Source organism: Rhinolophus ferrumequinum, chromosome 3, assembly GCF_004115265.2.
Source record: "Rhinolophus ferrumequinum isolate MPI-CBG mRhiFer1 chromosome 3, mRhiFer1_v1.p, whole genome shotgun sequence".
Taxonomy (NCBI): Eukaryota; Metazoa; Chordata; class Mammalia; order Chiroptera; family Rhinolophidae; genus Rhinolophus; species Rhinolophus ferrumequinum.
The window spans coordinates 1,221,846-1,342,918 of record NC_046286.1 but is presented as its reverse complement, the minus strand read 5'-3'; the positions used below and the strand labels follow the sequence as shown (position 1 = coordinate 1,342,918).

Genomic DNA, 121,073 nt, shown 5'->3' with positions numbered 1-121,073 from the left:
CCACAGCTAGTCTGGGCAGGAAGTGGGGCTGCTCGTGGAGCTGCTGCTGGGCCTTGAGCTGCTGTGGCATCCAGAGGATATGCCTGCTGTTCAGCGCAGGGATGACTGCATTCCAGCCCGCCCCTGTCCCCTGAGGTAACCTACGTGCAAACCCATGCTCTGACAACAAAAACATTTTGACTTGCAGACCGATGCAGAAATTCACAAAGGTGACATGACATTTTGATGCAGCCTCCTTCAAACAGCCCCGTCAGAGTGTAAAATGGTAAACCACTCTGGAAAAAGCCTGGCACTTTCTTATAAAGTTAAATACGAATATATTGAGTTATGTACTACTACAGATATTTACTTGAGCAATAAGCGCACATGTCCACAAAAAGGGTTGTATATGAATGTTCATAGCAGCTTTATTCATAATAGCCAAACACAAGAAAAAAATTCCTCAATGTGAATGAATAAGCCAATTGTAGTATATTTAGACAATGAAATACTATTCAGAAATCAAAAGGAAAAGAACTACTGGTTCATCAAGAACATGGATGAATCACAGAATATTATACCGAGCAGAAGTCTCCAGGACTTCTACTATACTATAGTTTTATTTATATGACACCTACTATAGTTTTATTTATATGACATTCTAGAATAGGCAAAACTGCAGGAGCAGAAATCAGATCAGAATCACTAGGGGCTGGGAGTGGAGAGAGGGCAGTGACTACAAAGGGGCATCAGGAACTTTCCAGAGCAGTGAAATGAAATATTCTACAGCATGATTGCGGTGACATTTACCCAACTATATGAGTTTGTTAGGAGTACATCAAACTGTACTCCTAAAAGGGATGGACTTTACTGTATGTAAGGTAGACTTAATATACCTGGCTTTAAAAAAAAATGTAATATCACCAAGCACTACCAAATTCTACCTATGCGAAAGGGCGGAAGTAGGAGAAAGGATGAGCACAACCCACAAAAGTGGGTTGAGAATAGCTGGTTTATCCATTTCTTACTGATTTTCTTTAAATGCTGACAATTTAATAATGCTTTTTGCCTTGTCAAAAGGTCCCTGGCATCAAAATGGCTCCATCACAATATTATGTGCACTTCCAGGCAATCAGAGAGATCAATAGACAATTTACTATGATATGCTGTGTTTGATGTTTCAAGAGATTTATGTACAAAGTAGACAGAGGAGTGAGGGTAGTGTTTTCCCAGGAGGATGGAGAGGAAAATGGAGAGGAAACAACATGTGTAAAGGGTCCGATGGGTAAGAGTTTGGCATATGTGAGGAAAAAAACCCACAAATCAGACATGACGCTGTATCTCAGGGTGTGGGGTTGTTGAGAGAGAAGCCCATGGACTTGCCTGGGTCCAGGTTTGGAGGCCAATGTAGGCCCCACTAGAGAGCTGGAAGTATAGATGAAGCAGGCACCGACATGGTCAAGTTCGTCTTTTAACAACAAAGTTCTGGGGAAGGCGTAGAAGACCAACGGGAGGGAGGAGTTAGGAAGGTTCTTTGTGGCCCATTCTTGTCATCATTTCCATTGAAATAAAAGGTGCCTTTCTGCTAGTGGATTGTTCTGAATACCAGAAGTATTAAGTAAGTAAGTCTCAAGTAGGATATAGCAGCCCTGAGGGTGGCTCAGCTGCCTGACAATTTGGGAGCCCCTTTTTCTTTCCTAAACTGAGAAACCTAAACAGCCTCTTAATTCAGGTTCTCAGGCTGAGCACCACTTGGTCTTCTTTTGGAGATTCGCGGTTCCAGGAGCAAACCCAAATGGTCATATTCCATGGTGGAGGAGATCAACAGAGCCAAAGGGATACAATGATATTTCCAGGTCCCGTTGTGAGCCAGCCCCTTCTGTGCGGGTGGGATTCCAAGAGGGGAAATAACTGACCAAACATCTAGGAAGAGAGGGTGTCATAAAAGGGCCAGGCTACCAGGAGCCAGCACGACAGAAGCAAAAGGCCCAGACACCCTAGGGAATTTATGAGGCCATGGAGAAAAAACATGAAGGAGCCCTGGGTTACTGCCTGCCAGGCCCAGCTTCCTCTTCTATGAGATCATGGTCACAGCCAGGCCAGGCAGGAGGGTGCCAGCGACTGTATGAGCTTGTTTTTTCCCTAACTTGGTTCTGAGTCACACAGGCATCTACCCTTCCCAGAAAACCACCACAGGGATCACCCCCTGGCAGCTGGTCAAACCCAGTGCTAACGCGAGATCCCCACTCGTCAGGCCAGGAGCTGGAGGTGGGTCAGCCTCCCAGCACCCGCCTGCCCCCACAGGCCTCACTGGGAGGCTGGGGCCTGGGCCCTGCCCAACCTTCAAAGAAAAGTAGGAGGGAGGCACGTCTGACTTTTGAGCATAGCATGGGAGACGCTGTTGAATCATGGGCTTGCAGAGGAGGGAGACTCATTTGAGAGCCTTTAATCTAAGCCCTTGACTTACAAATCAACTCATCCAATAAATACAGGGTGTCTGAAAAAGCGGGACATTTGTTGCACTTTTCCCACCATGATTATACTTTGAATTAAATCTCAACCATATTCTCCAATGCTGACACTAGAGCGATGTTCCGAGAGACACAGGCTGCTTCCCTTTGGACAGTAGCACAAAGGAACCAAAGAGTTCTCCATTTCTAGCCTTCTCAGGCAGCCTGTCCTGAGAGGCATTTCCAGGCTCTGGAAATACAGCCATGAGCAACATGGATAAAGTCCTGCTCTCACGGAGTGATAATCTGGTGGAAAAGGAAACTGAGGCCAGAGAGAGGCGCTACAACACTGGGGGGCTAGGAAGCCAGTATTGACACAGAAAAGGGGTGCTGGGTCCTCTTCCCAGCTCCCCACTCTCAGCAGCCCTCAGGGAATTTTGGCTGAGTTGTGCTGAGCTACATCCCAGCGCAGGGACACCTCTTTCTGTGAACTTGCCTTGGGGCTCCAGCCTGTTTTGACATCCTTTTGCGTCAGGAAAAGTGCCCTGGCCTGATCTTGGCCCTCCTAAGGCCAGAATGAAGTCTTCCAGGGTCACTGATTAACTTGCTGTCAAGAACTTACCCCTGACCTACTACCACGCCTCTGGCAAGAACTGTCCTGGCCAGCAAGGACACGCATAGGAGCCAGCGGAAGGATGTTTAAAAGCACTCGCATTGGCTGAATGAGAACTACGAATGCAGGAGCCTGCTCCTCTGGAGAAAAGAAAAAGCCACAAACATAGCCTGAGATGGAGAAGGAGGGAAGAGGGGACAAAAGGAGAAAGAGAAATCATTTCTCCTGATGATCTCAGCACTTGGAGGCTATTTTCTCATCTCGGCCTCCTACTCCTGGATTTGCTCACTGCTGCTCCCGTCTGCTCCCAAGCAGCTCCTCTTCCCATGGCCATAATAATGGCCACCACAGAACAGGCACCCGTGAGGAGCAGTAAATTCATAGTCTTAATCTTCGCAACAAGCTTGAGGCCAATTTGCCTACTTTTCAATTGAGGGAACATTCTCACAGAAGCTAAGTAGCTGGCCCAATATCACATAAGTAGCAGAGCTGGAATTTAAACCCAGTTTCGTCTAACACCACTAGATGATAATATGCTCTTTTTGCTACCCCATGTTTCCTTCCTGTGGACGAAAAAGGGGCCACACACTAAACCTGACAAATTCAGGGGAGGCCCACATGGCAGGACCTACAAACTCAGAGACTGAAATTAACCACACAGGATGATCTGAAGACAAAAATTTCTAACTAAAAGCGGGTCATGGCTGGTAGTCACATCCTTGGCCTGTAGCTTCCATGACAAAGGTCAATCTTTACCTTAAGTGAGCCTGTGTATTGTCTTTTTGCATCTAAAATAACATACCCTTGGAATGTCAGAGTAATCCTCTTTTCTGGATCCCTCAGGGAACAATCCACCACGCCAGAGCACCAGACTAGAGAACCCCTCATTGTTATCTTGTTCCCCAAATACCATCTCTATGTGCTGTAAATGTTAACTAACTATCCTGTACCCACTAATGTAAAAGAAGTGTGTCTCTCCCTTTTACTTTTGATCCAATGCCAGAGATTGCCCTGCTTTGTTTTCTCCCACACCCTTGATCTACTGCCAATGTGTAAGGGTGAAATTCGGTAAGTCAATAACGCAGTTAGACTTAGATAGTTTGCAGTTTGACTCACCACATAGCTCGCTATCTAGCCACCTGTAATTAGACTTAGTTTGCAGTTAGATCCATCCTGATATTCAGTTGTTTCCTCTTTGTTTCTCTCCTCACTGATTAACTTAAGAACTCTATTCTGTTCCTTTTCTTAAGGCTACCCATACCTCATGAATCCATTTAATTAACAAAATCCTAACCTGAAAAGAGCAATTTCTTAATCCTCAGGTGCCCACACACTGGAATCCTTTGCCGTATTCCTGGTGACGCCTAAAGTCCCAGGCCGCCATGGCCGAGTCCGAGTCTGGAGTCCAAGGAGAACTTCATCGTCAAACAGACCAGAGCCCAGGAAGGATGTCAGCCCTCAGACCTGCCTGACGGACTCCCCCTTTCCTATATAAGAGAAAGCTAACCTAAAAATCAGCACAGCTATCCACTCTAAGACTCTGCCCCTGGTGACACGTCTCCCACCCCCCCACAGGTGTTTCTCTCCTTACTACCTATGACAGCTGTCCTCATCAGACGCTATCCTGGCAAACTCCTTTTGCCAGCATTTCTCTTTTAAACAGAAACCCACGGCAGCTGTCATCTTTGGACACGGGCATTCTCTCTTTGCCCAACCTTTAATAAAACTTCCTTTGCTCTCCTACTTTTATGAGTCTGAATTCTTTCACATTTTGCAAACAACCAGCGGTTAATTCCATGCCAGAACACTTTCCTGCCCTGACGGCAGGACCCTGCTCCATCCCTCCATCCCTGCTTCCCTTTCTCAGAAGCTCCCACTTCCAAACATCTGTCCCCCCTGCCCTGCCCATTCCCCCTCCTCCCGTTAACTTTGTCTCCCGTTCTAGCCTGCTCTTCGATGCAGCAGTACTACAAGTGGGATGCAGGTATAGTTCCCCTTTAGGTCAGGGACTGACAAGGGTTGAGGGCCAGGCTTTGCTTCATCGCCTCCACAGTGGTTCCTGAGCCTCAGCTGAGCACCCCCCAGCCTCCTCAGCGAAGAGGGAGTCTGGGGTCCTCTGAAGGGGCACAGCCGTGTAAACAGACATAGACACTTCTGGGTGTGAGGTGCAGCTCCTCAGAGGAGATGGAAGGAAGAGTGTTTATTAAACCTCTACTAGGTGGAAGGCCTAGTACTGGAGATCGCACGGAGATATCGTGAGGAAAAGGGCAAATGTGCTTCTGGATATTCATGGAGATCATATCCCAGTGGGGGCGACACGAAACCACAAAAAGTAAACAGATACACAAAAGAATACCCCACTGTGGTGAATGTTATGAAGAAAACAAACAAGGGGCTAAGAGAGAGGTTGGTGGGAGGTCACAGTGACAGGTCAGAGGAGGGGAATGAAGGAACACAGTGATCTCAGGAAGATGGAAGGAAATGAGGAGAGCTGGCAACGAATGGGCCTACAGGCCTGCTTTCCTAGGATTAGGGCAGTGAGAACCAGTCCGGCTGCTGGTCTCAGCCCCTGGCCCTTTCTGGCCTTCACTCATCGCTTGGCCCTCACCTCTGCACTCCCTTATTAGTTTAATGATTCACTTTCAACCTTTCCTAGCTTCCTGTGTGGGATGAGTGGGGTGGGGCAGAGCCCTGGGTCTCTGAGGGTGGCAGAAGGAATGGTTTCTCTAGTTCTCCTCTTTGTCCCATTCTGCTCTTGCCACAGAGAAAGGTCTCTCTGTGCCAGAAGGACAGTGAGGCTAACTAGGCCCAGCTGGAGGTCCTGATTCCAGATGTGGGAGGTAGTGGTGAGACAAGATCCTGACATCCTCCTTTTACTCCCCTCCCCTGCCTAATGGCCTGGGGAAATTTCCGTCATAAACAAGTATGCATTCTTCATCTGGGTGCCTCCCCCACCTTCCCCACCGAGCAGTTTTCTTCCATCATCACTCTCTCCCCCCACCTCCAATTTATGTCTGTTTGGGCATGTGGGCCCGTCCACACATGTAAGTAATCATGGATTTATGTTGGTCATTGTGTAGTGTGCAGGTTGCCTTGGAATAAGGGTGTAGGTGGGTGTGCAGGCTCACTGTGCTTGGGTGTAGGTGTAAGAATGATGGCGGCTTTGAAAGGCAGGTGTGGGAAAGGGATATGTCTTTGTTTGTAGAGGAGGTGTGTTTTATGCCTGTTAGGAAAAAGTGTGTAATGCTGAAGGGGTCCCATGTGTTTAGATGTAGTGGGTATACCGTGTTTCCCCAAAAATAAGACCTAGCCAGACCATCAGCTCTAATGCGTCTTTTGGAGCAAAAATTAATATAAGACCTGGTCTTATTTTAATATAAGACAGTGTATAATATAATATTAATTTTTGCTCCAAAAGACGCATTAGAGCTGATGGTCCGGCTAGGTCTAATTTTCGGGGAAACACAGTAAAATAAAGTGACATATAGGCCTATGAAGCAATTGTATATACAGCAATAATATATCAATTTCTAGCCCAATTGTGGGGCTGTCCCCTGGTTTGCACCCCCGCACAACCTTGGTTGAGAAATGCCCTTAGGTGTTCCTTGTTTGGGTCTGTGTAAGAATTGTCCCAGCTTTCTTAAGATGTTATAAATTTGAATGTTGGATTTGAAGAAATGTAGCCATGTCTCAAAAGCTTGGGGTGACCCTGCCAGTGTGTGCATTTTCCGTTTTGCATTTTCACCTTTCATTTATCAAGATTACTGAGTAACTGGTACACACAAGGCCCCGTGCTAGGTTCTACGGCGGACACAAGGACACAAAGACATGTGTGACACAGTCTCTAATGAAGGGTTCATGCATGTGCTCACTGTGTGTGTCAGGCATAGTACCATCCAATGTAAAGATCTGAGCCCGAGGCATTTCACATCTCCGGAGTCAGCTTTGCTGCCTTCATTCTCTGCTGTCAGCACCCCCTCTCCATGCTCCCTGACTCTACTGAAACCCATCCTATTGTTAAATTCTAGTGATCTCACACTGGGAATGTCAGGTAGCGCCACCCCCGCCACCCCCTGGTCTGGGTCCCTCAGCCACAGCCTGGTAGGGCCCTGTTACCTCCCGCTGCACCTCTGTAATAGCTTCCTGCCCCTGCCTCAATGTCTCTCCATCCAGGGCACGCTCATTGTCCCTCTCAGCTCCCAGCTTGAAGTGCCCTGTTGTCATCCCGTGCCCATCTAGTCCATCTAGTCACATCCAGATTCCTGGCCTGGCAGCTAAGCTCTCCCCACTTTGCCCAAATCCTTCCCAGTCCTCATGACTTCCCACTACTCCTTTACTGGGAACTTAGTCCAGGACTGTTTTCTTTGTGATTCCCCACACACATGCTGTACTTTTCCAGCTCAAGGCCTTTGCTGATTCCATTCTCTTTCTCACAGTCATCCTCTACATCTGATTCTGTGGTTTCCCACCCACTGCTCAAGGTCATCTCACATCCACTCTTCCATGCAGCCTCACCTCATTCATTAGTGAACACTAGCTTTTCTGAGTCCCCCTAATACTGTCTTCCATTTCCTTAGGACCCTCAAGGAGTTCTGGTCAGGCCCACTCCTGAGGTGCCCTCAGCAGCACGCACGCAGAAACCGACCTCGGTACCTCCAACAGTACCTTTAACAGGGCGCCTTGCACTGTGAATGCCCAAAAGATGATAAATTCTGTCCATGAGCAACTGAGTTACGAAAATGTGTAAATTCAGTCATAAGTTGAGTTATTATCATTACCACAACATTTGCATAACGCCTCACAATTTAAAATGCTCTTCAGATGAATTTTGTTATTTGATCCAAATAACAAGAGGCAAATCTTGGTGACTGCTAACCTCCTGCCTTCATATTTTGTGGTCCTCTGTCCCAGCTTTGTATGAACACCCAAGTGGGTAACTTCTTTGGGTTGTCCTTTGCTGTGTGTGTGTGTGTGATGTGCATGTTGTACAATATGCCACCCCAAAATGTGCCACTTTGGTATGTGGATTGACGTGAAGGCAATCGACACCCAGCAGACTCAGGAAAAGCTATTCACTTCTCCCGTAACTGCCTAAAAGAATTTATTAGGGGCCTGTACCAGGAAGAAAGCTATTACCAGAGCACTTCTTTATCTGAAAGACTCTGGGGCTGGGCAGGCCAAACATGTGCTCTTCTTGTCTTCCTGTGATCTGCCGTCCTCCCTGTGAACCCCAGACCCCCACCCCATTCCTTAGCCCCCATTCATTAGGATGGCATAGGAGCCTCAGCTGCCTATCATTGAGTCTGGTCTTCCTGGACTCCTGTGAGTAGGTAATGAAATTTGTTTTCATCCTGTTAATGTCTTATGTCAATTTAATTATTAGACCAACTGAAAAATCTAGAAGGGAAGAAGGGAAAATTTTTCCACCCCTACAATGTGCTGTATGTGTGAATGTTTGTATGTGTGTTTTCCTGTGTTCTAAGACAGGCAGGGTTGGATCTGCGTGTGCAATTGTGTTCATTTTTCTTCTGCTGCTTGACTATTTCTGTCACGACTTTCCTCTTGGGGTGTGGTTCTCTATGTGTATCTACAGGTGTGTGAATGTACCTGTGTAACTGTGGTTCGTTGATTTGGCTGGCTCAGTATTGTAGCAGGATGGCCAGACTTCCTTATGGAAACCCTGCTGCCTTCCCGGAGATGGGCCTGTGACTGAACCTCTCCTAAACTGTGCGTGGGCCGCTCTCCAGCTGCCACATGTCCCGACATGTGCATGCAGCCCGGGATTTCACCCACCCCCACTCACAAGTCACACACTCACAACACACACTTGGGCACCCAGGGTTAACAGGCCAAGTCTCCACCCCCTCCCTTTGCTTAATCGTCGGAATTTCCAGCCGGCGCCGGCCTGCCTACAGCTCTCCGCCGGGGTGGAGTTGAGAAGGGCCCGCCCAATTATTAGGCACACTTAACTAGCTCAGCTTGGCTGCGGGTCCGCACTCGTCCTTCTGCTCTGCTCAGCGCACTATGTGTCACTCTCGCAGCTCCCTTCCCACCATGACAGTCCTGCGGGCCCCGACCCCGGTACCCTCCACCAGCCCGGGACCCCGGAGGGGCTCCGGTCCTGAGATCTTCACCTTCGATCCTCTCCCGGAGCCTACAGTGGCCTCCGCCGCGCGCCCCAGCGTCTCCCGCGGGCACCGAAAGCGCAGTCGTAGGGTCCTCTACCCGCGAGTGGTGAGTGTCGCTGAAGTGTCGCTGGAGGGAGCGTCGGGGTGGGGGAACGACCAGACTTTGGGACCCTGAGCTGACCTGTTCCCTTTGTTGTCTCCCCTCAGGTCCGGCGCCAGCTGCCCGCCGAGGATCCGAACCCTGCCAAAAGGCTCCTGTTTCTCCTGCTCACCGTCGTCTTCTGCCAGATCCTGATGGCTGAAGAAGGTGTGCCGGCGCCCCTACCCCGGGAGGACGCCCCCAGCGCCGCGCCCCTGGAGCCCACCCCTGCGCCCCCGGCTCTGGAGCCCCTTAATCTGACCGCGGAGCCCTCGGACTACGCTCTGGATCTCAGCACTTTCCTCCAGCAACACCCAGCCGCCTTCTAAACGTGACTCCCCACATCCCCTAAGAAACACCAGCTGTATCTGGTGCGCGAGAGCGTATCCCAAACTGGGACTCCCGAGGCAATTCGCACTCAACACTACAGGGGAGCCGCCACCCCGCACCAGGATGGGTCACGCGCGGACCTGCGGAGGCCGGGCCGGGCAGGGAAGGAGGGGGAGAGCGGCGTTAATTTATTTCTCATTGCTCCTGATATTTATATGTATTTATGTATGTCCCCTAAGTGATAGAGGGGTGTATGTAATATTTATTTTAACTTATGCGAGGGTGCGAGACGTGCACCCCGCTGCAAATGCAGGTCTCTTGGTATTTATTGAGCTTGGTGGGATTGGTGGAGGCGCCTAGACCGAGGGAGATGGAGACGGGGCCTGGAGGGCGCCCCGCAGGGAGTTAAGGACGGTGGTGGGTCGTAGGTTTAGGGGGTGACACTGTCCTCCAGCATCTCAACCCCCTGGGTCTATTGTGTGAAGCTTCGGTGGACCGTTGGGAATAAAGTCCTTGGCCTTCGATCTCTTCGAAGTTGCCCCTAAAGGGTGGCTACGGGGTGCGAGGCGGGGGCTGTCAGGGGGCGGCTGAGGGGTCGCCCGGTATGTTCTGTGAACACAAATAAACTCGATTTTACAGTCAGCAGTCATTTGAGTGTATCTTTGCCAGCAGCGATTCCCCGCTCCTTCCCCCCTCGGGCGCCAGGGACCGGCGGCCACGGCCCCAGGAGGCGCTCCTCAAGGCCCCGAGCCCCGTTCCCGGATCACGGAACCCAGCATCCCGTGACCGGACGCAGACGTTCGTTGCCCAGTCTGCGGTTTTCCCAGTGAGTTGCCGCGGGGCACATCCAAGATGAGGCAATATCCCCGGTCCGGGCCCACGGAGATCACGTCGCGCGCCCGGGGGCGGAGCGGGCAGCGACCGGGGGGGGGACGCGAGTGGGTGGGCGAAGGCTGGGACCACACCGCTGGCGGGCCAGCCCTGAGTGCGGGGCTGGCTGGCTGCGCTCCGAGCGGGGCCTGCCGGGAAAGGGGCGGGGCCGCGGCGGGGGGCGGGGGCGCGTTGCCGCAGCCCAGGGGTGCGGCCGTGTGGGGGGCGCACGCTGGTCAACAGGCCCAGCTCCCGGAAGGTCGTGCGCGAGTGGTGCGGGCTCCGCTCCCAGGCCCCCGGCAGCCGCGGGAGTTCGGGAAGGTAGGTGGGGGAGGGGAGATGGAGTCGGGCTGTGGAAGGGCGGGGAGGATGGCGCGAGGTCTGGGGCCTCTATGCGTGGGAGAACCTTGTCAGATCCGGGAGAAACCGTCCTCACTGCAGGTGGGGACGCGACAAGGGGCTGGCAGTGGCGGTAAGCACGCGGGAGGGAGGCTCGGGGGTTTTGTAGGATTTCCGCCTTAGCGGACCCCCGGGTGCGGAAGGAACTGGGCGGCGGTGGCTGCAGGCTGGGCGGGCCTGACGGGAAAGGGAGTCACTCCGGTGGACTCCACAGCGCCCCGTCCCCTTCTGCAAAGGCTTTCTTTCCTCTCCTCCAGCTCCCACTTGAGCCATGTTTTTCACCTGTGGCCCAAATGAGGCCATGGTAGTCTCCGGTAAGTATTGTTCTCTTCTCAGTCAGCGACCCCCAAACCCCTGCGCGTCTGGGCCCTGCCCCTGCCCCCGCCGCCCTCCGAGCTCCGCGAGCGCCCAGCCTTCGCCCCGCCCGCTCCCCCCACCCAACGTTGCAAGCTTGTGATTCCCAGCCGCTAACCTTTCCAGGCCCAGACTGCCTCCCCTCCAGCTCCCAGATTCCCTCGAGGGGATCGCCCCTCCTCCCTCCCCCAGTTCTTCAGTCTTCCACATTCCAGCTCTACTGCCGCTCCTGCAGCTCACTGGCACCTCACCTTGCAGGTTTCTGCCGGAGCCCCCCAGTCATGGTGGCAGGGGGACGAGTCTTTGTCCTGCCCTGCATCCAGCAGATCCAGAGGTGGGTAGGAAGACAGCCAGGGAGGGGGAGCCCCACTTTTCTTTCTTTCCTCTTTTCCTCACTGTTCACTCTCCTTTTTCCCTTTAGGATCTCTCTCAACACATTGACCCTCAATGTCAAGAGTGAAAAGGTTTACACTCGCCATGGGGTCCCCATCTCAGTCACTGGCATTGCCCAGGTGAGGCTTTCAGAGCCTTTCCCCCAGAGTCCACTACCCCATCACCTTCTCTGTCCTAGGCTGTAAGGGTATTCTCTGCTAGTCTCACTTTCTCCAGAGTACTTAACTCCTGCTCCCTTCTCTCCCTGCTTCCTCCCTGCGTCATGAGACACCATGCCACACCCTTCCTATACTTCCTCTGGCTACAGGTGAAAATCCAGGGGCAGAACAAGGAGATGTTGGCCGCAGCCTGCCAGATGTTCCTGGGGAAGACAGAGGCGGAGATTGCCCACATCGCCCTGGAGACACTGGAGGGCCACCAGAGGGCAATCATGGCACACATGACTGTGGAGGTGGGCCTGGTGGCCGGGGAGCTGTGAGGGATGCCGGGTTGAGGGGGGCCCAAGGACTGGGCTAGTCTGTGGGCAACAGTGGCCACAGGTTCTGAGAGCTCAAGTGCCCCCTTCCCACCATCCTGTTATCCTAGGAAATCTATAAGGACAGGCAGAAATTCTCAGAGCAGGTGTTCAAAGTGGCCTCCTCAGACCTGGTCAACATGGGCATCAGTGTGGTCAGCTACACCCTGAAGGACATTCACGACGATCAGGTAAGCCTAGACAGTTGATCCTCTCTGTTTCCCTGCTCCCTTCTGTTAAATGCTCCCAAGGACTCTGATTTCTACATGTGTCCCACAGGACTATTTGCACTCCTTGGGGAAGGCTCGAACCGCTCAAGTCCAAAAAGATGCTCGGATTGGAGAAGCAGAGGCCAAGAGAGATGCTGGGATCCGGGTGAGAGAGATGGGGGTCACTTGGTCACTGTGAACATTTTGGGCTCACAGTGATAGAAGAGCTGGAAGGGGCACAACTCACTGGAGGCTGGTGGGACTGGGTTGGCAGGAAATAGAAGAGGCCAGGGCTGGGGCAAAGGCAGGGGAGTCTGATGGGTAGCGGGCTCTTGCCCTGGGCCTTCCTCTCCCTGCTCTGACTCCCTGCCTGATGTCTGTGTGGACAGGAGGCCAAGGCCAAGCAGGAGAAGGTGTCCGCACAGTACCTGAGTGAGATTGAGATGGCCAAGGCGCAGAGGGACTACGAGCTGAAGAAGGCCGCGTACGACATCGAGGTCAACACCCGCCGGGCACAGGCTGACCTGGCCTATCAGCTGCAGGTCAGAGCCCCCACACTGGCCAGGCGGCCAGGCGGGACTCACCCTTCCCCATTCCTCTCAGGCCTTCCATCCATCTCAGGCCACCACTTTCTCATATTCTAACTCTGACTCCCTCATCTGGCACTCCATTTCTGACCTAGTTCCTCCATACGAGGAGGATTTAAAAGACCTAAACATTTCTGCTGAAAAACAAAGAAAAGGCCAAGAAGGTATATGATCAGTAGGGCAGATCATATGTTTGGGGCAGGCTGTGTCCTGTGCAAGGGCACCTGGATGAGGGGTGAACCAGAGCTGAGATCCAGCCCAATGAGGCCTTCCGTCATAGGCCAGTAGGTCTGCATCCACCCAAGGAAAAGGCTCCTTTTTCTCACGTGCACAGGGCTGCCCTCGTGACCAAAGAAGGGTGTGAGGAAGGAAAACATGGAGTTGGGCTTTGACTCCTGCAAAGTGAGATGTGGGCAGCCCTCAGTACTGCAAGCATGTACAGTCCTCATGCAGTTCTGTACTGAGAACATGCCTACTCGCTAAAATTTACTGGTAACCCCAAAATCAGTACTCACCGCGCTTTTGTGGGTGTTTGCAGACCTGCAGAGAGGCGACATTCTGAATTGTCTGATGCACAGGTCCCGTTGAGTGTGAAGACGTCCTGTCTTCTTTCAACTCTTGTACTGTTAACAGTGTCATTTTCATAGTATGTTTCCTGCCACGTTTTTCACATTTTCGTGTTCTTTGTTGGTAGTTTTGCTGTTTAAAATGGCCCCCAAGCATAGTGCTGAAATGGTGTCTAGTGTTCTAAGTGCAAGAAGGCTGGGATGTGCCTTATGGAAGAAACACATGTGTTAGAGAAGCTTCATTCAGGCATGAGTTACAGCGCTGTCGGCTCTTGAGTTCATTGACAATGAATCCACGATATTTATTACATAAGGTGTCTTTAAACCGAAGCACACATAAAACAAGATTATATGTTGACCTGTTGATAAAAATGTTGTGCCCAGAGGCTCATAGGAACCTAACCCTGTATTTCTGCTAGGATCAAAATAAGTACTCGCTAATTCAGTGTTCATAGAACAGAACTACTATGAGTAAGAAGAATCAAGCATACTTTGAGACCTTTACCCAAAGGATCACAATATTATGAGATTCATTTTTGCCAAGAGTTGCTACAGGCTGAAAGCATAATGAGGGGCAAACCATCTCTAGTTGTGAAGATACATTCCTGAGTGGCTTGACAGAGTTGTGTGTGACATAGAGCTTTGCTACTCTGAGTGTGGGCTGCATGCCAGCTGTAGCATCACTGGAATAGTGATTAAAAATACAAAGTCTCAGGCTCCAGCACAGACTGAATCAGAATCTGCATTTTAACAAAATCCCTAGTTGATCTGTGTATATACTGGAGTTTGAGAAGCAGTAATGTAGTGATAATCACTCACAGGGGTTAGACTAAGGATGAGATTCTTAGCTCTCTACACTTGGCTTTCCTTGTCTGCAGATCAACGGATTGGGCTGGTGAGGGCTCTGTTCAATTTTTTATAAGTTCCTCCTTTTGTGCCAGGCTTTGTACTAGGTAATCAGAAAATAACAATTCAATCCATAAATAATCTGTGAAGTGCCTACTATGTTCCAGACGCTGTTTTGAAGGTGAGGGTGTAAGTAGGAGTAAGACAGGGTTCCTGCTCTCAGCTTACAGTACAACACAGCTAATAAGCAAGTGAGTAAACTTCATAGGCTCCAATGGTCTTGTTTGAGTGCTATGAAGGAAATAACAGGTGATGTGAAAGCATAGGGGTTACGATGTTAGGTCAGGGGTGGTCAGAGAAAGCTACTGAGGAAGTGATACAGGAAATAAAACCTGAAGATGAGAAAGAACCAGCAATGCAGACTTGTGGGCCAAGAGTATCTAAGCCAGTGATGTTCCAAAAGAACATTTGTGGTGATACAAATGCTCTGTGTTTGTGCTGTAATGTTGAGCACTTGAAATAGGGCTGAGGAAATGTGACTGAGGAACTGAATTTTATATTTTATTTAATGTTAATTAATTTAAATTTATATAGGGCTAGTGACTAGGCAGAGGGACCAGCACATGCAACGGCCCTGAGGTAGAAAAGAGCTTGGCGTGTCCCAGAAACAGAAAGGAGGTTTCTGATGGGGTATGGCTGGTGTGCTGTAAGAAGAGGTAGGCAGGGCCCGGTCACATAGGGTTCAGGTAGCCATGATAGAGACTTATAATTCAAAGCACAATGGAAAGCTATTGGAGAACTTTAAGAAGGGAGGTGCTGTGGTCTAATTTATGTCTTTAGAAGGATCAGTCTGGCCGCTCTATGGAGAATTGATTGTCAGAAGAGAGACAACAGGGAGACACATTTGAAGCTTTTTCAAAGAAGATGGATGGCAGAAGTACAGCTAATTGCACTCTCAAAACCTCACTAAAACCAGATAGAGTGACTTAAAAGAGAGAGAGAGAGAGAGAGAATGGGAACAGAAGAATAGAAACTCTAGCATCACTGTGGAAGCTAGAGAGCCATGGTAATTGACTAAGCATGTCTGAGACAGCTGAGGACAAAGGTGCCAGGGAGAAAACAGTGACATGATCTGAGGCACAGGAGCTGGCACAGCCAGGGGCCTGGAGCTGCAATGAAGACTGTCTAAATCAGGAAAATCAGGTGAAGAGCGACTTCTCAGCTAGAGCCCTTTCCTGGCTCCCTGCCTTCGGGTCCCTTCTTTGGTCTCTTCTCTGTCCCAGTAGACGTCTGGAGATTTATTATCTGATGAAAGTAAAGCACAGGATGTGACCCGGGCCAGCCAGACAGGTGAGGGCCTGGTGCACCAGTAACGGGGCCTGAAGTGACCGAAGGCTGGCAGCCTCCCCTCACCCCCTCTCCCCACTCAGCTCCCAGAATCTCCATCTTCCGAAGAATAGATCAGAAGAGTACTCTAGGAAACATGACCAATTCAGAAGGAAAGACGTAAAGATCCTGAATCAAAGGTTTCTCAGCAAGTGGCCTGCTCGGATCACCCTAGAGTGAAGCTCTAAAGTCCGCAAGCCTTACCCACAACCCAGGGTTTCCTTTCAGTGTTGTAGACCCTCCTCACTGTGAGCAGACAAGCAAGGGATTACCTGATACGTGAGGGGCTCCTGCACATGGAAGACACACCGAAACCACAAACAGCAAAGCCATTTGCAGGATAATACTATGCAGGAAGAAGAAAGCTCTTTTAAATATTAGTATGCTCAGTAAGAAGAGAAGAAGTCACATGGAGGAGGTCAGGATATAGAACAGAAAACAAAAAGCTCTTAGAAATTAGTAAGGTGGCAGAAATGAAAAAAAAAATCACGTTGGAAGAGAAATTCTAATAAATCTCCCAGAAAATGGAACAGAACAGATGGAGAAAATTAGATAAAAATATTAAAGGCCAGTCCAGTAGATCCAACAGAACAAAGAAAATGAGAGGAAATAACCAAATGAAAAAACTCCAAAATGTTTATCTGTTCTGAAGGGTGTGAGTTTCTAGATTGAAACAACCTACCAAGTGCCCAATACAGTGAATGGAAAACATCTACATTGAAACATCTCACTGAAATTAAGAACACCTAGAACAAAGAAAAGATCTAGACGCTTCCCGAAAGTAAAAAACAGATCCCAAACGGTCAGGCATCAAAGTGACTTCAGATTTCTTAAGCTAGAAGACCATGGAGCAATGCCTTCAAAATTGTGATGAAAATGAATTTCACCATAGTAGTCTGTACTCAACTGTAATTCAAAGAGAAGAGTAGAATAAGAATCTCAGAAGCAAGATCTCAAAAAACTTATTGCCCACATACTCTTTCCAAGGAAGCTACTGGAGGTTGCGTTTCACCGAAAAGGTGGCCTAAGGAGGGGCGGGGGCAGGGTGCCTGTCACACGGGGCGAGATGGTGCTCTCACTGGAGTAGGGAGCAACTGCAATGGAACAGGCTTGCCATCTTTAGGTCAAAGACAGTGAGGGAGCCATATCCAGAAGCACCCTTCCTCTGCAGTGAGCAGATGAGCCAAGTAGACGCAGGGGCACCGTCTCATGTTGGTGCAACCCACAGGGATGACGGTGCGTGGCTGAGCTGAGCAATTGAACAGGAAGGAGGTACGCTCCTCCCCTTTACCTCTCCTCACCAACGTCTTCGCAAGAGCGTTCTGCTCCCTGTGCTCTACAAGGAATAAGAAAATGAAATCTACCTTAAAAAGAGGCATTCTGTATCTACACATTCTTGTAAATGCTTGTAGAGTGCTCCTGGAAGGAACACAGAAGCTGGTCACAGTGGTTCTTCTGTGGAAGGGAACCAGGTAGTTTATTAAGGAACTAGGTGAGAGGAAGCCTTACTTATCACTGTTTACTTTTTTCTTTTGAATTTGTACCCTACACAAAAATGAAAAAGATAACACACGCATACACACCCAGCCCCCTTAAAAAGTCAGTAGGAGGCTACTGCAGTAGTCAGCGCTGGCGCTGCCTGCGGCTTGTGCTAAGGTTACAGCAGCACCGATGGAGAGAAGGGGATGTTGCTGAGCAAGACTGGAGGTAGGAGATGGCCTTAGTGTGCCCAGGGCCCTCCAGGGGCTCAAACTGGAGGGAGACCGGGTGGGAAAAACAGTAATGGGAGCTCATGGAGGCACATTGCGTCTGGCCTGAGGGAGGCAGGGACTGGGTCCCAGCCCTAGCCAGCTCTGACACAGGCTGCCTGGGGAGGTCTCTGAGAAGGATCAGGACATCCCCAGGCCATGCCCTGGATCTCTACCGGAAATGGACTCCTCGGGCCAGCTGAGCTGACTGTGGATGGACTCCATGTGCTTGCTATTTTCATGTCTCACCCTGGAGCCCTGCCCTGGCTTCTTTCTAGTTCCTGTGCACTTGCTCCTCAGCTCTGACGCTGAGCGTCCCTCCTCCCCAGGTGGCCAAGACGAAGCAGCAGATCGAGGAGCAGCGGGTACAGGTGCAGGTGGTGGAGCGGGCCCAGCAGGTGGCAGTGCAGGAGCAGGAGATCGCCCGCCGAGAGAAGGAGCTGGAGGCCCGGGTGCGCAAGCCGGCGGAAGCCGAGCGCTACAAGTTGGAGCGCCTCGCGGAGGCAGAGAAGTAAACGCCCCCTCCCTGGCCCCTCCTGGCTCCTTCACCACCTGGGCACGCCCAGAGGAAGAGCCTTCACTGTCGGGACTCCTGTGGAACTCAGGTTGCAGGAGCCTTTGCCCCCAGCGTGGGGGGCCTTTCTCCCAGGAGCAAGGGCCTCCCTCAGCTGCTTCCTCACTCCCCTTGTTTGCCCAGGTCCCAGCTGATTATGCAGGCGGAGGCGGAAGCTGAGACTGTGAGGGTGAGTTAGGAGGTGGCTCTTGCTGGCTGGTGGAGGAACGGGCACTGCTCTTGAGCTGGGGCTTCTTGTGCGTAACCGCGCCGTCGTTATCCCAGTATCCTGTGCCGTCCTCAGATGCGTGGGGAGGCTGAGGCCTTTGCCATAGGGGCCCGAGCCCGGGCCGAAGCTGAGCAGATGGCCAAGAAGGCAGAAGCGTTCCAGCTGTACCAGGAGGCTGCCCAGCTGGACATGCTGCTGGAGAAGCTGCCCCAGGTTTGGGGCTTGTGTGGGCAACAGGAGAGCCAGGGAATGGGGGTGGGAGAAGTGAGGGGTTTGGGGAGAACCCGGCTAGGGGACCATAAATTAGGGGTGGGAGTTAAAAGCCAGTGACCAAAGTGAGGTAGGATGATCAGTAGGACCAGTGTCTTAAAATGCAGGGTAAGGCGTTTTAGGAGGGGTGTGATCAGATGGACATCTCGCTGAGTGGACATCTCCCCCACCAGGTGGCAGAGGAGATCAGTGGTCCCTTGACCTCAGCCAATAAGATCACACTGGTGTCCAGTGGAACTGGGGCTGTGGGGGCGGCTAAAGTGACGGGGGAAGTCCTGGACATCCTGACCCGCCTGCCAGAGAGCGTGGAGAGACTCACGGGTGTCAGCATCTCGCAGGTGAGGGTCTCGCATGGGGGCCGTGGAGCAGAACTGCTGGGCTCCTGGGGCACGTGACGCAGTTGCTTTCTTTGTGCCAGACAGTGCTGAGTTTCTATACAAATGGTTTTTATTTAAAAAATCTTTATATCAAACTACTCTTGAAGTATGTAGTATTTTACAGAGTAAAGAAACGGAACTCCAATGTGTTAAATAACTTAGCCCATGTCAGAAAGCTGAGGAAGCTGGGCTTCCAACCCAGGCCGACTATCTCTAGTACAAGGAACTAGTTGCAGCCTGTCAACATTTAATTCCAAGGCATGTCACTGCCTTTCTCGGTGCCTGTTTATTCACTTGTGGGTTATGGTAGAGGTCAGAGTGGGCTCTGGAACCAGACTGTGTGTGAATCTTGGCTCCAGTGCATGATAGCTGTGACCTTGGAGTTCTCAACCTCTCTGTACCTGTTTCCTCACAGGCTAATAATAGCAACTACCCTGTTGAACTGTTAAGGGGATTAAATAAGTAATACTTGCACAGTGTTTAGAACACTGTCTAGCACATGGTAAGTACTATACACAAGTGTGTTAAATAAAAAATATATATAAATAAAAGCATTGGACCATTTCAGTGACCTTCAAGCTGGGTTCCTTGGAGCCTCCTGGAGGCCTGCAGTGGAAGATTGGGAGTTATGGAGGGTCTGTGCAAGCAGAGCTCTGGTCCCTTCCACACCCTTTCAGTAATTCATTGGCTTTGTTCTTGTTTTAAACCACTTTATTGAAGTATGATTGGCATGTAAAAAGCTTTATGAATTTAATGTTTACAACTCAGTGAGTTTGGGATAAGTATACATCCATGAAGCCATCACCATCATCAAGACTATAGAAATATTCTTTTCCCAGTTTCCTCCTGTTACTACTTTGTGGTAAGAACGCTTCACATCAGATCTACCCTCTTAGCAAATGTTCAGTATGTGTTCAGTGTCGTTAGCTATAGGCACTACCAGAATTTATTTGTCTTATGTAACTAAAACTTTATACCTGTGACCATCACCTCCCCATTTCCCTTCCTCCAGCTCCTGGCAATGACCATTCTACTCTTGTGCTTCTGAGTTAGACTTTTTTTTTTTAATTTTTTCAATTATAGTTGACCTATTAGTTTCAGGTGTACAGCATAGTGGTTAGACATTTATGTACTTTATGCAGTGATCCCCTCCGATTAGTCCCCACGTGGCACCATAGTTATTACCATATTGACTATATTCTCTATGCTGTACTTTACATCCCCATGACTATTTTATAACTACCAATTTGTACTTCTTACTCCCTTCCCTTTTCCCCCAGCCCCCCACACCCCCACCCCTCTGGCAACAATGTTTGTTCTCTGTATCTCAGTCTGGGTTTTTTTGTTCGTTTTGTTCTTTAGATTGCACATGTAAGTGAAATCATATGGTATTTGTCTTTCTCTTATTTCACTTGGCATAATACCCTCTGGTCCATCCATGCCGTCAGTTGTTTATTGTTATATGTGAGTCCTATGACTGCTTGGCTAAAGGGTGAGGTACGATGCCGGGAAAACTGGAAGGCTCCTGGAAGTGCACGTGCTCCCTGCAGCCCATTCGTCCAAATGGGGCCTGGGAGGATACCGCATCTGGCTCCCAAGTTTCATTTACTGTTGTCCCTTTTGTCAGGTGAACCACAAGCCTTTGCGAACAGCTTGAAGCCTCCACCTGCTGAAGTTGCCGGAATGGTCCCCACATTGTATGCCCTTCAGCTGGCCTCCCTGAGCATGTCCTGACAGTAGGGTCTTACCCTCCTCTCTCCTTGCCAATAGCCTGTGCCTTGCCGTGGAGGGGGAGGGTTGCTCCCCTTCCCAGGCCTACACCAAGACTGCCGGCCCCCAGGGGTCCCATGCCAGCTTTCTGATCCTACCCCACCCAACTTGTTTAACATCCTAATTAAACTAGACTGTCAGAGCCTGTTGTCCAGTTATTTTCTGACCAAGACTGAGGGATGGCTGGAAGTTGTCAACTTGTCAAATAAATAGCTGTTAATGAGTATTGATTGAACTTTTGAACAAAACAGTAATCAATCAAAATGCTAGAATGGAGCTTGCTTCCTTCCAGTAGGCTTTATAGAATGGGAGCAAGTTACTTTTATACTGTTAAGAGTTGTAGGGCCGGCCCGGTGGCTCAGGCAGTTAGAGCTCCATGCTCCTAACTCCGAAGGCTGCTGGTTCAATTCCCACGTGGGCCAGTGGGCTCTCAACCACAAGGTTGTCAGTTCAATTCCTCGATTCCCACAAGGGATGGTGGGCCCCGCCCCCTGCAACTAAGATTGAACACGGCACCTTGAGCTGAGCTCAGTTGGTTGGAGCGTGTCCTCTCAACCACAAGGTTGCCGGTTGGACTCCCACAAGGGATGGTGGGCTGCGCCCCCTGCAACTAGCAACGGCAACTGGACCTGGAGCTGAGCTGCGCCCTCCACAACTAAGATTGAAAGGACAACTTGGCTTGGAAAAAAGTCCTGGAAGTACACACTTCCCCAATAAAGTCCTGTTCTTCCCCAGTAACATTTAAAAAAAAATGTTGTAGAATATTTTCCCCCCAAAAGTTCGTTAGTCAGAAAGTATGCTGCTATGGAAGGAGTGTTGAGAATTTCATTCGGCCCTGGAATTACCAAAAATATTTCAGAGGGAAATTGATTTAAATATCCAGGGTGTCGAGACTCATTTTGTACACTTAAAAGCACATTACATGGAGCAGTTTAGAATGGACCATGACGTGGAACCCTGTACTAGGTATCTGTAGTTCAGGTTGACTGAGAAAACCCACAGGATTACAGCACGTAGCGCGATACCCATAACCCAAAAGAACCCTTGATGTGCTGCTCCATTGGAAATGTTGCAAGTGGTTTTTAACTGTGTTCATGAGTTTTTAAAGTAGCTATTAACATTAGTAACCATCAGTGTTAGTTTTTTTTTTTTTTAATTGGGGAACAGTGTTTCTCCAAGGCCCATCAGTTCCAAGTCGCTGTCCTTCAATCTACTTGTGGAGGGCACAGCTCAGCTCCAAGTCCAGTTGCTGTTTTCAGTCTTTGGTTGCAGGGGGCGCAGCCCACCATCCCATGTAGGAATTCAACCAGCAACCTTGTTGAGAGCTCACACTCTAACCAATTGAGCCATCTGGCCACACCCTTCATGAGATTCTTCTGGAGCAGTTAAAACAGGCTGCTGGGATCCAACCCATTTCTGGCTCAGTACATCTCATGAAGCCCGAGAATCTGCATTTCTACAAGTTCCAAGCAGGATGATGCTGGTCTGGGGACCACTTAATGTACTATTTGGCATTCATCTGTTTTCGTTTCAATCCCTAGTTCCTGCATCTGAACCTATGCCTATCCTACCTATCCTAGTAAGGCTGGTACCAGTGGTGGGCTGGTTTGGGTACCAAGGATTAAGATGTAAGGGTCAATTAAGTCTTAGGATGTTTTCATCAATTTACAGAGAGCAAAGTGTATATATATGGAAGTGAACTTGAGCCCCTTGTCTATACTAGCAATCTAAATGAGCACACATCTTGCAATTTTTTTTTCAATTCCCATTTATTTTTGGCTCTTGGGGCAATGTCATTTTTTTCAATATGAAAAAAAAGCAAATTCAACACAAAATAGAAATTTGAAGTGTAGGGTAGGACAAAGCCAAGGGTAGGGGAGAAATGGCAATAGCAAAAAAGATGAGATGTTGCCAGAAGATGGTATCCTGTCCCGTCCCTTCTGGGGAATGACTCAAACATTTAGGTGGCAGTACATACCTTCCCACACACATACAGCAAGACTGGTATTTTTGGGGGGTAAGAAAAAGTGAGGGTGGGGAGGGCCTGTCTGGAGGCTTAGGGACCAAAGTTGGTCCCTTTCTCCTTAACTCCCTTTTCCAACCAGAGAAAGGAAGGGATCCAATGTGAGAGGGAGGTTAAATGAAAGAGGGAAGGATCCCACTTGACAGAGTGGGGCAGACCCCTCAAAGGAAACAGCTCAGGATGGAGCTTGGAGGGAGACTGAAAATGGACACAATACTGTTAACACCTCCCCCAAAGCTGAGAGCGGAGCAGGGAAATACCTGGAAACTAGGACTTTAATAGCCTGGATCCATCTCCAAACTCTAGAATGGGAAGCCCTACCCCTTCCTGTAGGGACTTCTCCCTACTAATTAGGGTGGTGTCCTTTCCCCTTGGCTACCACATGGGCTTAGGATGGTGGTCGTCCATCTGGGTTTTCAGCACATGGTTCTAAACAGGGTCTGGATGAGACCCAGCTTCTTGGAGAATTATCTTGAAAACAGAGAGGGAAGTATTAACTGGACAGATGGGAGGAATGGACACCAGGAAGAAAGGCAAGATTACTCAGAATGAGAAGAATCTAGATTTCCCAGAGTGGAAAGAGAGAGGAGACATTCAACAAACAACGAATATTTATTGAGCGCCCATTTATGTGCCAGGCACTGTTCTAGAACCACCACCCCCCCAAAGAAAAAAGATAGTGGCAGAAAATGCAAATTCTGAGGGAGAGTAAAAGGGCAGCTGAGGAAGAAGGCTGAATGAAGGAACTGAGACGCCTGAGTGATGGACAGGGCTTGGCCTTAGGCCTCCTCTTCGGCCTCCTCACCGAAATCCTCCTCCTCTTCTGCGGTGGCATCCTGGTACTGCTGGTACTCGGACACCAGGTCGTTCATGTTGCTCTCGGCCTCGGTGAACTCCATCTCGTCCATGCCCTCGCCTGTGTACCAGTGCAGGAAGGCCTTGCGCCGGAACATGGCCGTGAACTGCTCTGAGATGCGCTTGAACAGCTCCTGGATGGCCGTGCTGTTGCCAATGAAGGTGACCGCCATCTTCAGGCCGCGGGGTGGGATGTCGCACACGGCTGTCTTCACGTTGTTGGGGATCCACTCCACGAAGTAGCTGCTGTTCTTGTTCTGCACGTTGAGCATCTGCTCGTCCACCTCCTTCATGGACATGCGGCCCCGGAACACGGCAGCCACAGTCAGGTAGCGGCCGTGGCGGGGGTCACAGGCGGCCATCATGTTCTTGGCATCGAATACCTGCTGGGTGAGTTCGGGCACAGTGAGGGCCCGATACTGCTGGCTTCCACGGCTGGTTAGAGGGGCAAAGCCAGGCATGAAGAAGTGGAGGCGTGGGAAGGGCACCATGTTGACTGCAAGCTTGCGGAGGTCAGCATTGAGCTGGCCAGGGAAGCGGAGGCAGGTGGTGACCCCGCTCATGGTGGCTGAGACGAGGTGGTTCAGGTCCCCATAGGTTGGTGTGGTCAGCTTGAGGGTGCGGAAGCAGATGTCATAAAGGGCCTCGTTGTCAATGCAGTAGGTCTCATCAGTGTTCTCTACCAGCTGGTGGACGGAGAGGGTGGCGTTGTAGGGCTCCACCACCGTGTCGGACACCTTGGGCGACGGCACCACGCTGAAGGTGTTCATGATGCGGTCGGGATACTCTTCCCGGATCTTGCTGATGAGCAGTGTGCCCATCCCGGACCCCGTGCCGCCCCCCAGCGAGTGGGTCAGCTGGAAGCCCTGCAGGCAGTCACAGCTCTCAGCCTCCTTCCGCACCACGTCCAGGACCGAGTCAACCAGCTCGGCCCCCTCTGTATAGTGGCCCTTGGCCCAGTTGTTGCCTGCCCCAGATTGACCTGGAATCAGGAGGCAAGCTTGATTAGTAAAATGTGGCACATACACAACCACGTTTCCACCTTTCAGTTTTTGGAACAATGCCTGTGGATCGATCTACTTTCCTCCCTCACCAGTGATATATCACCCCCATAATTTACCATCTAAGGCAGCCACACCCCCACCCTCCATTACATCCCAGAACACAGCCCTATAAAAACTCTCAAGCACAACAATCATTTCCTAACTCTTGCTGTCCCCTTGCACACAAATAAATTGAATATGGTATCTACAAATATCTGTGTAACTCACCAAAAACAAAGTTGTCTGGTCTGAAGATCTGGCCAAAAGGACCTGAGCGAACAGAGTCCATGGTCCCGGGTTCTAGATCCACCAAGATCGCACGAGGAACATACTTTCCACCTACGTGTAAGAATGTATAGCCGGGAAAATTAGTACCTAGAAGGTAAATAAACTGGGGCTGGGTGACAGCTAGGGACCTAAACTTGTGATTCCAGGCGCTGCCACCAGGTGGCAGCAGAGCTAGCCTTTGGCAATGGGTGGTGGGAATCAGAGAGAGGAAGATCTCCAAAGGGAGAGGATGGATTCGTCCAAAGGGTGGAGACCCCAGAAGTGGGAAAGGAGATGAGACCGGAGCTCCTTCCCTCACCTGTGGCTTCATTGTAATACACGGAGATGCGATCCAGCTGCAGGTCACTGTCGCCGTGGTAAGTGCCAGTGGGGTCGATGCCATGTTCATCACTGATCACCTCCCAGAACTGTGGAGAAAGAACAATGAACCGTCAACGTCTCAGGTCCCAGCCGATTATGACCCTGCCTCCACCTAACTGCCAGCCACGCCATTCCCCTAGGCACCCCCACACCTGGGAAAGCTGCAGCTTTCACTGCTTGGAATGTGAAATGATGTCCAGCTGGAAAGGCCTGGAGATCGCAGACACCCGGCTAGGCCGAGGCAGCCAACCTGATTAGGTAAGTGTACCCCTCGCCCCCCACGCTGGGCACCGCCCCTCCACGCCGCGCACAAAGAGCCGGGGTAACCAGGGGCCGCAGTCGCCCACCGCCAGCCGCCCACAAGACTGTAGCAAAAGCGCGCGCCCAGCCATCGACAAAGGGAGGGGTCGCGCGTGGGCGGAGCCGAAGCGCGAATTCAGCGCGCGAGGGGCGGGACCTGGCTCGGGCTAGCGCGCCACCTGGTGGCCGGCAGGGCCACAGTCCCCGCCCTGCAGGGCCCTGCCCTTCTGCTACAACGTAGCAGCCGCACTTCCTCCCGGCTACACTGTACCCGCGCGCAAAAAAAAAAAAAAAAAAAAAAAAAATCCCCTCTTGGTCTCGGAATTTTATCCCTTCACTAGCTTTCCCCTCTTGCTTAAAATGAGGATCCTCTTCTTTCCATTTAGTCCCGAGAGACCCTTTAGAGAAAAAAAACCCTTCTCCCGCCCTCTTTCTTATCTGTCCAAGCCCGAAAGGGTCTCTTTAAAGCGAAATAAAGGAAGCAAAATGAATCCAGCACATATTAGCCTTCCACCCACGAAAAACTATGGGCCTGCCCCACGGGGATCGTGGGCGCGTGGAGATCTCTATCTACTCTTTTGTAGAGGTAACGCGCAGTGCAGCCCACCCTACAGCACCACGTCCCCCACCTTTATGGAGCCGGGCACTGCAGCTCTCCACCCCCAACCTCCCCTCTTCGCCCTCGGGCTTGGCCCTACGAAGACCCGCCAAGGGGGTTGGATGCACATGGGGGAACCTCGCCTTGCTTTGTCTCGGCGAGTTTCCGCATCTCCCTCCCTCCCTGGCCCTCGGACCGTTAGATCTCCTTTAAGTAAAACCTTACAGAACCTCGGTCTTCCCGCCCCCCAATCCTCAAGGGTGCTTTTGATAGCTTCCCAAAATGAGTGTCAAGAAAAATAATTCTCCATTTTTCAAATGCAAATTATAGCTACAAATATGTGTTATACATATAAAACTTCTTTGGGGCAAATATTGACTAAGGATGGAGACTGCAAACAGCCCACAACCATTCTCCATAATTTGTACTTTTTTCTTCTCAAAAAGAAGTAAGAGTTAAAAAAGGTTTAAAATCTTTACCTTAGCACCGATCTGGTTGCCACACTGGCCGGCCTGGATGTGCACGATTTCCCTCATGGTTCAAATTTAATTTTTTTTTTTTTTTGCTCGCCTCAAGGTGTGTACGGGGCAAGAAAATATGTAATTTTTTTTCTCTGTTGCTGGTCGCAGGCTGGAAGGATGGGACGCGCCCCGGAGGTTGGAGCAGCTAGGTCCGAACGCGACGGCAGGAAGGTTCTGAGAGGGAGAAAGAAGAGGGCAGGGCGCTGGAGGGAAGGCGGGCAGGGCGGGGCGCGCGTGCGCCGGGCTGGGAGGCGGGAGAAGGCTCCCGCGCAGCACTTGCGAGACAAAGCCTCCGCGAGGCAGGCCCTGATTAGTCGATGCCGTTTAGGTAGTCTATGTCCATTGGTCTCTGCTCTGGGCGAGCGCAGTCTTCTCTGGGAGTTGTAGTCCTCTATTGTTGTCCACGCTGCAAAATGAAGGGACAAATGGGTGGACACTGGCTTTAGGTTTTTGGCGTTTTTTTGAAAAATGACCTTGCCCAAGATGACTTTCCTCTATGCCTGAGTTGTTTTTTGTTTTGTTTTTTTAATGCAAAAAGCGAGTCGTTTGGGATCTACAGGAATTAGGAACCCTAGGGTGCCAGGCATTGGACGGTGGAGTGGGCACACCCTGAAAGCTCCCCGCTGTGGTCGCTCTTGGGAAGACAGGACTGCTTAGCTCAGCGAAAAATGGTGAGAAACGGGCACCCTGCTCTGCTATCTAACTACTGGCCCTTTGGTGACCGAAAGCATGAGCTTCACTAAGCCGCTGCTTCCCCAGCTATCCCAGGAAGAAGGAGGGGATTGCCTTCCTGCTATTTCCTTGGGAGTTTTCTAATGATAATGTTTAGAATGTTTTCTAATGATAATTGCAACAGGGGCTTTGCAGGATAGAGATGTAATTGGAGGGTATGTTCAAAGAATAAATGGAATGGTTTAGAGAAGCTGATATCTTGGGATCTGTGAAGCGGGAAGTCTCCGTCCATGTAAGAGATCTGGTTCTTGGAGCAGCGTTGAAGACTGTGGTCTTGTCAAAAAGAATTATGGGGTGAAACACCTGATAGAATTTCAGAGTCTTTCCAGCCTGCCCTTAGACACTTTGATGAAGTGAGTGGTTTCTCAATTTGTTGATTTCATTGACTGACCATTGCAACCTTTCAAGAGCCTCAGAATTGAAATTTTAAAATGGCGGGGGGGGGGGGGGATTCATGGAAGAAAAATTGGATAGGCTCAAATCAGAGTGACATGCTTCTCAGGGATTAACTCACTTGATAGATACTAAGTGTCCACCAAACCAGAAGCTAGGGATACAAAAAATGATTATGAATTAGTTCCTGGCTTCCAAGATCTTGCAATCTGGTGAGAAGTGTATACACAATAAAGTGTGGTAAGTACTGTAACAGACGACATGTGATATCAAGGTCATCATTAATTCACATTAAATTCAACACATCTCTCAGTCATCTTTTAAAGAACATCAAGTTGTGTATGACCCCTCTATCCACTTATAACAGAATGTTTTATGTTTTAGGGCATGATCACAATGAAAGTAGTTATTTTGTGGTAGTGGAGAGAGTTCAGAATTTAAAATCGGAATTTAAAATTGTTTTAATTTGTCTCTACCTTACCTTAGCTGTAGGAACTTAGCTAGGTCATTTAACTTCGCAGAACTTCACTTCCCTCTGTAAAATCTACTTCTGCCTATTTGATTGTTGTGGTCAGAATGGAGTAACGAAAGCAAAAGGACTTTCTAGATTACATACACGTCAAAATTGTTACCATCCTCTTGTCTTAGTATGAGATAATTAAATAAATGATTTTATCATCCTTTCTTCAGTTCTTGGAAGAACTCGATCAGCCTTTAAGATGGTTAGCAAAACGGTTCACTTTTGGCCTAGGGATCTTTGTTTTAGGAAAATGACCTCAAAAGTCTATCAGGGCTGTATTCTCAGGGAGGAAATGACATGACTTTACTAAACGGGCCAAATCAAAAGGAAATGAACTTCTATCGCAGTGAGAAGTCCTCAGGCGCCACGCCTGAAGGCTGTTCTCCAAATTGCAGCCTCAGGCCACGACTGCAACCCGCAACCCATTTTCATTTATGAGTCAGCAGCCACCATGTCTGGGAAGACCTAGGAAGGGCGTTCTGGCCGCACTAGATGCGCCGGGCGACGACTATGGAAAGCCCCTCTAGGCGCTACCGGCAGGGAGACTCTCTGGTCGTGGCTTGGATGTCTGCGCGGGAAGGGGGCGGTGGGCGGTGAAGCGGTAGTGGGCGGTCCCTTGGAGCTGCCCAATCGAGGTGCGCTATTCTGAGCGCGCACGCGACCTCCGCCTCTCAACCGATCTCAGTCTCCCGGGGAAAGCCAGCCCTTTGAGCCGGAAGTGGGCGGGCAGGAGGCGGGGCTTTGACTTGCCTCCGCATTGGGGGCTTCGTCAATCGGCTTGCAGCAGGGCTGTGAAAGACAGCAGCCGGAACCAATCACCGAATAGGCTCCGACTACAGCGCTCGCGCCCCTCGGTTCGCGACCGTTATTGGTGGCGCGCGCGGGGACTCAAAGTAGGTGAGTTGTTGGGGGCCTCTCCCGCCGCTCCCCGGGTGCCATCTTGGTTCTCCCGGAGGGCGGGAGGGGCGTGCCTTGGGTACGACTGGGCGGAGGAGACTAGGAAATTTTCTTTTCGGATTATAATACTCATCCTTAATTGACTCCCCGCCCTGAGTTTAGGTATGAAGTCACTGGGAGACCGCTGGGCCTGGAGGGAACCCACCCCGGTGGGGATCAAAGGGGTTGGCCTATTGGATTGGAGCCGAGGGTCGTAGGTATCCGCTGAGTCTCCACTGGAGGCGTCCTACTTTCCCTGTCAACGGTTTCGCCCTAGGGTGGCATCTCTAAGTGAATTCCACTCTTGCTATTTTGAGTTTTCATCTGCTTTCATTGGTTCTTTCATCAGTAGACTCTATGGTGTAACATCCTGGAGGGCAGGGTTAGTTTTATGTTTGGTTCATGAATGTATATCCCTAATACTTGTAACGGTTCCGGGTGCAGAATAACTGCTGTTGAGAGAATATGATGGACCCTAGGGAAAAAAACAGTTTTGATGGTCCAGTTCTCCGAGAGGGGTTGGGGGGGGCGGGTGAAAGCAGAAATAGAAAGTAATGGTTATGTAATAATATAGTAAGAAGTGTCAGGATATGTGCAAGTCCATTGACCACCGTGGAACATGTGAATACATCAGGAACACCAGTAAGCAGAGAAGACTCCAGGAAAGGCTTTACTGAGGAAGGGAGGTTTGAACTGAATCGGAAAGGATGGGTAGGAGTTGGACCAGAAAGCTACGAGCAACCGGCCAAGGAATTGGTTTAAGGCACGCAGATATGGGGGACAATAGGGACAGTGTGTTCAAAGATTGGGGAGAAGGTCCATGTGGCTGAACTTGTCGGTTTTGGTGGGCAGGGAATACATTGCAGGACATGAGGTTCAGATTGTGGAGGCTCTTGCTAAGGAGTTTAGATTTTGTTTTATACAATGGGCCTGGAAAGGTGTCAAAGAATATTAAACAGAGGAGAGACATAATCTGGGTGATCTTGGGCAAGTTTCTTAATCCAACTGTGTTGCAGTTTTTTTATCTGAGATATAGAAGATAAATAATACTTTACGGGGTTCTTGTGATTATTAAATGAGTCAGTTGATCTGATCACATTGAGATAGTCCGATAAAATGTAAAAAGCATGGGCTTTGCAGCCAGAGCACATTTATTCCTGCCTTTCCACTTACCTGATATGTCATCCTGAGCAAATACTTAATATTTTTAGCCTTAGTTTCCTAAATTCCTGCCTTGTATGGCTACTATACTTGACCATAACATAATGTTTGGCAAAATTTAGCTCCCTTTAACATGGTGTTTTTCAAACTGTGAGTGGCAACCCAGTAGTGGATATTAAATCAATTTAGTGAGTTGCAAATCGACATTTAAAAATAGAATAGAAAAAAAATAGAATAACATGAAAACTAGCTGTGTATTGCATATAATAAGGCTAACCATTGTTTCTGAAAACATTTGTCTATATAAATAAGTTTGTGTGTTTGCATATACAGAGATTCTCCAAGTTACAATTGTTTGGCTTAGGATTTTGGGACTTTACAATATGGCAAAAGTGATACACATAATAAATTACATGAGATACTCAACACTTTGTTATAAAATAGGCTTTGCATTAGATGATTTTGCTCAAGTGTAGTCTGATGTATGTTCTGAGTACATAAAAGGTAAGCTAGGCTTAGCTATGATGTTCAGTAGGTTAGGTGTATTAAATGCATTTTTTACATAGGATATTTTCAACTTACTATGGGTTTATTGGGATGTAACTACATTGTAAGTCGAGGAGCATCTAGTTGTGAACTTGGAACCTGATAAAATTTATTTCTTATTCTGTGTCATGATCAAAATATTTTTTCAGTGCTTCAGATGGTTAACAACAGAATGCTTGGCATAAAGCGAAGCTTCAACTTCCATAGCTATCCAGGTTTGCCCCCAGTTGTGAGTTTCCTCTCCGAGACTGTGTGTGTGAACCTATGTTAGAGATTATGATGCTGCTAATGTGTTTCCTTCCCAGATCATGGAGGACACTCAGGCTATTAACTGGGAGGCTGAAGAAGAGGAAGAGACAGAGAGGCCCAGTGAATCCTTGGGGTGTATCTTGGAGCCCTTAGGACGACTGCATATTTTTAGTAGTGCCCACGGACCAGAAAAAGGTCAGGCAGTATTTGGGTACTGAAGTACTGGTCTGTGGGGAGGTAGTTGGAGGGTTGTAAGAAGCTTTTATTTATTTTTATTTATTCATTTATTATTTCTCCCCCTTCTTCCACCTCCCCCCCACGCTGGTTCAAGCCGTTATTTCTCAGTCTAGTTGTGTAGGACACAGCTCCCTGGCCCATGCTGGTATTATGAGCCTTGCGCTCCCAGCCCCTTCTGAGACAGTCAGTCGCCAGTTGTCTGTCAGCCGCTCACAGCAGCTCGCAGCAGCTCTTGCCTGCTGCGGGCCACTCACGCTGGCCACTGGCCACTCATGGCAGCACACGGTAGCCCAGCTGCAGAGAGAGCTGTTGTTCACAATCTTAGCTGTAGAGGGTGCAGCTCACTGGCCCATGTGGGAATCGAACCCGCCACCTCGGCATTAGGAGCACCAACTGCCTGAGCCACCGCGCCGGCCCGTAAGAAGCTTTTATATATTACGCGCGCGCTCTCTCTCAAACAAGGTCAAACAATTAAGTTCACGAATTCATCCTAGAAAAAGTGGTACACATCTCCTTGTTGAATATCACTACGGTCACCTTCAAAGTACTCCCCTTGGGAAGCTATGCACCAACGCCAGCGCCTAGTCCACCCCTCAAAGCAATTTTGGAACTTTTACTGGAATGGCCATCAGAGATATTGTCATATTACCCTTAGTGTCCTGAATATCATCAAAATGTCTTCCTTTCAATATTTCCTTTATCTTCAGGTAAAGAAAGAAGTCATTGGGGGCCAGATCAGGTGAGTAGGGAGGGTGTTCCAATACAGTTATTTGTTTCCTAAAAACTCCCTCACAGACAGTGCTGTGTGAGCTGGTGCATTGTCGAGATGCAAGAGCCTTGAACTGTTGGCGAAAATTCAGGTCGTCTAACTTTTTTACTCAGCCTTTTCAGCACTTCCAAATAGTAAACTTGGTTAACTGTTCAGTTGGCACAAATTCATAATGAATAATCCCTCTGATACCAAAAAAGTTAGCTGGTTAGCTCAGTTGGTTAGAGCATGGTGCTAAAAACACTAAGGTTGCCAGTTCGATTGCTGCATGGGCCACTGTGAGCTGAGACCTCCTTAAAAAAAAAAAAAGTTTGGCAACGTTGTTGCAACAAACTCATTAACTTAATCTTCCGACTTTTTTTTTTTTCTTGAGGAGATCTGAAAATTTTTTTTACTGGAAATGGAGAAGAGGGGACTGACTGAGTTGCTTGTTCCAGGCAAGTGCTCTGGACTCACTGTAGATGACTTTACTTTGGTAGGAAAAGAGGGAGAGATTTAAATTAAAATCCAGCATGGTCTAAAAATGGGTAGTAGTGATAATGGCGCAACAGTGTGAATGTACTTAATGCCACTGAGCATTACACTTAAAAATGGTTAAAATGATATATATTATGTACATTTTACCACAAAAAATATCTGGTATGGATGGGTGGGGTGTTGACTATGAATAATGCATTGCATATGTTCTTTAATACCTAGACGTCCTAGAGCCTTTTATTCCTCGGTTGCATGTGAGGACCTTGAGTGAGTAGTGGGGTGCTTGATAGGAACATTTTCCTAGTAGCAGGCCAGGACCGTGGCCTTTGAATCTGTCTACCTCTCTAATTCTTAGATTTCCCACTCTACCTCGGAAAGAATGTAGTAGGCCGAATGCCTGATTGCTCGGTGGCCCTGCCCTTTCCATCCATCTCCAAACAACATGCAGTGATTGAAATCTTGGCCCGGGACAAGGCACCTGTCCTACGGGATTGTGGGAGCCTCAATGGTACTAAAATCCTGAGGCCTCCTAAGGTCCTGAGCCCTGGGGTGAATCATCATCTGAGGGACCAGGACTTGGTTGTCTTTGCTGACTTGCCCGGCCAATACCATCGCCTGGATGTACCCTTGCCCTTTGTCTCCCGTGGCCATCTAACTGTAGAGGAGACACCCAGGGTACAGGGAGGAACTCAACCCCAGGGGCTCCTGTTGGCTGAGGACTCGGAAGAGGAAATAGGTAAGTATGTGTATTGGGAGCATGGGTGAGGAGATGGGGATGGTGAGTGTAAAACTGTCAGCTTACTCCTTTCTACTCTTGACAGATCCTCTTTCTGAAAGGTGTGTGGTGAAAGAACCAAGGACCACGTCCTCCCCTATAGCAACAGTAATTCCAGAGAGGTGAGTGCTGAAGGGCCGGACACCTGAGTCTTCAGAAGGAGGAGGAACCAGGGTCTGGAGGGTCCATCTCTAAGAGAGAGAATTATCATGGAAGTGGGGGCGGAGAACGACACGTACTCTTTCACTCAGCTGAATTTTTCTTGAGTACCTTTCATGTGCCAAGTGGAGAACTAATTGCTGGCGCTAGAAAAACAAGTACTTCTTGTCTCTGTCCTCAAGGAGCTCCCAGTTGAGTCAGGTGTCCCTTCCTGAGAAACAGTCTATACACTCTTTCTCTTCTCTTCCCTTCATAGTGATGAAGAGGGGCCTTCCCCTGCCCCAGATGGCCCTGGGCCACCTTTGGCCTTCAACTTGGACAGTGACACAGATGAGGAAGAAAGTCAGCAGCCAGCAGCCGGGGAGGCCTCCTCAGCTGCCTCCTCAGCTGCCACTGCAAAGACAGAACAGCCTAAAGCTGCCGTAACTGAAATCCAGCTTAAAAAGGATCAGTGTTCAGTGAAGGAGGGAAACAATGACACAAAAGTCAAGAGGGATGAAAGGAATGGGGTGGTCCCAGTTGGGGTGATTCTAGAGAGGAGCCAACCTACTGGGGAGGACAGTGAGACAGATGTGGATGATGAGAGCAGGCCTCCGGGAAGGACAGCAGAGGTCCATCTGGAAAAAGCCCAGCCCTCTGGCTCCACAGACAGTGATACTGACGTGGAAGAAGAGGGGGTTCCCGCGACCCCAGCTGTGGTTCCTATGAAGAAGAGACAAATGTTCCACGGAATTGGTGCAAAGAGTCCTGGGGGACCTGGCCTGGCACATCTTCAAGAGAGCCCGGCTGGTAGTGATACAGATGTGGAGGAGGGTGCAGCCCCACTGATGGCCCCTCTGGAGAGAAGCCGAGGCCCCATGGTGATCCACAGCAATATGGATGACGAGGAAGAAGTCTCAGCAGCGCTCACTTTGGCGTGTCTGAAAGAGAGCCATGCCTCTGTGTGGAACAGAGATACAGATGTGGAAGAGGCCAGGGCCAGGCCTGTGGCCCTCCTGGAGCGAAGCCATACTTCTGCTGGGACAGACAGTGACACTGATGTGGAGGAGGAAAAGAGAGAATCTGTTCCCAAGGGTCACACAGACAAAGCACATTCAGACAAGAGCCAACCTCATTTCAGGGACTGTGACATAGAGATGGCGGAAGATAAGAGCTCCCCTGAAGTCCACCTGGAGAGAAGCCACGCCTCCACCACAGTGGACATGAACACACAAGTGGAAGAGGAAGTCCCACCAGAGCCAGCTGTCACGCTGTGGGAGAAGCATCCAACACATGTGGAAGCAGAAGGGGGCCCAGCAAAGCTGCCTGGGGGACATCTAGAGGAAGTCCAGCCTCCTCCAGGTGGGAACTGTGAAACATGCTGAGGGGGGTATATCCTTAGCAGCTCCAGCAGTGGCAGGTACAGGACAGGGTCAGCTCCAGCAGAAGGGATGTTGGGACGGAATGGGCTGCAGGAGAGCTCGGAGGCAGGGCCAGGGTGGTTATCTGTAGCACAAGTGGGGCAGGACCTCCTCCCTGTCTCGAGAGAGAACCTAACAGGTGTGGTGGTTGACACAGGCACTCCAGGGGAACCCACCCAGCTGCAGAGAAAGGGAGCCCAGCCCCCCACAGAAAATGGGAGAGACCCACATGTGGACATGATCAGAGACTCTGGAGACAACTGTGATGGTAAGTGCTGGCCTGCCTCCCCCTGATCCTTAAGGTGAAAGCTTATAGGGTGTCTTAGTTCATTCAAGCTGCTATAACACAATACCACAGAGTGGATGGCTTATGAACAACAAACATTTATTTCTCACAGTTCTAAACGCTGGCAAGTGCAAGATGAAGGCGCCAGCAGATTCAGTGTCTGGCGAGGCCCTGCTTCCCTGTTCATAGTGGCCATCTCACCTGTTCATAGTGGCCATCTCACCGTGTCCTCATGGCAGGAGGGCCCAAGGGTGCTTTCTGGGGTCCCTTTTGTAAGGACACTAATCCCATTTATGGGGACTCCAGCCTCATGACCTAAGCACTGCCCAAGGGCACCACTTCCTAATACCATCACTTTGGAGATTAGGTTTCAATATAAGAGTTTTGGGGGGAATACAAACATTCAGTCCATTACATACGGGTTTGGACTGGGGAGAAAATAGTAGGAAAAAAGGAGTTATGGGTCACGTATGATTTTTTATTATCCTGTATTCCTCCCCCAACAGATTCTAAAGATCTGGACCTACAAGCTACCCAGTGCTTTGTGGAGACAGAGAATCAGAGCCTGAAAGGTGAGGACATCTCCCTCATAGGGATACTGGTGCAAGCAGGAGGTGGGAGATTAGACTGGTGGTCCTCGAAGGGTGTGAGAACTGGCACGGGCAGGGCTGGAGACTGAGAATGGCCCTTTGAGTTCTGTGGAGGAGCTGTGCTTAGGCCATCTTTTCCTGTGCAGCAGTGCAGAGCATGGAGGATGAACCCACCCAGGCTGTCGTACCCCAGGAGCCTGGCCCTTCGTATTGCCGCTCCCAGGACCCAGGTATAAGAAAGTCCCCTCCTCTGTGCCCCTAACTTAGCATCCTTGTTTTATCCCTCTACATGTTTCTTTTCCTATTCTTCAATTATTTTGCTGATGTTTCTCTATCTCATTAGAAAAAAAATGCCAATTCAGTTGGACCCATAGAGCAGCTAGTCTAACATAAGTTTTAAGAGGCTACTGTGAGAGCTTTTATATGAAGGTATGGTCTTACTTTTTGAGACAAATATTAAATGTTTCAACTATCCTCATTATTCCCAATTTTCCTTTAATGACCCATATAGATTTATTGTTCATGGATATATCTTAATCCTATCCTATTCTCTCTCTCTCTCACTCTCTCTCTCTCTCACTCTCACTCTGACTCAACTTCAGGCGCCCTGGATGAGCCATGGGAGATCTTGCCTACACAGCCATTCTGCCCAAAGGAGTCAGAGGCCTCTGAGACCCAGCCCATTGCTGCCCACCTTGAGGCCCTTGGATCTTGCCCCTCTCCACTTAGGGCACCTCCTCGAAACCAGCATCCAGAAAGCCCAGTTCACACAGAGCCATTGAGGATTCAAGGCAGAGGGATGCAGAGTGTGGAGAAAGGCATGTGTACACCAAGATAAATAGCAGAGAGGGTGACCCCCAGAGAGGGCCATTGGAGAGGGAAAGCAAGAAACTGCCAGCGGAATGAGAGAGAGAAGATGTGATGGGAGAGGAAGAATTAACTCGGGTGATGCAAGACAGGGAGAGAAAATAGGCGTTGGCTAGAACCACTCAGAGACAACAATCTGATAAAACGGTGAAAAGTGCAAGTATGGAAAAGTATATGGAGAATGCGAAGATAGAAATTGAGACACCCAAGGAACTACAAAAGAAAAGGATAGTAAGGCAGACTTTTGTAAGAGAAATAGTTGAGAGAGAAGCAGAGAAACTGGCACCAGATGGGCTAGGGGTCAATGTACCTAAAGTGACATTGGAGGGAGGCTCCTGGAGAGGGGACACAGAGCGGGGGAGCCAGGCCCAGAAAGGGCAGGCCCCCAGTCCAGCAGCAGGGCCTGAAGTCGGGGCAGCGGACCTTCAGGGACTAGCTTCAGCCCTGGTAGCTTCTGGGAGCCAGTCAGGTGGAGAAAGGGGGACCCCAGTACTACCTAGCTCTTGTGATACTCATCCCCTCGGTAACTGCTTAGACCTCACCCATATTGTCGTTACTTTCTGTCTAGGCCACTTGAACTACAAGATGCCACCTGCTGAGAAGGCGTCTAGGGTGAGAGCTGCTTTCTCTACCTCCCCCCACTCCACAAGTCACATCTGCATCCCCTCCACTGCCCTTCCCACGCTGTCTTCCATTTTCACACTCCTTAGTTGGCTTCTATCCCTTTACCTTGGCACCTGTTGTTTTCCATATGTCTGTTTCCCAAGTTCTGTCTCCCTCTACCTGGCTCAGAAAGAAAGTCCCTTTCTTTGTGTTCCTTCCATCTTTTCCCAACTGTCCGTCATCCGTATAGTAAGAACACTATAGTGGTGATGTGGGGCGAGGTCTGTGGGCAAGAAGACGACTTCCTCCCCTGGCAGCTCCCAGTCTAATAGGAGATGGTCACAAACAGAAAGAGCAATGCCAGTGTGCACACTCTAACCCTAAGAACAGTATCCAGTCCTATCTTCCCCCTGCCTCTCCCTCCCTTACTTGCTTCTCTTTCTCCCCAGGGTGATCCAGAACCCCTAGGTGCTTATCTGCCTCCGACAGGACCTGAAGCCGCAGCCCCACTCCCAGACCTTCTCATTTCTCAGAGCCAAAAACATCCTGCACCTCAGCCCCTCTTTTCTCCCTCTCCACCTTTACAGCCACCCATTCCCAGGACCAGGCAAAAGAGGGGTCAGGAAGCTCCAGAGACTCCCTTGTCCTCAGAGCTGGACCCACTCCATGCAAAACCCAAAGTCAGGCCCCGAGGATCCTCCAGGATGACACCCTCTCCAGTTTCTTCTATAGCCTTGGAGCCCCACCCCACCACCCCCACAGACCAGCCCGTCAGCCCTGAGCCCATATCTTGGGCCACTCGGAGAAGGACACATAGGTCCCCTGCACCAGTTGTCCTCACAGCCCCTGAGCTGCAGTCTTCCACCGCCAAAGACCAGCCTGTCACTCCCAAAAATACATCTCGGGGCAGGACACATAGATCTTCTGTCAAGACACCTATCACCCCCAAACCCATATCTCGGGGCAGGACACATAGGTCCCCTGTGAAGATCCCTGAACCAATTGTCCCCACAGCTCCTGAGCTCCAGCCTTCCACCCTTACAGACCAGCTTGTCACCCCCAAACCCACATCTCGGGCCACTCGGGGCAGGACACATAGATCTTCTGTCAAGACACCTGTCACCCCCAAACCCATATCTCGGGGCAGGACACGTAGGTCCCCTGTGAAGATCCCTGAACCAATTGTCCCCACAGCCCCTGAGCTCCAGCCTTCCACCCTTACAGACCAGCTTGTCACCCCCAAACCCACATCTCGGGCCACTCGGGGCAGGACACATAGATCTTCTGTCAAGACACCTGTCACCCCCAAACCCATATCTCGGGGCAGGACACGTAGGTCCCCTGTGAAGATCCCTGAGCCAATTGTCCCCACAGCCCCTGAGTCCCAGCCTTCCACCCTTACAGACCAGCTTGTCACCCCCAAACCCACATCTCGGGCCAGTCGGGGCAGGACACACAGGACCTCTGTCAAGACCGACCAACCAATTGAATCCGCAGCCCCTGACCTTGAACCTCCCACTCCCACAGACCAGCCTATCCCCCCTGAGCCCACCCCTCAAGCCAATTGTAGCAGGAGGCCAAGGGCCACTAGGAAGCATGGGTTCCTTGCAGCTCCCATTGTCCACAACCCTTGCTCTGCACCCCCTGAACCTGACTCCCATTCCTCAAGGACCCGCAGGCGAGGAGCAGTGAGAGCAGCTGAGTCCCTTAGGACCCTTCCTGAGCCTGCCTTTGCCCAGCTTCCTGGGGCTGCCACTCGTGCTCCTCAGATCCAAAAGGTAGAAGCAGCAGGTAGATACAGGTCCACTCCAGAGCCCCAGTCTAAGGCCTCTCAAAACCACAAGAGGCCTTTAGGGAATGTGGATTCACCCCCACTTCAGAAACGGCTCCAAAGAGGGGACATCCCCCAGAAGACAGAATCCCTCAAGAAAGAGGTGAGGAGAGGCCTGGGGCCATGGAGCTGGGTAAGGGCTTGGGCTCAAAAACTCCACCATGATCCTTCTCAATCCCAGAATGAAGTGATCCCAAGACCAGGCAAGAGAAAGAGAGACCAGGCTGAGGAAGAGCCCAAGGGAATGCCTAGCCGCAGCCTCCGACGGAGCAAACCTAACCACGAGTCCACAGCCCCCAAAGTAGGAGAGAACGGTCATGGGGCTTTGTGGGAGGAGACCCAGGGGACGTGGGAGATGGGCACTGATGGCACTGATTGCTGTGACCGGCTCAGGCTAACCCCCTCTGCAGGTGCTCTTCACAGGAGTGGTGGATGCCCGTGGAGAGCGGGCAGTGCTGGCCCTGGGGGGAAGTCTTGCCAGCTCAGTGGCAGAGGCGTCCTACCTGGTGACTGATCGAATCCGCCGGACAGTCAAGTTCCTGTGTGCCCTGGGGCGGGGAATCCCTATCCTTTCCCTGGAGTGGCTGCACCAGGTGAGAGGCCAGCAGATGAGGACAGACCAATAGAGAGTGACGGAAGAAGACTGCTCACCTAGCATTCTAGACAGTGGTGGGAGGAGGAGGGGCAGGAAGGAAGGGGTGAGTAAGGCAGAAGTCTTAATTCAAAAGACACTGTGACTTCTGGGGTAGCAGTGGTGGCTTCCGCTACCACTAAGCCTAAGCCGTCGCAGTGGCTGCCTCTGGTGAAAGAAGTCACACCAGAGGAAGAAGGGTTACTAAATTAGGCCAGATTTTGCTAACTGGAAATAGTATAACAGTGCTGCTTCCTTGAGGAGAAGGACCTGAAGCATGAATGGATTCCCTTACGCTACGTTCTGTTTTGTCTTATAATGACAACAAAATGTACACTTGAAAAAAAAAAAAAACCTTTCAGTGTATGAATTCTGTGAAGCTAAGTTTCCTGTTAAAGTAGAATGCTTTGAAGAGGCATTGTAAATTCCATTTTTCTAAGGTAATCACGATTATCCTGGGAAAAAGAACAGTTCTTTGAAGACTAAAATAAAGGTGTTTTTCGTTATAAAACACTTTGAGTTCCCCATAAATGCGAGGCAGCAGAGCTGGGTGGCCGGCCTGAGCTCTGACACTGACTTCTGTCCTTAGTCCCGCAGGGCCGGTCGCTTCTTGCCCCCAGATGACTATGTGGTGACTGACCCTGAGCAGGAGAAAAACTTTGGCTTCAGCCTCCGAGATGCCCTGAGCCGCGCTCGGGAACGAAGGCTGCTGGAGGTGAGAGGCTGTGTTCCCATGCTTCAGCCCTCCCTCCAGAAGTTTGCCAACAGTCCACTGCCTCCACCATTTTCTTCCTCTTAGGGCTATGAGATTCATGTGACCCCTGGAGTCCAGCCTCCTCCAGCTCAGATGGGAGAGATCATCAGCTGCTGTGGAGGCACTGTCCTAGCCAGCATGCCCCGCTCCTATAAGGTACGTTCTGGATCTGCGGGGGTGGCAGCTGAAGTGGCTGGAATGCGAAAGAGCCGGAAGACAAAATGGAGGTAGAGGTGGGAGTGGAGGGTAGTGGGAGGGTGAGAGAAGACCTATGGTACAGAAAGAGATAGGGACGAGGAAATAGGTCTGCTGATTCCAAATGGACTTAGTTTTATTTTGTAGTTTGAAAAATTGCAAATATACCCAAAAGGAGAGAGAAGAATGCAGTGAACCTCCATATACCAATCCCTCAGAGTCAACAGGTTAATTTAGATTTTGCTACATATGCTCTATCTATCCCTTTTTTTCTTTTTCATTTTCTTTACTGAAGTATTTTAAAGGAAAGTGCAAACATTATTTCCTCCTACATACTAAAAATACACATCTCTAAGAAATATGTACATTTTCTTACATAAACACCATGCCATTATTGATCCATAACAAAATTAACAATAGTTTTCTCATACTCCATTAATCAAATTTCCCCAGTTGTCTGAAAATATCTTTTTACAGTTCATTTCAGGGTGTAGACAAGGTCAGTGTGTTGCTGCAGTTGTTACATCTCTTAATTCTCTTTTACTCCAGGGCGTCCCCGCAGCCCACCCAGCCTTTTTTATGCCATTGACTTCCTGCAGCAACTAGAGCAGCTGTCCTTTTAGAATGTTCCTTAGGCTGGATTTTTCTGCTTGCTCCCTGTTGTGTCATTTATCTTATTCATTTACTATATTTCCTGTAAATTTTGGTTAATCTGGAAGGCTTCAATAAATTCAGGTTCAACTTTCTGGCAAGAGTGCTTCATAGACAATGCAGTGTGCTTCGTGTGGCTTCCTATCTGGAGCTACTGTCTTAGTGATGCTAAAACTGATGAGTGGGCCCTCCGCCCATTTCTAGGGGACTTTCCCCCTGACTTGCCGTCTGTGCTCTCTGTCTTCCCCAGCCTCAGAGAGTTGTGGTCACGTGCTCCGAAGACGCCCCTCGATGCTCCATTCCATGTCGGGTCGGGCTGCCGGTCCTCTCACCTGAGTTCCTGCTGACAGGGGTGCTGAAGCAGGAAGCCAAGCCAGAGGCCTTTGTCCTCTCCACGTTGGAAATGTCATCCACCTGAAAACCCCACCCCAGACCAATAAAAGGATTAGAAAATATTTGGGAGAAAAAACTTAGGGCTTTGAAAAGGAGTGGGGTGTACTGATAGGAGGCTTATGGGAAAACAAAGATAGGGAGATTGGGAGCCACAGGTTTTCTTAAATGGCCATTTAAAGTAGGCTAACCTCGTGCTCAGATGTCGTTAGTGGTTCTCATCTCTAGCTGAACTGATGTACTTACTTCTTGGTGGTACACACAGCGTCCTGCCTCCCATTTGGAAGCCATCTCGCTTCCTCTTTAATTATTGGGGTTCTTAATTATCCTCCAAAAGATAGTGGAAACAATTTTGGTGTCAGGAACTTGAAGGATGTGAGTAAAGTTGAGGGTGGAGTGATGGAATGCTACTAAAATATTTTCCTCTCTCCTGGCCCGATCTTGTTAGAAGCATCCTTTAGCTTTGACTTTGAGTAAGTCTTTGCACTTTTCTGGCCTGCTTTTCCAGTATTTATAAAATTAGAGCTTAGGCTTAACCTCTATGATAAATAAATATTCATTCTGTGCCTTATGGTGTAGTGCAGTTTTTTTAATATGTTTTTTATATATAACATTTCTTAAATTTAGGTTTTAAAAGTTGGTTGAGGGGCGGACGGGTGGCTCAGTTGGTTGGAGCACGTCCTCTCAACCACAAGATTGCTGGTTCAACTCCTCGACTCCCGCAAGGGATGGTGGGCTGCACCCCACGCAACTAACAACGGCAACTGGACCTGGAGCTGAGCTGCGCCCTCCCCAACTAAGATTGAAAGGACAACAATTTGACTTGGAAAAAGTCCTGGAAGTACACACTGTTCCCCAATAAAGTCCTGTTCCCCTTCCCCAATAAAGTCTTAAAAAAAAAAAAAAAAGTTGGTTGATTACAAGGATATGGAGAAATTGGAACCCTTATACATGCTGGTAGGAATATAAAATGGTTTAGCCGCTGTGGTAAACAGTTTGATAGTTTCTCAAAAAGTTAAACATATAATTACTGATGAAAATATTCCCCAGCAATGAAAATGACCCAGCAATTCCACTTGTAGGTAAACATCTGAAATAATTAAAATATTTTTTCACAAATACTTGTGTACAAATGTTCGTATCAACACTTTACAAGAGCCAAAAGATGGAAACATAAATGTTCATCAGTAGGTGAATGGATAAACACATTGTGGCAGACCTGTAAATGGATTGTTACCAGCCATAAACAGGGATGAAGTACTGATCTATGCTGCAATGCTGAGCATGAACCTCAAAAGCATTATGCTAGATGAGAGAAGCCAGACACAAACGTTCACATTGTCTGATTCCACTTACATGAAATACCCAGAATAGGTGAATCCATAGAGAGAGTGGTGGTCGCCAGGGGTTGGGGGAAGAGAAAAGAGGGAGTGACTGCTCACTGGGCACAGGGTTTCCCTTGAGCTGATGAAAATGCTTTGGAACTAGGCAGAGGTGATGGTTGCACACATTACAAATGTACTGAATGCCACTGCATTGTTCTCTTTAAACTGGTTCATTTTATGTCACGTGAATTTCACTTCAATTAAAAAAAAAATTGGTTGGGGCAGCTGATTAGCTCGGTTAGAGCACGGTGCTCTTAACAACAAGGTTGCCTGTTTGGTTCAATCCCCGCATGGGCCAGTGTGAGCTGCGCCCTCCACAACTAGATTGAAACAACTACTTGACTTGGAGCTGATATCCTGGAAAAACACATTTAAAAATAAATAAAAACTTAAAAAAAAAATGGTTGATTAGTTTTGTGCATATTTCTGCAGATAAGTTATACGTAAGTATGAGCTTTGCCAGACACCATACTGGCTTTTAAACGTAGGACAAAATAAATGTCAGTCCTCTTGCCCAGTTCAAAGCCTCATGCTGTGTGAAACTGTCCATGTCACTGAGGTCCATGGAATTCCTTACAGTATCTGCTGTCTCTCTAGCCCCACTTAGCACTCCCATCTCATGACTAGTATCTAAGTGTCTCAACTTAAACTGCCAGAGAATCCCACAGCTTGTAGCACATTGTGTAATAAGTGTCTCTGTCAGGGGCCTGGCAGGAAACTATGGCACAAATCAGGATAATTTGGGGAGAGTTTAATAAAGTAAAAAGTACAGAGAAGTAGGCAGAGTGTAGCGAAATCACAAAGAATACTGCAGTACCCACAGCTGTGTGGTGACTACCTCTAAGCCCAAAAGTATGAGAGGAGGGCCCCATTCTGGAGAGGGATCCCTCAGTAAAAACTGATTTTCATTGATGTACGAGTCCATGCAAGACAACTTCGTGAAGCAGAAAGCAGGGTGGAGTGAATCTGGAAGGGAAACATAAGATGTCTGGTACAGTACACAACAGCACTGATTCAGAGGTGGGGTGCTGAGCCTCGGCGAGGAAGAAGGAATGTGGAGAGGCCGGGGTGCTGCGTGGCAGTGTCCTCATCCCTGAGCCCACAGGACTAGCAATTCTGCAGTTCTCATCTGGGGAAATTTTATCTCCTTGGGCCTGTTTTTTCTATAAGTTGAGGGAATTAGTTTAATGATGTCTAAGATCCATACTGTGGTGATAGCTACTGTGAGTATGGTCCTTAACTCCACGATCTTTCAATCTGATGGCGAAAACCTTACTTTTATTTTTCTTTGTGGATATGAATGTTTGTATTAAAAACAGGTCTGTAGGGAAAATGTGTTAACTCAGAAGATCTTAGTGGTTTCTGAGTAGTAAGGGGAATCCAGCTGATGAGGTTGTAAAGTCATAGATAATAAATTCATAGATAATTCCAAGCTTGGGTAAAAGTAGCCTACTGCCAGGGCTTACAACTGTAATACGTAAAGCTTTCTACCACAAATATTTTCACATTTTTATTCTCATAGTTACAAATCAACAGCCTTTGGCATTATTAGAACAAATCTTTTAGTGTTACAGAGAAGTTCTCTGCCCTTCTTAGCAAGTGGAGAAACAATAACCCAACTTTTTCATAAGTTACAGAATAAGCATTATTTTGTGGTAAAACAGTCGCTCATTTTTCAATCTAACAAGATGTAATAAGTGACTCAGAGCTTTGGGTTCTCAGCCGTTGTCTCGCCGTTCATTATGTGTTCGCTGAGGCTTTAGAACCTCTAACTCTGGCTATGTTTTCCAGCCGGGGCTGTTAAAGAAAGGGGGTTTCTACCGCCGTTTCCAAGAACCCAGCAAGAGAGGAACTGTATTTTAGATGGGTAAACCAGCCGAGGTGGGTTTCAATTCACGTGAGTGGCTGCAGAGCCAGTGTCCCTTCCCCTCTCACTTGGGATTCTAACATTCCCTCTGTGACGCGGAGAGGACAGGCTGGGGACAGGCACCCGGGCCTCGGCCCTGCCGCGGGTGGCAGAAGCAGCGCGCAGCGGGCGGGTAGCCTGGGCGTGAGCACGCAGGAGCCCGCCCTCCTGGGCAGGATCCCAGACGGGAGGCGGAGCCTGCGGCCGCGGGAACCCCAAGCCCGCCCCCTTCCCCACCCCTCAGTCTCTCGCCATGGCCTCTGCTCTGCTCCTGGTCCCTGCCGCTCTCGCCTCTTTCATCTTGGCCTTTGGCACCGGAGTGGAGTTCGTGCGTTTTACCTCCCTTCGGCCACTTCTTGGAGGGCTGCCGGAGTCTGGTGGTCCGGGTGAGCGGGAGGGCTGGAGGATGAGCTCTGGAGTAGGGAGGTGGGGCCGGAGGAGAGGGAGCGGGGGCGGGGCTTGTAGACGAATGACAGGGGAAGTCCGGGAGAGGGAACTGTAACCGAGAAAGCCTAGAGAAACTACAGGAGAGGCCTGCGGGCTAAATTAGGGACTCAGGGATTAGCGGTTTGGAGACGCGGGACAGTGAGGACTGAGGCGGAGGGAAAGGGCGATAAACAGAGTATGCTGAGGAAAGTGCTGTGTAGAGAAGACTATGGAGAAGAGAGTGTTAAAAAAAAAGGCGCTTTGGAGAAGCGAAATAAAGCGCAATCCAAGGGTGGCTTCTTGCATGCCGTTGTGACTACTCAGCAGAATCATCTTCCCCAGCTCTGAAGGAGGCCTGGGAAAGAGGGAAGGAACGGGGAATGGGAAAGTGAGGTGGGCAAAGCGTAAAGAGGAAACAGTAAGGCTCTTGAAAGCATTAAGGGACCTGGCCTGGGGCCCCAAGAGGAAGTGAAGGTAAGGGGTGTTTCCCACCATCTTGTTCTTTTGTCTCTTTCTCCAACTCCCCCTAGATGCCCGCCAGGGATGGCTGGCTGCCTTGCAGGACAGAAGCATTCTTGCCCCCCTGGCTTGGGATCTGGGGCTCCTGCTACTATTTGTGGGGCAGCACAGCCTCATGGCGACTGAGACAGTGAAGGCGTGGATGTCCCGGTACTTTGGGGTCCTTCAGAGGTCACTGTACGTGGCATGCACTGCCCTGGCCTTGCAGGTATGAGGCCCTGGCACTGAGTCCCCAAGGGAAACAGTCTGGGAATGATGATCTAAATGGCAGGGACAAGGACCTTTGGCTTCTGATAAAATGTGGAAGCATTTTGGAGGAGAACTGAGGGTATTCAAGACTAATCTCAGCTTCCATTCCTCCACAGCACAGACCCTATTTTTGAATCAAGAAGGATGTACTGCTTCTCATTCCCCAACTGTGCCATGTGCATTCTCACCTCTGCAACTTTGTCTGAGTTTAAGGTCCTCTCCTTGACCCCTCTTCCGCCCTACCCTTTCTTCTAAACCAAGGGAAGTCTTCCCACTGGGCACTCATCTGTCTTCTCAGTGGGTACCTGGCATAGGCTATTTTGTGCACCTCTCTAGTCACCCCCATCCGTTCTGTAAGTCCTTCTGGTAGAGACAGGTCATCTTACAAACTTGGGGCCCCACCCAGCACCCTCCACATGGTGACTGTTTCTTAGTGATGCTCATGGTAAAAGGTGGGGAGAGCGGCAGGCCAGCCGGGGGTGAGGCAGCTTCTCAGTCCTGGTCTCTCAAGGATGGGCTGCTGGGTCACCTAGCCCCTCATCCTTCCCCAGCTGGTGATGCGATACTGGGAGCCTGTTCCCAGAGGCCCCGTGTTGTGGGCAGCTCGGGCTGAGCCATGGGCCACCTGGGTGCCCCTCCTGTGCTTTGTGCTCCACGTCATTTCCTGGCTCCTCATCTTCAGCATCCTTCTCGTCTTTGACTACGCCGAGCTCATGGGCCTCAAACAGGTGAGGTTGCCAGATCCCGACTTGAGACCTCTGATCCTTTCTAGAATGCCTCTTTCCTTTCCAAGGATTTCCCCCCTCTCTTCCTCTCATGCTGTTCTACCTTCCTCTTGCTTTCAGCTCCCTTACCTCCCTTTCTTATAAGATAGTCTCCCCTCAGCCCTCCCTCAAAGGCTAAAAACCATGGGCCTCCTGGGCCTGTGGAAAGTTTGTGGCCCAGAGATGAGGGTCAGGGGCACAGGACTCAGAAGAGCGGTCCCTGGGCCTGAGTTATAGCAGGAGGGTGCCTGGAAGGGGAGGAAAAGGTGGCTAAGTTTCAAAAAGGGCTTGACTCCGTTTCTAAGCTGTTCTCTCTCTCCTAGGTGTACTACCATGTGCTGGGGCTGGGCGAGCCTCTGGCCCTCAAGTCTCCCCGGGCTTTGAGACTCTTCTCCCACCTGCGCCATCCAGTTTGTGTGGAGCTGCTGACAGTGCTATGGGTGGTGCCCACCCTCGGCACTGACCGCTTCCTCCTGGCTCTCCTCCTTACTCTGTACCTGGGCCTGGCTCACGGACTTGACCAGCAAGACCTCCGCTACCTCCGGGCCCAGCTGCAAAGAAAGCTCCACCTGCTCTCCCGGCCCCAGGACGGGGAGGCCAAATGAGGAGCTAACTCTGGTTCCAAGCCGTGTACTTCCTCCCCCCCTCAGAATTCAAATTCCTTGATATCCAGGCCCTGGCTGCTTTAGACTAGAGGCTTAAATCTGTGGACTGAAGGAGGACCTGTCCTGTCCACTCCCGTCCCTGGGTCCATCTCCATACCTTAAATTCTGAGTCTCAGCCACTGGACTCCAAGGTGCACTTCTCACCAGCAAGGGAGAAGGGTGGGGAACTTACTGGTCTCCTCACAGATTGGGGGGGCTTGACATCCCCCTCACCAACCTCAAAAGGAGAAGAGTCCAGCCTGACTACTCCCCTGGCACAGTTACTGCCTCTGCACTTCCAGGATCATCTCCAAGTCTCACTTCCCCTCCTAGGAGCTGCAAGTTTGAATAGTGGCTGTCCCTCCAGGATCCCCACTGGCTGGCCTCTCCACCTCCTTAGGCCCCGCCCCCGGGTTCTGTACTTGAACCTACTAGGGAGGACTCTCCTGCTCAAAATTTCGGGTGACTAAGGGCCCCCCTGTTCACCCGAGGAACACGCAATGGAGGAAAATAAATTTCAGCTGGGTTTTTCTACACATAGTGCGCATTTTGTCAGTCTCAAACTTGCAGGGCTGAGTTTGGGAAGGAAGCGAGTCCTGAGCCTGGGAGCGTCAAAGTCTAGTCTGGGCAGCCAAGGGCGGCGGCCACTCCCGTGGACCCACCCCCACCTTCCCGGAGCATCCTAGTCCCGCTTCCTCCACATTCCCCAATTTCCCCGAAGCAGACCTTGGGACCCATGGGAGACGAAAGCATAAAAGAGGGGGCAGCGTCTCCGGCAGGAAAACGAGCTTCCAAAGCTATTGGCCTCCGAGCGCCTCTCCTCCCCACCGGCCCCCCACTGCCTGGCGGCGGCCCGGGACCCCGTAGCAACAAAGGCGGGCCCGGGAGGCCAAAGTGTGGGGAGGAGCGGCAAGAGATGGGAAGGGCGGGCCCCGCTCCGAGCAGCTGCTGCTTCCTCCCCAAGTCCCTCGAGGGGCCTGAGTCACGGGCCGCCGCCCTGGGTCGGCGGTCTGGGGGTGGGTGTCTGGACACCTGGGTTCTCCAGGGCTACCGGACGTAAGCGGGGTGAGGGACCCTGGGGACCGAGAGCTGAGAGCCAGGGGTGGCGGCGGGAAAAGGGGAGCCGGGATCCGAGTCCCACGGAGGGCCGGTGGGAGCGAGGCCCCGCCCCCTCCTCGGGCTCCGCCCCGCGCCCCCTTCCCTCTCCCCATTGTCCTCAGACAAAGCGGTCACCGCCCCCCGCCCGGCCCCCAGGTTTCTGTCTCCGTCCCTCCTCCTCGGCTCCCTCTTTCACTCCTCCTCCTCCCCCTCTTCCCCTCCCTCCTGTCTCCGGATCTCCCTCGATCCCTCTCTCCTCCTCTTCCTCTCGCCTCTCTCCGGACGCCAGGCTTCTCCGCACCCCCTCCCCTGGGAGCCCCGCTGCGTGTGAGTTGACAGAGGCGCTTCGGACTTGGTGAGGGGCTGTCTCTCCGCTCCGGTCCCTGGTCCGGACCTTGGGCTGATTCCTCTTTGTGCTGAGATTGTCTGTCCATGCGACTAGAGCTGGGCAGGGATGGCTGGCAATGTCATGGTTCCATGAGAGCCGAGACCCTGGCTCAGGACGCGAAGGCTCAGGAGAGAAGAGGCGTTGAGCTGGTCCGCCGCGCTCCTGGGTCCGGGGCAAAGCCGGTGGGAGAGGCAGGCAGTGGTGACGCGCCGGGGTGGGGGTGGACGTTAGGGCTCTGGGAACGCGCTGGCAGACCCGGCGCCCGGGTTCAGAAAGTCCCCGGGGGAGGGTATTTCCCCTGGCCCGCCCTGGGGCGGAGAGGTGGGGGAGCCGGGAGGCGGAGCCCAAGCACAACTGGAAGGGGAGCCCGGATTTCGGGGGCCCGCGCCAAGACGCGCGAGGGTGCACCCGCGGAGCTCCCTTTCCCCTCTGAACCCCGTTTCCCCTGCTCCCCTAGACCTCCCCACTCACCGTCCCTCCTCACCTCCCCGACACCCACTCGGGTCCGGTTGCCCCCTCACCGGCGGGATTCCCTGACCTCCCTCCCCACTCTCACTGCCCCCAGGGGTAGCGGTGAGGCCACCTCGCTTGAACCTGTCCCGCCTCACCCGCTGCCTCTCTTCTCTCTTCTCCCTCACACCAACTTCTTTTCTCGCCCTTTTCTCTTCTTACATCCTTGGGACTGTCTCTGACACCCATTAACCCTGTACTGCCAAATCTGACTCCTGCCCCTTTGCTCCGAATCTCCACTCTTCCTCTGCTTCACCCCCTCCCCGCCCCCATCAACTTGGCCCATAGCTTTTTCTTGGTTTTCCCCTTTCTCTCTCTTGCCTCTTCTTCTTTCCCTCTGTCCTCACTCTCAGCTCCCCTGTCCTTCTCTGTGTCCCACTTCCCCCTTCACTTCCTCCCCCCCCACCCCCAGTCTCACCCCCTGAGCCGTCTGGAGCCTCTCCTTCCTGTTCTCTGCCCCCAGTGCTCCCCACCCTCACCTCCAGGAGACCATGGCCACCATCCCGGACTGGAAACTACAGCTGCTAGCCCGGCGCCGGCAGGAGGAGGCAGCAGTTCGGGGCAGGGAGAAGGCGGAGCGGGAGCGCCTATCCCAGATGCCAGCCTGGAAGCGGGGGCTCCTGGAACGCCGTCGGGCTAAGCTTGGTCTGTCTCCTGGGGAATCGAGTCCTGTCTCTGGGAATGCAGAGGCTGGACCTCCAGACCCAGACAAGTCTGCCGTCCTGCTGGAGGCCATCGGGCCAGTGCACCAGAACCGATTCATTCGGCTGGAGCGGCAGCAGCAGCAGCAGCAGCAGCAGCAGCAGCAGCAGCGGAGTGAAGAGCTTACAGAGAGAAGGCCTGGGCCCTTAGAGGCCCGGGAGTGGAGAACCAGTCCTGGGAACATGCGGGATCCAAGCCCCAAGGGAAAAGAGTCGAGGGAAGAGCGGCTCAGTCCCAGGGAAGCCAGAGAGAGGAGGCTGGGCATAGGGGGAACCCAGGAACCGAGCCCCAGGCCTTCAGAAGCTCAGGAGTGGGGACAGGGCCCAGCAGAGGCTGCAGACAGGATCTCCATGCTGTCAGAAGCACGGAAATGGAGGCTGAGCCCCGGAGAAACGCCAGAGCGGAATCTGGGACTGGCAGAGCCTCGAGAACAAAGCCCCAGGAGAAAAGAGGTGGTGGAAAGTAGACTGAGCCCAGCAGAGTCTGACAACCAGAAGTTGGACCTGACAGAGGCCCATAAATGGAGGCCTGACTCCAGAGAGTCTCAGGAACAAAGTTCGATACAACCAGAGACATCAGAATGGAAGCTGAGCTCAGGAGAAGAAAGAAAAGACTGCTCAGAGGAATGTGGGAGGAAAGAGAGGCCAGTTCCAAGGACGGCCCCAGAAGAGAGTCCAGGGCTGTCAGAGACGCTGACCAGGGGCACTCCAGAAACCAGCTCTGGAGGAGTGCAGGCCGCAGAGCAGAGGCCCAGCCCCATGGAGGATGGTGAGAGGGGCTTGAGGCTGGCAGAAGGGTGGAAATGGACCGTGCACTCTGGGAAGGTTCGAGAATGGACACCCAGGGACACAGAGACTCAAACTCAGAGGCCAGACCCTCCAGAGTCTGCTGAGAAGCACCTGAGGCCTCTTGGTGCAAAGGCTGGAGAAGGGGAGGCTGAAAAGGAGGAGGCGGAGGCTCCGGGCAGGTCTCTGAGCACCCTGCAGAACCTCCGTTTTGTGCCCTCCCCCCTTCCACCAGAGGACGCTGGGACTAGAGGCTCTAGACAGCAGGAAGAGGAAGCAGTGGAACTCTGGCCCCCACCCACAGCCCCTCTGTCTCCCCCACCCCCAGCCCCACCTGCTCCCCAGTCCCCTGGGGATCCCCTCATGAGCCGCCTGTTTTATGGGGTGAAGGCAGGGCCAGGGGTGGGGGCCCCCCGCCGCAGTGGACACACCTTCACAGTCAACCCCAGGAGGTCCGTGCCCCCTGCAGCCCCTGCCACGGCAGCCACAGCTGACACTGCAGTCCCTGGGGCTGGGAAGAAGCGGTACCCGACTGCTGAGGAGATCTTGGTTCTGGGGGGCTACCTCCGCCTCAGCCGCAGCTGCCTTGTCAAGGGGTCCCCTGAAAGGCACCACAAACAGGTAGGGAGCAGCCAAGCCAGACTCCTTAGAAGCCCACTCGTCTGTTCCCTCTGGACTCCGTCTTTTTTATATCCCTGCATTCCGGTCTTCCTCTATTCTTGTTGATTCCTGCTGCCACCCTTCCTCCTCTGCACACGCACCCTTCCTTCTTGTAGCCCTCCTTTTCCATTCATTTCCAAGCCCCAAGGATCCTGCCCGCAACCTAGTGCTGTTCCTGGGTGTGTCTCTCTCAGGCGCTCAGGCTGCTTACCCTCCGCTCCCTCAGGCTCTGAGTCCCCCCCCCCGCCGCACCCCCCCATTTCTTTCCTTCCTTTCCTCTGAGTCTGTGACCCAACCCAGCCCATCTGGTGGGAGACAAGCCAACAGCCTTGAATCTATGAAGGCAAGGTCACCAGAGTGAAAGCCTTTACCGCCTTCCAAGGAGAGAATGTTGGAGCAGGAAGCCTGGGGAGGCGGAAGAGGTGGCTTTGGGGTTCTAGGGAGAAATGGGGGGAAGAAGTGAGTGGAGGAAGTTGTCATAGTCCCAAGGAAGAGGGGGCAAAGCTGAGTGGGGACATCCTAGGATGGAAGGGGGATGGGGAATAGAGCAGGGCTGTCCACAGAGCAGGTCTGCCCCATGGGAGAGACGCACACAGAAGCCATTTGCAGTGGGTGACCTCGGGGTTGCACACCCCCAGCTGGGCCACTGCCTCAGACAGTGCTCCCTTCTCTCTTGGGACAAGAAAAGCCTTCTCCTCTTCCAAAAAACCCCCTGCCTTCCCTTCCTGCCTTCCTCCCTGGGCTTCCCCTCCCTCCTCAGAACTGGCTCTGCACTCGGTTTTCCCCTCTTCCTGCCACCCTGGCCTCTCCCTCCCCTTGGGGTAGAAAAAGAGAGAAGTGAATTTGGAGGCACTGCTGAGAGCAGGGAGTACAATAGGAGTTGAGGACAAGGGTGGGGGCTGAGGCCAGCAGAGGGTCAGAGGTTGAACTGAATCAGGATGTGCAGGAAAGTGGGAGCTGCCAGGCTGACTTCTCCCCTAGCCCTGGCCCAACCCCTTTCCTAGTCCCTTCCTTTCACACCAATCAATTATCAGCTTGAAAATCTCTGAGAGGTCCCTGAACCTAACACTTCTCCCTAGAGGCTGGGAAGCCCTTCCAACTCTACCGTCTTCATCCCATGTGTTATGTCCTCAGATAAGGTTTTTGTTTTTAGTGTCAGTGGGAAATCACAGGAACCAAAAAGCTAGGTTAAGCTTGGGGGGGGGGGGAGGGCGGGTCATTTGATCTCCCAATTCATCACAAGAAGCTTAAGCTCCCCTCCCCAAGCCAAGATGCCTTGAGTCCATCCTGAGCCCTGTGTCTGCTACTAACCCCTTCCCCTTCGGATTGGGCCAATGCAAGGAAGTAGGTCAGGAACTGCCAGGGTGAAGTGTTCAGAAAAATCACTTCCTACTAAGTTGGCTTGTGCTTTTGGGGAGGAAAGAACAAAGGGAGGCATGAAGTTTGGGACCAAAAGCCCGGGAGCCATCTGGGTGCAGGGCAGGACCTGTGGTGGTGACCATACCTAGGTCAGGGAGCTGGGGAGCTGGGGAGCCGGAAGCAGATCGCCCAAACAGGAAGCCTGGGGTGGGGGCCGGAAGGCTGGTGGTGCTGAGTGGGGAACACTGGGCCCTGGCCTGCCAGAACTGTGCTCAGGATGTGGTGAGAGAAGAAGGAAGCAGCCACTGTGGGGGTGGGGGTGGGGAAGCAGCAGCACAGAGTTCTCCAGACCCAGACACCCCCCACCCTCTCAGACCACTGCTCTCTCAGCACCACCTCATGAGGGGCTGGCATGCCATCCGGCTCTGCCCCAACCCAACCCGCTGGCTCAGGGATAGGAGGACACCCCCTCCACCCCAGCCTTCCCTAAATAACTCCTGTTTGCAGGCGATTCCATCAAAGTATCCAGAGAAATCCCAGCCCTGCCCCTGGAGCCCAGAGGCTGGGCTGTGGCTCCTGCCCTTCCCCAGAGGCCCTTCTGGCTGATACACTGGCCCCTCCCCACTCCTGCCCCCTTGTGACCTTATATAGCTGATGAGAGAGGAGCCAGTGAGTCACCCCCTGCGTACTCCCCCCCATCTATGCAGGCTGCATTCCTGGGAAGCCAGTCAGAAGCTGGGGGTGGGGTGGGGGCTGCTGAGGAGAGGAGCAGGGTGAGGGGAAAGTCAACCGTGGACTGAGAGCAAATAAAGTGAATCCTTTTTCAGAGTGGCTAATAAACTATGGAGGTTGTTATCCCGAAAGGGGATATGAAAAGAAAACAAATGGGTTCCCAGAAGTTTGGGTAAATCTGCCAGTAACAGAACCAGACGTTGTCCCTTTTGAGAAGTTAGGATGTAAGGGGTCTGGTTGCTTTCACTCAATTCTATCAGCAGTTTCAGACAGACTGGGGTTGACTGTATACAGGCTTGGCTCCCCTCACATTGTTCCCCCAGCATTGGTCCTCTGTTGGGACCTCATCTGAATTCTGGATGAACCCTTCCTTACCCAGTATAGCGACTGCCATCCTTCTATTGACAGCAGACACAAGGGTAATAAGTAAGTTCTCTGGTAGTTTAGGAGGTGGTTATGGGAAAGCAAATAGAACAGGGATAAGTGGAAGCTAGAGGGCCAGGAGAAGGGGGAATGAATATGACAATTTTATAATAGGGTGATTGGAAGAGAGGGAGCCATGGGGCTATTTGGAGGAAGACTGTTCCAGGAAGAGGGAACAGCCAGTGCAAAGGTCCTGAGGTGGGAGTGCCCCCAGGTGGGCCTGTGTGGCTGGGGTGGAGGAGGACACACAGGAGGGGAGGGGGTGTGGCACGTGGGCAGCACTCTGTAGGCCTTGGTCAGGCTCTGGCTTTCCCCCCAGTGAGATGGGGAGCATTGGCAGGGTTTGGAGCCAAGGAGTGATACATCCCTGAGTTCCGGCTTCCTGTGGGGACCCCTGTGTTAGCAACTGCCTGTTCAAACACCCTCCAGGCTTCTCTTCTCATATCCCAGTCCATGCAGAGACTTAGGGATGTGGGGCTCCAGCCTCAGGTTTCTCAAACAGATGCCAGGGAAGGCTTGAGAAGATCATCTGGACCTTTCCAAGTACTTCACATGGAATGTTTGTCTCCTTAATCGCTTTGGCTCCCAGAGTTAATTCCACCCTGCCCCTTCCCCCTGAGCTTCTTAAGAGGGCAAAGGGGAAGGGTAGGATGGCTGTGAGAACAGCTGGGCTCTCACTGCCTGCTCTTGGGACGACTGCTTACGAAAGATTTTCTATCCCCTCTGGCATTTTGCCTCTATCTCTGCGTGTCCCTCCCGGTGCACTCTCCATCTCCACCCTGTTTGCGTGGACTTTCCTCTCTGACCCTGTCACCTCCCCCAGCTTCACCTTTCAGAGACTCAAGGGCTGATTTTTTCCCCCTACCTGTTGGGGGACAATCTTCATTTCCTCTGGGCCTTTCTATTGGTCTCCTCTCCCCTCCCAGACTCTAGAACCTTTTGCTGTGGGTCTATTCCAGCTGTAGGAATGGAGTGAGAGGAGAAGGAGGTGGTGGGTGTCCAGGGTCCTGGGTTTCTCAAGAACAGCAAGGGACTGAGGGTATGGAAACTAATGTGCCTGTCGTTGCTTTTGCTTGGGCAGTTTCTCCTGCCCAGCCAACTCAAATGTCACCTCCTCTGGGAAGCCTTCCTGATTGCCCCAGGGCGCCCAAAGACGCAGTTCTGATCACAGGACTTATTTCCATGTATTTAATTTCTACCTACCCTTCTGCCTCCCCCACTCTAAAGAATAGGAACCTTGGTCCTGTATTACACACTTCTGCCGCCAAAGCGCATGCCAAAGTCTGATGTTTTTTTTGAAACAATGTAATCGAAGAGGGGAAACCTGGGATTGGAAGGCCAGCATGGAAAGGAAAAGTGAATCCCAGAGAGGGCAAGATCAGCGGGGTGCCCAAACCAGCCCCACACCTCACCTGGCACCTGCCGCGAGGGCTTTCTCGGGCTGACTTCTCGCCCCCAACCCCCTTTGTCTCCCACCCTCCCATTCGCAGCTCAAGATCTCCTTCAGCGAGACAGCCCTAGAGACTACTTATCAATACCCCTCCGAGAGCTCGGTGCTGGAGGAGCTGGGCCCGGAGCCTGAGACCCCCAGTGTCCCCAGTTCCTCAGTGGACCAACCCGACGACGAAGAGGATGAGGAAGAGCTGCTACTGCAGCGCGAGCTCCAGGGCGGGCTGCGCACCAAGGCCCTGATCGTGGGTGAGCCGAGGCTCCGCCGGCGCGAGCGCGCCCCCTTGTGTTCAGAGCTGGCACTGCGGTCCCGGAGAAAAGGGGAGGATTTAATGTTGGCACTTGGAAGGGGCTTGCCAGGAACTTTACTTTAACCCTCTCCTTTAACAGATGGGGAAACTGACATCCTGGGAAGCAACGTACACATCGGGTCTCCAGATTTCCAAACCAGGGCTCTTTCTGAGCGCTCTAGTGTGCTTAAAAACACGTTTTGGATCAGACAGGCCTGAGTTTGAATTCTATCTTCTCTTAATGATTGTGACCTCAGGGAAATAAACTGATCTTTGGGTTCAGCTTATTATTTATGAAACTGGATTAATGATAACTACCTCCTGGAGTTGTTGAGAGCGTTAACTAATTTTTGTGAAGCACCTAGAGGAATGGCTGGACATCAAATTATTTAATCCACCTAGAGTTTATTGTGAGAGTAATTGAACTTTAAGAATGCCTGGCACACAATATGAGCTAAATGAGTATGGCTGCCATGACTGGTAGTAACAGGCACTCAAGATGTGGAAGATGTTATAAGACTTCCTTATGACAACTGGCCTTCAGTTCCGCGAGTGGGGTGGGGAGGCAGGGAGCAGAGGACCTCACTCATTCTCTGTCATCATTGTCTCCTTTCCCACAGATGAGTCCTGCCGGAGGTGACCCCCTTCCAACACAGGCATATACCTCCCTCCTTCCCAGAACTGAAGATCCTGGAGCCCAGATGGTTCAGAACAGACAACCCTGAAAATGAGCCTGGCAGGGAAACTCAATCAACATCTTCCAACTTGCTTTCCTCATCCTATTTCTGGGGGCAGACCCAACTGCCTAAATCCACCCTCACCCAAGGTCCCTGGTGTGAATGCATCAGGCATGCTCAAGCATCCTAGGTGAGCCAAGAGTGAGCTCCAAGTCCCAGGGAGCACAGAGCTTCCTGAGGTGCAGATGGAGCACCCCCTCCACCTCCTTGGGCCCAGCACACTCTCCCTACAGCCTTCCTTGAATTCCCCCCACCCCAGGGCTCTCAAGATTTAAGCACTCCTGTCCCTGGGAGGCCTGGCCCCCACTCCTCTTACAGGCTCCTCTCCCTGCTGCTCCTTAGGTCACTGCCCCTTTGTTTACAGCTCCCAGCCCCCCACCCCCCAAAGTCCCAGGTTTACAAGCTAGGTTTACTATTTGCCTTGCTAAGTCCATATGGAGTCCTGTCCCCTATCCCTTGCAGTCGGCTCATTGGGAGTGACCTGGGGCTGTGGCTTCCTCCACTTTTGCTCAGTATTACTGTGCCTCAGTTTTTCCCCAAAAGGGAAGGCTGGGAATATTAACTCTGTACCCCCATCTGGTTATTTAATTCTGTTCCTCCTATTCAGTTCACAAATGAATTGAATTGCAAGGGTGCAGGGTGACTAATAAGGCACCTCAATTTTCCCTCATTCTTCCTTGTCAATTGCCTGTTGTTGTTTTTTTTTAAGACGAAAACAATTTTCCATAATAAAATGTAGCCTTAAAGACTTTCCCGCTGTTTCTCCTTCCCCCCTCTTTCTTCCGCCCCCCACTCCCCACTCCGGTTCAAGCCGTTGTTTCTCAGTCTAGTTGTGTAGGACACAGCTCCCTGGCCCATGCTGGTATTAGGAGACTTGCACTGCCCTCAGCTGAGGCAGTCGGTCAGCTGCTGTGTGCCGGGTGACACCCTCCCTGTCACCCCCACCCCCAGCAGCAGCTCACACCAACCTCCTGGCTGCTCAGGGCAGCCCAGCTCCAGGAAGAGCTGTTGTTCACAATCTTAGCTGTAGAGGGCGCAGCTCACTGGCCCATGTGGGAATGGAACCAGCTGCCTTCCGCGTTGCGTTAGGAGCAGGGCGCTCCAACCGCCTGAGCCACCCGGCCGGCCTGTTTCTCCTTTAGAAAAGAAAAAGGTATATGTGTGGGGAGGCTGTGCCGCATTCCCAGTCTGCCATCTTCCTATTGGCCAGGAAAAGGAAGTGGCCATGGCTGTGTGTGGAAAAAATAATGGGGTTGAACCAGGAAATCAGCATTGACATGTAGAAAGGGCTTTGAGAGAGCCCTGCACTGGTTTCTCAAAGGACTTATTTGAGGAAGAGCAGTTGAAGTATCCACTAGACTGCAAGTGCTATGAGGGCAGACTATGTTGGTTGGGTTTATCCCCATGCCGGCACCTAGTAGACGAGAGAGAGAGAGAGAGAGAGAGAGAGAGAGAGAGAGAGAGAGAGAGAGAGAGAGAGAGAGGATGTCTAGAATGAATGATTGAACAAATAAATGAATAGATGAAAAGAGACAAAATATTGGAAGCAGAATTGAAGGATTCCAGTATTCAGAAGCCTACTGCAGTGCAAGCAGACAGGTAGTGTATGATATTGGCTCATCCAGGGGCGTTTACTCCAGGATTCTGGACCATTAAATAATAAATCTCTTGTTGTGAAACACAGTGTATGTACAGAAGTGCAGTTTCCTGGGAAAGGGTCTCCTCTGATAGAGAATAGGTTTTATATTCTTAAAGGTTTAAGAGCCATTGCTATTTCATGGCTTTGTTGCTTAAGTAAAATTGATACTGGGAGATTTTCCCACTTCAAAGAATTTGTATCTTCTACAAATGTGAAGGATCTATATTTTACTTACCAAGTCAGTTTTTTTAGTTCTCCAGGCTAGTAAAGATATGGTTGAGTAGCTATAGTCCTACAGTATGCTTCTCTCAGCCCCAGTCAGAGGAGACTCCTCCTTACTAAGAACAAAGTGTATTAGACAAATTGGTCTTAAACATACGCCAAAAGTATTTAATTTACTAGCAAAGGAACAAGCAAGGTGTCAAAAGAATGAGCTGGTTCAGAGGCTATGCGCATGGAAGGAAACAATGCTTACATTAATAGCTAATTAGGTAAAAATCCTAATCTGTTGTGACCCCAGGAAGTAGAGGCAGGAAGACCAGATATGCCAGGGGTGCTCATGGTCCATCTCAGAAACAGAAAACAATGCATCTAAGAAGTAAGGAGTTATCTGTGGCTGTTAATTGGAACAACAATATTTCTTGTTTCAACAACAGTGTAAGTCCAATTAATCATAAAAGTATGAAACAGAGTCAAGTAACAAGTTTCGCTTATTTTTATTTTATTATTTTTAATTAGTTTTTATTAGTTTCAGGTGTACAGAGCAACATAGTAGTTAGACATTTACACCTCTCACAGAGTGATAACCCCCATCCCCCAAGCTACTACCCCTTTGACATTTTATACCATTGACTATCTTATGTTATACTCCACCTCCCGTGGAGTATAATGTATGTATTTTTTTCCTTATAGTTGACATACAATATTAGTCTACTTCAGCTTCAGGTGTACAGCGCAGTGGTCAGGCATCTACACAGTCTATGAAGTTGTCATGCAGGGTGTCATGCGGGGTCTCAGTTCCTGCTCCCTGCATGAGAACGCAGGACATGGTGAGGCCAAAAAGGAACACCAACGGAGCCGTAGGTAGGGGAGTCATACCACTGTATCCTCGCTGGCAGCTGGGTTGGAGACACAGGAAGCGGGAGCCACATGATCTGCAACCTGCCGTCCGTTTCTCTGTCAACCAACCTCACTTGCTAACTGCAATCTGTGCTTGTTATCTTAGCCACGGCAGTTATGTCAGTGGCCAATGGCTAACTGGTTACAGCTGACAGCCAACTAGTCACAGTTGATGGCCATTTACTACCCGAGCCAGCACCTTTCCACATGAGGCCAAGAGCCTGGAAACTGCTCTCCGGGACTCTGTCCCCACAGAAGTGATCCCCTTGATAAGTCCAGTGCCCACCTGGCACCTTACATAATCTTTACAACATTGTTGATTATATTCCCCATTCTGTATTTCATACCCCATGACTATACTGTGTTTACTAATTTGTTCTTTCTAATCCCTTCACCTTCTCCCCCATCCCTTCCCCTCTCCCATCTAACAACCAACAGTTTTTCTGCTTATTTTAAAATAAGGAGTCACCAGTGAATTTCTCACACTATTAGCAAAAATGCAGAAAACAATTTGCACATGCCTTAGTTTGGAGAGATCTTTTAAAATTACTTTCTGAGACAGCATCGAGAAAAGCACGTTCTTTTTCCCCCCAGATCCCAACTTTCTTCCTGCCTGGAGGTCCTCACTTATGCCTAACCTGCATTCACTCTTGCTGCACTTATTGCTCCTAGCAAAGGTTACTCTGAATCAGTATGGGCTTATCTTTAATGAGCATGGACTTGATCTTCTGATTTGAAATAGAACCCCCATACATTCATCTTGCATTAATTTTGGCTCCATAGAACTTACATGGTTTATTTATTATGTATCTTCCCTCCTCCCCGTCAAACGTAAATTTGGTGAGGGTTTTTGTTTTGTTCTTTGTTCTATCCCCAGCGACTAAAATTGTGTCTAGCACACATTAGGCGTTCAGCATTGTGAATGAATGAATGAAGCAGCCAGAGGCTGACTATCAGGGGCGACAGAGAGACACGGTACGGCGGAAGTGAAATTATTTCCTCCGAGCCACAGATAAGGTTTCGCGAGGTTTGAACTCGCTCGGCCACCGTAGTGCTTACGTCGGAAAAGTGCGGCCGTTTCCGGCCTCCCCGGCCGGGGAAGACAGCTTTGGGCTGTCGGAAACCGAACCCTAACGTCTTAAGGTGGCTCCTTTGCGGAGCTGAGGCTCCAGCCCGGGCCTTCAGGTCTCCGACCCGCCCGGCAGACGGCGCGGCTGTTCGAGACCCTTCAGGGCCGGAAACCGGGAGCGCGGGTCGCCATGGCGACACCGGCGGGGCTGGAGCGCTGGGTGCAGGACGAGCTGCACTCGGTGCTGGGGCTAAGCGAGCGGCACGTGGCCCAGTTCCTGATCGGCACCGCGCAGCGCTGCGGCTCAGCGGAGGAGTTCGTGCAGCGCCTGCGAGACACAGATACCCTGGACCTCAGCGGGCCGGCCCGGGACTTCGCCCTGAGACTCTGGAACAAGGTGTCTGGAAGGGAGGGGCCCGCCGTGGGAGCGGCGGGAGAGGGGGTGGAGCAGGGGAAGGGCTCTAGGTTATTTTTCCAGGTGAGGCTGGGCTAACGGTCCATCCGGGAATTAAGTCATAGGCTCAGTTCACAGCATTTGTCCTCTGTCCGCTGTCGCGCGGGTACTGCGCTACGTACTGGACGTCCAGCTCAGTGGAGAAGACCGAGGAGGGCTTAAATGTGTTCGGTTAAGTGTTATAGAGCAGTGTTTCTCGAACTTGAGCATGTATACGACTCATCCAGGGCCCTTGTTGAAGTACAGATTCCGATTTTGTAGGTCTGGGAGTGGATCTTAGTTTCTGCATTTCTAACGAATCTTAACACGTTTCCAGCTGATGCTGATGGTCCAGGGACCACTCTTTGAATAGTGAGGCTGTAGAAGAGAGGCTGTAGAAGGAAGTGTTGTGGGAGTATGGTAGGTGGGGGTAGTGATCAGGAAAAGCACGTCCAAGGATTCCCTGGAGTTGTCAGGTAGAGAAGGGGTAAGGAGTGAGCTCCTGGAAGACAGGACTGTATTTCTTGTCTTTGTGCTCCTACCACCTAATCGAGTGCCTTACAGGACAGGTGCTCAGAAAGTTTATAGTAAGAGTGAAAGTGTTCAACATGTTCAGAGAATGGCACGTAGCTTGGGGTGGTTGTCCCATATGGTACTTGGCAAGAGATGGGGTTAGAATGTAAGTGATACGAGGGTGAGGATTTTATGTTAATCTGTCACCAGAGTATTCTGGAGTCTGGTACAGTGCCAGGCCTGTGACAGGCCTCTGCAGAGCAATCCTTCTAGTGTGTCTACAAAAGGACTGACTTAATCATTGGGAAGAGCACAGGCTAAGCAATTGAGAATTGGGTTTGAAAATGTAAACTCCATGAGGGCAGGGATTTTTCTCTTTCATTTATTTCTGTATCCCTAGCTCTTAGCAAGTACCTGGTGCCTGGGACAGGCGTTAATAAGTGTTTGTTAAATGAATAACTGACAGGAAGTTCAGAAGCTCAGAGGCCCCTTTTAGGCGGAACATGGTGTGAAGCCATGGGGAAGAGTGAAGGAAGGCTGGTTTCAGATCAAGTCATTCCTTAAATTGGGAACAGGGCAAAGTAGGTATGAAGAGATCAGGAGTTGCTCCCCTCCCCTTACCTGTCTCTGTTGACAGGTACCACGGAAGGCAGTGGCAGAAAAGCCAGCTCGGGCAGCCGAGCGGGAGGCCCGAGCCCTGCTAGAGAAGAACCGATCTTATAAGTTGCTGGAAGACAGTGAGGAGAGCAGTGAGGAGACTGTGGGTAGGGCTGGGAGTAGTCTCCAGAAGAAACGTAAAAAACGGAAACACCTCCGGAAGAAACGCCAGGAGGAGGAGGAAGAAGAGGAGGAAGAGGTTTCTGAGAAAGGGAAGAGGAACAGAGGGTAAGTCAGAAGCAGGGTGAGAGAGGATGGGGCAGGTGGATGACAGGATGATAAACCTTCTGGATGCCCTTATTTAATCCTCCCTCTGGGCTGCAGGGAGAGCAAACAGCAGACAGAGAAGCCGGAATCCGAGGATGAGTGGGAGCGGACAGAGCGAGAGCGCCTTCAGGACCTGGAGGAACGTGATGCCTTCGCCGAGCGGGTTCGGCAGCGGGACAAGGACCGGACTCGCAATGTCCTGGAGCGGTCAGACAAGAAGGTGCATAGGAGCTGCGCATTCTGTCATCCCCAGGATGATCCCTGGGTCAAACAGGGTGGGCGTGATGCAGAGGGAGTGATTTCTGGGGAAACAGGAGATGCCTCCAGTGGTATGCTCACCTCTGGTGAGAGAACCCCTCTGGGTCCTCTGGCTACGGCAGCCCTCTGCTAGAGAGATTCCTCACCGAGAAGGGACATTTCTTTGTGCTAGGGGACATCCGAATGATCCTTATAATTCTAGAGGGGGAATGGCTCTGGCTGTGGGTGCTTTGGCCTCACATCCCTCCTCTCTTGCTTTCTTCTCCTAGGCTTATGAAGAGGCTCAGAAGCGCCTCAAGATGGCTGAGGAAGACCGGAAAGCCATGGTGAGTCCCAGTGCCCAGGAAGCCAAGAGCAGAAAACAAAAGGAAAGACTTTCTGGTGGCATGGTTAGAGGGAGGGAGAAAGGATACAAAGGAAGTGTGGTGGGGGAGCTGTTGGGGCTCGGGTCTCTGGAGGAGGCGCTGGGTTGACAGGACTCTGCTGAAGGTGGACTGGAGTTAGAGGGGAAGGGAGCTACTCGCAAATCCTCCTTGACTCTTTTGGATCAAATCATACTGTATGTTAGTGAGAGAAATGTGATACTTAACCAGATGTAATCAGAAGTAGCTGGAAGGTCAAGGGGTTGGCTGGCGGGCAAGGGCAGGGCTGCTGTCCCACTGCCCAGGTTTATGCTGACTGTTCAGCTTCGGGGCCCACCATGTCCTAGTGCCTTCCTACCACCCAGTCCCTCCATCCCCATGTGGCCTTGTGATCTCCCTCCATTTTCCTGGATGGGTCTTGTCACTGCACAGGAGCAGAGCCCTTGTAATTGGTGAGCTGGACCTGTTCTGATGTGTCTACGTAGGGTAGGCAATTCTCCAAAGGCCTGGTCTTCTCAAGTAAGGTCACACTTAGATTTTTCAGAAGCGCTTTGAGACTCTTGGTGTCCTAAGAATGGCCTAGTGGCCCTCAGGTCTCTCCTGACCAATCCGTCTCATGTACCACCCCACAGAACGACTGTAGTCAGAAACCTCTGAGACACCTCTCAGCACAGGCGTAGTGTTTTTTATTTGCCTGAATTTAACTTTTTTCTTTTTCAACTATGAAAACTTTCGAACAAATAGGAATTGAACGAATAGTATAATGAAACCTCATACAGACTATTTGGATTCAAAAATTGCATGTGCTGTGTTTGCAATGTCTATGTAAATGTGGGCTTGTTTTTTGTTTGAACCATTTAAAAAAAAAGAGTTTTAGACATCATGGCATTTTATCCCACCATCGTATACCTCTTAAGAATAAAGACATTCCCCCCTAAAACCATTGTGCCATTGTCACACCCAAGAAGATGAACATGTGTCAGCTAAGATACCTGTCTACAATCAAGTTCCCCCAGTTCCCCCCAAAATGTCTTTAATGACTGCTCTTTCCAAACCAGAATCCAGTAAGGGCTCATGCATTGCATTTGGTTGTTAGGGCTCTTAAGTTTGTTTCATTTTATCTCTCTTCCTGTCTCCTCTACCGTGTCCTACATTCTGGACTTACATGATCCTTATCTTGCAGTGTTAAGTTCTTCTGTGCCCTGTTCTTCCTTTAAAGTGGAGATTGAGTCTAAAGTTTGTGCAGACTCAGAACAAATAGTCGTGGCAGCAACACCTCCTGGTGGTGATGTGCACTTCTCGTGGTGACCCATCAGGGGACATGCTGTCCAGTTGTGTGCCTGCTGCTGCAGATTTCCTTTCTGCCAACAGCCTGTCATCTAATGGTTTTAGCAAGCTCTGCTGAGCCTTTGCAGAATCAGTTATTTCAGTGGGGATTGCAAAATGGTGATTTTGGGGGGTTCTGACATTCCTTCTATATTTATTAACTAGCTTTCTGGTATAAAAAAGAGCTTTTCCTCAGCAACTAGAAATGTGCTACAATTCCTCCTTAACAAGCAGGACAAATGTTTGCTTCCTTTGAATTACTAATTTTCAGAGTAAGAATGTAGGTGTAAAAGTCTCCTCACTGGTGACAGGTTTTTTTCCCCCCATTCTTTGTATGTGTGTCACATGGTACTCATGAATTTTTTTATTTTTCAGTATTTACAATTGCATATCGGTATTCTTTTTGATGTGCAATTGCCATGATTTTTTTGCCCCTTTTTAAAAAAGACATCCATCTGCCTAACCCTACAGGCTGCAGGAGTGTTTGGTACTCAGATTAGTCATGAGCATAAACTCCATTTCAAGTCCTCACAGAACAGTCAGGAAAAGCCAAGCACTTAAATAGAATTGGAGCCCCCAAAGAGAGGGCTTTGTCGGAGTTTTGCTAGTGCAGTAGGGACCGTGGTCTTGATCACAGGGAAGAGTTGTGGCGAGAGCCGAGAAAGGCCTTAAGGATGTAGCCAGTCTTCTGTCATCTACAGAGTGTCCTGAAAAGGGTGTGTCAAGGGAAACGTGTGGAAGACACGTGGCACACGGAGGGGGCTAGTCCCAGAGACTCAGCATCCCTGATTACATCTTGCCTTACAGAAATCCTCTGATGCTGTTCTGCCAGCCTTTTGTTTATAATTTATTTTTCCTCTTCCCCAAACTATAGTTATTCAGTTTAAGAGCAGGGAGCATCTAACAGGCTGAAACTTAGCTACTGCTGGCACATCCAGTGGTTTCCTGTGGTCTCGGGTGTTTTCAGTTTAAGACCTGTGCTTCTAAATGCTGGGATCAGCCCTTTTGTTTCCCCTTTTTCACTAAGTTGAATAAAATAGTAAGATTAAAATGTAAAATATCCAAATAATTGCCCTAATGTATTATACTGACAAAGTTGTTGAAGCTGCTTTGAAGAACCTTCCCACGGACCCTGCTGCTGGAAGGGAGTGTGGGGTTCCAAGTGCCTTCAGAGGGGCCCGGCTGGGGCCCAGCATCAGTGAGGCGTGGCCGAGGGGAGGCAGAGGTCACGTCCTCAGGCTCTTGTGCTGGCCTGTCAGGGAGTTTGTCACTTTTACGGCTGGGTAGGGGAAGGGGCTGCTGTCCCAGCAAGATGAGGATCTGACTGCCCATGCTGACCCAGGTCCCTGAGCTGCGGAAGAAATCCCGCCGAGAGTACCTGGCTAAGCGGGAGCGGGAAAAGCTTGAGGACCTGGAGGCCGAGCTGGCAGATGAGGAGTTCCTGTTTGGGGATGTGGAGCTGAGCCGCCATGAGCGGCGGGAGCTCAAGTACAAGCGGCGAGTGCGGGATCTGGCCCGGGAGTACCGGGCAGCCGGGGAGCAGGAGAAGCTGGAGGCCACCAATCGCTACCACATGCCAGAGGAGACCCGAGGACAGGTGAGGCAGAGGGGTGTCTGCTTCAGCTCTGGTCCCCAAGCTGAGGGGAGGGAAGTTGTCGGCGCCGTGGCTGGCCCCTTCCTTGTCCCCTTTCCCAGTGGGCGAGGGGCCTGGGCAGACAGGGCAGCCTCTGTGCTCACACGTCCTTCTCTCTACAGCCAGCGCGAGCTGTGGATGTAGTGGAGGAGGAATCGGGCGCCCCTGGGGAGGAGCAGCGGCGCTGGGAGGAGGCCCGGCTGGGGGCTGCATCCCTGAAGTTCGGGGCCCGAGATGCCACCCCGCAGGAGCCTGAGTATCAGCTGGTGCTGGAGGAGGAGGAGACCATCGAGTTTGTCCGGGCCACTCAGCTCCAGGGCGACGAGGTGAGAGGGACAGCGCTGGCACACTCTGACGGGCGTGGGCAGCTGGCCCTGACACTCATGCTCCTCTCTGTTCTTAGGAGCCGTCAGCTCCCCCTGTCCCCAACCAGGCCCAGCAGAAGGAGTCCATCCAGGCCGTCCGCCGCAGCCTCCCCGTGTTCCCTTTTCGTGAGGAGCTCCTGGCTGCTATCGCTAATCACCAGGTCCTCATCATTGAGGGCGAGACAGGCTCAGGGAAGACCACCCAGATCCCACAGTATCTCTTTGAGGAGGTATGGCCCCCACCCCCCGGGTTGCCGGGTACCGCCCATGGACGAGCACCGTCCAGTCAGCTCGTTTTAGGTGATATTTTCAGTAGTCACTCACCTTCATTTTAGTCATTGCGTCTTTTCCACTAAATGGTGAGGTTCTTGAGAATATGGACCATATCCTTTTCATGTTTCTGTTTTCACTTCCTGCCACAATGTCCCTGCCTGGTAGCCATTCAGTATGTTTACATTGGAAAGGAACAGATAGATGGTGGGGGTGGGGTGTGAACGTGGACCCCATAGTCCAGTCTAGCTCGGCCTCTACTCCCCTCCAGGGTCCAAAAGCAAGGAGTAAAAGGACTTGTCTTGCTTTTTTACCTTACTTTGTTCCCCACTGCTTCTGGGTCTGCCCCATCTGGTCTGTCCTTTCCTAACTGAAACCTAGCTGTGCCCTGAACTTGACTCCCCAAAGGCCTAGGACTGTCAGGACCAGGTGAGCACTCCTTTGAGGGCCCCGGGTCTGCTATCCCGTTTGCCCTGGTCTGGGTTTCAGCTTCTGTCTGTTCCCTCCTTTCTCCCTTCTTTCTCTGAATTGTCCTGGGCCCCAGGGCCATATTTAGCAAAGGGACGATCTCTTCTTCTTCTTTCTCCTTGTCATTTCAGGGTTATACAAAGAAGAGTATGAAGATTGCCTGCACTCAGCCCAGGAGAGTGGCAGCTATGAGTGTGGCTGCCCGAGTGGCCCGGGAGATGGGAGTGAAGCTCGGCAATGAGGTGAGATGTGTGGGGACTGCGGGGCGAGGGGAGCCCCAAGGGTCTGGGACTCAGCCACACTGCCCTCAGGGCCCTGCACCACAGGCCGGGTACTGGCCCCTCGTCCCCAGCCCTGCACTCCCTCAGGGAGCACCAGCCCACTGTGTGTCACTGATGGCACCCTTGACAGGTTGGCTACAGCATCCGCTTTGAGGACTGCACCTCAGAGCGAACCGTCCTCCGCTACATGACAGACGGCATGCTTCTCCGAGAGTTCCTCTCTGAGCCTGACCTTGCAAGTTACAGGTATGCACAAGGTCCCGTCTCCCAGGGGAGAACCACCCACCTTCTCTTCCCCCCGGTTTGCTGCCCTCCTCCTCTAGTGCCTTCTTGTGACTCCTTTAGTCTTTGGCCTTCCTCTGCTTTCTTCCCACCCAGTCAGTTTGGCCACTGTCTTCTGATTAATCCACTGGTTCTTGAGTCTTTATGGTTCTGGCAGCCCTAGAGCTGACTTCCAGGTACCATAGAGATGGGACTGGAGGGTAGAAGATACTGCAGAGAAAGCCCCTCCTTCCCGTTCCAATTGTGTCCAGAGTTTAGAAAACAACCAGGGTGGTGGGGTGCTGTGGTGGGGACTTGACAAGCCACGTGAAGACCACTTGAAGAAACTTAGAATGTTCAGCTTAGAGGGGAGGACCTCAGGGGAGACACCCTGCTTCCCTCTAGATATGTAAAGCGCTGTTACATGGGAAAGCGGATGAGACTTCTTTTATGTGCCCCAGAGAGCACATCTAGGAACCATGGGGGAGGTAACGTGGGGGACGAATTTCAGCTCACTGCCAAGAAGCCATAGAGGGGCAGAGATGGCAGGGGCTGTCAGTGTCTGTTCCCTGGTGGCTTGGTCTGTGATAGTGAGTCCTCACTGCTGGCAGTGACCAAGCAGGGGTTGGTAATGAGCATGTGTTGAGGGGAGAAGGCGTCATGCGTGGTGCGGGTGGGGTCAGGTCAGCTGAGCAGTATGTGCCTTTTCAGCTCCTAAGGGGCTGTGAATTTCTGGTCCTAGAAGATCACAGTGCAGCAGTAGGACAAATATGATTTGATCTTTCACATCTCGTCCAGAAATCTCTGAGAACCTTGGAAGGCTAGCCAGTGCGAGTGTTTGGGGCATGGGACTTTCCCATCAACCCCAGCCTGAGTCAGCTGGGGACTTCCCCATCATGGTCAGGTTTAAGCACAAAGGGTTCAGGTGCAGGGTGAGCTCCTACAGGCTTGGCTGCCATGCAGAAATCCAAAGACTAGAGCAAGGAGAAAGAAGGTGGCACACATGTGGCTGAGCTAGGAGGAGACCGAGAAGCCTGCAGAGTCCTCCAAGGTTGGGATAGAGAGGCTCACCCGGCCCTCTCTCCAGAAGGGGCAGGAGGGCCAGCAGGGGGTGCAGCATCCCCGAGGAGCCTGGGTGCTTCTGGGCTGCTCAGACATGACGGCAGAGGTCCATCTGTTCCTCCCCTGCCAGCTTGGCGCATCCAGCCTTATTGAAATAGTCCTTTCCCTCACATTTTCCTCTTTAAAACAGATCCGTTCCTTCTGCTGCCTTTATAGACTCTTGACTCTGACCCAGAGGGGGTGTTTGACTTGTCCTGGCCTCAACTTCCAGCCTGGCCAACTTCCAGATCTTGGCTGCTGTTGTCTGCCCAAGCTGAGATAGGCCTCAGACCATGGGCCCTGGTGTTCTCCAGCGTTCTGTTGGTCTTACTTAACTGGGGTGATTGGCTTCTCCCGGAGCCCCCGCCTCCCGCGTTCACCCTTGGGTTCTTTGCCTCCATCTGTCCGCTCGTCCAGTTGACCCTAGTGTCCGCTCCTGCACTGCCCAGCTCTCCTCACTCACTGCTGCCTGTCCCTTCCCCAGGGTGGTAATGGTGGATGAGGCCCATGAACGGACCCTCCACACAGACATTCTCTTTGGATTGATCAAAGACGTTGCTCGCTTCCGACCTGAGCTCAAGGTCCTGGTGGCTTCCGCCACCCTGGACACGGCCCGCTTCTCCACCTTCTTTGATGACGCCCCCGTCTTCCGAATCCCTGGACGCAGGTTTCCAGTTGACATCTTCTATACCAAGGTGCCGTCTCAGGGAGGGGGCGTAGGTGTGCGGCATGAAGCCGGGGACGGTCGTCCACGGACGGAAGGGCGGAATGGAGAGCTAGAGGGGAAATGGGGTAAAGTGTGTAGAGCTGGAAGGAGAGCAAGAGGCTTGCCTGAGCAAGTGGCCTTCTTGATCCCCCTGTCGTCCCCTTCTGCAGGCTCCAGAGGCTGACTACCTGGAAGCCTGTGTCGTGTCTGTGCTACAGATCCACGTCACCCAGCCACCTGGGGATATCCTGGTGTTTCTGACAGGACAGGTGAGGGAGGGGGACGAGGAGGGTGATATGTGGGCCCAGGGGAAGGTGGGGCTGGCGGGGCAGCCTTCTGTGCCTCGGGCCCATGCTGCTCTGCGCACCCCACACGCAGGAGGAGATTGAGGCTGCCTGCGAGATGCTGCAGGATCGCTGCCGTCGCCTGGGCTCTAAGATCAGGGAGCTCCTGGTGCTGCCCATTTACGCCAACCTGCCTTCTGACATGCAGGCGCGCATCTTCCAGCCCACGCCCCCTGGGGCCCGCAAGGTAAGCTGGAGACAATACCCCCCTCACCCTGTAGTTCACACAACCCGCAGGGGAGAGAGAACGTGCCTGCCCTGCGCAAAGTGTCCCCTAGGCACTGCTGCAGCTGCCGGACTGAGCAGCAGTCGGTCCTTCTCCCCCGGAGAGAGGAGAGAGGATGAGGTAGCCAGATGCTGACCCAGAAGTAACCCTGCAGGGATGCAGAGAAGGGGAGCCCATGGTGAGCTGGCAGCTGGGGTTCATCTGCACCTTTAAGAAAAAGGGCGGAGGAAGGCCTCAGGTGTGTTTGAGGTCAGAGTGGCCGGTCGAGGGGAAGGTCCGTGTGGGAAAGTAGTGGCACACAGGCTAACGCCAGCTTTGGGCTGACATTCAGGAGGGCCTTTGACGGCAAGTGCAAGAGTTTGGACTTCAGGTGATTGAATGGCAGTCAAAGGATTTTGAGCAAAAATGTAATTTTCATTCAACAAATATTTGACAGGTTCCTTCTACCTACCAGGTCCACTTCTAGGGGGTGGGGCTACAGTGATGAACAAAACAAAATCCCCAGCCTCATAGAGCTTACAGTCTAGTGTAAATCAGGAGACAATGGACATTAAATACATGATGTCAATTTGTGACCAATGCCGTAAAGGAAGATGGACACTGACTCTCGGTGGGCAGGCTGAGAAACGGCAGGAAGGCCTTTTCCTTGGCATGTAGGGAAGGGAAGGCCTCTCCTTCTCCGATTACGTGAAAGTGAAGCCAAGGCCTGAACTGCGTGAGGGAGGGAGCCGGGCTGGTATCCGGGAAAGATGCTCCTCGCAGAGTGGCAGCTGTCACACAGGAGTGGGGACTGAGGAGTGCACTGTACCTGGCCAGCAAGTGGCAGTGGAGCACGGGTGCTGGGAGGTGAGACCCAGCAGGAAGCCAGGGGCCAGAGGACTCGACGCCCACAGGGGCTTGGATGTAATTCTCAGGCAGGATGGGAAGCCGTTGGAGGGTGGGGGAGTGATGTGACAGGTGCACATTTTAAAAGAACCATTTAGATGCCAAGCATCTGGGCCTAGGAGCAGAAGCAGGGAGGCTCATTAGGAGGAGGCTAGCGCAGGCAGTAATGTGTGAGGGTGGATATGAAAGTGCTGGTGGGACAGTTAGGGGCAGGGACTGGACACCCCCCTCTCCCATCAGAGAAAAACCGTAAGTCCTCTTCTCCATTTCCTTTCCACGTTGTGCCCCTGCTGACCCTCACTTCTCCCTCACCCTTCTACTGGCCTTGTCCCCCCTCTTGACTTTGGGCACTAATCCCTCTGTTCCTGCCCCTTATCTGCCCCCACTCCTCTACTCTGAATCTTCCAGGATTACTTTTTCCAGGTAACTCGGTGGGTAGGGTCTCTGAGTGACCCCATGTTTTCTCACTCAGGTGGTTGTGGCAACAAACATCGCCGAGACTTCGCTTACCATCGAGGGCATAATTTACGTGCTGGATCCAGGGTTCTGTAAGCAAAAGAGCTACAACCCCCGCACGGGCATGGAGTCGCTCACGGTCACACCCTGCAGCAAGGTCCGCTGGGCTCTGGGGGGGCACGAGTTGGAGTGGGCCCACAGGAAGGTCTGGCTCAGAAGCCTGTGGGGCTGCTTAGAGGATGGAGAGAAAGCAGGCCACATCCTCCAGATTTCTTGCATGAGAAATACTACCTTCTGTTTTTCCTTGCCCAGTTGTCAGCCAGTCTTCCTCCTTTCTTTCCAGGCATCAGCCAATCAGCGAGCTGGTCGGGCAGGCCGGGTGGCTGCAGGGAAGTGCTTCCGCCTATATACGGCCTGGGCCTATCAGCACGAGCTGGAGGAAACCACGGTTCCAGAGATCCAGAGGACCAGCCTGGGCAATGTCGTGTTGCTGCTCAAGAGCTTAGGTGATGGGATCCCCGGTCCTTCTGAGAGGAGGGAGGTAGGGCTGGAGTCACTGGTCCTTGTGAAGGGACTCTGTGGGACCCCTCACATCTCCCTGCAGGGATCCATGACCTCATGCACTTTGATTTCCTGGACCCTCCACCGTATGAGACCCTACTGCTGGCTTTGGAGCAGCTGTATGCTCTGGGAGCCCTCAACCACCTTGGGGAGCTCACCACGGTGAGGTGGGAGGGCAGCGGGCTGGGGCAAGTTGGAGGGGTTAGGGAGACCCTTTGAGTGGTGGAGGGACATCTGAGGGATGACTGGCATCAACTCTCTGTCCTCTCCTCTCCTTAGTCTGGTCGAAAGATGGCAGAGCTGCCGGTGGACCCCATGCTATCTAAAATGATCTTGGCTTCTGAGAAGTAAGCCCCCAATTCCTGCCCAGCCCCTAGCCCACAAACTGGCTGTGCCTCCTCTTGTGTCTGGGGCCATCCTTGTTATCTTGCTGTTTTTGTCTCTACCATATAATTCTTTAACAAGCAACAAGTTATTAGAGAACTCTCGCTGCGCCCTTTGCGGCCCACGAGGGTAAGACACCCTGCTATCCTTGATCATGAAATCAAATGGGTAAGATTGACAAACATGGAAAATTGGGGGTCATGAACGGAAGTGGAAGATTTTCCATCTGTGAGGAATGCTCAGCGAGGGCTGCTCTGGGGCGTCTTGTCCCTAAGGTTTCAGACTGGAACATTTAGATGCAGCTGTGGTCAGAAGTCATTACGTGAACTTAGAGGAGGTGCCGCGTTTCCTGATGCCTGGGATGCAGACCTGTGTGCTGCAGAACCCTCAGAGGTGGCCTCGTCCTTTCCTCTGGGGATAGCCCTGCTCTGTAAACTGTCCTCTGTGGCTCCCGCCTCCTTGACCCCTGTACCGCTGCCGCTGCCACCAAGTCCATCTACTCTGATCTGTAGCCATTGTCCTAATCAGCAGTCCCTACGTCAGGGCACGTCCATCACAAAGCACGAGCTGGAGGAAACTTTTCCCCCAGTGTGTGTTCTGTTTCTTCCTTTGAACTCTCAGACTTTTTCCCGTCCTGCCCCAGGTACAGCTGTTCAGAGGAGATTCTTACAGTGGCTGCCATGCTGTCTGTCAACAACTCCATCTTCTACCGACCCAAGGACAAGGTCGTCCATGCCGACAATGCCCGTGTCAACTTCTTCCTCCCTGGTGGGGACCACTTGGTTCTGCTAAACGTTTATACACAGGTCACTGGGCTTGGGTGAGTGGGAATGAGGGAGACATCGGGGACTCTGGTCCTGCAGTATACTAACCCCCCACCCCTTAACCCTCTTCACAGTGGGCTGAGAGTGGTTACTCTTCCCAGTGGTGCTATGAGAACTTTGTCCAGTTCAGATCGATGCGCCGAGCCCGTGATGTGCGGGAACAGCTGGAGGGCCTCTTGGAACGTGTGGAAGTTGGTCTCAGTTCCTGCCAGGGGGACTATATCCGTGTACGCAAGGTCAGTGTTTCAGTCCAGTGCTGTCCACCCAGTGTCTCCCAAGGAGCACATGTCTGTCCGGGGCCTGAGGCAACCCCCCCCAGCCTGAGACTCTGCCTTCTTCCCAGACCACTGTGGGTGCTTCCTCGCCTTTCTAGTTTTCCAGCAGTCTGAACTAAAGGAAAGGTAGTGAGTGCTAAGGGCCCCTGGCTGTGGGTTCCCATTGACTGTCTTTCCTGCCTGCTCCTTAGGCCATCACTGCTGGCTACTTCTACCACACAGCACGGCTGACTCGGAGTGGCTATCGCACAGTGAAACAGCAGCAGACAGTATTCATTCACCCCAACTCTTCCCTCTTTGAGGAACAGCCACGCTGGTTGCTGTACCACGAGCTTGTCTTGACCACCAAGGAGTTCATGAGACAGGTGAGGGGCCATCCCCTGCCCAGGCAGGTGGTGCAGGGACGGGTGGTATCCTGGCAAGCTAAAAGCCCCGGGTTCACGTAGCTGCGACTGGCAGAGAAAGAGGAAAACACATTGGCTTAAGGTAGGATAAAACAGACAGACATTCTAACAGCTGTCTTGGCATCTCCTGACATCTGAGGATTGTATAGTCATTCAGTTAACTATTTGAATGCCTACTGTCTTGGTGTTTGAGGTGCTGGGGTGATAAAGCTGAACAGCAGATATGGTCTCTGTCCTAAGTGTACGTTAGTCTTTACGTTCAGCGTTTTTTAGGGATAGCCTACTTGGGACCCTGCATACCATGTAGAGGTATGACAGCCCTGGGGTACATAGTATGAGAGCCCTGCACCTTCTCCCCAGCCCTGTAGTCAGACGGGGAACAGGAGAACATTTCGATCCCACACACACTAGAATCCAGGCTGGAAAGACGGGAACCCTACTGATTTTTTTCCTACCCTTCTAGGTACTGGAGATTGAGAGCAGTTGGCTTCTGGAGGTGGCTCCCCACTATTATAAGGCCAAGGAGCTAGAAGATCCCCATGCTAAGAAAATGCCCAAAAAAACAGGCAAGACACGAGAAGAGCTAGGGTGAAGAGAAGGGGCCATAGCCAGAACCCGACACCAGCTCCTTTTCCTTCTGTACATTATTTAATATCTATTAATAAAAATATTTTTGGAATAAAGCGGTGGCAACTTTTGGAATCCAGAGAGACACAGAAATTTGATCTCAGGTTTTCATTTAGACTTTATTATTTACAAGTTTAATTACACAGCAGCTTTCCACAACATGAAATAGGAAGGAGAGAGAAGAGGGGAGGAAGCTGGCCCGAGATTCTTGGCCGCTTCCACTTCCTCCTCTTGTGCGTAGCAAGGTCTTCAGTGCGGCCCCCACCCCAGTTCCTGATCAGGCCTTGGGACACAGGTGTAAGTTGGGCTCTGGCTCTGACAGCCCCAGAGTCACCAGAGCTCCCACGAGCAGTTTCTTCACAGGCGTTGGGGGTGAGTGTGAAGGCATCAGCTGCAGAGAGAGAGGTCACTGCCAGTTAGCAGGATGGGCTGCCCCTTGCCCTGCTCCGCTCCACCCAGCCCTAGGACTCACTTTGTCTAGGTGATGGCGACAAATGAGGCCACTGGAATTCAGGTGGAAGGTGGAATAGGCGTCATAGGTCCTGGTGAAGGAAGAGGCTTACCGGGGAGAAGGTGACTGATCTCACAGTTTAACTCAAGCATTTGCTTAAATTAGTAGTTCCTTAACTTTGCTACCTATTAGATCACCTGGGGAACTTCGAAAAATCCTGATACCCAGGCTGCACCCTGTCCCAATTAAATCAGAACGTCTGATATCCATATTTTTAAAAGATCCTTAGATGATTCCACTGTGCAGCAAAGTTTGTGAACTGCTGGTGTGGGGCAAGCCTAACAATTTCTTGGGATTCTACTTGGCCAGACATTTACCAGGTGCTTTACCTAAGGTTGTGAGACTCAACTATGAGACGGGAATTTTCACCTGTTCAATAAGTAAACCAATACCTACAATGTGCCAGGTAATATACATGAAGAAAAGCTCAGTTCAGAGCTTTCCTAATACACTCCCAGTCCCTATTTTTGCTACACTGAAGTAGACTAGAACAAGGAGCCTGCAGTCAAGTCAGGCAGGTGAAGGACTGTCTGCGAGAACAGACCATCAATCCTAAAAGGGTATGATTAGGACACTGACCGTAGTGTGGGTCCTTCTTCCCTTCTTACCGGTAAAGCTCTTCCTTGTCACGCTTGTAGAAACGCAGAAAGAGCATATGGATGGGCAGCCCCACGAGCCGCCAGCGGGCTTGCAGGGTCCAGTTCTCAGGGTGGCGAGTTAGCTGTAGAATCTCCAACTGAAGTTGTGCAAAATAGTTCCAGGCCAGGAAGCGGCAGAGGGTCAGTGACAGAATATACCATGTCCGGCCCCTGTGAAGAAGGGATGGGAAAGAAACCTCATGGCAGAATCAGGAAACCAAACTGGCCACTACATGAGGAATGGGGAACAGTTGTAGAGAAGCAGCCTAAGATGTTCTCTAGTATGTGAAAAGGGTCAAGTATATACACTGGATCCTTTTCCTCCCCAAGGCCCACCCATGCCTGGATTCTCACTTGGTATGTATGTTCAGGATCTCATTGATGAATTCCACATCCGATGAGTAGAGAGTGTAGTCATGGGAGTGAAGGAAGAGATTGGGGAGCTAGGTGAAGAAGAAGGCGTCAGCCCGGTGGGAAAGAAAACATGATCCTATTTCTCAGTTTCCTATTTTTGGTGCTTCCTTATTCCCCCGAGTGAAAGATCACCTCCGTGCTGTTTAACTTCCCTTAATCCAAACTGAGGAGACTCTTCCTTGGGAAATGTCTGTAACATACTTCTATGCTTGCCTTGTGGTGCCAAGCAAGAATCCAGTTGACTAACCCTCTATTTCCAAGTACTACCTAGGTTCCTTCCCAATGTGGATAAAGACCACTTCCGGACTGACTTACCTCTCGTCTCAGTCTCTCATACATGACAGCCAGGTGCTCCTCCATACTGGGATCTCCTGATGGAGTGGCAGGGGAAGGGCGGGAGGTCCCAGGGGCTTGGAAAAGTATCAGAGCTCCAGGGTAGGGGCAGGGAGGTCCCTCAAATAGGCTCCGAAGCCCATCCAGGCAGCCGCTATGCAACTCAGGTCCTGGTCCCTCCTCCCCCTTTCCTGGAGGGAGAACCACCCATGGTGAGCTGAGGGCTGGGACCTGAGGAAGAGGTAGTGGGAGAGCCCTGGGGAGCAGTGGGGTGGGGGGGGCTGTGGGTGGGGGAGACCAAAGAGGAGGAGAAGATGGAGAAGTAGTCGTGGTGGAGTGTGGCCACAGGGGTGGAAATGGCAGAGCCCATGGAGAAAGCTGGTCCTAAGGAGGAAGAACAAAAGGGAAAAAGGTAAGGATCTGGCGACCTAATGCCCCTTTATCCAAACTGTGCTCCTTAACACGTCTCCAGTCCCATCTGCTCCTCCGGACAGAAGAGATGGAATTACTAGAGGGAAATGGGATGGATTCACCACCATCTCCAGGAGGAAACAGTTTCCTATGACAAGCACCTCCCCAAAACATTAGCAAATACTTTTTCATTTGTTTAAGATTCCAATACTGTCTGGGGACAGTTCCACCTGTCTCATAGCAAGGATCATGTACATGTTTGAAGAATGAACAAATGAATGAAAAACAAATTTTATTGCACTGTGGATGAAATGATGGGGCCAGTAACACAACTCCACAATGAAGTGTGTGAGGCAGATGTTGTATAGAGGGAAAAAAACACATTCAACTGGAATAGGAGACATTTCCCTGAGTACCGATTCTACCATGTATCCTTAGGCACTCATTCCCTATGCCTCAGTTTCCTACAAATGTTCTCTTATAAATGAGGATGACGAAGCCACACTGAGTTATTATGAGGGCTATGTAAGATAATAAATGTAATAAAACCTTGCGACCTATAAAGTAATATATAAACAAATGTGAGCTATTATCATTTCGGGTCCCACCGACACAGGCCCGAGACTGTTAAAGGCTGGACCTCACTCCCCCTGGTTTACCGACGTTGAAATGGCGATGAAGAGGAGGTCACCCAAAGTCAGGCCTGACCCGAGTCCCTCCGCTTCCCCAGGAACCCCCAGGGGTGTTACTCCCGGGAAGGCGAGCAGGCCGCGTGGGTACCTCTGTCCCGGACGGTGTCCCCCAGGCGCCGACTCCGCCGGGGGCGTGGCCATCTTGCCAGCCAGGGCGCAGGGGCCCGAACCGGGTCCACCCGGGCCGGCCTTCCTGCCAGGACCGCTATCCGGGTTCAAGATGCGCTGGCTGCACAGCGCGCCCGCAGGTCTGTCTAGTCGGCACCTGGGAACTCCAGGGTGGCGCCACGGCCAGGCTGCGAACCTCTCCACCCCCTGCCCTTCAAATCACCTCCAGGCACAGGTAACCGCGGAGTCGCGGGCGAAGTGCGGATGCGCCCCGCCGCCGGACCTCCAACCCCGCCGCCCACCCCAGACCCGGGAGAAAGGACGCCCGAGAGCGCCAGGGCTGACGGCGCCGCCCCCTTGGTCCCCGCGACCCCGGGCCCTCCAGCGCGCCACCTGGCACAGGTGGGAAGGGGCGGTGGGACATCACCGCGCCTGCGCGGAACGGGGAGCACGCTCCGCCCCACGCACCGGCTCCGAGGAGGGTCTCTCCCCACCCCTTCGCCTCCCTCCCCCTGCTCTCACCTGGGGGCGAGCTTGGTAGGCCCGGAGGCAGGGGCCGAGACGCCGGGCCGCCCCCCTGCTGGTCTGGTACATGATCTTCCGGGAGTAGAGAGCGCGCCTCCTGAGTGCGGCCTTCGGCCTCCTCACGGGGTGAACGCGCCCCGGAGCCGGCTTCTTGAAGGGGAAAGGGGGGGGGTGCGAGGGACTGAAGGGAGGGAAACGGAGATGTTGCGCGCTTGCGCACTGCGGCGGGTTCCAGGGAGGCGCTGAGGAGCCGGGTCTGCAGTTAAGTGCGCCTGCGCTCCCCAGATCGGCGGCTGCCGTAGAGCGCTTGCGCAGTAAATTAGCGGCCGCGAACTCTGCTCCCAAAGGCGGGGTGCCTGCGCAAAAAGCTGGACGAGGATGGGGCTGAACTGGGTGCAAGGAGAGTGGGGAGCGATTGCAATAACAACAATTAAGTTTCTCAGCAGCTCTCGTGATAAAAATAAATACTTTATTGCTCAGGTTAAAAATAAGATACAAATGATTTAGCACGGAGAAGAAAGCCTGTTGAATGAATGAATGAATGAATACATCTATTATGAGGGTGGGCTTTGGCTATCTCCTGTAGAGTGATAAATAATACTGACTTTGAAGGTGTGACGGCGGTTGCCATCACCAAGGCCTGGTGCTGCGACGTTCCTGCAAGTTTCGAATGAACCTGGCGTTGAACATGTCCCCAGCCATTGTCCAGTACTGGGCTGGCGGGGCCTGTGCCTGTGGAGGAACTGTGTGCATGGGTTCCTCCCCATACCCGTCCTGTGACAAGACCTGCTCCTCACTGGCAGACCTGGTAGGTAGCGGGGAGATGGAGAGTGGGTTATAGAGGTACTGAAGTGAGAATTAAGATCAGACTCTTCCAGGTCTGTCTGGCTCTTACATAGTGAAGGACACATGATAGGGTATGTATGAGGCTGGAACCATTAGCACTATGTCCAAACTTGAAACTCCTTAGACAGTGCTGAAGGAAGTACCAGAATTGAACCAGTGTGGAACAAGGCTTGTAGGATATTAGGTACAAGAATTTTGGAGAGGAGCTGGCGTCCAGTTTGGAAAATAAGATTTCAGAGGAAGGAGCTGACAGTGATGTTAGGAAAAGAGACAGACAGAGGTGGTGGGCAGCTGGTAGGGGATGGGCGGGGCCTTACCTATTCTCTGTTTCCTGTTTCCCCTGCTTCCATTCCTGGTTGCCTGGGGAAATACCAGGCATGGGCGTGGGAAGGCTGGAGTAAGCAGAGAATACAGCCGACTTGATTTGAGGAGGGATGAATACTTACCTGTATTGGGGGACGAGGAATTCAACCCCCCATGGCGGCTGTAGCAGCAGCTTTGGGCTACCAGCCCTGGGGGAGTCCCCCTGTAGAAGAAATGGGAGATGATGGGGAAGAGGCTATAGGATGAAAGATGAGTGGATATGGAGGAACCGGAGGAGAGGGATAAAAGGAACAGCACAGGAACACAGAGAAGTGTAGTTATCCTTTCTGTGGGGTTTTAATCTAAGCTGTGCCCCAGAAAAGGGGAGGGAGCTCATTTTATTATCCCCAAAGATTTTCTGGAACAATCCTGATTTGTTGCTTTATTATTTCTAGTTGGGGTAATGCATTAAAAGTAAAGCTAAATGTGATGCGAATCGTCATCGTCTCATAAAAACAGAATCACATAAGCTACACGAATTTGTTGGACAGGTGCCCGGATGTTTGGTTTGGAAAACAGTTACCTTAATTGTAGGGAGTAGTCAAGTTGAATTTAGGAGGAAAAGGAAGGGAGCCTTTGAAGATATGTGACAGATTATGTTGGGCCCTCAACAGAGGTAAGGGATTGTCTTGAGAGAGGTCCAAGGGTTTGTGTGTGGGGGAAGGGCAGGAAATCAGTGGGAAGAGGAATCCAGGGAACAATTGGGGGATTGTTATCAGGACACAGTGGATCCCAGGGATTTTGGTAAATCTTCACATCTCGGCAAGGGCTGGCCTGGGGTAAAGGGTAGAAGTCATTGGGGAGAGCTGGAGGTTTCTGGAGGGAATGGAGAAGTAAATTCAGAAGCCTACACAGAGGATCCAGTGCCATGAGAGGAGGCAGAATCCGGAGGAGAAGATCCAGCAATGAAGTGGGGATGGGCAGACAGACACCAGATCCTGCAAGGAGAGCTCTTAGGACTCTTTGCTGGAAGATCTGCAGATCTCAGCAGTGAGGAAGATGAGAGGGACAGACATCCCTAGATCCCAGGACAACAAGTGGTGACACACAAATGAGGCTGAGACCTCAAGTTGGTTTTTTTGGGTGTTTTTTTCATTGAAAATGTCCATTTAAAAAACACAAAGGAAACACACTTTATTCAGACAACACTAAGAGGGAAAAGAAAGGGGGAATGAGTCTGGAGAAAGGGAGATCCTGCTCCCAAGGATTTGGGGGAACACAGTGGGGGTACCTGATCTACCACATATTCAGAGGGTAGGGAGGGGGAAGGATGTTTTATACCCCGGGTATGGAGCAGGGAAAAAGGTTCTTGGTATGGAGAAAAGAAGAAAGGAAGGTCAGAGAAGGGTTTCCCATCATCTCAAGACAATCTCACAAGACAGGAATATATCGGCATCTAACTACTGGGGAGGGATGGACTCAAGCAATGCCGGGAGCTAACAGATCCGTGAGACTCAGGCTTATCTTCTGAAACATGGCTGTGATCCCAGGGTGCTTGCTGGGATGTACTGCTAAGAAAATGACTCCCTCACAGAATCTGGGTCTGGGGGAAGTGGTGGTGTCTTTAGACCCCCAAAGCAGACATCAGCTCGGGTTCCCTGACATATACATATACACAAAACATGTAATGAAGAGCTTGGCAATGTTGAATGGATCCCTTTGAGGAGCTGGTAAGTCCCTGTCCTACCTAACTGACCGCTCTGAAGCAGAGCTCATTGGCTGGCGTCAGCAGGCTGAAACGTAAATGTGGCAGGTAGCACAAAGCCGTCTTAGGGCCACTAGTAGACACTGCAAAGTGAATATGGGATTTACTCCATGGACAAGACTCCTTGAAAGGCTTCCCTGGCAGAGGAGGCCCTTGGACCTTCCATGGTGTTCCAGAGTCTGACAGCAAGCCAGTGTGTGCTTCTCTGGGTACTTAGTATAAGCCACCCAACCATGGGATCTGGCAGCGATTCACGCTGTCGGGGACTGTTCAGAGACCAAGTTAGGAGAGAAGGGATGCTTTCTATGGCAAGAAAAGCCACAAAGTAGTAGGCCATCTGGGACCCTGACGACCTAGTTGTCCAAAAAGGGCAAAAGGGAATCCTATGCGCTGTCAGGTTCCACTAGATCCTGGGGAATGCAATGGAAGAATGGGTCTGGGGTTCTCAGGGGGAGGAATCTCTGCCCACCCAGGGTTTCCCAGGAAGGGGAGGGGGATAACTGTCTCTCAGTATCGACTGTCATCAGAGCGGGGAAGGGAGCTGTGGAAGGATGTTATGGATAGGAGGCAGGGAGAGGGAAAAGGGGGGAAGAGAGAAAAACAGAAGTCAGAGGTGAAGAGAAAGCTAGGGAGAGAAATACAGGAGATGCCCACTCCGCCTGCTCGATGGACTCCTGCCACACAAGGCACTGACATGGGGCCAGTGGCTCCCAAATTGTCAGAGACATTCCAGCAAGTATTATACCACGATTTCCCCCAACTTAGAGGCTCAGTTCCCCCCACCCATGGATCTGGATTCTTCCTACCCTTCCAATTCTCACTATAAAACTAGGGTCCCTAACTCCATACAAAGTCCTGTTCTGCTCCCTCACTGTCATGTATTCCCAGAGCACTCCCTCAAGTATTCTCCAATATATTCTCCAAAGGTTTCAGGACCCTCCCAACCCACCTGTCCTATTGCTTCACGTCTCTGACGGATTCAAACGGCCCTTTGCCATTTCTAACACACTCTTGAGGCTCCCTAGCCTCCAGCTCCTATTACCTGGTGCGGCGACGCTGGGCTGGGCTGCCCCCAGGGTCGGTAGCCAGCAGGAGGCGGGCGGTAGGGTGTGGGGGGCAGAGGCGCAGGGAACGCAGTAGCTCCTGCTCTGGCACAAAGGGGCGGAGGGGACCCCGTTCTGGAGAGTTTCCCAGGCTGCTGGAGCGGGGGGGTGGGTGGACTGGAGGTGTAGCTCGGCGAGGGGCCCTGTTGAGGGGCCAAGGAGGCTCCACAGCTACCTTCAGAACTGAGGAGAGGGAGAATAAAGAGCAAGACAGACAAAGAAAAAAAGGAGAGGGAAAAGAGTCATGACAGCAAAAATTAGTAGGAAAAAGAAATCGGAACCTTTAGAGGGAATGAATCGTTTGCTGAGTTAAGGCCCCCAAACCCAGACACCCTACCGCAGTCTTACATTCTCGGTCACTAGAGGAGTATGGCTTAATGTCTCCCTCTGCTCTCTTGGGTGGTAGCTTCCTCACTGGAGCTGGTGGTGGAGAAGACACAGGCAAGGTAAGCATCAGGAGACACACTCTGTACCCCTTCCCTCGGCCTCGACCCCAAACCTCTGCTCCCTGACACCACAGTTCCTTCTGGGGAAGGAGGAGAGCTTAACTCCATCACAGAAGCAGTAGCTCTATGGTAATACCATCACACCAAAAAGGAATTAGGGTCGGAGTGATGCTGGAGCACTTCTGAGGAGAGCCAGGAGGAGGGGGTAAAGATCCAGGGGGAGACTCGGGGACCTGGGAGGCGCAGGACAAGGGTGGCCAAGGGAGCTGAGCTCTTACTGGCAGCAGGTGTTGTCAGGCCCCTGGGATTCTGGGGCCGTGCAATGGTCCCAGCTGGGCCAATGAGGACCCCAGGTCCCTCGAGATGAGATGGACAAAGCCCTTGGTTAGTCAGAAATTCTGTGGAGAGGTTGGGGTGGGCAAAACCTCTCCTTCAGGTGCAAAGATGGGAAAAGAGTGAAGTTTTATTAGGAAAAAAAAAGGATGAGGAAAAAACAGAGATATCTGGAAAGGAGTTACCAGAGTAAATGGGTAAAGTACAGCATAGGGGAAATACTCAATAATATGGTAATAACTATGTAGAGTGCCAGGTGGGTACTAGACTAGTCAGGGGGATCACTTCTTAAATTATATAAGTGTTTAACCAGTATGCTGTACACCTGAAATTAATACAAAATAATATTGAGTGTCAAAATAAATAGTGTAAAAAAGTAAATAAAATAGTCAGCAGAGTAAATGGGAGGCTAACTTATTATCCAAAGCTCTGCCTCCCGACCCTCACTTCTCTACTTGCTCCCTCCTTTTCCCTCTCAAGAAGTTCCCCATCGTGGGTGGCAAATGGGAGACATCTCAGGAAACCCATGGAAGCTTTATCCACAGTCCCGCCACTGTGGACGCGCGTCCTCACACTCCTTACTGGCTCTCATCTCTCACAGCCCTACCTCAGCAGGAGCCAGATGGGGGCAGCCGGGGAAACCAACTGTCACAGATGTGAATTGCCTCAGTGCCTGACACTGGCTGAAGCTAATAACTGGCACTGGACTGTCTTTGGGGTGGTGGCTGCCCCCTTTCCTGGCCATGAGGCAGGCGGGGCCCTTCTGTGTGTGTGTACTGGGCAGCCAGCAGATGGCTGTGCTTCTCTACCTTGGGAGGCAGTGAGGTGGGAGTGGGGCTCAGACTGGCAGGGAGCGCATGGTGAGGATGGAGGAGGAAACATGGGCAGCATTTCAGTACCTCCGAGGTCTGCTGCCTCCAGATCAATTTCATATTTGGTTGGTAATGTTATAAATTCTGAGCATTCTCGTCTAAATCTAGTATTTAAACTTGGGCCCATTCATGTCACTGTTCTGTGACTGGAAATGGAAGGGCTGACTGCATGTGCCTGACCCTCACTGACTGACAGACCTGAGGGGTTTACAAAGGAATGTGACTCTGGCCTATGTTTATGGACCCAAAGCAGCAAGAGACTCCATCAACATCCATTGTCAAACAGGCTCCCAATGAGCTTGCTTAGTTAAGTCTCAACAAGTTCAAATGCACTGAGCTCCCATGAGGGCAGAGGCAAATGGGTAAGCACTGCTGGACACTAGGTTGCTTTAGAATTTTTCCACCCTGCCCACAGATGACACGGTGCCCTGTGGCCTCAGAGTAAGGAGGCATCACTGCCCTACGGGCCCACCAGTGCAGCTTTACCAGCAGGCGAAGGATCAAGCACAGCAGCGCGCGAGTGTCGAGTCGCCCTCAGAGAGGGAGCGGGGGGCCCTGTGAGGAAGGAAGCGGTCGTGTCCCTCAGTGCGGGGCCAGTGGGACCAAGCATCCACCTCTTTCCTTTCCCTCACCCCAACTAGTTGACCAACACACACAAGGTGAGAACACTTACGATGCTGGTGGGCAAAGAAGCCTTCGAAGATCACAAAGTTGTTCACCTACAAGACAAAACAAGCCAAATATGTTATAGTTGTCCATTCAGGCACTCAGAACATACTTGGGTACAGAACCCTGTGCTGGAATAACCACAGTGGGTGGAACAAAAGCCAGCCTTCCTGTCCTGAACAGAGTCAGTCACACGCAGACCCTGATAAGCTGTACCCAAAGTTGATATGGAATTGCAAAGGACTTCGAATAGCCAAAACAATCTTGAAAAAGGAGAACAAAGTTGGAAGATTCACACTTCCTGATCTCAATACTACAAAGCCACAGTAATAAAAAATGGTGTGGTAGAGGCCTAAGGAGAGACATACAGACCAATGGAAAGCACTTGAAAGGTACTCAATATCATTAGTCATTAGGGAGATGCAAATCAAAACCACAAAGAGATATCACTTCATACCCATTAAGATAATTAATATTTTTTAAAAAAGGGAAATAAATGTTGGTTAGGCTAGGGAGAAATTGAAACACTCAACCATTGCTGGTGGAGATGTAAAATGTTACAGTCATTGGAAAAACAGACACAGAATCACCACATGACAGCAATTCCACTCTTAGGTACATACCCAAGAGAATTAAAAATACAAGTGCAAACAAAATCTTATACACAAATATTTATAGCAGTACTATTCATAACGGACAAAAAGTAAAAACCACCAAATATCAATCAGCTGAGAAATGGATAAACAGAATGCGGTATACCCATACATGTTCTTCAGCCATAAAAAGGAATGAAGTACTGACACATACTACAATATGGATGAAACCCCTCAAATGTTATGCTAAGTGAAAGCTAAACACAAAAGCTACACATTGCATAATTCCATGTATATAAAATGTCCAGAATAAGCAATTCCAGAGAGTAGATTATTGGTTAACAGGCTGGGGGAACGGGAATGGGATGTGACTGGTGAATGAATACCATGTTTCTTTTTGGGTGATGGAAATGTTCTGGAATTAGACAATGGTGGTAATTGCACAACATTGTGAATATACTAAAAACCACTAAAGTGTGTTATTTTACAAGTTAAAATAGTGAATATTATCTTAAAAACAAAAAACCCAGACCCTACTTTTAGTTTCTCCCAGGACCCAGGCTAATGAAGACACAGTGCACAAAATGTCAAGGAAGGCATCCAAAACTGTCCAAACAAAACCTTCAAAACAAAACGCATTAGCAAGGCCAAATGGTTTGAGTACAGAAATACTGAGAAAAACTAAGATTTCAGTAGGGTTCAAATGGGTGGGGTTGTGGAGGGAAGACGTGCCGGAGGACAGGGCACCACTCCGATAACGACTAACTCATCACTGCAGAGTGATTCCATTATATTATCACAAACTGGCAAGTGTGAACACAAACTATATTATATTATTCAAGTTGGCCTTCACAACAATCCTTGGAGTCACTATTTTAAAGAAGAGTGAAAAAGGCTTGGGGACATGGCTTGCCCAAAGCCGAGTAGCAACAAGTGGCAGAGCTGGGCCTCAAGCCCCAGACGCTTGATTCTAGCTGCAGCATTTCAGCCAGGAGTTCAGTGCGGTCATTAAGAGTGGGCCATGGGTTCAGATTTGAGCTCTACTAATTAGCAGTGTGAACTGGAGTCAATAATACCACCTACCTCAAAGAGAAGTATAAGGATCAACTGAGATGATGCATGTAGATACCACACAGAGCTCATGAAACATTAGCCATTATTATTTATACTCGATATTGCTCTGGTCTTACACGGTACCTGGGTAATGTGTTTGTTGCCAAATACTGTGCTCCTTCCACTGCTCTCTGCTGCCTCTTAATGGGAAAAATACATGGGGGAGACACTCCGAGTAGACCCTGCCTATCTCCTGCCTTGACCCTGCCATAATGTCTGCCAGCCCACCCTCATCTTCCCCCCAGCAAGCACAGGCCCAGTACTCCAGCCACACCAAATTGCCTGCAGTGTCCTGACAGGTAGCTTAAAATGTCTCTGACTTTGCTCATTCTGGTTCTTCAACAGGAAAAGCACTTAGCCCATCCACTTCTGTCCCCCTGACAAACACTCACCTTTCAAGATTAAATGTAAGTCAAGCCTTTCCTTATCCAACCTCAAGCCCAAGGTAGTGCTCACCACCATGTCCTATGCCCTCTCTAAGCATGTCAATCAAATCACGTTACCATGGATTAACTGTCCATGCTCCTATCCAAGGCTAACTTGGTAACTGAATCCCCAACCCTTCCCACCCAATGACATTGCTTTAGCAATTTTCCCCATATTCTCTGACATCAACAAATTTTCTTTCTACTGAATCATTCCTTTGCTGTTAATTCTTCCAACTGAAAAGAATCAACCTTCTCTTGATTTGCTTCCCTCTCTAGTTATTGCTCTATTTCTCTGTTCACCTTAAAGCAGCATTTAGAAGAGTGGCCTAGTCTTGCTCTCTCCAGTTCCTAGCTTCTCCTAAACTGACTCCCCATCCAGGCTTCCACCCACCACTGCACCAAAATAGCTCACCAGTGGCCTCAAGCAGCTAAATCCATCGGTCTCTTCTCAGACCTCTTCTTATCTCACTGATCAGCAGCATGTGATTCAGTTTCATCCCTTTTTCCTGGAAACAATTTCCTCACTGGCCTTCCAGATCACCCTACTTGCAAGTTTTCATCTACTTCACTATTACTCCTTGGTCACACTTGCCAGTTTGTCCTCTTCTCCCTGACTTCTTACATGAATGCCCAAAAGCACAAGTCCTGGGACTATTTGTCTATCACTCCTTGATGATCTTATCCTGTCTCACTGCTTTCAGTATCCTATGTATACTGAAAACTCTCCGCCCCAAACCTTATCTCTGACCTTTAGGAAAATACCTAACTATCCACTCAACCTGGACTTTATCACAGACATCTGCAATTAACATATTCAAAATGGAGTCCTACTTCCCCCAAAGCTGCTCCATTAACCGTTTCAGCTAATGCAACTCCATCCTTCCAACTTCTCAAGCCAACAGCTTCGGAAGTCATCCTTCACTCTCTCCCTCTTTCTTCACAGAGAATTTAACAGGAAATCTTATTTCCTTTAGCTTCACAATATTTAAAATTTGACCACTCCTTACCATCTCTACTGGAATCACCTTGGTCTGAGCCACCACCATTTTTCATCAGGATTGTTGCTTCCTAACTGATCTACTTCCTTCTGCCCTCAGTCCCCTTCTGCTTATTCTTAACAGTTAAAGTGATCTAGTTAAAAGTAAGTCAGATCCTATCATCTCTGCTCAAATCTCTACAATGGTTCTCCTTTTTTCACTTAAGAGTAAAACCCAAAGCCTTTGAAATAGACTTTAAGGCCCGAAATGTCCTTCCTCCCACATTACAGCTGATCTCATCGCCCACACACCCGTCACTCATGGTACTCGAGTCACACCAGCCAATTCACTCTTCCAGGCACAAGCCTACTTCACGGCCTCTACACTAGCCATTGCTTCTGCCTGGGATGCTCTCCCTCCAGACATCTCTTGGCTCTTCTTCTCACCTCCTTTAACTTGTTACCCAGATGACACTTCCTTAGTGAGGCTTCCCTGCTTATCCCATTTAAGCTGGCAATCCCACACTGCCATGCCCACCCATGGCACTCCCAAGCCCTCTGCTGGCTCTCATTTGTCCAGAACGCTTATAATCAACCATAGTATATACTTGTTTATACTATGTTGTCAACATAACTTGTTTATACTTGTTTATGTTGTCTGTCTCAACTGGAGTATAAGCTCCACAGGGGCAGAGACTTTTATCTGTTTCATTGTGTAAAGTATTCCTAGTGCCCAGAACAGTGCCAGGTGCTCAATAAATATTTGTTGAATGAATGGATAGCATCAGTAACATTACATTGCATTTACTTATATCGCTTCTCGGCCTTTTGGCTAAGATCAAGTGTACACTGCATTTACTTATAAACTAATCACCTTCCCCATTATAGACCAAAACTCCCTGAGGACAGGGAATGTGTATTATTCTGGGCCCTTAATAAATGTTGATTGAGTAAGTAATGGCCTATGTGAAAACAAGGAGGAGAAATGAGCTGGCTATGTTTAGGGCACAAACATATTATTAGGTATACAAAACAGCCATGATGAAGAGTCAAAATAGATGAGAGCTGCAGAATGAGACATGGTTAAAAAAAAGCTTAGTTGTGTAAAATGAATCCCATATAATGAGGAATAAGGAGTGCTTGGGAGGTGCCGCTTTTCTGCCCCCAAATAATAAATAAATTCGATGTGAATGCTCAGTGGGGATCTAGCTTGTGAAACCTCTAACCTGTGGGACTGTGGTCTCCAGGTTGTAGTGTTTATTAAGGAACTTCAGCAACTTCTGTGAGGGTCGGTCAATGGCCAGTTGGTGTGGTTCAACTCGCTCCTTCTGCAGGGAACAGGAGACTCAGGGTAGGAGGAGGTGAGGGGAGAACATGCCAACAGGACTCAGGAGCCTGGGAAGGGAACAGGAGGATATGGGGACGTGGGGAGTGGGACGGTGGGAGGCAGGGGCTCTGGCAGGGCTCAGGGCAAAGGGGTCTTGATCTCCATTTTGGACAGACTGGTGAAGAGATAAGTGATACCTGCAACATATACTGGAAGAGTTCACGCCCATGGCCATGGCGTTGAAGTGACTCATGGATATAAAAGTCCAGGATGCAAAGTGGTTCCACCTCATTGTGAGCCTCACGATCATCCTAAGAGGAAAAGAACAATAAATTTCTTTTAGAACCAAGACATCGTTGCCACCTGCCAAACTCCAGCACTTTTGTCTTTAGGAATCAAAACATGTGAACTCTCAGCTTCCAATAAACTCACCAGTACAAAGAGTTTCTTGTATCCAACTTTGAGGAAGCCAATAATGGCTCCTTTTCCAGCCCTATAGGATGGGGAAAATAATGAACAAGCTAGTAGCAGTTATGTGAAAGAGGTCAGGTCAGAAAAGGGAGAGGGGCTGTGGGAGGAAGGAATTAAACACAGGGTGGAAGAGCATCTGGCACTCACGGTCGAGCTGAAGTGTCTTTCAGCACATACATGACATGGCGGTTACTCTGCATCCTGGATGCACTGGTGATAGGGGCAGGAAGATGCTGGGCCTGCCAGGAAGATGAAGACAGACTTTCGGCAAGTCCCCTCCGAAGGATCCAGGTCTCCCTTATCTTCATCCCCAGAGAAGCCTCCCCTTTGCCCCATCTAAAGACTACTCAATACCTTGGCAGAAGCCTTGCCCAGTTCATCTACAATGGTCATAATTTGCTGCTGCAAATCAACACTAGAGAGGGAGGAGATAAACAGAAAAATCACTGAATGAGAGGGTTCTAAACAATCACTCCCAGGGAAACTGGACCACAATCCCAACCCAAGTTCAGCACTTAAGACTCTGACTTTACGTTGGAGTCTTCCAATCTGATTTTTCCACCCCACCCCTATGGAACCCAAACTTTTGCCACACCTACTTTCCAAGTGGTCCACTCCCTCCTCCCTTGAGGTTACTGTGGGGAGGCAGGAAGGGCGGGCCAACCACATCCTTTGGTTGGGATCACATATTTGGCCAAGAGGCAAAAAGTCATAGATCCAAGCGGATCAATCCCACTAAGTCTAGAGTCAAAGGTCACCAACTGGGTGAGCCAGGACATCAAAAGGAGTGGTCACTCATCAGTGAGAAGGGGGCGTGGTGCCTGGATCAGGTTTCTAGAAGAACCGGGAGAGAAAGGCCTTGGGGCGGGTTTGAGATGTCACCGGGCTGGCGTTGTGGTTCCGGGTCGGCGGGCCGGGGGCCGCAGGTGCTGGTCCAGCACCGTGATCCGCTCCGGGAGCAGCGCATCCACGTCGAACGGGAACTCCATGGCCCATTGTGCACGGGGCCCCACCCCACGCAACGTCACTTCCGTCCCCCCTGGCCGCCCCGCCCTTTGGAGTCTTTATTTCCCGGTTGCGCTGGGAGGGGCTCAGCTTCTCCTTCCTTCTGCTGTTCCGCCAGACCAGTCGCCTTCGCAACGCTCCTCTCCTCAGCACTCCCAAGGCAGTCGGGGCCGTAGCAATGCATTTTTCTTCGGCCGAGCGTCTTATTCTCCAGCCCTTTAGCCCCTACTGAACAGCCGGGCGTGGTGGGAACACTGCCTCAGGAACAGGGGCTCACGTAGGTGATCATGACAGAATGCCGCGACTGCCCATGCCGGGTGGCTGCTGGGCGGTCCCTCGAGTCACTGGTGGGGCTGGCTCAGAGCCGACCACTCCTCCCCACACACCAGCACCCGTTCCCCCACAGGCATGCCATTCATCTGACAGTCAGCCGACACAGGAGACACAGCTTTATTGTGGAAAAGCCGACTTGGCACAAGTCTGAAACAGCAACAGAATGTCGAGCCCATCTTTTCACACCATTGGGTTAGGGTTTCCCAGATGTCTGTAGTGCCCTCCCTCAGCCTCAGATGTATTCATCCCCTTCATCAACAGCCACTTCCTTTCTCTGGCCCTGGACCAGCCAGCCACTGGCCACAAGACAAGACACCATTCTTCACAGGAAATCCCGTCATGTAATTCCTAGGTGTTGGCTCCTAACCCCTCAGGCGGCCTTCCCTGTCTACAGCTCCTACAGAGCGCTCCGAGGGCCCGCCTGCACCCGCCTGCACCGGGCCGCTTCAGCTCGGCTTGTGGGTGGCACCTCAGGCACTGACTCAGGGGCGGGGCCGCTCTCTTCTCGGAGATGGCCTCGATAGAGCCGGCGAAGGCGGGACAGCTCGCTCTCTGGCGGCTGCTTCCAGTTGTACCATGGGTACCAGGGGTCCCCTGAAAGCAGAGTGGGGGCTGGCGGAGTAACACTCACAGCTCCATGAGAGTTACTGAAGTCAAGATCCCGAGGTTCAACCTGGGGAATGTGGTAACTGAGGAGACCTAGGGGATTAAACAGAGCGAGAGAGAGTGAGGGAAGGGAGCAAGGTGGGGTAGTTCAGATTAAGAGACAGTAATGAAAATAAGCTATAAAGGGAGGAAAGGATGTACATGCACAAAGGCCAACTGGCCAAGGGGACAAGCGTGGGCTGACACACTGCCTGGGCTCTTGCCTACCAAGCTGCGCAGCCCTGCACCAGGCCTACGCAGTGGCATCTGCCCTAATGGAGGGGTACCTTTTCCTAATTTGTGCAAAGGTATCATGGAGCCCAGGGCCAGAAATTGATATATCAAAATTATCAAAGAACAAACATCCTCCTAGGATCTAGCTATAGCATTGAGACCAACAGTTATAAGGGGGCGGGGAGGGGAAGGAAAGAGGAAGAACAAGGGGACAGGACAATGACAAGAGACTCGGGAGAGGGAACAAGGGACAGTGGAGTGATGAAAGAGATTCTTGGGATGAGCGTGTTGGGTGCTAGCTTCTCAGATTGGTGGGAGCATTTATACCCATCCAGCCCTCAATCCCCTTCCTGAAGCCTACCAAAACTGCTCAGTGCCCCTTCTCACACTCACCGTGATCCCTGGCTTTCTGGATAGCCTGGGTCAACTTCTTGTGCTGATTCATACAGACTCCTGTGGGAAGAAAAAGGAAACTCAGTGCTCATTCTATAAGGCATAAATAAGGAATAAAACCTCTTCTCCATGGTGATGGAGGGCTGGGTTTGGAAGACCTGGCTCTATCCAATGACCCTATTCTCCTGACTCCTCCATGCGCTTGTCCCTCCATCTGCCCAATGAGAAGAATCCTCTCTCTCTCTGAGCTGGGATGAAAACTTAGGAGAGTCCAGCCACTATAGAAAAGCCATTTAATTGGAAAGGCTCCAAGGCAGGGAGCAGAACACAAGTCAAAGGGCAAGTGTGCTTAGTTAAAGGGTTGGGTAGGACAATTCAAAGAGAAAAATTCAATAAAGAAAATACTGCAGGTCTGGGGAAGCCAACCTCAGAGAGTACCAAAATAGTTTCTTCAGTTTTTTACAGTTTGACAGGAGTTCAAAACTCCTCTTTAAAACTCCCTGACAAACCGAACTCCACTAATCATGCTGCCATCCCCAAAACGGTAAGTCCAGATTATTCTTTACAAATTCATCTTGCTTTAGAGCAGGGGTTGGCAAAATTTTTCTGTATGGGGACATGTATTTTAGGCCTGGTGGGTCCTAGAGTGTCTGTCTCAGTTACTCAACTCTGCCGTTGTAGCCTGAAAGCAGTTGTAAACAATATGAAAACAGACATAGTGGGTCGCCAAATTTGGCCTGTGGCCGTGGTTAGGAATAGATTAATCTTGAACTGTTAAGCTTACAATTAATGGTCAATGGTATAAAAGAACTTATAGGATAGTCAATTTCTGAGAAAGCTTTTTGTAAAACTGAAGACACCCTAAAGAAATAAGCATCACTATTTATTTTTAAGAGCTACATTTAGATCATTTGCTTACAATGACACTCGTCTGTAAATTCTGTCTACATGTAACAGTTTTAGCATGTCAGTATCTCCATTAAGCCACGATTTCCAAAAGGCTCAAACACACTTTTTATGCTGGTGGCAGCCACCAAACAAATACCTATCGTCTGACTGAATAAACGAGAAGTGCTCCCAGGAAAAACTATTCTGATGGTGACAGGAGTGATGGGCTAACCTGTGTATGGCGCATGGAAGATGATACCCGTGTGGGCGCAGACAAACTGTTCCAAGAGCTTCACGTTCTGTGGCGGAAAGAGTGGAGAAATGAGAGAGAGAGGGGAAAGCACCAAGACCTTTAGAGACTGAATATGCACAATTCCTACAGACGACCCTAACCCGTCTCTCCAGATGCTACCCTCCTTCATGTCCCAGTTTTGGCCCCATCGCTTTACTGAACACATTCTTGAAAATTCCAGCAAATATTTCCCCTTTCCTGCCTTTCAACCATTTCACATGCGCATCTTACATTCAGAATTCTCTTCCGCAGGGGTTAGGTTCTAAAATCAGCCCTCATGCAAAAAAATTGGGGACTGTCAGGTGGCAATCCCTGAAATCACCCAGAAAATGTAGTATACGTTACAGTGTGCGTATATGAATGATTAAGGTATGTAACAGCATGCTGTGTATAATATATATATTTACTCAGATCAATTTCAGTTTTAATTATATAGACTGATTCTACAGCTGCAAATTAACCACAGGAAGTGAGACCCAAGGAAAAAGCAGGTATACTTGTAGAGTAGAATGGCAGGCAGAATCATCTGCACTATGAAATTTGTAATCTTTTCTCTCTTCCTTGTTATGTCATTATAAACTGTATGAAATTGGTTACAACTGGAGCGGCCGGGTGGCTCAGTTGATTAGAGCACAGCGCTCACAACACCAATGTTGCCAGTTCGATCTCCACGTGGGCCAGTGAGCTGCGCCCTCCACAATTAGATTGAAAAACAACGACATGACTGGGAGCTGATGGGTCCTGGAAAAACATACTGTTCCCCAATAAAAATTTAAAAAGAAAAAAAAAATGGTTAGAATCCCTTTTTATTAACCAATTGCACACAGCTGAAATTGAGAAGTCACCCACTGGACTCCTCCACAACTTGTGTCAGATGGGGCCTGAGAACAGTCAGACACCCTCCTCCGCTGACTGATACATAAATGCCCTCCAGCTTCACTGATGACCAGCCATTTAGCTTCTGATCTAATACCTTCACTGCAAGCTCAGTTTTAAGAAGTTTTTGAATTTTTTAAGGAGCAAGTCTTGTCCTTCTCACAATGAAGGCTTTTTGAAAAAATAACTAGACTCTATACTGTGCTTCATGTATCTGCCCTCCAGCTGCAAGTCTCAGAATGCCACCAAACATCAACATGACAAGGAAATAAAGAAAACTTCAGAAAAAAACTAACCCAACCTACTTGCTAATAATTGTGATGGATATACATAAAGTTTGGGCATTGCTGTCCCATCAGAAATAGGATTTTTTTGCCTCCCAATTTAGACTATAAATTTCACAGATAAGGGATGAAGTTTTTCACTATAATCCATAGAAGGCAAAAGGCTGGAGGGAGGGATGTTTTTATAGTGCCAGAAAGCCAGTACAAAATGGTCTGTAGGGGTGCCGGGATATGAAGAGTGGGGCACCCCTGGAAATTTGTATAACATTACAAAGAAGCTTTAAATTCTTATCCTGGAAAAAAGATTCTCCTTACCCTAAAGTCGATGTGCAGCTTGTGATCCCGGCAGATAGGGCAGGGATTCCCAGCAACTTTATTTTTACGCTGCAGAGAGAAGAAACTGGCAGGTGAAGATGTTCCAAGCCCTGTCAGAAAAAGTGCTGCTGCCACTGTCACTATGGTCTCCACCCCGACTTTACATCCCATCCATGTGCCACCCTCAGAAACTCACAATACATGTCTTTCGAGTCCGCTGTGGGGGTATTCCACCTTTGTGGTTGCGACGGTAGTCAGCCCAGACGGGGCGAGAACCGTAGCGGGTCTGGTATTCTGAAATTTAGGACCACACCGGTAAGAATGCAGCAGGTATCTCTGCCCATTTATTTCAGACCCCACATGACCCTCCGCTTCACCACTTAAGAGGTACCTTCTGAGTCCAGATATTTCCAGGGTTCATTTTTATAAGGGGAAATGGGAACCGGGGGTAAAGAATTTTCCTCAGGGGAGACGTCAGTGCAAAGAGTCTGGAGAGGAACCTGTAAAAGTAGGGCAAAAATTAAAAAATGAATTCAAGGAAGGACTCGATTATTTTGCTGCTGACACTTCAGGGAGAAGGGGTGTGCACACCCTTAGTGTTAATGGAATATAGCAGGGATATATATGGAAGGTAGCATTTTTGTTGGGCCATTTTTGTTGTGAGATCAACAACAACCATTCTCCCTATCTCAATGCTGAAAGAGAAGATAATGTTAGAAAATAACTAGGATAGGTGACCGAGATGCAATCTTACTTGAGAGGACAACTTAAAAACACGGCACATATAAGATAGTCATGCTTTTGGAGTCAAATTGAGTCCAGTGGAGGGAAAAGGGTGAAGAAAGAAAAAAGGAGGATGTCTCGCTTCTTGGAAGTGTGTGGCAGGGAAAGCATACATAGGACAAGTGAGTCTCCAACTCAATCCAATCCAGAATCAGAGCTGCCCAGTTTTATACAAAGTTGAAGGTCAACATTCCATAGGGAAGAACAAGCTGAGTCCTAATGCTAGCTTTAAAGCTACCAGACCTGTCATTAAAGCCGTGGTGACCCATCACCACTCTTCAGTCCCACTTTAGGGAGTGGAGCTGGGCAATCCTTCCTATCTCACCCTGCCCCACCAAGAACCTGCCCTGCCCTACCAAGAACCTCCAGGGTGGTGAGTACATGAGGCTGAAGGGAAACCTCAATCCAAAGGGCTGAGTTAAATTCTCATGTATGCTCTCATAATAAAGTGATTTAGTGACATAGACGGCTGAGGAACCTGTATCAGGTCCAGAGAATGTATCCCGGCTTCACTGGGAGATAGTAGGGCTGATAGAAAATGGTGTCCCTGAGCTCAAGGACACTGCAGGGCATCACAGATTTAGACACCATCTGCATAGTTAAAGAGTTGGCTGTGCATGACCGAGGGAGAGGGGGTTCCACTCCTTCACTTAGTTATTTAGCCGACACGATAAATTGGGAAGAGGATGACTCTAACCCTGTCTCTTTGCCCTCGGCTCGGGATTTTAAAAATGCACGGAGATTTGAGCACGGTGAGGGGAAAGGGTGACTGGTGGTAACGAAGTGTTGCCTAGACACCCGAGGAAAAAATCCTTAAGAAAGTCTCCGCTCCTGGATTCCCAGGAGTGGAGCGACAACCTAAAAAACACATAACTAAATTAGGGTTGTACAAAATGTGCTCCAAGGAGTTACCTGAACTCCGTAGGCACCTCTGAAGGACCAAACGCTAGGAAGGCGCCTCAGCAGCGTAGTCACTACGGAGGCCGCCATCTTGACATACGTCCGAAGGTGGAACGACCGGAAAAGTGACTGCGCATGCTCCGAGAAACTGACTAGGGTAGGACCAAGGAGGAGCCTACAATGCGGGAGGCAGCCACGCACTTGCGTCAGGACGGAAGCGAGAAAGGGGGTCATGTGGAGAAGCCAATTTCAACTGCGTCACAATCAAATTCGGCCTCCAAATTGAATTTTTGCTCTACCAGTCACTACGATCCTTAGATCTCATACTTAGAGTTTGCGTTTTAAACAATTTTGAAGGCGATTTTGACCGAGATCCTACTACTGCGCATGCGCATACCTGGTTCTACCAACCCAAGCTGAGAAATGTTCTTGAGGACGGAAGTGGCGGAAACAGAGGAAAAGGCGGTGCTAGGCTGTCAGGTCACGCGCACGCGGCCCCCACACCTTCCCCCAGGAAGGAGGAGGAAAAAGGTCCCAGGGGTGGCGGGGAGGGGAGGGTGGGCTGAGCGAAGGCGAAGGAAGGATAGCCAATCAGCTAGCGAGTTGTCTTTCGGGTTGACCAATAAATTCACGCCTCGCGCACAATGTCTCGCGACAAGGGAATTACACTAGCACGTTTGGGCGCGTTGGGCGGCGTCCCGGTATAAAATACTCCACCGGACCGGGCATCCGCCATTCTGGGGTTCGTTTAGAGGTAAGTTTCGGTAATTTGTCGGTTAGAGGGTGAAATTTTATTGAGAGGTTTGACTGGAAAACGGGTTAGGCATGGATTTATTTGGGAGCCATGACTTATATAAAGCGGCTGTGTTCGGCATTGGACGTGGAGGTGTTTGGGACAACAAAGATGGTAGTTTTGGGGTGTTTAAAGCCAACCCGTACTGATTACATCTTTCTCCCTTGTGTTCCTTTTATCCCAGGTTTGAGTTTTCTCGGAGAAAGACAGGCCGGCCACGAGGACAAAAGAAACAAGCCGCAGCAACATCTAAGCCCCTGAAAGGATCCTGAGAGAGGGGGGAAAGGGAAAACAGCAGCCACCAGCCCAACCACTTGTGTCTTCTGCCCCTTCCCACCTATCTTGCCCACCCCACCAGCCCACGCTGCTTGGGACTTGAAATCTGTGGCCGAAGGACCGTCACCACATAACTTCAAAAATAATCAACCACCCTCCCTTCCCAAACCCACCCAAACTCACTTATCCAGCGTTTACTTTTTTGAATCCACTCAGAACTTTTTTTCTGCGACCCCCCCCTCCCTAAATGGAGTTGGGTGGGGGGGAAATGAATACTGAGTTGGCCTTTATTTTTTTAAGAGACTTTTTGATCCAATGAGGCCCCTCAAATAAGAGTTTTGGGTCCTGGTTGGTTGGTTTATTTTTTTCTCAAATTTTAACCCCCTCCCCCCTGAGCCCGAGGTGCTGACGTCGCAAAAAAATTGGATAGTAAGTGTCGAATTTTCAAAAACGAGCCTTGCAACAAGAAATCAACGTTTCCCTTTGTGAAACCAAAAATAATGAGAGGAAGAAATGAGACCATAGAACAAAATAGAGAACTGGAGAAAGGACCAAGCCGGTCACTTAATCTCCATTAAAAAGGGCCTTTGGGTCTAAACAGTCTTGTACTCTTCTACCACCTACCTCTCCCCTGCCTGCTGAAGGCAAGGAGAGGGTGGAGGGAGAGCCAGAAAGTGAGGATTTTGATGGTTAACCCTTGGTAATCCAGCCAATTTCCAGACTGCCAAAGCCATAGTGTTTGCTTTTTATAAGGGGGAATGGTTACTTTCCTCCCGTTTAGCAGTCTTCAAAAGGGTTAATGAGCTCACATACAAAAGACGGTGGATCTCATGGCCCAGAAGTCCCACTTCTTTGTGTGTGAGACAAACAGGGCGCCTTTCAATTTGCCAGATTAATGAGCAATCTGTACATAAAGATTGCAGGGTAAGGAGATGGGCAGAGAGAAATAGCTGGCTATGACTTTTAAGATGATTGTTAAATCCTCTCAATTTTTATGTAATATGCTTGGGGTATATTTGTGTGGTTAAAATAGGCGGCAATCTAGGAATAAAGATTGCAAGACACTTAATTCAGGGCAAAATATAATCCTAGTGCCAGTACATACAAGATAATAGTTGGGGAAGTAAATGTTTTGTAATTGTTGCAGTTTGCATAGGCTATTTAAAAGCAAAAGGTTAACATTTTAACTTGATACTTTTTGAGGGGGGTGGAATTCAGTTAAGTAGAGGGTGGAAAGGTTGGGAAATGTGAAATTCAGGAGTATAATTTAAAAGCCATTTAGTGCAATTGAATGCTAGCTTTAAAAAATTTGTGTCGTTAAAAGGAATTTTTTTTTTCCCTGCTTCAATATGGCGACTTTCCTTGTCCTTTGTCTTCCAAGCGGTTTTGCAGGTTGTGTCTCCCATTTTTCTCTTGTCCTATCTCAACCCTATTTGTTGAGAGGGGTCCAAGTCCTCCCCCTTTGCCTTTATAGGGAGGATGGGGGTGGTCGATGGTAGGTTGAACCTTAATTGCAAATTCAATTCTTCCCCGCAGAAAATTGTTATTTTTAATATTTTAATTGCTTTTATTTTCACAACGCTCTTACTCAAAATAGCTCAGAGACTTAAGGATGGGGGGACTGGTTTTCGTTCGTTCTTTTTTTTTTTTTTTTTTAAACTAAGGGTGTTTTTTCATGTAATTAGCTACCGGCAGAGCTGGAATAGCTTTTTAAAGTTTTCTCCATTACAAAATGGCGTCCCTGCTTCTTTGTTTTTCTTCTTTTGCCGTCCAGAGCATAGGGCCGCCCTAGAAACTTGGTCAAGGGGGAGGAGCAGCACTGAAAGGTGATGTAATCAGCTTTCTTGTCTCTCCACCCTCTTTGAAACTCCACCCCTGAGCAAATGCCTCCTGGACTCCTGTGCACGCAGCCAGGAAAAGACATTTTCCTTATAATTTTACCTTTTATAGCCTTTATTTTAAAAGGGAAAAAGCCTACAGGAATGAGGTCTTCAAGCTGTACATCTCCTTGGGCAGCTCTAGTTTGTATATTTAACAGGCTGTTGCTTTTATTTTCATCTTTCACTCATCACAACTGCTTGCTTGGAAGTTTTCCCTGCTTCAGTTGCTAGGGGTCGAAAACCAGTTAAACCAACTATACCTTTAAGACGGAAGCTTTTGGGGGTAGTGTGTGTGAGCTTGTGTGTATATATGTGTGTTGGGGGATACTGGGGAAAGACAAGGGCTTGTGAAGGTAACTTGAGACAAATGGGGCCTAATAACACTGAAATGTGCCATTTCTGCTCAGGAACCAGTCCTTGGGCGTCCTGCATTTGGTCACCTTGTATGGGGCGGGGGAAGGTGGGTATTTGAGGAATTTCTTCTAAGTCACCCTTATTCCCGCCTTAAGGTTTGGGGGTAAACTCTTTGTGTTCAGTGCTGTATCACGTTCTCCAGTTGCTTAGCTCCTGTACATTGGTGCTAGGATGAGAAGTGAATCTTTAGGAAAGGAGGCTGCAGTTGTAAACTCAAGGCAGGGGGAATCAAGCTACGGTTTCTGGTAAGCAAAACCTTTCTGGTATTACATTTCACAACCTTCATTTCTTTTTTCCCAAGAGCCACCTTTTTTTGAATTTCTTTTTCCTTACCTTCCAAAAGGAATTCCTTAAAAACATTAATGGGAGAATGTCTTCATTTCTCAATTCATGCAGTGCTATGGCAATTGGTGCATGTTCGAAAGCCATGCCCTGTCTGAGAGTGGAATTGGGTATCCTGTCCCTTTCTTTCCTCCTCCAACTTTTTCAAAGTCAAATCTGTCTGACTCTCCATATATTTTTCATTTTTTTAAAGTCCTACTTTGAAGCGTGGAGGTTCTAGGCAGAATGGGGGAGTCTTTTTGTACAGTGGCCCTGTGGTGACTTGGGTGAGACTTCAGGGCTAATTTTCTACTGGGTATGGATTCTCAAATTACTAATCTGGATTGGATGGGAGGGACACTTCCACATGTCTACTGATGACAAGTTTTTTTATCTTTTAAGCAGTTTGCCCTGTGCCTCTGCAGCATACCTTCCTTGGGAGCTGAACATTCTGCCCACTGGGGTTCCTGATCTCTAGTGAGCAGGGGATTAATAAAGAAGATGTTCCATAACATGGGAGATGGGGAAAAAAAAAGTCTTCTAGGGAAACCAAATACATCCAGAAAACCTCGGAGAACCTGATCTTGTAGTTTTCGGCCAGTGTTCTATTCTGGGATCCTTTCCTATTGGGATGGGGTTGGAGGGAGCGGGGGTTTGAGTTTTACAAATAAGCTTTTGGGGAGATCATGTACCAAGTTTTAAAAATGACTGAGGGATAGGGGCTTACTACTTAGAAGAGGTACAACCTTATGAATCACCTGAGACATAATTCAGTCTGCTATTGAGTCGTATGAGGAAATGCCTGAAACACAGGAAAGGAAGCGGAATGTAAGGAGTTGGGTATGAAACATTTTCATTTCCCCAAGTGCTGAGGTCTCCAAGTTAAAGGGGAACTGACTCCTTCCTCCTTGATTAGAGGAGTATTTTGAAAAGGGCTCTGACTTGGTGTAGAATTTTTGTCCTGAACCAATCCAGTTCTGTTTTATTGGTGATAGGTATGGAACAACTTCAGCCAAACTAAGTATTTTTCACCCTATTTAATTGATCAACGCTCAAGTAAAATTCATTTTGGAGGCAGGAGTCAGTGCCGCTTGTGGACTTTAAAATTTGATCTCTGGTAAGAATAGGAGAAAACTGGCCAGTGCCTGTGTCAGCCACTAGGGCGGGTCTGCCTGCAGCATCCTCCGTGAGGAACACAGTGCAGGATGTGGTGGAGTCAGGCCAGGGATTGCTCCTGTCTCTCCTGTATGTTCTACATTCAAGGGAATTAAAATATATCATGCCCTGGATTGTTTTTGGCTCCAGAAAGCTTCCTCAGGCTTCCAGGCCAGGCGCCATGTGTGACTAGGTGATGTTCTGACACTTGGCCACTCGTTCTTCCTGGTTAACTCACTCGCCTTCTCTCCTGGAGGCCTGTGCCAAGGATTTAGGCTCATTCCTTTCCACTTGAGTGCCTTGGGACTTCTTTCAAAATGTACTGACTTCGAAGGAAGGAAATCAGGTTGTCAAGACACTTGGGGACTTTAAAATGAGTCAAAGCTAATCTCCCTGTAGGAAAGCCATCATGAGAACCCACTTAACATTTTGATCACATGACTGGTGCTCATGAGATAAACTTAGTTTTGTTTATTTTCAAAATTATATAGGAAAAGAATAGTGGAAAATGAATAACATTTTCTACTGCTTTGTCTCGTAGCTTCTCTTCACTATTCTGGCTTGTTACGAATGGGAATGAACAAGTCCCTGGTCCCATTCCCAGCAGAAGGCACTAGACAACTTAGCTTTATAGTAATTTGTCTCTCCTCCACCCTCTTAAATGAAGGAACATTTGAGCTCAGGTGATAATTTTTTGAGTTTCTGAAGGAAGTAGGGGTGGCAGGCCTGTTGACTTAGCTGGTAGTTGGGTATATAAATAGGAGTTCTCCAAAGTGATGTATATTCAATTCTGGGTTTAAATCAGTGGAGTTAGCTGTATTTAGGGGGGCTGTTTTGAAGTGATGTTAGTTTAATGGAAGGCTTTTTGTCAAGTTGTATATTACCTTGTTTGCTAATATGTATTTGGATTCGTTCATTTTTCAGTCTTCAATAGATGGGAAATCTGTTCTATATATCTTTATCGTTTCTCTCTCTTTATAGTGTTTATATATGATAGTGTCTTACTACATGGGAAAAATTCCTTTATCCCTGTGTCTATTTCTGTATAACAATCACCAGTTCAGTGGATTTGGCCCTAGGGGCTTCTAGTCTTGCCTGGTATTCTATCTACAGTGTTTTCCTCTCTGACTTCAGGTTCTGCCTGTCCTGGGGCTCTTCCAGGGCAGCAGTCACCGCACAGTTAAACCAGATCTGCGCACTTCTCTGCATTTCTTAGCTCATCTCCTCCCTTTATTCAGCTTCAAGAACAAGCCTCCTTGCTGCTTCTGCCTTTTCTTGCCTGAGTTGTTAGGACCTACTGATTTAGAAATTAACTTACCTTTTTGTTGGGAGGACTAAAAGGCCGAAATTGTTAACAGTTGTTCGTTTTTTGGTTTGAGAACAAATAGAATTAATAATTTCTTATAAAAAACCTGTTCTCTTTTCTGCACAAAATATAGTCACCTTTGTAAAACGCTGATTTTCCCACTGTTCTGCTCGTGTATAGTGTCTGTTAACTTCCAGAAGCAGGATGCAGGGTTTTCTCCTTGCCCCCTTCCTACCAACCCAGTGTTAACCTTATTTCCCAAATGCAGATACTACTGAGGTGGAATTCTCTTTTGGTTCTCAGAAGCCGGTGTTTAGAGGCATGGTGGATAAAAATACCAATCCGAACTATGTTGATTCTTAATTACATTTCTGGAACTTGGGTTCTGGCCTAGAAATTGCTTCATACTGTCCCATAACAGCAGTTTAACTTTTAATTAACTCCTTTTCTAACCTTGTCTAAAGTAGCTACTTAAAATTTAATGGCATTTTTCCAGCTTCTAGCTTTATTCTTTTTGGCTCCATGGTTTCTAATTTCAGGCTTTTCTTGGGGATCTTGGATGGTGCTATGATTTGGGGGGCGCGGGGGATTAGGGGGCCAGAGTTGCATCCTTGCTTTTGAAACCACAAACCAATCTTGCCCTTAACTTTGAAACAATAAAAACTTACGCAGTGTTTGGTTAGTGAGTGGTACTCTATTCAAGGCTTAGAAGGACCTGCTTGACTTCTTTGCATCCATTTGTCTCCGTTTCTGGGAGCTACCCACACCTCCCCTGGGGAGAGATTCTTTTTTCAAATTTTGTTTCTTCTCTGTCACCTGCACTTTAGTTGATTGTCTACTGGTGTAGGCAGAACATATCCTGCCACTTGTAATTATGACTCTTAATGGGCTAAGATAAAAAGGAATGACTAATCTTAGAAGACATTTAGCCCAAGCACCCAAGATTGGCCCAGGTCTTACAAGTTGGTTTTGTTTTGTTTTTCAAATGATATTTACCAGCAAGGAAGCGACAGGACTTAACAATAAGCAAAAATGCCTTGGAGAGTTGAGCATTTTCTTACAGGAGTGTAAATCTTAATTTTAATACAATCTAAGGAAGTTCAGCTGTCCTAGGAAGGTTGTAATTGGGAGCGGGAGAGAGGTGCTGCTCCAGTCCTCCACCTGAATTGTTTTTCCATTCAGTCATGAGGAACACCATGCTTAATTGGCCAGGGCTATTTTCTCAGTGGTGACAATGGTCTGTGTTGGTTTTTCTTGAAAATGGTGAGTGTAGTTGAATATAGATTGAATAATTAGTCACTATATTTTGTCAAATGTAGAAGTAGAATTTATTAGAAGGCATACTGGGACTCTCCTTGCCACCCATTTATTCTGTGGGTTTGTTTTGTCCTTTTAGAAACCTCGATCATGGGTTCAGGTCCCATAGACCCCAAAGAGCTTCTCAAGGGCCTGGATAGCTTCCTTAACCGAGATGGGGAAGTCAAGAGTGTGGATGGGATTTCCAAGATCTTCAGGTGAGTCCACCCTTTTTTGGATTCCTTGTGAGAAGAGGATGTTATATGTTGTGATATGGCTGTAATCAAGGCAGACAGGACCGAGTGTTCCTGGAGAGGAAGGGGAAAATCAGTAAAGGAATAGGATTCAAATCCAATAATTTTAGAATAAGTGGTAGGAAAAGATGATCCCTTGGTTCCTTGCCATAATGGATGTAGATATTTGGATAGCCACAGTCTCAAGGGAGTCACCTTTAGGAAGGAAGGAAGCGTGGAGTCACGTGACCACATTCTTTGTTGTGTTTTGGGTCACGTTCGACATACCGAAACTCATTTTCCTTCCAGGATGCTGAAGTTTCCCAGGGGAAGCAAATGACTAAGCCAGTCCTGAACAGGGTACTAAGGGTTGGTTGTTGAGGGCTAGGGCTCCCCACCTGGAATTAGAATCAAATGTGTCCTGTGTATTCAAAGCAGTGATGCTCACCTCCCCAGATCAGAGACTTCAGTGTCTCCTCAGTTCTCCGTCTTCCTGTGGGTTTCCATTTCACTCTGATTCCATCCCATCCTCCTGGAGGCCCAGGTGACCCTCCCACTGTGGAGCAAAGTCCCAAGTCATCAGGGACCTCCAGGCAGTCCCGCAGATGGAGACTCTGCTGCTGACAGAGGCAGTCTGGTGCTCTCTTGTAACCTAACCTCTCCCCTACAGTCTGATGAAGGAAGCACGAAAGATGGTGAGTCGATGCACTTACTTGAACATTCTCCTGCAGACCCGTTCACCAGAAATACTGGTCAAGTAAGTGGGAATCGGGGTGGCTGGGATGGGAAGACGTAGTTAGAAGGTGGGGAAGGGGAGGCAGGGGATTCCTGGGTTGTTGATGGGGAACTGAGAGTGGGATGTGGTATTTCTAAAACATAGGAGGACATTACATATTCTCCTCCTGCCTGCCTACAGGTTTATTGACGTTGGTGGCTACAAACTTCTTAACAATTGGTTGACGTATTCAAAGACAACCAACAACATTCCCCTTTTGCAGCAAATTCTCCTGACCCTGCAGCATCTACCACTCACTGTGGACCATCTCAAGCAGGTACCTTCAGTCTTTACCATCCAAGTGCGTCCTTTTTGGTGTAGTGTAACATGAAAAACTCACATTGCCTGACCGGACAGTGATCTTAGCCCGTGGGGGAGTATGGTAGGAAAAATAGGAATTTGGAATAAGAAGACTTGGTACAAATCTATCTCCTTTAATAGGCATGTGGTTCGAGGCACTTCATATATCTGAGCCCCAGTTGTTTTCGTCTATAAAATGGGAATAATTGTACCTACCTAACTGGATTGTTCTAAAGATTAAGTAAGACTGTATCTACAAAGGTTTTGTGAAGGGGAAAGTACAATGTTAGTGTTAGTTGCTGTTAAAGGTCTATTAAGAGTCTGTGAGTGAGTTTGGGGGGTTGTGAGCTCCGAGTGGACTTCTTGTCCTTCTGGCATTTACCTTCCTGCTGCTCCTTGTCTCTCCTAGAACAATACAGCCAAACTGGTGAAGCAACTGAGCAAGTCGAGTGAGGATGAAGGTAGGGGCCAGTCCTTCCTCTCTGTCCTGGGCCTGCCTCCATCACTTCCACTTAGCTTCCTTTGTTTCTCTCCCCATCCTGGGATTGTACCTTCCTTTCTCTTCCTACCTCCCTTTGCTTTTCTTTTTCTTTTAAAAATGTACTTCCTCTAACCTGTCCCCTCTCTCCTACTCTCAATTCCGAATGGGATTTGTCCATTTCTCTGCTCATGAGCGTAAGACAAGGTCCCATACTTTAACTAGAAGCTGATTCTTAAGATCTCTTGGTGTAAAAGTCAGACACTTAAAATTCTTTGGGGGAAATAGTGTCATCCTAGAGTGTCTCATCATCACTGACTTCCTTTTTTCTGAATAAACACCGTATATTCTGGGACCTGCGATGTCTACTCTGCTAATAACAGAGGTACTAGTCCTACTAATAGATGCCTTCCTGAAGGGCCTAGCAGAGTCCGACTCCTGGAGTGTATCATAGCTTTGATAGCAACAGATTCTTCCCTTTTCTAGGACGAAGGGTTTCAGACCTCCTGGCGAAGGCCAGACAGTTCTGCCTTGAAGGTAGAGCCTGGCTCCTGAAATCACAACCTTTTCTTTAGAGCAGAAAAGGGTTTGTACCCAAGGGTTTGTATCCAAAGATATAAATCAGGAGCACAAGACACTAGTGTCCAGCAGGTGAACAGTATTGTGGTAAAGCTTGATCCCCTCGTCAGAGTTCAGGTTTGCTCTTTTCGTAAGGGAATGGTATGCTAGGTCCTTTGGGAAAGAGGCTTCGGCCGTTTGGTGTAGATGGAGCATCTAGGCCTGGGTGAGCCTATCTGAAGGTCCATTAGCTGTAGGAGAAAACAATGGGAACACTTCCTGAGATACAATATTGTTTAAGTGAAAAACATTCCTGGACTTCCCATTCCTTTGTTGTATTAATGCCAAGTTTTTAGGTCCTTTTTGATACAGAGCACTTCACTATTTTTGCGACATGTCAGCGTATCTTTAACATAATATAACGTGTAACACAGAAGAGCCCATTAAATCATTGCCCATCTTTTGTTTCTTCACTGTCAGGTTGATTTTTCCCTGTTTTCCAGCTGGCTCAGTTATGCTGCCTTCTTTGAATATAGATTTAATTATTACTCTGTACTTCCTTTAGATGCTGAAATTTGTACATTCCTTATTGACTGTAGTAAAGTCTCACTGGACCATGGTATCTATTGCTCCAAAAAGGTTTTAGGGTATCCCTGCATTGGGGATGCATTGGGGCTCATGTTGCCTTAGATACAGAAATTGCCAGTTGTGTGACTTTTTAAAAGTTAGATTTTCATGTTTTACAACAATCTGTTATTAAATGAGTCTGTAAGTGGCGAGAGGCGCCAAAGGTAAGAGATGTCATTTGCCAAGTACAAAAGGAAAGAGCTACAAAGTTACTTTTTTTCATATATTTAGAAACAAATTTTACTCTCTACCTTTAAATTCTCTGATCTTTTTTCTCTCGATAAACTCTGCTACCGTAACTTAGTCTGTTTTTAAGCTCTCTTTTCATCTTTTCTACATTCAATTGATTTTTTAAAAGCCATCCCTAGTAGCATTCTAGGGAAAAAAGTGCCTAGGAAATCTTTTTTAAGATGGCTCTAAATCTGCTTCCTTGAAACTTGCGTTAAATTTGCCTTTAGGACAACACAGAATAATACATTTTCTTTTAAAATCTAATTTTAGTTTCTGTTCTTTTAACATGTGGTTAGGGGAAGAGCAGGGGTGCTGGGTTCGTTCTGCCCTTTCTAGCTTTGGTAACTCTAATCTCTGTGCTTGTGTGTCTGTGAAGGAAGATTAAAATCCTTGGGTTATTGTAACAATGACATGAGATGTATATGAAGCAACAGGTGTAGATTTACAGCGTACTCTGTAATGTTCAAACATCTCTATTTTCTGTTACTGGGAGAATAACATTTTAAATTATATGGGGATTTCCTCTTTCTCTCACCTGCAGAACTCCGGAAATTGGCCTCAGTCCTCGTCAGCGACTGGATGGCTGTCATCCGCTCCCAGAGCAGTACCCAGCCTGCTGGTAAGCTCCCAAGTCCCAGCCCTTGGATTTCTCTTTCCCTCTGGGGCAAAAAAATGTGGCCTTCAGTGCCCTCAGCCTCATGAAATCTTTTTCTGCTTTGTTTTTCCACAACAGAGAAAGATAAGAAAAAACGGAAGGAAGAGGGAAAGGGTCGAACCACCCCTCCTGAGCGACCTTTAACTGAAGTGAAGGCTGAGCCCCGGGCTGAGGAGGCCCCGGAGAAGAAAAAGGAGAAGCCCAAGTCTCTTCGAACCACAGCACCCAGTCATGCCAAGTTCCGTTCCACTGGTAAGGCTGTTGGCCGGCCCAGGGCCTTGTGGTGGAATAGCTGGATGTATGACATGGTAAAAGAGGGAAGACTGGGCGGGAGGTTATACAAGGCTAGGTGACCAGAGAAGAACAGCCAGGAGGGTGGGTGTGAGTTGAGCCCCATACCATGTCTCTTCCCCAGGACTAGAGCTGGAGACCCCGTCTCTCGTGCCTGTGAAGAAGAACGCCAGTGCGGTGGTGGTTTCTGACAAGTACAACCTTAAGCCCATCCCGCTCAAACGGCAGAGGTGCGTGCTGGGTTTCCATGGGCTGGTCTGAGGACAGGAGGAAGAGTGAGTGGGCAGTGCTGACAGTTCCTCTTCTAACAGCTCAGCAGCTGCTCCAGGAGATGTGGTGCCCCCTGCAGAGAAGAAATACAAGCCCCTCAACACAACACCTAACGCCACCAAAGAGATCAAAGTGAAGATCATCCCTCCACAGCGTGAGTCTGAAGTGCGGGAATGTGCTTTGATTGGGAGCAAACTCCTCATGGGAATGAGTGTGTGGGAGCATTCCTTCTCTCCATGGACTTCCTCCATTTTCCTTTGATTTCTTGGTGTCTTAACCCTTTTGCCTCCACGGTCAGGTGTGTATCCAAATGAATATTTCCATCTGCTGACTGCATGTGAAACTTCCAGAAAGGAACTTTAGGAAAGCAGATGTACATTTTCTATATTTTTGTGTTTTTCAAGAATGAATAACAATAGGGAGTTTTTATACAGAAAAATAATGTCATTTATAAACAAAGCAGCTCAAATTGTTCTTAAATGCATAAAATAGTCAAAATATCAATTTTTTGTTTTTTGTGGATTTCTGACACATTTTGGGGGGAAAAAACTTGAAATCAATTAACGCAGCAAAAGAGTTAATTTTTGCACCTCTGAAATTCTCCTTTCCTAGGATTACTTAGGAGTAATTTTAGAGATGAGCTGGGAGGTGTGTTCTTCAGTGACTGGTTAGGGCGCTCCTGGCTGGCAGCGTAATCTGTCATGTCCACAGCGGCTGGCTTTGTCACTTACCTGAGCTCTGATTCATATCCAAAGCCATGGTTTGCCTGCCTGCCTTTAATAGAAAGAGAACACTCCCAGAATTTCTTGTGTAAATCATCCTGCGTATGCTTCCTGCTCACCTTGCGCTTATTGTCTCCTCAGTTGAAGCAGGGTCTCCATTGAGCCATTTTTCTGCCCAGACTTTATTTATGAGACTAGGATTGTGAAGGAGGTCTGATGATTCCATTTTACGCTTTTTCCTTTTGTAGCTATGGAGGGCCTGGGCTTTCTGGATGCGCTCAATTCAGCCCCTGTTCCAGGCATCAAAATTAAGAAGAAGAAGAAGGTGCTGTCACCTACAGCTGCCAAGGTATGGGCCCTGCGCAGTCGGTGTCATGACAAGGCTGTTAAGTGAAGTTGGAGGAAGGGCCCCGCGGCGGGGACTGCTTGGGGAGGACAAGAGGAGTTTGCCTCAGGTGTAGACAGGGGTGGTGGGGCAGCAACAGAGACAGAGATTCATTGTTAGTAACGGTTGGGGGACCCTGCCTAGGACGCTGGACTCATTGCCTTGCCTTGGCCTTGGTTTTCCTGTCAGCTCATTAACTTCTTTTCTTTCACAATAGCCAAGCCCATTTGAAGGGAAAACAAGCACAGAACCAAGCACAGCCAAACCTTCTTCCCCAGAGCCAGCACCTCCTGAGGTTATGGACACGGAACGTCCAGGGACCCCAGTTCCCCCTGTGGAAGTCCCAGAGCTCATGGATACAGGTAAGGATAGAAACTGTTCAGGTTTGGGGGTTTTCTGAAAGGAGGGACCTGGGTCTGAAATGTCTCCTACTTACAGCCTCTCTGGAGCCAGGAGCTCTGGATGCTAAGCCAGTGGAGAGTCCTGGGGATCCCAGCCAGCTGACCCGGAAAGGCAGGAAGAGGAAAACCGTGACGTGGCCTGAGGAGGGCAAACTGAGAGAGTATTTCTATTTTGAACTGGATGAAACTGAACGAGGTTAGAGGTCAAGTTTCCTATATAATAGGTGGGTGGAGAGTATTTAAAAAGGACATGGTTGTGCTTACGTTGTTCCCTCTTGCTTTTTTCCTCCTTGCCGGTAGTAAATGTGAATAAGATCAAGGACTTTGGGGAGGCAGCTAAGCGAGAGATTCTGTCAGACCGACATGCGTTCGAGACAGCCCGGCGTCTGAGCCACGACAACATGGAGGAGAAGGTGCCCTGGGTGTGCCCCCGGCCCCTGGTTCTGCCCTCTCCTCTTGTCAGCCCTGGAAGCAACAGCCAGGAGCGATACATCCAGGCGGAGCGGGAGAAAGGAATCCTTCAGGAGCTCTTCCTGAACAAGGAAAGGTGAGCGGTACGGGTCCATGCCCTGGGGTGCTGAGTACTAGGACCCCTGAGGGCAGCACGCCCTGGGGTAATAGAGGGTGGGGGTTAGGAGAAATTTGAGGGCCTGAATAAATCATTTGACTCTTGTTCTGTTTTTCATCACCTGGGCATTGCTGATAGTCCTCACGAGCCTGATCCTGAGCCCTACGAACCTATACCCCCGAAGCTCATCCCCCTAGATGAGGTGCGTGAGTGTGATGTGGTGATCGGGGCCAGGGTGACCGATGTGGGTGCAGCTTTCATGTGAGACTCAGTTCATGCTGTAGTCAGTCCTCTGTTCTGTTCTGCTTTCAGGAGTGTTCCATGGATGAGACCCCGTATGTTGAGACCCTGGAGCCTGGAGAGGCCGGTGGCTCACCTGATGGGACAGGTGGCTCTAAGTTGCCTCCTGTTCTGGCCAATCTTATGGGCAGCATGGGTGCTGGCAAGAGCCCCCAGGGTCCTGGAGGAGGTGGCATCAATGTCCAGGAGATCCTCACCTCCATCATGGTACGAGCCCTCCTTCCTCTTTCCACTTTCTCAGGGGCTTCACTTCTCTTGACCCCAGTTGGCCTCGTCTTCCCACTTACCTCCCCTATGGCTCTCCCTTTCTCTGCTGCTGGTTAACGTTGCTCTCTGTTGACCTGGCCCCCCATTGACCTTGCCTCACAGGGTAGCCCAAATAGTCATCCCTCAGAGGAGCTGCTGAAGCAACCAGACTATTCAGACAAGATCAAGCAGATGCTAGGTAAACATCAGGGCCAGCCCAGGGGTGGGGGTTGGGGGAAGCCTGCAGTGGAGTTGGGGAAAGCAGGGGTACTGCCGCTCAGTGGCCAGAGTTGGGAGGGCCAGACTTGGCTAGACCGAGAGAGCATTGCTCTGCCAGGATGGTCTTTGAGGGTCAGTTGGGCATACCTGTGTGAGAAGGCAGGTCACTCTTCTAGAATCCTCTTGCTGACTGACTCCTGTTTTCATTAACAGTGCCACATGGACTCTTAGGCCCTGGTCCAATAGCCAATGGTTTCCCACCAGGAGGCCCTGGGGGCCCTAAGGGCATGCAGCACTTCCCCCCTGGCCCTGGGGGACCTATGCCAGGTAGGTGGTGAGTGAAGTTGGCGTGGTAATAATATAGGAGTGACCAAAAGATAGGAGGTGGTTGAGGGTGGGAGATGGCAGCTCCTGAGTGTAGCAGGTAGCTAATACTGTCTCCCTTTCTTTCCCCAACAGGTCCCCATGGAGGCCCTGGGGGCCCCGGTGGGCCAGTGGGTCCACGTCTCCTGGGGCCCCCACCCCCTCCCCGGGGGGGTGATCCCTTCTGGGATGGCCCTGGTGACCCCATGCGGGGTGGCCCGATGAGGGGGGGTCCAGGACCAGGTCCTGGACCATACCATAGAGGTCGTGGTAGCCGAGGAGGAAACGAACCGCCACCTCCTCCTCCTCCATTTCGAGGGGCCAGAGGAGGTCGCACTGGAGGAGGACCCCCAAATGGACGAGGGGGCCCTGGTGGGGGCATGGTTGGAGGTGGTGGGCATCGTCCCCACGAAGGCCCTGGTGGGGGCATGAGCAGCGGCAGTGGACATCGCCCCCATGAAGGCCCTGGCGGTAGCATGGGAGGGGGCCATCGTCCCCACGAAGGTCCTGGTGGTGGCATGGGCGGTGGCAGTGGCCATCGTCCTCACGAAGGCCCCAGCAGTGGCATGGGTGGAGGCAGTGGACATCGCCCCCATGAAGGTCCTGGACATGGGGGCCCCCATGGCCACCGGCCTCATGACGTCCCTGGTCACCGAGGCCATGACCATCGAGGGCCACCGCCTCATGAACACCGTGGCCATGACGGCCCTGGCCACGGAGGAGGGGGCCACCGAGGGCACGATGGAGGCCATAGCCACGCAGGAGGTGAGGATGGTCCCTGCCCCCACGTGGCTTGTGTTGTCCTTACACGTTTCTGGGGAGTGTCACTTCCACTCGCTATGCCAGGCAGAACATGAGGTGACCTGTTCACAGCATGCATGGCTGTTCCTACCCTTTGATCCGTCCCCAAATCCCTAAGACTATGTCTCTCTGAAGGACAGTTCTCAAGCTGCCATGGACTTGGGAATGGGTGCGGCTGGCATTGACCTCTTAGCCACTTCCTGTCTGACCATTCCACCTTCGTTTCCACAGACATGTCGAACCGCCCTGTTTGCCGACACTTCATGATGAAGGGCAACTGCCGCTATGAGAACAACTGTGCCTTCTACCACCCGGGTGTCAATGGGCCCCCCCTGCCCTAGGGACCAGCTGCCTGCGCCACCCACACCCCTGTGGACTGCAGCCTTGCTCCTTCCACCGTTATGGCTTCTGTGAGGCCCATTCCCTTCCCCAGCCGAGGAGGAGCTGGCCCCCTTCCCACCTGCTTGGGTCCTGGGGGCTCCTGCTCACTGGTGCGCATTGCTGTACATACTCTCCTCCGGTCCGGGAGGACAGACTGCACACGTCTGTGCCCTGGACTGCCGAAGAGGAGACCCAGTTGGCTTCACTTTTTGAGGAGATTTGCCCTGTAACCCCAAGCCCTTTCCAGTATTCCCCTTAATGCCTGAGAACCTAAAGCTGGTTATCCTGGAGAACACCTCCGCCTCCTATTGCGGGTCCTCCACATACACAGAACTGACATGGGATCAGCTGCACTTATGAAATCGTCCCAGCCAAGTTCATTATTCCTCATGGGGTGGGGAGAGGGTAAAAGGGGTATTGTGTATCCCACTGCACTGAAAGGGCTCAATCAGGCTGGTTTGAGTTCTGGAACACGTCCCCACCCCTTCCCCGACACAGGCTTTACACACTCTGAGTTCTTTCGCAAGTAAGACTGCAACCTTCTGGGAACACCCAAGTCTGCGTCATGGCTGTGCTGGGCTCAGTGATGGCAAGTTCACATTTGCATCCAATGAAGGTTTCAGCTGGCGTGGGTGAGGCCGGTGCGCTGGTCCACCCTTGCAAACAGCTCATTCTGGAAACTTGAGTGAGACCAGCACTTCATCAGCTGAAGCCCAGCTTGCTGGGCCTGACCGTCACTACATGCACTGCCTTTGGGGTTAGTGTGCCTCCTCCGCCCACTTGGGACCCTGGCGGTGTGAGGCCTCCAGCTCCCTCGCTGTCAGCCACCTGTGAGTCCCACCAGCTGCCTTCCTGGGTGGGTTCAACAAGGCGACTGGCCTTTCCCAGCCCTGTGCTTCACCTGTCTGGGCGTCAGTTGTTTTCTGTGAAAACAGGATTGATGGGTTTTGTGCAGGGTCTTGGGTTAGAGCCACAATGGATTTGAGGATGAGTATTTTTTCTTTTGGTTTTGTATATTTTGTACATTAATAATAAACAGTGGAAAGAGAAGCAGCTTATTTAACCCCTGGTGTGTTTGGACTTGTTAAAAACAACTCAGCCATAATCAGCTGTTTTAGGCACATTGATACAAACCTTTGTGGAGTGTTTTTCAGTCCTTGAGCTAACATGTGCCTTCAAGTCAGTGTTGGTACTGAGAGAAAGTGTACTCTAAATCACCGTGGGTACACACAAGTCCCACGGGTCGGATTCTTTGAGCAAGCAGAGGGGCCTTGGAGTACCATGCAGGTCCACGGAGCTGCAGACCATGGCATGAGGGCACAGCGATTCAGTAGGACCTGCCTGACCTGCCGAGTTGCTTAGGGAAGAACTTTCCGTGGGGTGGGTGTGAGAAGAGCAGGGAGAGGGCTGAAGGAAAAGTCCAAGAGCAGGGAAACGCAGGTAGCTCCTCTTAAGGGCAGTTCCAGGGGAGAAAGTAGGAAGCAAGAAAAAAGGCACAGAGTGCAGACTGCTCTCCCCAAACAGCTCTGCAGAGTCAGACGAAAAGGCCTGTGGGTAGGAGATGGAGAGTCCAGGTAAGGTGCTTTTTAGTGTGGTTTTCCTTTTTAAAGATTTTTTTTTAATTTTTATTGGGGAAGGGGAACAGGACTTTATTGGGTCACAGTGTTTTTCCCAGGACCCATCAGCTCTAAATCAAGTTGTCCTTTCAGTCTTAGTTGCATAGGGCGCAGCTCAGCTCCAGGTCCAGTTGCTGTTGTACAATCTTAGTTGCAGGGGGTGCAGCCCACCATCCCTGTGGGAGTCGAACCGGCAACCCTGTTACCCACAGCGCACGCTCTAACCAACTGAGCCACCTGCCCACCACTGTTTTTAGTTTTTAAGGACAGGTATTAAATTGAGGGCCTGGGAAAACAGGTTTTGGAGAATAGAACATGGAGGGGTAGAATTTAAATAGGAAGTTCTGCTATTGAAACTAGAAATCAGGAGTATATTACATTTTGCGGGGAGAGGAAGGATGGGTATATTGTGGTGTGGGTCGAGAATAATGGCATTCAACCCCTTAGGGTTCATCAGAGTCATCTGAAGGGTCTGTTGAAAGACAGATTGCGGGTCGGATCCAGCCAATTTCCCAATTCAGGAGGTCTGCGATGGATCCCAAGATTGTGCATTTCTAACAAGTTCCTGTTGCGGATCTGGAAAACGCTGACGTCACTGCCCTACAGCACGTTTCTTGGCTGTTATTTCTAGGATGGGCCACATGAGGGCAACAACTTCCTAAATTTCACAGGCCTTTACATTTAGTAAGCAATGGGGCTGATTTTGTTGTCCCTTGTCTAGTCTCAGGAGGGACTTCAGTCAGCCTGCTGTAGCTCTGTGCACTTAGGAGAGGACCTGAGAAGAGGTGCAATGTCAAGGCCAAGGTCAAAGGGGAAATACCAGCGAAGTATCAGCTCAAGTGAAAAAACTGTGTTTCTTTCCTCCTGGTTCCATCTGTTGCCTGCTTTTCAAACCTCATTCCCTCTGTCTCCCGCAACAGGCCACAAGAACCATTAGAGCTTCAAGTTTTTTCTATTTTAAGTTAAAAATGAGTTCAGCCATTTTTCTTTCAAATGCTCCATGAAAATCCAAAGTAACCTGTAACATTAAAATTTTTTCTTGGTGGGGCAGGGAGAAAGAGGGTGAGCACCTCATCCATTTCACCATATTCACTGACTGACCGATTGCTGCTGCTTCATGAAGCCCCACAGGCTCTTCTGCAGCCCTCTTCTCCCCCACCCCCGCTGTTTCAGTCGGTCTGTTCTTTTCTGCTTCCATTCCCATCCTCCACCCCCACCCCCACCCAAAATAGCATTTCAACTTTATACGTTCTCTGTCATCTGCTTGGTTCCTTCGCCACCTTCAAGCCTGGGCTTTAATGTTACTTACTCCAAGAAGGCTCCCCTTATCAGTCCATCTAAAAGTGACCCCTACCCCCCCCACCTCCACCCCGCCTTCCCTCCTAGCACTGTTGCTCCAAAGGCACCACTCAGCTCCTATCCCTGCTTCTACCATGTTTCCCCGAAAATAAGACCTAACCGGAAAATAAGCCCTAGCATGATTTTTCAGGATGCTTGTGATATGAAATAAGCCCTACGGTATGTCCCTGAAAGACCGGCTCTTATATTAATTTTTGCTCCAAAAGACGCATTAGGACTTATTTTACATTACCAGCATCCTGAAAAACCATGCTAGGGCTTTTTTTCCGGTTAGGTCTTATTTTGGGGGTAACACGGTAAGACCCCTGGTGGTGCTGCTGGGACACAGAACCACTGCCTAGAACAGTCAGTCTGTGTCTCCATTGCTGCATTCAGCACTGTCACAGGGAAACTTCTTACATTCCCAGCCTCCTGACCTCTGTATGGCCACAGGGCTGTCCTGTTTTCCACTGACAAGTCTTCCCTAAAACACTTCTTGTGCACTCCTAACAGGCCTATCCTGGCTCACACCCCTCTAGGACTTTGCTGTGGTCGTCTTGTCCATTCTACAGATTAGGGAGAATGCCCAGGACACAAGAGTCAGATAAACAAGGGCCATCATCCCAGGAACGGCCCACTACAGTCTGGGTGACAGAGGGCGTGTTCTGTTTCCTCATTAGGAAGGTGTGCAGAAGAATCACTCCTTTAAAATGAAAACATTTCTGTGCTGCTCATCTTCAGTGCAGTATTTTTAGTTACTAAAATCTAGTTCATAAATAAAAATACTTATTCTGTTAATGAAGTTCCATCAGGCTTTGGGTTACCTACATACTACTAAACCATGTAAATATGTTACCATATTTTGCAGTGTATAATGTATATTTTTTTGCCCAAATTTGAGGAAAAAATAAGGTTGGGCATTATACATGGGTAGTACTAATTCCGTATCTACATAAATGTTTTTATTTATGCTTATGAATTAAAAGTGTAACTCCAGAAACCAGTAATGATATCCGTATGCAAAATAATACCCTGGAATATGATAATCGGTTTTGTTGAATTTATGACAAACTTGCGACGAACTTGCAAGGACAGAGTTCTTGGTCTTCTATGATGTGTAAATATCGTAAATTTGTTACCAGTACATAAAATTTCTTGTACCTTGTATTTGTTCTTGTGTTCTGTAATTATTTGTTACATAAAATTTCTTGTAATATGTTAATGTTAAAAAGCAAACGCTAAAATTCCTTTATAACACAAAAAACAAGTACCTAAATGTAAACAAAAATTTGAATTAAAACATTAAAATGAAAGATTTTTTCCCTGAAAGTTGGGGCCAAAAACGTGGGTGCACATTATACATGGGAGTGCACTATACACGGCAAAATGATTTCTCGTGGGTCTCATGCCCATGTCGCTGTGTTTTGCAGGGGCATCCTTTTGTCCTCATTTAGGTTCATTATTAATTCCATTACATACTAAGCATGTTGATGGAAATAAAACTTCTGCCCATGGACAGAAGTTATCTTGGAACATCTGAAGAACCTGCAATGAAATTAGTGATCAAAAATTTGAAATGCAAAATTTTGGTGTTCATTTTATAAATAACATTCCTAAATATTTTATGTATCATCTCATCTAGAGCAGTGAGTTGAAAATTTTAAGTGTGGTGTGTAACATGAAATACATGTAACAAAATAAAAAAATTGAAAGCACTTTACAAATCATTGCATATTAACTCCCTTAATAAACTTGTGAGATGGGTACTTTTTGTCACCTTCATTTTACAGATGAGGAAACAGGTACCAAGAGGCTAAGTAGCTTGTCCAAGGTCACACCATTAGTAAGTGAACTTGAAGCCTGGCTCCCACTGTTCTGATACTTCACAGAATTGTGGAAATTATACGTAATGTCTTACTTGGTGCTTGGCACAAGATCCTGATTTTTTCCCCCTCAAATTATGTTGAGGGGAGTGCTTTCTCTCCAATTTGGAGATGTCACCTACGGCACCTCTACAACTATCTCCATACCAAATCTTTACTTCCAGTATAAACCTTATACTTGAGGTCCAGTGTTATTCACTTGGCCAGAAAATAATTTTCCCAAATTATATTTCCAAACTCAGTCTTAACCACTCAGCTCTTCATATTCCCCCTGGAACTGGACATACCTGGTCATTGTCTTCCGTCTCCAACTCCACCTGGGTCTTTCCATCCCTTGCTCTAGTTTAGGACTTACTACCTCATCCCCACAGAAGTTAGGTGGTCCCCCTTTTAAGTCCCATAGTTGACCTCACCCATCACTACCTAAAATCACCACTTGCCAGTTGTATTTTACTTTCCAAATCCACCCCTCCAATCTAACTTTAATAGTGGCCACACTAGCCACGTTCTCACTAACTCCCCGTTTTTTTCTTCTAAACCTTAGAGCTGCTCTTTTGTTAGGTTCCAAAAATGGCTGTTCTCTCATTATTCAAATCCTTATTCTTTTTCAAGGTCCACCCTCAAGTAATCCTGCCAAATAACCAGGTTCCAGATAATCTTCCCTTTCTATAGTACTTGGCAATTTAGAACCTAGAGAACCACACACTGGCAATTAATCCTATCACACAGTATGCTCGTGTCTTATTTCCTAAGTATTCTCTAACTATTCATGGATGCAAACATGTCTTTTCCCTTCTTCTACACCCCACAGTACTGTACATGTCATTGACTTGGTAACTTTTGAGAGGATCAGCACTCTGGTCTCGGACCACAGGGCAGAACTTGGGACAGTGAGAGACCAATGTCCCAGACGGAAGGGCTGAATCCCTCTCTCTTCTTGTCTGAAGGGCTGGGGGAGGGAAGGCTCCTCAAACGATAAGCATACAGTAAGACTGCGAGTTAGAGCCATTGGTATCAGTGGGGAAGCGAGGATATCAAATGCTGCTAGAAAACTGAACAAAGCAAACCATGACAGAACAGTTTCAGCTCCCATGAATCTCCGAACAGTGACAAGGCAGCAGCAACTCCTTTCCTTTATTTCTTCTCTTTGTAAAGGGAGATTCAAGTTCAGCAGCAACCCTTTCCTGCCTCCAAGTCCCCACCCAGCCCAGAGACCGCAGACACCAAGTCCTGGGGAGCAGCACCGGCCTCAGACCCCTTCTCCGGCTCTGAGCTCACCAGCTGTTCGCATCATGAAGTCAGCATGAAATCCACCAAAAAACAGCAGCACCAGAGACTGGGGGCCACCAAGCCTGAAGCTGTAAGATGGACCAGAGGCTGCAGACAACGGGCCACGAATGTCTGGCTGGACGGAACCCCACAGTAACGAAGGTCACCTCTGTCTGCACAGAGGGATGTCATACACAAGGCCAGCTGAAGAACAGGGAGCAGAAAAGTCTTTCAGAGGAAAGGCAACAGTCAAAGTGGTCTCCTAGTCACGTCAGGGACACGCCCCGCCTCGCTGTGCTGGTGAGTTGCAGAGGGATGCAGGCTGCCGGGTAGAGACGGGACAACAGGGACGCGAGCTGGTCTTCTGGGAGGCTTCCGGGAGGGAAGATCACTCTCGGGAGGGAAGATCACTCTCGGGGGCGGCTGACCACAACTTCCCCCAGGGCCTCCAACACCTCCCGCTTGTAGTCCTCGAAGTCTCCGTCGATTTGGCTCACACTCTGCTCCTCCACCACCCACAGCTGGCAACTGGTTTCTGTGATGAGCCGGGCATCATGGCTGACGACGATCACAGCTTTACAGAAAGATGGTGGGAATGAGGGTGGACAGAAGGGAGCAAGAAATCAGAACATGAAACAAGGGCGGCCCAGCAGAAGGACACTGCGGCCTGGCCCCCGAGGGAAAGAGGAGGGGGTGCGTTCTGAGCTGACTCACCGCCCTTGTACTCGTTGATGGCCTCCCCCAGGGCATCGATCGACTCGATGTCCAAGTTATTGGTGGGCTCGTCCTGTGGAGACGGTGGCATTTTGTGACTGAGCACGACCACTCCTACCTGCCTGTAACTCACCCCCTCCTGTGGCCCAGCTCACTCACCAAGATGAGGACATCGGGCTCCCGACAGGCCAGCTCTGCAAACACAACTCGGGCTTTCTGCCCACCTGTGGCAGAGGAAAAGGAGGTCCATCACACCTGTGGCCGCCTGACACCTCTGCAGGCAAACCCACGCTCTGGCTCCCTTCCCTCCCGCCTGCAGGCGGTCTGCAGAGATGAACACTGAGGACCTGACAGCTTCCCCAGCCCGCTGTGTACCGGAGAGCTTGCAGATCTGGATGGTGTGCGCATGGCTCTCCAGGCCGAAGCGGCCCAGGCACTTCCGGGCATCCTGGTAGGGCAGGTTGAAGGCCTGCTGCAGGTACTCGGTGGGCGTCTCCTCCATGCGCAGCTGCTCTGCGTACTGCTGGTTGAAGAAGCCGATTTTCTGCCCGGGGGAGACGGAGGTGGTTGGTGAGTCATACTCCCTCTGCCCACTCTTGTTCCCCAATTCCCAAAGCCAACTCACCAGCCGGTGGTTCTTTCTCATTTCCCCACGAGTCTGCAAGGAAAGAGCAGGTGGTCAGGGAGAGGAAGGGAAAGGTGCCGCAGGTCCACACCCCATCTTCTCTGAGGGGGAGAGGAATACCAGAATGGGGCTGAGGCAGATGAGTGCGAAAGGGAACAGGATGTTCTTCCTCGTGTGACAAAGGCACACTGGGAAGTCAGAGTACGGGGCACAGGGGGGTAAGAGAAGAATCCAGCAGGGGGGACAGAAGGACAGATCCAGAATCAGGAGGGGGGCTGACCATAACCCCCTGGAACACCCTTCCCACCCAGCGAGACCCGTGAACCACACATTCTCAGGCCCCACCTCAGATGGGGATTAGGGACAGTTGGCAGGAGGATCTAAGAGCATCTTTCTAAAGATCTGTTCTGTGGGTGTGAGGAAAAGGGCCCTCTCAACATTTTCCTGGAGGAAGTACAGATGGCTACGACCTATGTAAAGCACTATATGGCGATATACTGCCAAAGTCTTAAAAGCAATTCTAGGGAATTTATCCTAAAAAAAGACTAAATTCATAAAGATGTACGATATTTACTATAGTAGTGTCTTTTAGTGAAACATCAGAAATAATCTAAATGACTAACATCAAATTATGGGAAATCCATATAAATAAATGTACACATATAATTACTGTCATGGAAAATACGTGATATATATTATCTGGAAAAAGCTGACTACAGAAAAATTCATGTGATGGCCCATTTTTGTTTAAAAAAAAGGATATGCACATTTGCAAAGGAAAAAAGGTGAAAGCGATCCAACAAAATTAGTTCTGGTTATCTCTGGATTTTTATTTGGCTTATGCAATTTCAAACCATTCTACAATGAACATGTACTTCTTGTATAACCAAAACACACATGGGGTCCCAGCACTGTGACCCACCCTTTCTAGCTCTCCTCGCTGACCTGATCTAAACTGCTCTCTAGCACCT

At 49.9% G+C, this 121,073-nt stretch overlaps 12 protein-coding genes across 24 annotated transcripts in view; 7 read left to right on the top strand and 5 right to left on the bottom strand.

Annotated features, from left to right (window-relative positions):
* Positions 1-8,990: 8,990 nt before the first annotated feature.
* On the top strand, positions 8,991-9,665 carry IER3 (immediate early response 3). The gene is made up of 2 exons (XM_033102624.1): positions 8,991-9,276; positions 9,378-9,665. Exons 1-2 carry the CDS (start codon positions 9,067-9,069, stop codon positions 9,636-9,638), a joined length of 471 nt encoding a protein of 156 aa, XP_032958515.1. The 5' UTR covers positions 8,991-9,066; the 3' UTR covers positions 9,639-9,665.
* A 1,005-nt stretch (positions 9,666-10,670) lies between these two features.
* FLOT1 (flotillin 1) lies at positions 10,671-20,853 on the top strand. 3 transcript variants are annotated; one of them, XM_033102577.1, is made up of 13 exons: positions 10,671-10,830; positions 11,166-11,222; positions 11,521-11,596; positions 11,684-11,774; positions 11,963-12,106; positions 12,241-12,360; positions 12,449-12,544; positions 12,768-12,920; positions 17,841-18,022; positions 18,209-18,254; positions 18,369-18,506; positions 18,737-18,901; positions 20,568-20,853. In XM_033102577.1, the coding sequence occupies exons 2-13, from the start codon at positions 11,180-11,182 to the stop codon at positions 20,595-20,597; spliced, it is 1,284 nt and encodes a 427-aa protein (XP_032958468.1). In that variant the 5' UTR covers positions 10,671-10,830; positions 11,166-11,179; the 3' UTR covers positions 20,598-20,853. The 3 variants fall into 3 exon arrangements, with proteins under 3 accessions (XP_032958468.1, XP_032958469.1, XP_032958470.1); XM_033102578.1 differs by lacking the exon at positions 10,671-10,830 and adding an exon at positions 10,911-10,981; XM_033102579.1 differs by lacking the exons at positions 10,671-10,830; positions 11,684-11,774 and having other exon boundaries at positions 11,162-11,222.
* A 2,386-nt stretch (positions 20,854-23,239) lies between these two features.
* On the bottom strand, positions 23,240-26,898 carry TUBB (tubulin beta class I). Its single transcript, XM_033102576.1, has 4 exons — positions 26,657-26,898; positions 25,218-25,326; positions 24,860-24,970; positions 23,240-24,570 (listed from the first exon to the last, which is right to left on the bottom strand). The coding sequence occupies exons 1-4, from the start codon at positions 26,711-26,713 to the stop codon at positions 23,513-23,515; spliced, it is 1,335 nt and encodes a 444-aa protein (XP_032958467.1). The 5' UTR covers positions 26,714-26,898; the 3' UTR covers positions 23,240-23,512.
* Positions 26,899-31,291: 4,393 nt separating this feature from the next.
* MDC1 (mediator of DNA damage checkpoint 1) lies at positions 31,292-42,620 on the top strand. Its single transcript, XM_033102542.1, is given in 17 exon segments — positions 31,292-31,430; positions 33,074-33,454; positions 33,540-33,615; positions 33,909-35,009; positions 35,011-35,069; positions 35,072-35,320; positions 35,845-35,910; positions 36,075-36,158; positions 36,531-36,746; positions 37,364-37,407; positions 37,848-38,313; positions 38,494-39,332; positions 39,411-39,530; positions 39,640-39,822; positions 40,450-40,575; positions 40,660-40,770; positions 41,711-42,620. Coding segments are annotated over 17 exon segments (4,425 nt in total). The 5' UTR covers positions 31,292-31,294; the 3' UTR covers positions 41,879-42,620.
* A 2,124-nt stretch (positions 42,621-44,744) lies between these two features.
* On the top strand, positions 44,745-48,279 carry NRM (nurim). 3 transcript variants are annotated; one of them, XM_033102617.1, is made up of 4 exons: positions 44,803-45,527; positions 46,098-46,294; positions 46,887-47,063; positions 47,423-48,279. In XM_033102617.1, the coding sequence occupies exons 1-4, from the start codon at positions 45,395-45,397 to the stop codon at positions 47,702-47,704; spliced, it is 789 nt and encodes a 262-aa protein (XP_032958508.1). In that variant the 5' UTR covers positions 44,803-45,394; the 3' UTR covers positions 47,705-48,279. The 3 variants fall into 3 exon arrangements, with proteins under 3 accessions (XP_032958510.1, XP_032958509.1, XP_032958508.1); XM_033102618.1 differs by lacking the exon at positions 46,887-47,063 and having other exon boundaries at positions 44,769-45,527; XM_033102619.1 differs by lacking the exons at positions 46,098-46,294; positions 46,887-47,063 and having other exon boundaries at positions 44,745-45,527; positions 47,423-47,711.
* A 579-nt stretch (positions 48,280-48,858) lies between these two features.
* On the top strand, positions 48,859-57,628 carry PPP1R18 (protein phosphatase 1 regulatory subunit 18). 2 transcript variants are annotated; one of them, XM_033102563.1, is made up of 4 exons: positions 48,859-49,196; positions 50,203-51,847; positions 55,891-56,098; positions 56,760-57,628. In XM_033102563.1, exons 2-4 carry the CDS (start codon positions 50,231-50,233, stop codon positions 56,777-56,779), a joined length of 1,845 nt encoding a protein of 614 aa, XP_032958454.1. In that variant the 5' UTR covers positions 48,859-49,196; positions 50,203-50,230; the 3' UTR covers positions 56,780-57,628. The 2 variants fall into 2 exon arrangements, with proteins under 2 accessions (XP_032958454.1, XP_032958455.1); XM_033102564.1 differs by having other exon boundaries at positions 50,093-51,847.
* Positions 57,629-60,696: 3,068 nt separating this feature from the next.
* On the top strand, positions 60,697-74,663 carry DHX16 (DEAH-box helicase 16). The gene is made up of 20 exons (XM_033102546.1): positions 60,697-61,100; positions 62,287-62,534; positions 62,631-62,793; positions 63,101-63,157; positions 65,862-66,116; positions 66,275-66,478; positions 66,556-66,747; positions 67,387-67,497; positions 67,667-67,782; positions 69,383-69,593; positions 69,775-69,873; positions 69,983-70,135; positions 71,532-71,672; positions 71,859-72,021; positions 72,120-72,238; positions 72,356-72,423; positions 73,104-73,266; positions 73,359-73,520; positions 73,751-73,924; positions 74,427-74,663. Exons 1-20 carry the CDS (start codon positions 60,894-60,896, stop codon positions 74,553-74,555), a joined length of 3,135 nt encoding a protein of 1,044 aa, XP_032958437.1. The 5' UTR covers positions 60,697-60,893; the 3' UTR covers positions 74,556-74,663.
* Positions 74,664-74,698: 35 nt separating this feature from the next.
* Positions 74,699-78,431, bottom strand: C3H6orf136 (chromosome 3 C6orf136 homolog). Its single transcript, XM_033102607.1, has 6 exons — positions 78,220-78,431; positions 76,469-76,870; positions 76,094-76,182; positions 75,710-75,910; positions 75,063-75,132; positions 74,699-74,981 (listed from the first exon to the last, which is right to left on the bottom strand). The coding sequence occupies exons 1-6, from the start codon at positions 78,289-78,291 to the stop codon at positions 74,868-74,870; spliced, it is 948 nt and encodes a 315-aa protein (XP_032958498.1). The 5' UTR covers positions 78,292-78,431; the 3' UTR covers positions 74,699-74,867.
* A 193-nt stretch (positions 78,432-78,624) lies between these two features.
* ATAT1 (alpha tubulin acetyltransferase 1) lies at positions 78,625-90,478 on the bottom strand. Of its 5 annotated transcripts, none has more exons than XM_033102580.1 (13): positions 90,347-90,478; positions 89,819-89,879; positions 89,612-89,703; positions 89,426-89,486; positions 89,191-89,304; positions 88,893-88,994; positions 84,564-84,609; positions 84,377-84,445; positions 82,588-82,659; positions 82,179-82,422; positions 79,515-79,594; positions 79,386-79,428; positions 78,625-79,027 (listed from the first exon to the last, which is right to left on the bottom strand). In XM_033102580.1, exons 1-13 carry the CDS (start codon positions 90,451-90,453, stop codon positions 78,853-78,855), a joined length of 1,266 nt encoding a protein of 421 aa, XP_032958471.1. In that variant the 5' UTR covers positions 90,454-90,478; the 3' UTR covers positions 78,625-78,852. The 5 variants fall into 5 exon arrangements, with proteins under 5 accessions (XP_032958471.1, XP_032958474.1, XP_032958472.1 ...); XM_033102583.1 differs by lacking the exon at positions 90,347-90,478 and adding an exon at positions 90,060-90,340; XM_033102581.1 differs by lacking the exons at positions 78,625-79,027; positions 79,386-79,428; positions 79,515-79,594 and adding an exon at positions 79,604-81,677.
* A 409-nt stretch (positions 90,479-90,887) lies between these two features.
* On the bottom strand, positions 90,888-96,580 carry MRPS18B (mitochondrial ribosomal protein S18B). Its single transcript, XM_033102608.1, has 7 exons — positions 96,425-96,580; positions 95,121-95,229; positions 94,926-95,023; positions 94,730-94,798; positions 93,195-93,261; positions 92,075-92,134; positions 90,888-91,501 (listed from the first exon to the last, which is right to left on the bottom strand). Exons 1-7 carry the CDS (start codon positions 96,500-96,502, stop codon positions 91,200-91,202), a joined length of 783 nt encoding a protein of 260 aa, XP_032958499.1. The 5' UTR covers positions 96,503-96,580; the 3' UTR covers positions 90,888-91,199.
* A 475-nt stretch (positions 96,581-97,055) lies between these two features.
* Positions 97,056-114,161, top strand: PPP1R10 (protein phosphatase 1 regulatory subunit 10). Of its 2 annotated transcripts, XM_033102554.1 has the most exons (20): positions 97,056-97,166; positions 97,390-97,910; positions 103,954-104,071; positions 104,757-104,843; positions 105,003-105,138; positions 105,571-105,622; positions 107,597-107,674; positions 107,789-107,962; positions 108,126-108,231; positions 108,313-108,425; positions 109,242-109,342; positions 109,596-109,740; positions 109,817-109,975; positions 110,080-110,326; positions 110,486-110,549; positions 110,660-110,854; positions 111,017-111,092; positions 111,326-111,439; positions 111,572-112,240; positions 112,508-114,160. In XM_033102554.1, the coding sequence occupies exons 3-20, from the start codon at positions 103,965-103,967 to the stop codon at positions 112,615-112,617; spliced, it is 2,733 nt and encodes a 910-aa protein (XP_032958445.1). In that variant the 5' UTR covers positions 97,056-97,166; positions 97,390-97,910; positions 103,954-103,964; the 3' UTR covers positions 112,618-114,160. The 2 variants fall into 2 exon arrangements, with proteins under 2 accessions (XP_032958445.1, XP_032958446.1); XM_033102555.1 differs by lacking the exons at positions 97,056-97,166; positions 97,390-97,910 and adding an exon at positions 100,002-100,020 and having other exon boundaries at positions 112,508-114,161.
* Positions 114,162-119,159: 4,998 nt separating this feature from the next.
* The window catches only part of ABCF1 (ATP binding cassette subfamily F member 1), an 11,818-nt gene continuing 9,904 nt past the window's right edge, over positions 119,160-121,073 (bottom strand). For all 3 annotated transcript variants that reach the window (XM_033102556.1, XM_033102557.1, XM_033102558.1), the window contains exons 21-25: positions 120,103-120,135; positions 119,853-120,021; positions 119,637-119,701; positions 119,478-119,550; positions 119,160-119,337 (exon numbers count right to left, since the gene is read on the bottom strand). In XM_033102556.1, the coding sequence (XP_032958447.1) occupies positions 119,171-119,337; positions 119,478-119,550; positions 119,637-119,701; positions 119,853-120,021; positions 120,103-120,135 (507 nt within the window). In that variant the 3' untranslated portion in view covers positions 119,160-119,170. The remainder of the gene's footprint in view (positions 119,338-119,477; positions 119,551-119,636; positions 119,702-119,852; positions 120,022-120,102; positions 120,136-121,073) is intronic.

Coding starts and splice junctions, on each gene's coding strand:
- IER3 (XM_033102624.1), top strand. CDS start 9,067: ATGTGTCACTCTCGCAGCTCCCTTCCCACCATGACAGTCCTGCGGGCC. Junction 9,277..9,377: donor GGGTCCTCTACCCGCGAGTG/GTGAGTGTCGCT, acceptor GTCTCCCCTCAG/GTCCGGCGCCAGCTGCCCGC.
- ATAT1 (XM_033102580.1), bottom strand. CDS start 90,453: ATGGAGTTCCCGTTCGACGTGGATGCGCTGCTCCCGGAGCGGATCACG. Junction 89,704..89,818: donor TGGGCAAGGCTTCTGCCAAG/GTATTGAGTAGT, acceptor TCTTCCTGGCAG/GCCCAGCATCTTCCTGCCCC. Junction 82,660..84,376: donor GCTTGATCCTTCGCCTGCTG/GTAAAGCTGCAC, acceptor CTCCACCACCAG/CTCCAGTGAGGAAGCTACCA.
- DHX16 (XM_033102546.1), top strand. CDS start 60,894: ATGGCGACACCGGCGGGGCTGGAGCGCTGGGTGCAGGACGAGCTGCAC. Junction 72,022..72,119: donor GTTGCTGCTCAAGAGCTTAG/GTGATGGGATCC, acceptor ATCTCCCTGCAG/GGATCCATGACCTCATGCAC. Junction 72,424..73,103: donor ATGATCTTGGCTTCTGAGAA/GTAAGCCCCCAA, acceptor GTCCTGCCCCAG/GTACAGCTGTTCAGAGGAGA.
- FLOT1 (XM_033102577.1), top strand. CDS start 11,180: ATGTTTTTCACCTGTGGCCCAAATGAGGCCATGGTAGTCTCCG. Junction 12,545..12,767: donor AGAGAGATGCTGGGATCCGG/GTGAGAGAGATG, acceptor CTGTGTGGACAG/GAGGCCAAGGCCAAGCAGGA. Junction 18,507..18,736: donor TGCTGGAGAAGCTGCCCCAG/GTTTGGGGCTTG, acceptor CTCCCCCACCAG/GTGGCAGAGGAGATCAGTGG.
- TUBB (XM_033102576.1), bottom strand. CDS start 26,713: ATGAGGGAAATCGTGCACATCCAGGCCGGCCAGTGTGGCAACCAGATC. Junction 25,327..26,656: donor GCAACCAGATCGGTGCTAAG/GTAAAGATTTTA, acceptor CTTTCTCCACAG/TTCTGGGAGGTGATCAGTGA. Junction 24,571..24,859: donor ACCAGACAACTTTGTTTTTG/GTGAGTTACACA, acceptor TCCTGATTCCAG/GTCAATCTGGGGCAGGCAAC.
- PPP1R18 (XM_033102563.1), top strand. CDS start 50,231: ATGGCCACCATCCCGGACTGGAAACTACAGCTGCTAGCCCGGCGCCGG. Junction 51,848..55,890: donor CTGAAAGGCACCACAAACAG/GTAGGGAGCAGC, acceptor TCCCATTCGCAG/CTCAAGATCTCCTTCAGCGA. Junction 56,099..56,759: donor CACCAAGGCCCTGATCGTGG/GTGAGCCGAGGC, acceptor CCTTTCCCACAG/ATGAGTCCTGCCGGAGGTGA.
- PPP1R10 (XM_033102555.1), top strand. CDS start 103,965: ATGGGTTCAGGTCCCATAGACCCCAAAGAGCTTCTCAAGGGCCTGGAT. Junction 109,976..110,079: donor ACTGGATGAAACTGAACGAG/GTTAGAGGTCAA, acceptor CCTTGCCGGTAG/TAAATGTGAATAAGATCAAG. Junction 110,550..110,659: donor AGCTCATCCCCCTAGATGAG/GTGCGTGAGTGT, acceptor TTCTGCTTTCAG/GAGTGTTCCATGGATGAGAC.
- MRPS18B (XM_033102608.1), bottom strand. CDS start 96,502: ATGGCGGCCTCCGTAGTGACTACGCTGCTGAGGCGCCTTCCTAGCGTT. Junction 94,799..94,925: donor GGACTCGAAAGACATGTATT/GTGAGTTTCTGA, acceptor TTCTCTCTGCAG/CGTAAAAATAAAGTTGCTGG. Junction 92,135..93,194: donor CTTCCATGCGCCATACACAG/GTTAGCCCATCA, acceptor TTCTTCCCACAG/GAGTCTGTATGAATCAGCAC.
- NRM (XM_033102617.1), top strand. CDS start 45,395: ATGGCCTCTGCTCTGCTCCTGGTCCCTGCCGCTCTCGCCTCTTTCATC. Junction 46,295..46,886: donor GCACTGCCCTGGCCTTGCAG/GTATGAGGCCCT, acceptor ATCCTTCCCCAG/CTGGTGATGCGATACTGGGA. Junction 47,064..47,422: donor AGCTCATGGGCCTCAAACAG/GTGAGGTTGCCA, acceptor TCTCTCTCCTAG/GTGTACTACCATGTGCTGGG.
- C3H6orf136 (XM_033102607.1), bottom strand. CDS start 78,291: ATGTACCAGACCAGCAGGGGGGCGGCCCGGCGTCTCGGCCCCTGCCTC. Junction 75,911..76,093: donor ATCCTGAACATACATACCAA/GTGAGAATCCAG, acceptor CCTTCTTCACAG/GGGCCGGACATGGTATATTC. Junction 74,982..75,062: donor GTCGCCATCACCTAGACAAA/GTGAGTCCTAGG, acceptor CTCTCTCTGCAG/CTGATGCCTTCACACTCACC.